Source organism: Salmo trutta, chromosome 27 (genome assembly GCF_901001165.1).
Source record: "Salmo trutta chromosome 27, fSalTru1.1, whole genome shotgun sequence".
In the NCBI taxonomy this organism is placed as follows: domain Eukaryota; kingdom Metazoa; phylum Chordata; class Actinopteri; order Salmoniformes; family Salmonidae; genus Salmo; species Salmo trutta.
The window spans coordinates 32,080,258-32,224,436 of record NC_042983.1 but is presented as its reverse complement, the minus strand read 5'-3'; the positions used below and the strand labels follow the sequence as shown (position 1 = coordinate 32,224,436).

The 144,179-nt window shown below is 42.9% G+C and overlaps 1 long non-coding RNA gene across 1 annotated transcript in view; it reads left to right on the top strand.

Moving 5' to 3' along the window:
• The first annotated feature begins 142,957 nt into the window (after positions 1 to 142,957).
• Positions 142,958 to 144,179, top strand: part of LOC115165191 (uncharacterized) — a 9,307-nt gene continuing 8,085 nt past the window's right edge. The window contains exon 1 of the long non-coding RNA XR_003870096.1: positions 142,958 to 142,970. This is a non-coding gene — a long non-coding RNA (uncharacterized LOC115165191). The remainder of the gene's footprint in view (positions 142,971 to 144,179) is intronic.

The window sequence follows — 144,179 nt, the reverse complement described above, 5'->3', positions numbered from 1 at the left end:
CACTGCAGTACTTAATGCAGCTGGTGGCCACACCAGATACTGACTGTTACTTTTGATTTTGACCCCCCCCCCCCCCCTTTGTTCAGGGATACATTATTCAATTTCACATTATTCAATTCAAAGTTACTGAAAATAAACGCAGCTGACAGTGAGGGGACGTTTCTTTTTTTTGCTGAGTTTACACTTAGCTGTACGCTGCCAATGGTATTTTCCGAAAGAGTCCTATAATTCAATTTTTTTCTCCCCCTTGAATTATTCAAGAATAAATCAAATCAAATCAAATTTTATTTGTCACATACACATGGTTAGCAGATGTTAATGCGAGTGTAGCGAAATGCTTGTGCTTCTAGTTCCGACTATGCAGTAATATCTAACAAGTAATCTAACCTAACAATTTCACAACTACCTTATACACACAAGTGTAAAATAATGAATAAGAATATGTACATAAAAATATATCAATGAGCGATGGCTGATTGGCATAGGCAAGATGCAGTAGATGGTATAGAGTACAGTATATACATATGAGATGAGTAATGTAGGGTATGTAAACAATATATAAAGTGGCATTGTTTAAAGTGGCTAGTGATACATTTATTACATCAATTTTTCATTATTAAAGTGGCTAGAGATGAGCCAGTATGTTGGCAGCAGCCACTCAATGTTAGTGATGGCTGTTTAACAGTCTGATGGCCTTGAGATAGAAGCTGTTTTTCAGTCTCTCGGTCCCTGATTTGATGCACCTGTACTGACCTCGCCTTCTGGATGATAGCGGGGTGAACAGGCAGTGGCTCGGTTGGTTGTTGTCCTTGATGATCTTTTTGGCCTTCCTATGACATCGGGTGGTGTAGGTGTCCTGGAGGGCAGGTAGTTTGCCCCCGTTGATGCGTTGTGCAGACCTCACTACCCTCTGGAGAGCCTTGCGGTTGTTGGCGGAGCAGTTTGTGAGTATTTTTGGTGACAAGCCGAATTTCTTCAGCCTCCTGAGGTTGAAGAGGCGCTGCTGTGCCTTCTTCACCACGCTGTCTGTGTGGGTGGACCATTTCAGTTTGTCCGTGATGTGTACGCCGAGGAACTTAAAATAAATTATTTGTTTGAGGGTTTTTCACTCTTAAACTTTAATCAGCTGTTGAAAATAAATGCACAGACTCAGGATCTGGACAAGAGCAGAACCAGTGACAATGTGGTGGGATTGCATGGCAACAATAATGCCTATCTCTAAGTGATGAAAGCATCCTGTCAACAAATGAGTCAAAAATGATTCAATACAGTCCTTTTGTTAAAATAGTCTACTTGTAGTCTTTTAAAGAGCAGACTGTGCTTATAAATGCTTCCTAGAACCAACTTCTTTGGTTATAAACGGCCTATGTGGCACCGATATGAGTCATAATCATTAATTCTAGTGTCAAAATTGTGTATTCTTCAAACATGTCAGGGAACTGTCTTATATGGGACACCATACAAAGTGATGACGACTAACATGTTCCACCAGACGTAATGTTGATTGGTACAGTATCTGTATCGGCTGTGAATGACAATAGAATTTGTAAGACAAATGTAATATTTGCAGATTGTTATATCAGCAGAACACTGCTTCTACAGTATTATGTGAAGGATGGTTTATTCTACATGGAAGTGTTCACTTGAAAGTTATCGAAACAATTTGTTTAGATTATCTACATAAATTCAGCAATTGCTCTCTCCTCATATTACTCTGTAGGTAGTCTCGTCCAGAACCATGCCAAACGGGAAGCCTGGGGAAGTCCATGTCACAAAATCAGCTGAAAAAGGTGAGAACTCGGTATAAATCAGTGACGCCTCGCAACACATCAAACCAATCAAATGCCTTGCTTTGGCGAAGGTGCTCACTAGATTAGTGTTGTATGTACAACAGTGTGTGAGAATGGCCGTGAAATCGCTGATTAAAACCCCATCAAAATATGTTGATGTATGCTGTGTTTGTGGTGAACCATATGAATGTACCAGGAACAAACATAACCTTTTGCGAGGTAAATCGTCTTTATTGTGATCGGACTACACACTGGCTTTTGAAGAGATAACGGGATCTGTCACGCTGAGTTTTCAAAAGCCGTATGTGGCTCCTATCACAATCTTCTACTCAAGTATTAAAGAAGTGCCAATGACGTGGAAAGAAACATCTGTTTTGTGAGGGAAATAGCAAATTCTAGATTTAGAACGAATGATGTGCCGTGGCTGTCTCGACCCCCAGAAGTACCAAAGGAGTGTCTGTTCAGGAAAGCACAGAGAGTCTGGCGAGACGAGGCCTATCGCAGGGACGCAGCCCCAGCGACAGACGACCAGCCAGCAGATATAGGAATTAAACCGCTACAAGCACCCATTTTTTGTCTGTAAATGGCAATAACAAAAGTGATCACTGCATAGTTAAAGTAAGTGTTCTACCTTTCGAACAACATAGCTAATCTACAGCAAATGTTTGTCATTGCAACAAGCCATGCAGCTACAGGTTAACTTTTGTTTGTTTGTTTATTATCCTCATATTAATCATTACACTCTTCATGGATATATAGGTTGAAAACAGTGTTACACAAGTCCTACAGGCTCACATCTGTAGGCTACATTTAATAATATCTTCAGTTTAACAGTTTATTTGATAAAGACTGTGATCTAAAGCCAGAGTCTGGAAAGCACTCAATCTCAAGTAGCTCTGAGGACATCAATCATTGGTTAGAGCATTAGGCCAGTAACCCAAAGTTTGCTGTATCAAATCCCCAAGCTGACAAGGTAAAAATCTGTCCTTCTGCCGCTGATCAAGGCAGTTAACCTCTCTTGGGTATGTGGGACGTGACCGTCCTACCTGCGGAACACACTATTCAACAGCCAGTGAAATAGCAGGGCGCCAAATTCTAAACGTCAAAAATCTCATAATTCAAATTTCTCAAACATACAACTATTATATCCCATTTTAAAGATAAGATTCTCATTAATCCAACCACATTGTCCGATTTCAAGAAGGCTTTACGGCGAAAGCATAATATTAGATTATGTTAGGACAGCACGTAAACAAGAAAAACCACACAGCCATTTTGCAAGCAAGGAGAGGCGTCACAAAAACCAGAAATACAGCTAAAATGAATCACTAACCTTTGATGATCTTCATCAGATGGCACTCATAGGCCTTCATGTTACACAATACATGTATGTTTTGTTCGATCAAGTTCATATTTATATCCAAAAACCCCATTTTACATTGGCGCGTGATGTTCAGAAAATGTATTGCCTCCAAAATTTCCGGTGAATGAGCACATCAATTTACAAAAATACTCATCATAAACGTTGATAAACTTTACAACAGTTATTGAAAGAATTATAGATACACTTCTCCTTAATGCAACCGCTGTGTCAGATTTCAAAATAGCTTTACGGCGAAAGCACATTTTTTCAATATTCTGAGTACATAGCTCAGCCATCAAAGCAAGCTATACAGTTACACGCCAAGTTCTGGAGTCAAAAAAAGTCAGAAATAGTATTATACATCTTCACTTACCTTTGCTGATCTTCGTCGGAATGCACTCCCAGGACTCCCACTTCCACAAGAAATGTTCGTTTTGTTCGCTAAACTCCATATTTATGTCCAAATACCTCCATTTTGTTCGCGTGTCCAGTCGAGTTATGCAAATGCACCATGCTCGCGCATTTTGTTGAGACGAAAAGTCCAAAAAGTTATACTACAGTTTGTAGAAACATGTCAAACGATGTATAGCATCAATCTTTCGGATGTTTTTATCATACATCTTCGATAATATTCCAACCGGACAAATACTTTGTCTTCAGAAAGGAAAAACAAAGCACCTCGCGCTGACGGCCACGTGCATGAATGATCTAATGGCACTCTGGTTGAAATGACTGTCATTCCCTTCCAGGTCACAGTAGAAGCCTGTAACAATGATCTAAAGACTGTTGACGCCTAGTGGAAGCCTTAGGAACTGCAAAATGACCCCTAAGTCACTGCAGTTTGAATAGGGAATCAATTAAAAAAACTACAAGCCTCAGATTTTCACACTTCCTGGTTGGATTTTTCTCAGGGTTTTGCCTGCCATATGAGTTATGTTATACTCACAGACACCATTCAAACAGTTTTAGAAACATCAGAGTGTTTTCTATCCAAATCTACTAATAATATGCATATCCTACCTTCTGAGTCTGAGTAGCAGGCAGTTTAATTTGGGCACGCCTTTCATCCGGACGTCAAAATACTGCCCCCTACCCTAGAGAAGTTAACCCACTGTTCCCTGGGTGCCAAAGATGTAGATGTTGATTAAGGCAGCCCCCCGCACCTCTCTGATTCAGTTGGGTTAAATGTGGAAGACACATTACAGTTGTGGCATTCAGTTGTACAACTGACTAGGTATTCCCTTTTCCCTTCTCATATGGTAAGTGTGCTTCTTGATCAGAAAGTGCTTGCTTTGACACCTGGCAGGGTCTACCCAAGCTTCCAGAACTTCCAAATAAACCTGTTGCACAAATTGGGCTATGAAGAACTAGTGTTGTGGATCAGCAACCACAAACTGAACTTACACCATGAAAATAGATATATGTGTGCTCGTTTGGCACATGACAGAGGGACAAACGTTGACAGTTGATTTCAGCTGTAGTGCTGAGACACTAGAAAGGACATTATCTTAAATGCAAGTGTTAGATAAGTGATGTAAGAAATAGGAAAGAAGACGTAGTACTGAAACAAATGTAGACTCACAAAACATGTTCACTTTAATAATAGGATGTCATTGTAAATAAGAATTTGTTGTTAACTGACTTGACTAGTTAAATAAAGGTTAAAATATATATATGTATATAAAATAAAAAATTACACCGTGTTGAGGATAAGCGTGGTGGATGTGTTTGTACCTACCCTTACCACCTGAGGGCGACCCGTCAGGAAGTCAGGGTAGGTAACAACACAAGGGTAGGTAACAACATATCCGCCACGCTAATCCTCAACACGGGGGCCCCTCAGGGGTGCGTGCTCAGTCCCCTCCTGTACTCCCTGTTCACTCATGATTGCATGGCCAGGCATGACTCCAACACCATCATTAAGTTTGCTGATCCAGTGGCAGAGGGAGAAGTTTAGTCCCAGGGTCTTATCTTAGTTATGAGCTTTCAGGGCAATATGGTGTTGAACGCTGAGCTGTAGTCAATGAATATCATTCTCACATAGGTGTTCCTTTTGTCCAGGTGGGAAAGGGCAGTATGGAGTGCAATAGAGATTGGATCAGATGTGGATCTGTTTGAGTGGTATGCAAATTGGAGTGGGTCTAGGGTTTCTGGTATAATGGTGATGATGTAGGCCATGACCAGCCTTTCAAAACACTTCATGGGTACAGATGTGAGTGCTATGGGTTGGTACTCATTTAGGCAGGTTATCTTAGTATTCTTCGGCACAGGGACTATGGTAGTCTGCTTGAAACATGTTGGTTTTACAGACTCAGACAGGGAGAGGTTGAAAGACACTTGCCAGTTGGTCAGCGCAATACACGTCCTGCTAATCCGTCTGGCCCTGCGACCTTATGACTGTTGACCTGTTTAAAGGTCTTACTCACATTGGCTGCGGAGAGCGTGATCACACAGTCGTCTGGAACAGCTTATGCTCTCATGCATGTTTCAGTGTTACTTGCCTCAAAGCGAGCATGAAAGTAATTTAGCTTGTCTGGTAGGCTTGTGTCACTGGGCAGCTCGCAGCTGTGCTTCCCTTTGCAGTCTGTAATAGTTTGCAAGCCCTGCCACATTCGACGAGCGTCGGAGCCGGTGTAGTACGATTCGATCTTAGTCCTGTATTGATGCTTTGCCTGTTTAATGGTTCGTCGGAGGGCAAAGCGGGCTTTCTTATAAGCTTTTGGGTTAGAGTCCTGTTCCTTGAAAGCGGCAACTCTACCCTTTAGCTCAGTGCGGATGTTGCCTGTAATCCATGGCTTCTGGTTGGGGTATGTACATACAGTCAATGTGGGGACGACATCATCAGTGTACTTATTGATGAAGCACTGGTGCTTCCTGCTTTAGTTTTTGCTTGTAAGCAGGAATCAGGAGGATAGAATCATGGTCAGATTTGCCAAATGGATGGCGAGGGAGAGCTTTGTACACGTCTCTGTGTGTGGAGTAAAGGTGGTCTAGAGTTATTTTCCATCTGGTTGCGCATGTAACATGCTGGTAGAAATGAGGTTTTCCTGCATTAAAGTCCCCGGCCACTAAGAGCGCCACCTCTGGATACGGCCATTTGCTTATGGCCGTATCCAGTAAGTGTGCACCATCTCAAATACAAGGTTGTGTAATTTCTCTCTCAGGTATTGCCTCTGCTGTTCACTGACCAACCTATATCTTGGTTATAATTGTTGTCCTGCATGCCCCTCCAAAGGACTTGAATTTCCCTCACATTCATCCTTGTAGTTGCATGAGGTAGCACAATTGTCACAGCAGTCATGTTTGGGTGATGTTGATTGCATGACCTCATCATCAAAGAGCTGTAAAAGTTTCACCCGCCTGCAGCTAGTACTGTTTGACACAGACAGTCTCATCTTATCTGAAACTCCAGCAAGCTGTCTTCCATGCTACAGGATAAGTGAATGTGAGCTTATGACGTCCCTTCCCACTCTGCCATATGCCGGCATGTAGAATTCAAGGTCTTGAGGTGGCCTATAGTTGACTACATGATGGACACCCTTTAAGTATTCACCATTCCTGGTGATGAAGTAGCCATCACAACTCTGAGATAAGATGTCTCATCTTTCAAGGCTGCGATGATGTGCAGTTTTATGTGCTCAGTTGTGTCTCTGAAAGGGTAAATGTCAAAAAGCCTGTTTTCCAGTGTTTTCTCTGCTCTAGTTGGATGCACAGCGTTCTCCCCAAGAAATTGCTGACGAAACTTGTTGTACAGCAAAGAACAGTCTTACATTCTCTTACAGTATATGACAGTCCATGTGTATGATACCATTCCATTTACTCCGTTCCGTTTACTCCGTGACGGCCAATATAGGAACTGGACCTGGTTGGAGTGACTGCAGCTCACCAACCATTCCACACCATTTCAATACAGAAACTGGACCTGGTAGGTGTGACCGCAGCTCGCCAACCATTCCACACCATTTCAACAGGAATTGGACCTGGTAGGAGTGACCGCAGCTCGCCAACTATTCCACACCACTTCAATACAGAAACTGGACCTGGTAGGAGTGACAGCAGCTCGCCAAACATTCCACACCACTTCAATATAGAAACAGGACCTGGTAGGTATGGCGCAGCTCGCCAACCATTCCACACCCCTTCAATACAGAAACTGGACCTGGTAGGAGTGACCGCAGCTCGCCAAACATTCCACACCACTTCAATACAGAAACTGGACCTGGTAGGAGTGACAGCAGCTCGCCAACCATTCCACACCCCTTCAATACAGAAACTGGACCTGGTAGGTGTGGCGCAGCTCGCCAAACATTCCACACCACTTCAATACAGAAACTGGACCTGGTAGGAGTGACCGCAGCTCGCCAAACATTCCACACCATTTCAATACAGAAACTGGACCTGGTAGGAGTGACTGCAGCTCGCCAACCATTCCACACCCCTTCAATACAGAAACGGTACCTGGTAGGAGTGACCGCAGCTCGCCAAACATTCCACACCACTTCAATACAAAAACGGGACCTGGTAGGTGTGACCGCAGCTTGCCAACCATTCCACACCATTTCAATACAGAAATTCGACCTGGTAGGAGTGACCGCAGCTTGCCAACCATTCCATACCACCTCAATACAGAAATTGGATTTGGTAGGAGTGACTGCAGCTTGCCAACCATTCCACACCACTTCAATACAGAAACTAGACCTGGTAGGAGTGACCGCAGCTCGCCAACCATTCCACACCACTTCTGAAAGCAGCCTCCTTCCCCTGTGCCTTACCCCTTTATAGGAAATGGGATAAAAGTAAGAAAATAGGCATTTGTTTTTATAATAAAGGGCTATATAACATTGGTTCAACATTGTCACGTTAAAAGTAGAGCGTTGACATTGTGTCATTTCAAGGGAAGGTCCAACTTTATAATTGTTTATTAAGTGATATGTACTAAAACGCATAGAAACACAACTGATCAAAGAATTATCAGGTTTCACACATCATACACTCATTTTAAAAGTCAAATAATGCAGTGGCATATCAAATCAAATAAGGGCGTGTAACATACACACATGACAATAAAAACACATGGCATGCCCTCCAAACCACGTTGCTGCAATTCCCCCCCCCCCACCCCACATAGCCATACCTCCATCCCCCCGCCTCTCTCCCAATATCACCCAGACAGTTTTAGTCAACTCACCATTAAATCACGGTGTGGACCACATCGACAGCCATTCCAATGAGACGCTCGCGGAACAATGGCTGCAATCCAAATTCAAAGTATACATCACTCTGCCCTAAACTCTCAGCCCCTGAATGACGTTTTACCTCATCACATTTCAGTGTACCTTAAATGTCCCTTGCCCAAGCGAGGGAGAACGATGATCGGAGAGGCAACGTCCTTGGTGGAAAACTTGAAATTGAGCTTAAAAACAACCAACCTAAAGCTTTGAATGTACCTAGCAAGCTAACGTAGCTAGTTAGCAAGCACTCCTGTCAGGTATCCTATAAAACATAGCTAGCTTCATAAACATATTTTGGGGAATTCTGAAATGTATTGGAATAAAGAACCAAATTATAAAACTAGCTAGTCATCTATGGGTAACTGTAGCTAGCTAGTTTTATAGTTGGTCATTTATTCCAATACATTTCAGAATTCCCAAAAATATGTTTATGAAGCTAGCTACGTTTTATAGGCTCCTCACTACGAGACTAAGCCAATTTGCCAATGCTAAAATCAATGTCATCTATATATATATATATATATTTTTGCAAGCTAGCATTTTAATTTTGTCTGACATGACGAAAATGCAGCAATGCTGATTAAATTTTACACTTCGCGGCCACCGGAATATGGTCATATCAACCCCACAAGTGATCAAAGTTCTTCACTCGCTCGAGGGGCCAACGTTAGTGAATTGGACTTCCACTTATGATTGCAATCAACCTGCAATCAACCTGCATGCCTACTTCAGAGGACATTGCCTCTGAAGTAGGCATCGCCATTTCTTGGAGCCAACAAAAGTTTCAGGAATCCCGATGACAATTGTGTATTCACCCTTAGCAATTTTTTGGTCCTCCATCTCACTTTGACCTGTGCATGCAGCGGCGATTCCTTGGAGTTCAGAACGCAAACCAGATCCTCGATTATTGACATAAAAGGATTTCAATAAATCGCACACTGTTGGCCACACTTGATGCACTAAAATTCTACCAAAGCCTGTAAATAGACTCACGAAAAAGTGTTCAAGCAGAGGAGTTTTAAAACAGATTTATATTTTCTTCCATTTTATGCAATGTTGCAAACTAGCTAGCATACGGAACAACTTTCTCCAAAATGTGTCCTATCCAGTCGTAAAACAATGACGAACATAACACGTACCACCCCTTTCAACAGGTATGTGGGGGTAGGGTTCTTGAAATGTAAAATCCAATAAAAATATTGCCCCAGCTCCCAGCGGACCATTCAGACCATGTTTTGCAATACAAAATTGTCCAAGGGAGGCATGACACATATGTGATTTTGGAGGTATGGCAATGTGAGACTTCTCTGTAGGCTACTGACAGATTCAAAGCTTTTCTCCTAGAGGAAACTTGGACAGTAGCTACAGGGTGGTATGAGAAGAGTGCTATCTTCCTGCATCTCACATCTGCCTGTATTTATTGAACTCTGCCTGCTGGACCCATGGGTTGAGTCAAACTCTGTCATATTCAGGATGGAGTGTCATGCATTCCATCTCTCCTGCCACTTGACTATGCCTGTCCATAATTTGTAATACATTACATAGATGGAAGGGACTTCATCACCCACTGGAGACATGAAGACAGAACCTCACCCAGAGAAATGTGCATGTAGCCTACACCTGTAGGGATATTAGTTCTGGGAAAGATCTAACAGCGGCCATAAGGAGAGACGAGACAAAACTAGCCAGTTACAGAATATTGTGTTGACAGCTGAGCTGACTGAAGACCGGCATTTAACTCACAGTTGTTGATATTGTTTCCATGGTATCCATGTCTTTACATGACATGATAAAATTAAAATTGCAAGCTACTTTCGTAGCAAGATGTTGTAGAACGAGTGTCTCATGAAACACATTCCAGACACTGGTACTTCTTACTATCTCGGCATAACTGTGACTTGACAGAGAAATATCAGCTAGCTAGATAGTCTAGCCAGCTTTAGCTATCCCTAAGCTATGCTAACTAGCTAGCTTCTGTCAGGTTGGCTAACACAAAGGTCAGTGCAGGCTTTGGCCTACACATAGAACTGAATTAGCAGATCATCTTGAGATGGCAAGTCAGTCAGGAGGGGAGAAGTCCTCAACTTCAAAATGTCTCTCCCTAGCAAAGCTAGCTTAGCTGTCCTCGCTGTCACTAAGTTACTCTTGTATGGACTTAAGTAACGGCTGCTGCATTTCTTAATGAGCACTGAAACCAAGACATGTTTAAACGGTGAGTGCAGTTCACTTTTGATCCCAGCATCCCAACCCCACATTATGCAGAGCCATTCCCTACTTTCTAGTGTCTTTTATCAGAGCAGCTTTTTAAAGACACACAACTTCCCACTTGCATGTGTACCGCACAGACAAAAACCATTGGTCACAAGCACCTAATTTAATTCATTTTACATTACAGAGACTTGAACACAACTCCATATTTTCAAATCATGTAGTATATTATCAGTGTTAAACATATGTTGACAGTAGTGGAGTGAATAAAACCCTCTCTTAAGCATCTCCAGAACCTGAGCAGGTAAAAGCTCAGCTTACTGCCCACTGCGGTATCCATAGAAACCAGACGCCTCAGGGGGCGTAAATGCAGATGAATAGATTTGTTCTGCATCTTTACCACAGTTAATTTTACACTTGTGCTAGTTATTCCTCCATATGTTTCACATTTATGCTCCACACAACATTCAGCACAATAAAATAACTTATAAAGGACACACACGTGTACGCACACACACGCACACACACACACACACACACACACACACACACACACACACACACACACACACACACACACACACACACACACACACACACACACACACACACACACACACACACGTGCTAATACCTCCACAATTACTATTGTGCTTAGTAGTTTGTAAATAAAATGTTTCAGTGATTAGGCATACCAGAAGCATACCATTTGTGGTATGGCTGTTATGGATATCATCTCATATGGTTTAGGTCCTCCATGGGTCAGATAAGATAATCACAGCATTCAATATAGAGATAGCTGTAATTTATCAAACAATTAAAGAGCCCCACGTGTGGGTGTGGTAGCCTCACCATGTGTGATACGTGACAACCATGTCTTTAAACCATTAGTCAAATGTATATAACAACCAACACCAGTAAATGCACACAACAATGAATGTGGGTGGCACAGAGTTGTTTTCAAGGACATTGTTTGTAAACATAAGGCTTCTCTTGAGACCTATTCCTCCCTAAGGTTCTTAGGTTCTGTCTACCTGGAGTCACTCTTCCCTGTAATTTACAACATAGCTTTTCTTTTAGGAATTTTATGCCAAGTGTCATATCAAGACCAATATGATTGTGGAAATACACTGCAAAAATAAGTATTAATATGATGAGGGATTAAAAACCCCTAAGGTTGATGTCCGCGTTCCCGCTGAAATCTAATTATCATAATAAACAATTGGGCAATTAAAGCTAGAGGTATGTTTTTTGCAATGGATGCGTCTCAATCCACTGTATCCGACTATGTAACGCTTCCTCATCTGCGCTGAAAAGTGACAGAGCTAGAGCAGAGATTGTCAGACTATGAGAACTCCCGAAAATCGCTCTTCTCACAAAACCGTCTGTAGCCTCCGAACGGTATGGCCTATAAACTATTATGACCCTTCTATGGAAAAATGTGACTCTACGACAACCACAATATTCGTAGGACTCATCAGAAGTCGGTACAGCCGATCAGATAAATTCTGTCTGTAGAATCCGAACAGTTTGGGCTACACATTAATATGACCCCTCTGTGTAAAGGTGAGAATCTCATGAACACGTACATAGGATGCCCAAAGGCCTCACAAGACTCGTCTGAAGGTCCCCCGGAACAAGTTTAACAAATTAATGGATGTTCGCTGTATACGGAGAATGTTTAGTGACAAAAAACGGGGGTTAAATACATGAAGGAAAAAAATATGTTTCCCGATCTTTCTTATATCTCTCAGATATAGGACAGATACTTCAGGACAAACTTCCTTTTAGATTTTTTTGGGGGGGACTATTTGTTGTTCCTGTAGTGAATCTGTTATTCAATGCTTTTGTATGGGCTAATAGCAGTAAAGCCAAATAAATATGTTCATCAAATAATTGTTACATTTTTTGGGTGGATACTTCAAGAGGTTTTAACATTCAAAATCAAATAGCAAAATGATCCTTGGTATGATTTTCTCAAAACAATCCCTCCCACAGCTTAGACAGGGCTTAGACTCTTCTGGGTTAACAGTAATTGCGTGGACCCATTTGAGGGTATAATGAAATGTATAGCTGGATGTTGTGTGTATCTATCCGAGAGATGTACTGCTTTAATTGTTTTTCTCAACATGAGCCTGTGTGTGTGTGTGTGTGTGTGTGTGTGTGTGTGTGTGTGTGTGTGTGTGCGTGTGTGTGCGTGTGTGTGTGTGTGTGCGTGGGTGTGTGCGCCTGCATTCGCGCATACGTGCGTCAGGACTTCGTGAGTGCCCGAGTAATGATAAAAGCCATGTGCTGCATCACAGATGGTCACAAAGACCTCTGTCTCTAGGAGTGACATGTTTAGTGAAAACATTACTGATGGAATACATAATGAATTGAAAGTAGATGTTAGTGGTAGTCAGTGGCTGGGGAAAAAGGCCAGCATCCCGGAGTCGCCTCTTCACTGTTGACATTGAGACTGGTGTTTTGTGAGTACTATTTAATGAAGCAGCCATTTAAGGACTTGTGAGGCGTCTGTTTCTCAAATTAGATACTCGAATGTACTTGTCCTCTGGCTCAGTTGTGCACTGGGGCTTCGCACTCCTCTTTAGATTCTGGTTAGTGCCAGTTTGTGCTGTTCTGTGAAGGGAGTAGTTCACAACGTTGTACAAGATCTTCAGTTTCTTGGCAATTTCTTGCATGGAATAGCCTTCATGTCTAAGAACAAGAATAGACTGACAAGTTTCAGAAGAATGTTCTTTGTTTATGGCCATTTTGAGCCTGTAATTGAACCCACAAGTGCTGATGATGCAGATATTCAACTAGTCTAAAGAAGTCCAGTTGTATTGCTTCTTTAATCAGGCCAACAGTTTCAGCTGTGCAAACATAATTGCAAAAGGATTTTCTAATGATCAATTAGCCTTTTAAAATGATAAACTTGGATTAGCTATCACAACATGCCATTTGAAGACAGGAGTGATGGTTGTTGATAATGGGCCTCTGTATGCCTATGTAGATATTCCATAAAAAAAGCTGCCATTTCCAGCTACAATAGTCATTTACAACATTAACTACACTGTATTTTGGATCAATTTTATGTTATTTTAATGGACAAAAAATTGCTTTTCTTTCAAAAACAATGACATTTCTAAGTGACCCCAAACTTTTGAAAAGTAGTGTACATTAAATGTTTTTTTGCTCAGTAAACTCGAGGGCTGCCATTTGGGGAACTCTGGTGTTGGGTTTGGTTTACAGTAATTCATTTTGTGTGTGTGTGTGTGCCTGTGCAAGTGTGCGTGCAAGTGTGTTCTGTCAATAAGTGAGTTTGTTGTTTTGTGTCCCTGAACTCTGATGTGTAAGTTGCACGGAGTGGGACTGAATGTAACAGCATGCTATTTGAATTTGATCCTGAATGCTGTAAAATACATTAGAAGTTTAGTAAGGGCAGCTGGAATGTACTTTGTGTTTTTTTTGTCTATTCTATTTCGTTGACATGAATTCCAAACCAGGAAGGTTCAGTGGCTCCATTAGAACAAGCAACCGTTCAGCCTCATAGCGTGAGACTGTTTGTTTAAAAAACACTTTGGTAGCAAATTGAATTTGCTTTTACAGCCATAGTGGATTATAACACTTCAAGCAGAACAGTGGGTCAGAAGTAAAGGTAGTTTATTCAAATTAGTGTAAACCAATCTAAATCCCGAAAAGCTGTTGTATTATATATTTCTGTTGACTACTATCGATCCGTTCGTAGTTATAGCTCTCTGACCTCTGACCTATCACCTATCTCTGCCATCTCTGTTTTCCTCTTTAGCTAAACTAGACAGTTGAACGATACCAGGGATAGCATTAGCATGAAAGGAGGTCCCTTGTGGCTCAGTTGGTAGAGCATGGTGTTTGCAACGCCAGGGTTGTGGGTTTGATTCCCACGGGAGACCAGTACGGAGAAAATAAATGTATGAAATGTATGCATTCACTACTATAAGTTGCTCTGGATAAGAGTGTCTGCTAAATGACTAAAATGTAAATATTATTCCATTTGTTCAACCCTCTCTCTATGTATCTCTCTTACTCCCTCTGGAGGACCTTGAGATTTCCTTATTTCCCTACTCCTTGTTTATCTGCGTTGCCACCCAGGAGAGTAGTCCTGCCTGTGTCTGTGTCTGAGTGAACAAAACATTGCCACACTGACAGTAGCTTCAAGGGAACGGCAGACAAGATCCACCTACTAGATTGGTCAGATTGGGAGTCTGTCATGTACCTACTCTTCTCTTGTTGGGATAAGATATTATTTCAGGGCTAGGCTCACTAGACGAACAGTTGTATGGTGGTTACGTTGTGCTCTCTTATTTAGTATGGCTTCAAAATGGCTTTGATATAAATGGATGAATGCTGCGTGGATTCAGGGAAATTCTGTAACTCCCACAAGGAGTAGCAACACCATATGACTTTCATGCTTCGTTTCATCGACACTATGAAAAATACTGTCGTAGCGTAATGAGATTATGAGAGCGATGCAAACGTAATAATGTAAATCAGATTATATGGTTTTATTCTGCCCGCTGTGTTTTAGTGGCCTGTCAACATAATTATTATACAATTAGTGGTAATTAGAACACTTAATATGACCTCTACTCAACAAGGTTATCTGCAAAGGAAATAGCATAATAATTACACCCAATAGTATGGTGAAACTGTATGCTAATTAGCCAATAGCTTTATAGTGTTGGGGGTGTCACGCCCTGACCATAGAGAGCCCTTGCTTCTCTATGGTGTAGTAGGTCAGGGCATGACTAGGGGGTGATCTAGTATGTTTATTTCTATGTTGGTGCTAATATGGTTCCCAATTAGAGGCAGCTGTTTATCGTTGCCTCTGATTGGGGATCATATTTAGGTAGTTATTTCCCCACCTGTGTTTTGTGGGATATTGATTGATTGTTAGTGTGTCTGGGCACTACGTCCTCACGGTCTTTGTATGTTTTGTTATTTTGTTTTGTTAGTTTCACTTAAATATGTGGAACTATACTCACGCTGCGCCTTGGACCGATCATTTTCAAGAACGTGACAGGGGGGATATTTCCCATCTGGAAATGAGTTATTGTCTCACATGCATCTGATAGTTCAGTGAGCTCACTGTCTGCTCTAGGTAATGACGTGATACAGTAGTGCTGTGATTACATGGTGTTGTTTTGGAATATAGCCATTCTGATGTAAAATATATGCCAGATCTGAACTGAAAAAAAGACCAACAGTGGGGATAACATAGGAACTACAATGGGGCATAGAGAAAACAGTAGGTTTTTACCTGCTACACTGGAAGCATAACCTTTTGCCAGTTAGAGCAGAGTGCAAGCCACTTAATCTTATTGTTCGCGGGTGTGAGCTGCATGTCAAAATCTTGAAAAAAGAACGAGAACATAATTTTATGCTGAGAAGTGCGAGCCTGTCACAGAGCTGTTACACTTACGCCCAGGTTTCAAGGCCGGCTCACGCTCTGCAAAAGTTATGGGTCGAGTGTAGCAGGCCAGTAGGTGTATGTACTACATTAAAGAAAAAAACAACTATATTTTGGTATTTGTTTCATTAGTCCACTGTTAATAAGGTCCCAAAATATTTGACATGTCAAGTTTTCAAGATATAGGATTTTCAAGAAGCAAAGTGTCACTTGCCACATCATCATGATGTGTTTTGCCTCATATGATACGTTTTGTATCATCATGATGTGTTTTGCCTCATATGATGCATTTTGCATCATCATGATGATGTGTTTTGCCTCATATGATACATTTTGTTCTCCTCTCCCACTCCTCCACTGCTGCTTTTTGCTCTTCGGAGAACGCGTAAACACCATGCTGGTTTGTGTGTGCATTTGCATGCGTGTTTGCATGCGTTCCTGCATGCTTGCGTATGAGTGTGTCTGCGTAGATATTTGTGTGTGAGTGTTATGTGAGTTTTTCAGAGTTAAAAGATTTGCTAATCTGAAGGGGATGCACAGACTCTATGGAAAAACAATGTCTGATTTGGCTGTAGTAATCTAGAAGCTGCTGTACCCTAAAATAACCCAGCAAACTGTGAACATTCCCAGAACATTAGCTAAGATTCCCATTAAGTTCTAGTTAAGGTTTTATCTAACATTAGGATGATAACATCCCAAAAACATTCAGAGAATGTGTTTGATAAAATACATTTATTTATAAAAAATTTTTTAGTTTAAATATCCTTGAACGGTTCTCCTAACATTCACTAAAATGTTGTGCACAACATCTGTTACAACCACCGCAGAACATTCCCCTAAAGTGCGTATGTTTGTATAAAACATTTGCCTGTTGTTGCAAGAATGTTCCTATAACTCATTTATTATGTTCTTTAAAAGTTTCCAGAATGTTTCATTAGGTTTAATAACAGTCTGGTGGGAACACCTTCCGGAGACACCTGAAACCCCACCTCTTTAAGGAATACCTGAGATAGGATAAAGTAATCCTTCTACCCCCCCAAAAAAAGAAAAAAAAGAAGAAAAGGTATAGATGTACTATTGTAAAGTGGTTGTTCCACTGGATATCATAAGGTGAATGCACCAATTTGTAAGTCGCTCTGGATAAGAGCGTCTGCTAAATGACGTAAATGTAATGTAAACGTAACATTGTGGGGACATCACAAAATATATGTTCCCAAAACACCAAAACTCTCCAGTTTGCAGATGATTATACAATCTTTCTTTTAGGGTACAAAAATAGTAACCTGATGTTACAAGAACACTACCAGAACACTCCCTGTTCTTTAATGGTTTGGATACCAGAATGTTTCATTAGGTTGTGTGAACAGTCTGGTGCTAACATTGTGTCAACATCATGTTTATTGCACCCCAAAAGAAGCATCATCTGCACAACTGGACAGTTTTTGTGTTTTTGGAACATATCTTTTGTGACCTCCCCACAAAGTTCTCACCAGACTGTTCCAACAACCTAATGAAACATTCAAGGAACCTTTAAAAAAGAGGAACGGTCTTGCAAGATTAGGCGAATGTTTTATAGAAACATTCTATAATCATGACTACGACTGGACAGTTTTTTTTGTTATAAGAACATTTGCCGTGACCTAATGCATGTTCTGGGAACCTTCACAGAACCAATTTTGGTTTGCTGGGAAGACTCTGGGTGTCACGGTTGTCGTAGATTAAAGTGAACCAAGACGCAGCGGGGAAATGTGCACTCATCTTCTTTTTATTTAAACGGACAAGAAGGTGAACCAAAACAAACACGTACACAACGACTAATAACAGGCCGGTAAGGCAACAAAGCTATACCAAGCACAATCTCCCACAAAACACTAAAACAAACACATACCTATATATAGGACCACTCGGTTCCGGACTGTAGGCAGACTCACTCGGTTCCGGACTGTAGGCAGACTCACTCGGTTCCGGACAGTGGGCCGTCTCTCTTGGTTCCGGACAGTGGGCCGTCTCTCTTGGTTCCGGACAGTGGGCCGTCTCTCTTGGTTCCGGACAGTGGGCCGTCTCTCTTGGTTCCGGACACTCTGGACGAGGCACTGTTGCCGGAAGTTCTGGACGAGGCACTGTTGCCGGAAGTTCTGGACGAGGTACTGTTGCCGGAAGTTCTGGACGAGGTACTGTTGCCGGACACCTGGGACTGGGCTGACGCACTGGAAGCCTGATGCGTGGTGCTGGATGTGCCAGTTTGGGGACACGCACTTCAGGGCTAGTGCGGGGAGCAGGAACGGGCTGAGTTGGACTGGGCTGACGCACTGGAAGCCTGATGCGTGGTGCTGGTATTGGAGGTATCAGACTGGAGATATGCACTTCAAGGCTAGTGCGAGGAGCGGGAACAGGACATACTGGACTGGGCTGATGCACTGGAGCCTAGTGCGTGGTGCTGGTACTGGAGGTATCAGACTGGAGACATGCACTTCAAGGCTAGTGCGAGGAGCTGGAACAGGATGTACTGGACTGGGCTGACGCACTGGAAGCCTAGTGCGTGAGGCTGGTACTGGAGGTATCCGACTGGATGCACGCACTTCAAGGCTAGTGCGAGGTGCGGGAACATGACGTACTGGACTGGGCTGACGCACTGGAAGCCTAGTGCGTGGGGCTGGTACTGGAGGTATCAGACTGGAGGCACGCACTTCAAGGCTAGTGCGAGGAGCGGGAACAGGACATACTGGACTGGGCTGATGTACTGGAGGCCTGGTGCGTGGTGCTGGTACTGTCTTCACCAGCCGGCTAGCACGCACCTCAGGACACGTATGTAGAGCTGACTCAGGTGACATCAATTTACGGACACGCTCCGTAGGGCGAATGTCGTGCCTAATACACCAACACGGTAGCTCTCTCATAGTTTAATAGTCTCTGCTTCGCTCACCTCCAATTTTACCCCAAATTGCTCAGGTTCCATCCTCGGCTCCGCCGATCTGTCCATGTGCCCCACAAATTTCTTTATTGGGGCTGCCTCTCCGGTTTGAACGCTAACGGCGCGTACAAAGCCTCATACCGACGCCTCTCTGCCTTGGCTGCCTCTATTTCCTCCGGAGGAAGACGGTAATCCCCAGCCTGATGCCAAGGTCCAGCTCCGTCCAAAATCTCCTCCCAAGACCAATTTCCATTATAGTCCATATAATTTTTCCGTTGCTCCTTACCCCGCTGCTTGGTCCTTAGTTGGTGGGAGATTCTGTCACGGTTGTCGTAGGTTAAAGTGGACCAAGACGCAACGGGGAAATGTGCACTCATCTTCTTTTTATTTAAATGGACAAGAAGGTGAACCAAAACAAACACAACACAACACAACACAACACAACACAACACAACACAACACAACACAACACAACGACTCATAGCAGGCCAGTAAGGCAACAAAGCTATACCAAGCACAATTTCCCACAAAACACTAAAACAAACACATACCTATATATAGGACCCTCAATCAGAGGCAACTAGAAAACACCTGCCTCCAATTGAGAGTCCAATCCCCAATTAACTAAACATAGAAATAAAAGAACTAGACTAAACATAGAAATACATAAACATAGAACATTGCCCAAAACCCGGAATAATAAATCAAACACCCCACTAAACACACAACCACCCCGAACCACATAAAACAAATACCCCCTGCCACGTCCTGACCAAACTACAATAACAAATAACCCCTATTACTGGTCAGGACGTAACGCTGGGCACTCTACTTCCATAGCACTGTACCTCATATCACTCCTAAAGTCACCCCATAGCCCTGAAGGCATTTCTTAAGAGGAGGTATCTCCACAGTAGGTGGTCTAGCTCTGCAGCATTTCATCTCATATGGGCATTGTGTGCAAGAGTTTAGTTCAGAGAGGCACCTTACACTGGACACCTGTAGAACTGTAAGGGTATTTTCTCGAGGACAGACTGCACAGGGTGCTGTGGAGTGGTAGTGCAGACCTTTCAAGGCTTCTCTTTTCAGGATGGATACACAAACACACATATACAGTGATATTGTCCGACTGAGGATGATGTGTTGTATTTGTATATTTTATGGATCCCCATTAGCTGCTGCCAAGACATCAGCTACTCTTACTGGGGTCCAGAAAAATTAAGGCAGTTTATACGATTTTAAAACAATGCTATACATTCACAGATTCCACAACACACTGTCTGCCCTCAGTCCCCTACTACACCACTACCACATATCTACAATACAAAATCCATATCTACGTGTGTGTATAGTGCGTATGTTATTGTGTGTATGCATGTGTCTCTGTCTATGTTTCAGTTGTTTCACAGTCCCTGCTGTAGTTCAAACAGACAGCTCAGTGCATTTAACATGTCAATACCTCTCATAAATACAAGTAGTGATGAAGTCAATCTCTCCTCCACTTTGAGCCAGAAGAGATTGACATGCAGATTATTAATATTAGCTCTCTGTGTACATACAAGGGCCAGCCATGCTGCCCTGTTCTTATCCAACTGCAACTTTCTTAAGTACCTTTTTGTGGCGCCTGACTACATGCCTGAACAGTAGTCTAGGTGAGGCAAAACTAAGGCCTGTAGGACATGCTTTTGTGTCTCCCAAGTGGCGCAGCGGACTAAGGCACCGCATCTCAGTGCAGTCCCTGGTTAGAATCCAGGTTGCATCACATCTGGCTGTGATTGGGAGTCCCATAGGGCGGCGCACAATTGGCCCGGGGTAGGCCGTCATTGTAAATAAGAATTTGTTCTTTACTGACTTGCCTGGTTAAATAAAAAATATAATTGTTGATAGTGCTGTTAAGAAGGTAGATCAGAGCTTTATTATGCACAAACTACTCCCCATCTTAGCTACTGTTATATCAATATGTTTTGACCATGACAGTTTGCAAGATTTAGGTGAGGTTTAGGGTTTAGTGACTGATTTGTCCCAAATGCAATGCTTTTAGTTTTAGAAATATTTAGGACTAACTTATTCCTTGCCACGCACCCTGAAACTAACTGCAGCTCTTTGTTAAGTGTTGCTGTCATTTCTGTCACTAATAGCTGACATGTATTGAGTCATCCGCATACATAGAGACACTGGCCTTACTCAAAGCATGGCGTGTCATTAGTAAAGATTGAAAAAAGTAAGGGGCCTAGACAATTCCTGATTCCACCTGGATTATGTTGGAGAGGCTTCCACTAAAGAACACCCTCTGTATTCTGGTATGCAGGTAATCCACAATATAGCTGGGGGTGTAAAGTCATAACACATACGTTTTCCAGCAGCAGACTATGATCGATAATGTCAAAAGCGGCACTGAAGTCTAACAAAACAGTCCCCACAATCTGTTTATCATTTATTTCTCTCAGCCAATCGTCAGTGTGTATGTAAGTGCTGTGCTTGTTCAATGTCCTTCCCTAGAGTTTGTTGTCAATTTGTTTACTGTAAAATAGCATTGTATCTGATCAAACACAATTTTTTCCAAAAGTTTACTAAGGGTTTGTAACAGGCTGATTGGTCGGCTATTTGAGCCAGTAAAGGAGGTTTTACTATTCTTAGGTAGCGGAATGACTTTTGCTTCACTCCAAACCTGGGGGAACGCACTTTCTAGTAGGCCTAAATTGAAAATATGGGAAATATTGTCCGCTATTATCCTCAGTAATTTTCCATCCAAGTTGTCAGACCCTGGTGGCTTGTCATTGTTGATAGACATCAATAATCTTTTTCTTCCACACTCACTTTACGGAATTCTACATTTCAATGCTCGTCTTTCATAACTTGGTCAGATATATTTGGATGTGTAGTGTCAGCATTTGTTGCTGGCATGTCATGCCTAAGTTTTCTAATCTTGCCAATAAAAAAATAATGAAAGTAGTTGGATATATCAGTTGGTTTTGTGATGAATGAGCCATCTGATTCAATGAATGATGGAGCTGAGTTTGCCTTTTTTCCCTAAAGTTAATTTAAGGTTCTCCAAAGCTTTTTACTATCATTATTTATGTCATTTATCTTTGTTTCATAGTATAGTTTCTTCTTCTTTTTATTCATTTTAGTCACATGATTTCTCTATTTGCAATATGTTTGCCAATCCGTTTCCTTCTCAACCATGCAATTTTTCAATTCTTCATCAATCCACAAGGATTTAACAGTATTTACAAACATTTCCTTGATGGGTGCATGCTTATTAGTAATTTGAATAAGCAATTTCATAAATGTGTCAAGTGCAGTGTCTGTTTGTTCCTCATCACACACCACAGACCAACAAACATTCTTTACATCAATAACATAGGAATCACTACAAAACTCATTGTATGACCTCTGTATTACCATGTAACTGTCTATTCCGATGTCCTCACAAGGAATCTATTAATGCCTTTGACATACACTACATGACCAAAAGTACTGTATGTGGACACCTGCTTGTCAAACATCTCAGTCCAAAATTATGGGCATTAATATGGAGTTGGTTCCCCCTTTGCTCCAATAACAGCCTCCACTCTTCTGGGAAGGCTTCCAATAGATGTTGGAACATTGCTGCAGGGACTTGCTTCCATTCGGCCACAGAAGCATTAGTGAGGTCGGGCACTGATGTTGGACGATTAGACCTGGCTCGCAGTCAGCTTCCAATTCATCCCACAGTTGTTCGATAGAGTTGAGTTCAGGGCTCTTTGCAGGCCACTCAAATTCTTCCACACCAATCTCAACAAACCATTTCTGTATGTACCTCACTTTGTGCATGGGGGCATTGTCATGCTGAAACAGGAAAGGTCCTTCCCCAAACTGGTGCCACAAAGTTGTAAGAACAGAATCATTTTAAGCTGTAGTGTGAAGATTTCCCTTCACTGGAACTAAGGGGCCTAGCCCGAACAATGAAAAACAACCCCAGACCATTATTCCTCTTCCACTAAACTTTACAGTTTGCACTATGCATTCGTGCAAGTAGTGTTCTAATGGCATCCGCCAAACCCAGATTTGTTTGTCGGACTGCCAGATGGGGAACGTGATTCATCACTTCAATCTTTACACCACTCCAGCTGACGCTTGGCATTGCGCATGGTAATCTTAAGCTTGTGTGCGGATGCTCAGCCATTGAAACCCATTTCATTAAGCTCCGGACAAACAGTTTTTGTGCTGACGTTGCTTCTAAAGGCAGTTTGGAACTCGCTAGTGTTCGGAGAACAGACACTTTTTTACTCACTACGCGCTTCAGCACACGGCAGTCCCGTTCTGTGAGCTTATGTAGCCTACCACTTAGCGTCTGAGCCGTTGTTGCTCCTAGACATTTCCACTTCACAATAACAGCACTTACAGTTGACCAGGGCAACCATAGCAGGGTAGAAATTTCACAAACTGACTTGTTGGAAAAGTGGTATCCTATGACAGTGCTATGTGGAAAGTCATTGAGCTGTTCAGTAAGGTCATTCTACTGCTAATGCTTGTCTACGGAGATTGCATGGCTGTGTGCTCAATTTTATACACCTGTCAGCAACAGGTGTGGCTGAAATAACTAATTTGAAGGGGTGTCCACATACTTTTGTTTCAATAGTGTATCTAGGTGTCCCTAAAACCAACCACTGTGTATAATCTAAACGTTACTGCAGGCCAAAGTGCTGAGTGTGACAAACCTCCTTTTTGCAAACTGGGCTCTCTCCCTTACCTTTTCTGCTTACCCTTACAGTTTATTTGCATGCAATATTTACTCAAGACATGTGGCTCCACTCAGATGAGAAGCTTCCCCTGTATTTACATGTTTTTGATGTACTTTTTTTTCATATTTAATTTTGTCTTGATTAATATTACGACCAAAGGAAAACCCACCCATAGAGTTGTCTAAAATGATAAATGGTTGCTGTGTAAACATGAGATATGGGATATGCATATGATGCAACTCTTTGGTCTTCTTTCCCCCAGTCGGTTATCACATGGGGAGAATCTCTATGTCTTGGATAGGGAAGGGGGGTTATAAGGGTCCCTTGGTGAGCATTTGCTCATGCAAGTGTGTTACACTGGGAATTAACTCTCAGAGGGCCACAGCTGGTGGATTCTATCAAAGGAAAGCAAAAAGGATCTCACGATTTATAATAGATATGTCGGAATCACTGAAGCGTTGCATACTTTGAATGGTTGCCACTTGCCTTTGTCTGTCTGACAATGATACACCTTGTCATCTTTATGTATAGCTCAGGCATTTACTGTAAAGGTGCATTGCTCGCTAGACGTTGAACAAACAAGTAATGCGCTGATAGGGGCTCAACTGAATCAATGATCACTGTGGACCAGATTTATAATTCCATTAGATTAATAACACATCATTCCAAACACATCAATGGTTAAGAAGCAAGCTACAAACAGACTTGAAAATAACCAGATTCACTCTACATGCATGTTTATAATTCAAGTACCAGCGTAGGATGCCACTCAACATACAGGCAGTCATTTTCCATGCCAGTCTAACATGACCGCTATGGAATGTGTAAATGAAGAATGGATAAATTCCCGTATTTTTCTAACAGAGTTTGACATAATTGGTAACTACCTACCAAATGGTGCCTGGTGGTGCTTGAATACCAACAGAAATGGATATTCATAGGTTATTATTATATTATTACCATTTTACTATGTGTGTTAGAAATAAATACACTTTTGCAGTTTAAAGTGCTACCCCAACACCTTGATGTGACTGAACAGAAGTTGCAACCACTCTCTCAGAAATTTTTTTCTGGCAAGGAAAGTCAGTCTCAGCTTCATTAAGTACGAGTTGATTTGCTCTATAATCACTGTAAAGAACAAACAGGGTATCAGTAACCTTTCCTGGCTTACCCCTGTAAAACTTGGGGTACCCCTGTAAAACCTGCCTGCCTGACATCTGTAGAGAACAGTCAGTAACCCTCACTGCATCACAGCTCTCTCTTCCCAGTCAGCACACAATCATCACATGGCTGGTGGTATTGATTCATTCAGCTGAGTTTCTTGTAATTCATGGGGACGCCAGCGGCTTTAAAAGGATCCAGTGGCTTGGATTTATGGGGCTTTGCTTGGGCAGATTGGTGAGACCAACGGAAGCTTGTGGTTGAAACAGACGCGCGATACAGGGAGAGAGAGTTAGGCGAACTGCCAAGGCAATACAGTTAATGCAACGTATTAGAAGGTTACCAGGGATGCTAACTGAACCATTTGTGTGTGGTAGGATTTGCCTTGGGCTTCTGCGGTTCATTCCCTCGTCATAGCAGACTGCTTGACTCAATCTCATACGGATCTTGATAGATTGATAATGATCATGTCAGAACATATACAATGCTACTTAGAAATCAGGCAGAACTTTTTCTCAATATAAACCACACAGGGAGTAAAAAAAAAATGCTGGAGCAGTTCTGAAGATAAATGTATACAGCCAACGTTTGTTCATTTATGGTTTATTAATGCATTCCCTTGGTTTAACATGTCAAAGGTATTTTGCATTGGCTTTGCCTCCCGGCAAATAGACTGTCTGCCAGTAGCATGTGAAGACCAACCCAGTGCCCAGTCACTGTCTACATTTACATTTACATTTACGTCATTTAGCAGACGCTCTTATCCAGAGCGACTTACAAATTGGTGCATTCACCTTATGATATCCTAGTCCTAAAACAGTACCAATGACCCTAGCCTCACATGCACGTCATGCAGAACTTTTATGTAAATCATTGATGTCAGTGGGAGATTTAAAAGTTTGAATCTCAAGTTTGGGTTCAGTCCAATTTGTAGATTGTGAGTGGGCTATCTATTTTGAGCGTCACACAACGTGGATGGTGGGATAGAGTGAAGAGGTTTATTTTATCCGTATCCCTGAATGATCTTAATTAATTTTGTGACTTGCATCTCTCGCAGGAACAGAGTAAGAGTTCAAAATGGATGTAATCTTCACCGCAATCTCTCTTTTCACAGAGATACTGTAGCAGCCATATTCACATTAATACTTACTTAAAAATGATTATTTGCTGTGATAACTATACAAAATTGAAGAGTTTATATTTCCCTGCTTAAAATTTTTTAGCTTTTTTTGAGCCTGGAAAATATTTAACATAGCTAACGTATATTTGGTCATTGCAAATTGTGTAATTTAAAGCCAAACTGAATTACTCTCTGAGTGTCTTACAATATAAAATGTTAACCTACTGTATACTCAAGGGAACCTACAGTATGCCATTACATTTGACATGGTAAGTAATTTGGATTGTGAATATGTCGCTACAGTACATGAACCAGGTTTCATAAAATGTTACTACTAATTGGCTCTATGTCTTATTGATAACGGGATGTCTGCAAATGAGAGAAGATATCATTCAACACCTGTTAGTTAGCAAGGTCAGGTTATGCTCCTTTGGCTCCCTGGCTACTAAATGGATCCGGTCGTGTCACCTTTACACTTAAGAGTGCCTCATTAATTTCAACATTTACTGTACAACTACATTTCACTCAGTTGTATTCTAGATCTATATTAAGTAGACATCCAGGAACTTGGAAGGAAATTATACAATGCCCCAGAAATCTCTGCAAACAACAGATTTCCCTTCAATACACGATATGATGCTACTCAAACAGGTGTAGACACAGACACATTAACAAAAACCTAGTATGAACATGTTCTTGATAACACATCACAAGCGATACAGGGCCTTGGAGAGTATTCACACCCATTGACTTATTGAAAATGTGGGATTAAAATTGATTTAATTGTAATTTTCCTGTCAACAACTTACACAACATACTATAATGTCAAATTGGAAAACAAAATCTAACATTTGGAAAATAAATCCAAAAAAATAAAACACTTGCATATCTTAATTAGATAAGTATTCAACCACCTGAGTCAACACATGTTAGAATCACCTTTGGCAGCGATTAGAGCTGTGAGTCGTTCTGGGTAAGTCTCTAAGAGCTTTCCACACCTGGATTGTGAAACATTTGCCCATTATTCTTTTCAAAATTCTTCAAGCTCTGTCAAAGTGGTTGTTGGTCATTGCTAGCATAAAGCTTACTTTATTATTCAACATTTCTTTATTTTTTTACTGCATCAGGGATAGCGTACACAGACTTTTTGGGTTACCAGCCTTCTTCAGTGTGTCGATACATCAGATGAGCAGCAGGTGCTTCTAATCAGTGTTGCCACTCGTCTGCCAATCAGGGATGTGGCTTTTCTGGTCTACCTGTATACAAATTAGTTACAAAGAGATACAGAATTATAGGGTATGGGAGCGGGCACAAAGGGCAACGCACAAATCACCTAAATACATCACGTCAAATCATGGCCTATCTCATGATTGGCAGATGAGTGGCAACACTGATCAGAAGCACCTGCTGTTCATCTGTAGTTCTTTACAAATGCTGTTTTGAATTAAAGGCAGTTGAACCTACACACTGAAGAAGGCTGTAAAGCCAAAACATCTGTGTGCACGGTCCCTGATGCAGTAAAACAATGTTAAATAATGTAGTAAGCTTTATGCAACATATGTTTTAGTGTGAACCCATTACACATCTTTGTTTGTCTGAATTAGTGGGTGTTACACACCAGCCGAGCTTCTGGGAGAGCGTGATGGTCCTCTTTTGATTTATTGATCATTGCTAGACAACCATTTTCAGGTCTTGCCATAGATTTTCAATCAGATTTAACCCTTGTGAGGTGTTCATGTTTTTGTTATTCACCAAATGTTCGCAGGTCTGATGGACCGACAACATTATTGGGTATTTAAAACAATACAGTCATAACAATTTACGTAAAAATACTTAATACTTAGGTGTTGACTTATGTCAATTATAAGCAATGTAGACAGCATACATGGTTATTATTTGTCATTTACCTCTTCTAGATCACATTTATCAATAAAAGCGCAATTTTTTTGTTTATAAAATGTGATTTTTGTCAACAAAAATCTATTATAATCAAGACATGGGAGGAATAACTCATGTTTATCTTGAACAAATATAAATTAAACAAGGTTTATCACTATAGATGTTTATTGCTTTGAACTGAACAAATTGGAAGGACAAATTTTGCATACAGTATTTTATGGAAATGATAAATGAGCCCCATTGAACACAAATTAAGGCCGGTCTACACACTACACGAGGGACAGTGTTTTACTGTGTGTGTGTTGCAAATGTATTTCTTGCACTTGATGTATGTATGTGTACAGTGTCTCTCTTTCCTTCATCGTAGCGCTTCTTCTTGCTGCTACCAGCTGCAATCTAGAATGATGAAAACACTTAGTTCAGGAATTTTACTAACATCTCACTCACTCACTCACTCACTCACTCAAGCTCAGCAAAAAAAGAAACGTCCTCTCACTGTCAACTGCGTTTATATTCAGCAAATTTAACAACATAAATATTTGTATGAACATAAGATTCAACATTTTAGACATAAACTAAACAAGTTCCATAGACATGTGACTAACAGAAATGGAATAATGTGTCCCTGAATGAAGGGGGGGTCAAAATCAAAAGTAACAGTCAGTATCTGGTGTGGCCACCAGCTGCATTAAGTACTGCAGTGCATCTCCTCCTCATGGACTGCACCAGATTTGCCAGTTCTTGCTGTGCGATGTTACCCCACTCTTCCACCAAGGCAGCTGCAAGTTCTCAGATGTTTCTGGGGGGTAATGGCCCTAGTCTTCACCCTCCGATCCAACAGGTCCCAGACGTCCTCAATGTTATTGAGATCTGGGCCCTTCGCTGGCCATGGCAGAACACTGACATTCCTGTCTTGCAGGAAATCACACCCAGAAAGAGCAGTATGGCTGGTGGCATTGTCATGCTGGAGGGTCATGTCAGGATGAGCCTGCAGGAAGGGTACCACATGAGGGAGGAGGATGTGTTCCCTGTAACGCACAGCGTTGAGATTGCCTGCAATGACAACAAGGTCAGTCCGATGATGCTGTGACACACTGCCCCAGACCATGATGGATCCTCCACCTCCAGAGTACAGGCTTCGGTGTAATGCTCATTCCTTCGACGATAAAAGCGAATCCGAAAATCACCCCTGGTGAGACAAAATTGCGACTCGTCAATGAAGAGTACTTTTTGCGTAGGGTTCTTCTATTGCAGCTGTAGCCAGTCACAAGCATGTCTAAATTGTCCACCCCTCCTTTTGTGGCATTGTAATCGATTATGATTGCTGGTTTTTGATGTTCCTGGCCACAGATTTTCCCATCCTATGCAGCCTACTCATGAGTACCACATTTTTGCCTTTCTTTGGTGCGTAGGACACTAGGGACGTGCCGGTCATGAACACAAACTTAGAGGAATTGATAGGCCTGTTCCGTTTATTCAAAAGATGAGGTGGGAGCTCTGGCTTGATTTTTTCATACTGTTCCTACCATCGTAAGCTTCCTCTTGAGGAGTTCCTGTCCCAGCTTGTGTGAAGTAAAAAAGTTATCGCATATGATGTTGTGGCCACAGAGTCCCTGTGTCACGTCCAGGACAACCCATATCCTTCGGTTCTTCTCAGGAGCTCCTCCATCTGGCTTCCCTGTATACACTTGCAAGTCCCATGCATATGATGAAGCAGCCCAGATCTAGATTCCATATTTTGCTGGTTTAGATGGTATGGGTGGCAGGTAGGTTAGTCGTTAGAGTGTTGGGCTAGTAACCGAAAGGTTGCTGGATCAAATCCCTGAGCTGACAAGGTAAAAATCTGTCGTTCTGCCCACTGTTCTACCCACTGTTCTACGGTAGACTGTCATTGTAAATAAGAATTTGCTCTTAACTGACTTGCCTAGTTAAATAAAGGTAAAAAAAATAATACTGCCTGAAGGGGCAGTGGCCACTAAATGGCATAAGCTGCTCATCAACAGTAATGTTGGTCCCAGGGTTATAAAAGGTGGTGGTGTATTGGTTATCGAATTGGATAATCCTGGAAATAATGTGGGAGTTTACCAGAGACATTGTTGCACAGAAAAGTTCTCTGCCAGTTTCTGCATCCCACAGGGATTCTGTGGATTTCCCATTGGATCTGAAAACACCAGTAAGGATAAGAACCCCAAAATATGCATGTAAATGAGTTTGGTCCATCTCTCTCCAAAAACACACCTTCCCTCCAAGTTAGTGCAGTCCATAATGATTTTATGGATTGTGTCTGGGATGAACAGTTCAAAGAAGACTTTATGTCCTGCACATGAGTAACCGCCATCCGCGTCGGCCCTGGTTGCATTCTTATCACATTGGTAGCCATGTGGGGTGGCTCATTCCCTGGGCAAGAAGACCATTCAATTCCACAATTTGTTGACATACATATTGCTCCTCCTGCAGGCTGCTGATGAGCTGGTAGCTGATAGGCTGGTCCTGGGTCTGGCTGAGGGTCAATCTCATCCTCTTCTTCCAACTCACTGTCAGACTCCAAATTGACAGAGATATGATCCTCAAATTCTGAAATTTCTTCAAATTCCAAAGTGGAAGACGCTCCTTCCACACTAGCTTCTCGCTCTGCAAAAATGATTGATACTCTGAGCTGATGTAACGGCTGTCTTTGGAAGAAGAGGACCAAGGTGCAGCGTGGGATTTGTTCATCTTTTATTTTGGATGAAAAAGGCACTTCACAAAGAAAAAATAAACGACAGCCAAACAGTCCTGTCAGGTATCCTAACACACTAAACAGAAATGAACTACCCACAACCCACAAAAGAAAACAGGCTGCCTAAGTATCTCCCAATCAGCGACAACGATGTACAGCTGTCCCTGATTGAGAGCCATACCAGGCCAAAACAAAGAAATGCAAAGCATAGATAAAAGGACATAGAATGCCCACCCAAATCACACAGAAAAACACCCCTGCCACGCCCTGACTAAAATAACAAATAACCCCTTTTATTGGTCAGGACGTGACAGCTGAGATTCTTTTTTCCATGTTGATTGATTGTGGTAAGGAGCCACACATACAAAACTATTTATTTGTTGTGTACCTCCCCCAATTTGCACCTGGCTTGGGTAGAGTGTGGGAAAATAAAGAATTTAAAAAAATGTATTGAAATAATGTATTGTAATAACATTGTTCAGGTTCCCTTAAGATATTTTGTAGTTTCACACACTACAAAGTGTAAAGAGTCAGAGAAAAGTGGAAGACAGGCAGGGAGACAGACAGGTTATTTGTGCTATGTTGAAACAGCAGGCCCAGGGAGGAGGAAGACAGAGGGAAGGTACACAGCAAACCTTTTTGTTTCATTTTTACTTGTTTTCACCTACACTCACACACTTTTCCACACTTTTATTACCCTTGGGTCCAGTGGACCCGAACACCACATATGTGATATAAATGTGTTGGGGAGTACACAGTGTGCACACAATGAAAATGTGTTCTTTTACATGTTCTTCACAGAAAATGAGCCAAGGCCAATGAGTCTCAGCTTGAAAAATAATTAATTGTATAATTTTTCTATTAGTAAACATTGACAATGGGTCCCACAGACCTGAACACCACAGAAGGGTTACTGTAACTCGGCCACTCACAAAGTTTCAGTGTCTTAGTAAGAAATTCCAGTGTAGATCTGGCCTTGTGTTTTAGGTTATTGTCCTGCAAAAGTTGAATTAATCTCCCAGTGTCTGGTGGAAAGCAGACTGAACCATGTTTTACTCTAGGATTTCGCCTTTGCTTAGCTCCATTCCATTTCTTTTTATTATGAAAAACTCCCCATTGATACACCATCCAAAGTGTTATTTTTAACTTAATTGGAAAACTGGTCTTTGTGGTTGAATCTGTGTTTGAAATTCACTGCTCGACTGAGGGACCTTACAGATAATTATATGTGTAGGGTACAGAGATGAAGTAATTGAAAAATCACATTAAACACTATTATTGCACTCATAATGCAACTTATTATGTGACGTGTTAAACAAATAGAACTCCTGAACTTATTTAGGATTGCCATAACAAAGGCATTGAATACTTAATGACTCAAGAATTTTTCAGCTTTTCGTTTTCATTCATTTGTAAAAAAAGAAATGTAAAAAAATATTGACATTATGTAGTACTGTGTGTAGGCAAGTGACAAATCTCAATGTAATGAATTAATAATTCAGGCTGTAACACAACAAAATTAGAAAAAGTAAAGGGGTCTGGATAATTTATGAAGGCACGGTATATGAATTTAGGTATGGAGAACAAGACATGTACAGCTAGCTTAGGAGTTTACAGCTTTTTCTTTGACAATTGTGCTATAACTATCCGGTGCTAATTTTGTTTTCCCATTTCTTCTAGGGATCAATACATATAAAATATACAATACATGACCAAAAGTATGTGGACAAACTGTAGCCACAAAGTTGGAAGCACAGAATTGTCTAGAATGTCATTGTATGCTGCAGCATGAATATTTACCTTCACTGGAATTAAGGGGCCTAGCCCGAACCATGAAAAACAGCCCCAGGCTATTATTCCACCTCCACCAAACTTTACAGTTGGCACTATGCATTCGGGCAAGTAGCGTTCTCTTGGCATCCGCCAAACCCAGATTCTTCCATTGGACTGCCAGATGGTGAAGGGTGATTCATCACACTGGAGAACGCATTTCCATTGCTCCAGCTTGGCATTGTGGATGGTGTGCGGCTGTTCGGCCATGGAAACCCATTTCATGAAGCACAGTTCTTGTGCTGACGTTGCTTCCAGAAGCAGTTTGGAACTTGGTAGTGAGTGTTGCAACCGAGGACAGACGATTTTTACACGCTACGCGCTTCAGCACTCGGCGGTCCCTTCTGTGAGCGTGTGTGTGTACCACTTCGCGGGCAGAGCCATTGTAGCTCCTAGACATTTCACTTCACAATAACAACACTTGCAGTTGACCGGGGCAGCTCTAGCAGGGCAGAAATTTGACAAACTGACTTGTTGGAAAGGCGGCATCCTATGACGGTGCCATGTTGAAATTCACTGAGATCTTCAGTAAGGCCATTCTACTGCCAATATTTGTCTATGGAGATTGCATGGCTGTGTGCTCAATTTTATACACCTGTCAGCAACGGGTGTGGCTGAAATAGCCGAATCCACTAATCCACATACTTTTGTATATATAGTGTATTTATGGAATAAATGCAGTGAGACATGAAAACAGCTTGACTCCAGGTCACACCCAAGGTATGAAAACATCCGACAAAGTTTGTTTCCAGTGTGACATTTACTTTTAATTGTTCAAACCTAATTACTTGGACGAAAATGAATCCATATAAACAACATAGTGCTGCAGCGAAAATGGACATACATGAATGCACTGCAATCAGTTCTGTTTTGCTGTTCCTCTATGTATCATCTCTGGTGGCTGAGTACCACCACTTGCTAGTTAATGGAGCGCAGCGTGTTGCCTTAGAGAGCCTCCAAGTCCAAGCGCAGCATGTAATCAATGCAAACCTAAAAGCTTAGATTCGATGAATTGGAGAGTTTAAGTGGAAACATTAATGCAGTCAATGGGTTTCACCCTGACCTTGGATTTCCTGCTCAACATGTTACAGCTCCCCTTTCACATATTATTCGTATTATTCATATTATTCATATTTTATTAAAGCATCTTTGAACACACTGTTAGTGTATCCATCCTTATAGCTTCATAATTATATGCATTGATTGAAGATCAACGTTAAATTCAGATCTCCCTACCATATATAAGCCAAAATGACACCAATGTCGATAAAAATGTGCAAATGAACTTGAGATTGAGACACTCTCGTCATGATCCGTCCCACCGTTAGCGAGAACGACTATAACAGATTTTTTTTTACTTAACTCACTATTGTTTACAAATAATGTAGTACTAGGTCTTTCTTCAGTAGACTTTAAAGTACATTTTTATGCAAATAATATTGATTATTTGTGTATTTTCCAGGAGCTTTCTCGATTGTCTTGTTAAAAGAGATCAGGGGAAATGTTTTCAGTTTACTCCATATTGGCTTAAATGGGTTTCTGATTTTTCACTTCCCTCTGGAAAATCAGCTGTTAAAATGAAATAAATACTAATAATTACATTATTTCTGTTGCCATTTTTCATTATTGTGTACTTTTACTTTTATTGCTGTGTTTTGCTGTATTATAACGTTGTATAATAATGTTGTATAATCACCTTCCGGTGTAAAAAGCATGGAAATTAAAAACAAAAACATTTGTTTTATGTGAGTAGGCACAGCCAAAAAAGAAAGCACAAAGCTCTGACCTACTACATTAGCCATGTTGGTCTGTTGTACTTCCAACAATGTGTATGCAGGTTGCTTAGGATTAAAACCTAATCAAACAGCCTAATTCATACTCTTCAGATGGATAATGGACTTTACAGTGTTCTGCTATTAAAGTAATGTATATATACAGTGAGTATATGAAATATTAAGAACACCTGCTCTTTTCATGACATAGACTAACAAGGTAAATCCAGGTGATGTCACATGTTAAATCAACTTAAATCAGCTTGAAAAGTTAGTGGAAATGGGTAATGTCTTAGTGTGCGGTGGGAAGAATGGAATACATTACCTTGTATGTGGTACACATCACATTATTATGGGAGGTTTGAATCCCAAGCGACCTGCCTACACATTGTTGAAAGTAGACTAACATAGCTACTGTAGTAGGTCAGAGCTGTGTGCTGGAAAAACCTTGGTAGAGCATGGGTGCATTCTGGTGCTCGTAAATTTGCTTTCTTTTTCAGCTTCAGACCAATCCCTACTTCTCACTTTTTTGTTTTTAATCGGATCAAATTCATGATAAAATCACTGTGTATAATACAGTCACATAGTGTGGTATCTGAATATTTGTCTTATGCCTTGGAATTAAATGGCGTCAACAGTTCATGACCTCTAGACCATGACCACTTGTGATATCCCACCAGAGAAGAAGAATCTCATAATAAATGGCGATCTAGTGGTTAGACCAATTGACAATTTGTCAGAAAGGGTATGAGTAATGGAGCAAGATATGCACAAAAACCCACACACTGAACTGTACTCCAATATACTGTACTGTGTGGCAGATATACAGCATATCGAACGTGTGTGCTTGTATTTCAATTAAAGCTCTTTCAAGTGCTAGGTTCGCTATGGAGTGTGTTATCCACTTCAGTCATTTAGAGATGACTGATGTGGGTCGTCCGGAGGGTATTTTTTATGTGCTTTAAACATGTCAGACTGACCCAGAGTCAGCTGCTTTGGACATGTGTGAAATCAAAGCCAAGCCCTGGGAAACTCTGAAACTGTATTACTGTCTTCCTTTCAGTTGGAGGAATGGCTCAGAGGGCTCCGGAGCTCTCAGTCCACTAGAAGAATGAGGGAGGAGAGAAATGGAGTGGGGAGAGGAAGGGAGGGAGGAGGCCTGGTAAAAGAGGAATGAAATCCGTTTGAACTCCCTTCACACTCTTGTGGGGCAGTGAGCTTGCAGCGTAAAATACGTTTAGTGTTCCCCAACTTCAGAGACAGTCTGCTTTGACCTCTTACCTTAGCCAGTATATCAGGGGAACACTCCCTGCAGCCATACTTTCTCTCTCTCTCCCTCTCTTTCTCTCTCTCTCTGTCTCTCTCTCCCTCTCTCGCTCTTTCTGTCTCCTCTCTTTCTCCATATTGTTTTTTGTATTTCTCTTTCTCCCTCATCTCTCTCTCTTTCTGTCTCCTCTCTTTCTCCAAGTTGAGATTTATACTCTCACTAAATTTGATATGGTGGGAACGTGTCACCAATTCTATGTTTGGTAACCAGTGAATACACAGCATTGTGATACACTTTGGAAAGTTTCTCATTTTGATTCGTGTTTTGTGAGATTATCAACAACAAAAAAACAGATTCACTCATAATATACTCCTTGCCACTGTGTTACACACACACACACACACACACACACACACACACACACACACACACACACACACTGGCAGGTGAGAGGCAAGAGAGGGAAATCTCATTAAAGCATCCGCTTGCTCTCTTTCTCCTTTTTAGTTTCCTCCAATCAACTGATGAATGCTCTCTTTCATTTTCCCATTATCTCCATTCTCTTTGGCCACTTTCTCTTTCTTCTCCCCCTGTGTTCTCAGCTTTTAACTCTCTTACTCCTGGTTCCTATACTTTTATAGTCTGTCTGTCTGTCTGTCTGTCTGTCTGTCTGTCTGTCTGTCTGTCTGTCTGTCTGTCTGTCTGTCTGTCTGTCTGTCTGTCTGTCTGTCTGTCTGTCTGTCTGTCTGTCTGTCTGTCTGCCTGCCTGCCTGCCTGCCTGCCTGCCTGCCTGCCTGCCTGCCTGCCTGCCTGCCTGTCTGTCTGTCTGTCTGTCTGTCTGTCTGTCTCTTTCTCTCGGTCAGCCAGTTGTGGTGTAGGTACAGGAATCCATGAGGTCAACCCTAACCTAATTTCTGAGCTGCTGCCAGCCATGGAAACTATTTGACAAGTGCTTTGATTTCTAGCTAAGATTCTTTCATAAACAATCTCCAGGGGAGTGAATTCAATATCCATTTTCTTTTTTTTATACATTCGGCAATAAAGAGGCATGGGGCTCTAATCTAATGGCTGGAATGTCTCTGTACATGTGTCTTTTTTTTATTGTGATTGTCTCACAAGTGTTTATGACCGTTACAACTGGATCCAATGATGTTCATTTGAACCCCTGCGGTCAAGGTGGGGTAGAGGCCATGAGAGTCGTGAAGCCCCCTGGAGGCACAATGATGAAATGCACTCTACAAGGTAATGCAATAACTGACTGAACTGTAGGGGTTATTGATCTTACTCATGTTGTACAATATGATTACTTAACAAAGCAATCATCACCCATCCATAAACCATACAGTAGGAATGTGTCACTAAAAACAAATCAAATGTTATGCCTTGTAAACAACGTGTGTGGACTAACAGTGAAATGCTTACTTATGGGCCCTTCCCAACAATACAGAGAGAAAGAACATAGAGAAGTAATAGAAAAGTAAAACACATAATAACACAAGTAATAATAGATAGACAATGCATAATGATATCTTGGCTTTATACAGTACAAGGGGTACCAATAAAGAGGGAATGTGCAAGGGTACAAGGTCATTGAAGTAGATATATACATATAACTGAGGTATAACAGTAGAAGTGCATTCCTTCTCAAGTATAGACACTGTCCATCTTTTACAGGAAGGAGTCAAAGGATGTGGCTGATAGTTACGATGCTGTTGTCGATGTTGTTTTTTTGGTGTCAATTTTGTCCTAATATTTTAATGTATGATGACTGTGAAACTCGAGATATCTCCTAAAGCAGTGGAGGCTGCTGACGGGAGGACTGCTCATATTAATGGGTGCATCAGAGCAAATGAAATGGCATCAAACACCTGGAAACCATATGTTTGATGTATTTGATACCATTCCACTAATTCCGCTCCAGGCATTACCACGAGCCCGTCCTCCCCAATTAAGGAGCCACCAACCTCCTGTGACCTAAAGTCAATAAGCCACTACAGTATGTGGAGAGCCATATATAATAATAGAGGTTAGGATTAGATTTGTAATCAATACCATCAACATTGCTGAAGTTGAGAATTATACTCCATCTGGATGCTATCTACATTTGATATGGTGGGAACAGAGAGTTCCATTTAGTCATGGCTCTATTTAATACTGTGTGTTTCCCAGCCTCTTTTCTGAACCTGGGGACTGTGAAGAGACCGCTGATTGCATGTCTTGTGTGATACCGATGAGTGTCCGAACTGTGTGCCAACTGCTTGAGCAGACGGTTCGGTACCTTCAACACATCAACACCTCCCATAAAGACCAATGGTGATGCAGTCAATCTCTCTTCAATTATGATCCAGGAGAAATTGACATACATGTCATTGACATTTGCCCTCCATGTACATTTAAGTGCAATACATGCTGCTCTGTTTTGGACTAACTACAATTTGGCTATGGGTCCTTCTTTGCAGCACCTGACAACACAACTGGACTGTAGTCCAGGTATGACAAAACTAGGGCCTGTAGGACCTGTCTGGTTGACTGAGATATCAAGAAAGCAGAGCAATGCCTTATCATGGACATACCTCTTCCCATTTTAGTAACCGTTGAGTGTCGATGTTTTAACCATGATACTTAAAAAATATCTACATTTAAACTTTATTTAATTAGGCAACTGTAGCTTGCCATCTTAGGTGACACCCATCAGTTTAAACTCTTCAACTTTCTCAATAGCCCCATTATTCAATAATAGATCCAGATTATAGATCCATTCTCTTTGGCCACTTACTCCTGGTTCTACCTTTTGCATTGACATTTTAGTCATTTAGCAGACTCTCTTATGCAGACCGACTTACAGTTAGTACATTCATTTTAAAATGGCTAGGTGGGACAACCACATCTCGGTCATAATAAGTACATTTTTCCTCAATAATGTAGCTTCCAGCAAAGTCTGTGCTAGCGGGGGGGGGGGGGGGGTTAAGTTGACTAAAGGCTTTTTATTTTTGGATTTCTTTATGGGGTTTGGGATGGGTGCTGTGGAATTATTTAAGACACTCTTTGAAGAGATAGGGTTTCAGATGTTTTCGGGAAGATGGGTTGTGAATCTGCTGTCCTAGCTTCAGGGGGAAGCAGGTTCCACCATTGAGGTGTCAAGACAGAGAAGAGCTTTGACTGGGATGAGCGGGAGCTGAATTCCCGTAGGGGTGGGAGGAACAAGAGACCAGGGAGTACTCGGGCTGGGGTGTAGGGTTTGAGCATAGCCTGAAGGTAGGGGAGAGCATATTCCTCTTGCTGCTCTGCAAGTACCATGGTCTTGTTGTGGATGCGAGCTTCAACTGGAAGCCTGCGGAGTTTGCGAGGAGCGGGGTGACATGGGAGAACTTGGGAAAGTTGTACACCGCCCGGGTTGCAGCATTCTGGATAAGTTGCAGGGACTTTATGACACAAGCAGGGAGCCCAGACGGGAGATGATAAGTGCCTGGATTAGGAACTGCGCCACATCCTGTGTGAGGTAGGGACACCAGTAGTGAGAGTCCATGGTGCAGACACAGATCCTCTCCATGTCACCTGATAGGAGCAGGCTGCCAGGTAAGATGCAATCCAAGAATATGCAGAGCCTATGACGCCCAGCCCTGAGAGGGTGGAGAGGAGGATCTGATGGTTCACAGTGTCAAAGGCAGCGGATAGATCTTGGAGGATGAGAACAGAGGTGAAAGAGTAAGCTTTGGCAGTGGGGAGAGCCTCCGTGACACAGAGGAGAGCAGTCTTGTCTGATTGACTGGTTAGGGTCAAGAATATCGTTCTGAGAGTGATAGAAAGTGGCTTTAGCAGCAGATACAGAGGAAGAGAGGCTAGAGAGGAATGAGTGAAAGCATGATAGGTCCTCCGGAAGCTTCGTTTTCCTCCATTTTTGCTCAGCTACCCGCAGCCCTGTTCTGCAAGCTTGCAATGAGTCACTCAGCCAAGGAGGGGAGGGCCGAGGCGACCGGAAGGAAAGGGGACAGTGTGAGTCACACGATGTAGAAAATGGAGGAGCGTAGGGTCGAAGAGGCAGAAACAGGAGTCAGGAGTGAGAGGGATTTATCAGAAGGGAGAGATGACAGGATAGAAGAGGAAAGAGTAGTGGGAGAGAGAGAAGATTGCAATGGCACATGACTATCTGGGCAGGGGCTGCGTGGGTAGCGTTGGAGGAGAGGAAGACAGAAAACGAAACAAAGTAGTGATCAGAGACCTGGAGGGGGTTGCGGTGAGATTAGTAGTTAAGCAGCCTCGAGTAAAGATGTGGTTAAGCGTATTGCCAGCTTTGTGAGTGGGAGGAGCCTGGGAAAGGGTGAGATCAAAAGAGGCAAGAAGGGGAAAGAAAGTTCTTACCCATTTCTTTCTCTCTGTCTTCCTGTCTGTCTTTCTGTATGTCTGTCTGTATCTTTCTCTCTCTCGCTCGCTCTCTCCCTCTCTCTCTCCGTCTCTCTCTTTCTCCTTCTCTCTGTCTCTCTCTCTCGTTCTCTCTCTTACACATTAACTCAGTCTAAACTGAAGCCTTGGAGAAATAGAGGAGCTCTACACTTTCATAAACAGTATTATCCTGGCCTTGAGCACAGGCATTATTCCATTGAATGCATAGTACTTTATATGTAAATGTCAGGAGTGATGATTATTTTATTCCTATCAAAACACCCTTTAATATTTCATAAGTTACGGGTGGAAAAGAGAAGACAAACTATGTGGCTCAACCTGCGCCATTCCCACTCTTTCTGTTCCTGAGCTTTACAGAATGTTAAGCCTTTTTGATGTGACACTTTTTTTGGTGGGGGGGTCACACATAAGTTGTTGCTACACACTGTCTTAAATTAGCATGTTTATTGCTTATTGCTGTTGCCTTGCCACGCTCTTTTGCATATCAAGCTAAGCGTCAATACACCCTCCAGTCTGGTTTGAAGTTTAGGGATTGGGATGTGCACGTATGAAGAAGAAGCCAGTGTTCACTTCAAATCCTAAGCCTGGTATTATGCCTTATCAACTCCAGCTCAGGGTTGCGCATGGTCTAATGACTGTACTTAGAATCAATCATATCCTTCATTTTTCCCCTTCTTTTTATTATCCTACCTCACAGTTTAATAGAAATGAAATGGGGATGATCGTTTTATTTTCTTACCACTAATAGCTGCTGTAGTCTTGTATTATGTAAAAGTGCACTTGCCAAGTAGCACTTTTACAGAGAACTAAATAATGATTTATTACAAAAGCATGATATCCTAATGTTTCATCTCCACATCAATCAGGAAATCCTAGAATATGCCATACCTATGTTTGTGTAAGGAGCCATGTGGTTTGCTGTACACCACAGGGCTGTGTTTAGAAGGAGGTGTGGTCTACATCTGGCCCTAACACTTCTTAATAGCGATGCAGTGGGCTCCTCATCTTCTCCTTGTAATGATATGAGGTATTGTTTGAGAAGCATCCCATTAATCTTAATACATATATTAATGAGTGCCCAACCATATGAGAGGTTGACAAATCTAAAGGGTTCATGTTTATTCTTTTGTCCTTTTTAAGGCCAATTCACCTGAGGGCAATTAGACAAATAGTAATAATATAGTAATTAACATCTAATATGACTTCTTCTGCTACCAATATTATCATGGAGTAAACCATGCATCAACGGGAATAGAACATATTTTCAAACCGTATTGACTTCAAGGAGTGACATAAAAAGAGCAATGATACAGAGGTGATTTACATTGACCTAGAAGATGTCACCTCACCGCATTGCTGCTAATAGTAGTCAGTATCTGGTCCTCTTCCAACCCACCCTGGCTCACAGTGGTACAGCCCTCCTTTTATCTTCTGTTGCTGCATTTATAACAATTTTCACTACACACATAGGAAACAGGAAAGGGGATTTCAGATGGGGTCCCTTAGGTATAAAGAATTAGGTCATGTTTCAGGGGGAAAAGAAGGAATTCACATAATTGATGCAGGTTTTCAGGGTTTCTTCATGCAGACTTGGGTGTTCTGTCTTAAGAAGTCTTATTTTTCTTCCAGCGCTTTAAGCTGATAAATCCTATGGAGTATATTCTTGGCATAGATGTGAATAATCAGAACACAGTAATCTGGCTAATTTAAATGAGAATGCATTATTTGGTCTTAAAATGGCAGTTTCGTCTTACGATGATATTCTGAGAACAATGTTGTGAGCCAAGGTTTTCTGTTGTATCTCACAGCAGTCACAAGTAGTGTGTTTGCCAAATGTTGTTTGTGTGTCACAAACAGTGGCATGTCACAGTTTTGCGGGGCCCAACACGCAAGGTCTGAGCAAGCACCCACCCCCCCAACCAAGAAATCTTCCTACAATTCTACACATTTTGCCATGGGGCAAAGAGAAAAATGTGCACTTTTACAGTTATCTCATGCTATTTTGTACATTTTGCAATGAGGCTGAAAGAAAATGTTGCTGTTTTAAAGCTAATTTCCTTTAAATCTACACATATTGCCATAGGCCAGAAGAAAAATGTGCAGTTTTATGTCTAGTCCCAATGCTATTCTACACATTTTGCAATGAGGCTCACAGCAGGAAATGCAAACTTGTAGTGTATTTGAATAAAAAATCAAAAAATATTATATTATTTTTTTTATTATAGTATTATTCACATTTCGTGTAGTTGCATGATTGTATTCCTGCTGTAGCAAATGAAGATCCTACATCTGCATATGTAAACATTTGATTGGATTAAGTCTATGTACAATGTTGAGGAAGTCATATTTGTGACCCTGTTAAGGAAGCTAGGCGTATGTCGCACGTCACTACTTCACAGGAGAGGCGTTTGAACATATACTGTATATACTGCACCAGTCAAAAGTTTGGACACCTACTCATTCAAGGATTTTTCTTTATTTTGACTATGTTCTACATCGTAGAATAAAAGTGAAGACATCAAAACTATAAAACAACATGTATGGAATCATGTAGTAACCAAAACAGTGTTAAACACTTTGGAGATTCTTCAAAGTAGCCACCCTTTGCCTTCATGACACCCTTGCACACTCTTGGCATTCTCTCAACCATGCATTGTTAAGATAGATAGCTAGCTACATGTCTAAACAAAATATTCCACTTCACCAGAGGATTACATGTCCCATCAAGTTAGCCAGGTGTGTCTGTTGGTGATTACAGCCATCTATTGTATTTCATGAACATGTGTACATGTCTAGATAATAGTGACCCATCCACTTAGCTAAATGTGGCAGGGAGGTGGTTAAAGCATTTCTTTCACATGACCCATCAATTTAGACAAGCGCGTCCCGGTAAGCATCATCTAATAATTATAAAATATTTATGAAATATATATTTCTTATTGCTACTATGCAAATATGCAAGTAACTTTTACACCTTCTGTATCCTGTGGATGTGACAAATCAACTTTGATTTTATTTCATATAGTGTGTGTTTTCCAGAGACGGTAATGTGAATAACAACATTGACCTGCACCAAAGTCAGATTAGGACATACGGTGCCTTCGGAAAGTATTCAGACCCCTTGACTTTTTCCACATTATGCTACGTTACAGCCTTATTCAAAAACGTATAAAAAAAATGTTTTCCCTCATTAATCTATACACAATACCCCATAACGACAAAGCAAAAACAGGTTTTTGTAAATGTATTCAGACCCTTTACTCAGTACTTTGTTGAAGCACCTTTGGCAGCAATTACAGCCTCAAGTCTTCTTGGGTATGACGCTACAAGCTTGGCACACCTGTATTTGGGGAGTTCTCCAATTCTTCTCTGCAGATCCTCTCAAGCTCTGTCAGGTTGGATGGGGAGCGTTGCTGCACAGCTATTTTCAGATCTCTTTAGAGATGTTTGATCGGCTTCAAGACCGGGCTCAGGCTGGGCCACTCAAGGACATTCAGAGACTTGTCCCGAAGCCACTCCTGCATTGGCTTGGCTGTGTGCTTAGGGTTGTTGTCCTGTTTGTTTGTCCTGTTTCACCCCAGTCTCATTTCCTGTGCACGCTGGAGTAGGTTTTGATCAAGGATCTATCTGTACTTTGATTCGTTCATCTTTGCCTCGATCCTGGCTAGTCTACCAGTCCCTGCCGCTGAAAAACATCCCCACAGCATTAGGCTGCCACCACCATGCTTCACCGTAGTGATGGTGCCAGGTTTCCTCCAGACATGACACTTGGCATTCAGGCCAAAGAGTTCAATCTTGGTTTCATCAGACCAGAGAATCTTTTTCCTCATGGTCTGAGAGTGCTTAGGTGCCTTTTGACAAACTCCAAGCGGGCTGTCATGTGCCTTTTACTAAGGAGTGGCTTCCATCTGGCTACTTGACCAAAAAGGCCTGATTGGTGGAGTGCTACAGAGATGGTTGTCCTTCTAGAAGGTTCTCCCATCTCCACAGAGGAACTCTAGAGCTCTGTCAGAGTGACCATCAGGTTCTTGGTCACCTTCCTGACCAAGGCCTTTCTCCCCCGGATGCTCAGTTTGGCCGGGTGGCCAGCTCTAGGAAGGGTCTTGGTGGTTCCAAACTTCTTCAATTTAAGAATGATGGAGGCCACTGTGTTCTTGGGACCTTCAATGCTGCAGAAATGTTTTGGTACCCTTCCCCAGATCTGTGCCTCAACACAATCCTGCGTTGGAGCTCTACGTACAATTCCTTCAACCTTATGGCTTGGTTTTTGCTCTGACAAGCACTGTCAACTATGGGACCTTATATAGGCAGGTGTGTGCCTTTCCAAATCATGTCCAATATATTGAATTTACCGCAGGTGGATTCCAATCAAGTTGTAGAAACATCTCAAGGATGATGAATGGAAACAGGATGCACCTGAGCTCAATTTTGAGTCTTATAGCAATGTGTCCAAATACTTATGTAAATAAGGTGTTCCTGTTTTGAATTGTAATACATTTGCAAAAAATGTTATTATGGTGTATTGTGTGAAGATTGCTGATGAGCTTTTATTTAATCCATTTTAAAACAAGGCTGTAACATAACAAAATGTGGAAAAATTCATTATCTGAATACTTTCCGTATAAACTATAGGCGAAGGACAAGATCAAGTTTATTTTTACCTGGAGTTGTTCCTTATTGTAGGCTACTACTTTTACCACTTTTAGTCTTGAAATCTGTTTACTATGCTACTCACGCTGTTTAGCAGATGGCCTCCCATGTGATGGGTGCAGCTAAGGCTTACAGTGCCTTGCAAAAGTATTCATCCCTCTTGGTGTTTTTCCTATTTTGTTGCATTACAACCTGTAATTTAAATTGATTTTTATTTGAATTTCATGTAATGGACATACACAAAATAGTCAAAATTGTTGAAGTGAAATGAAAAAAATTACTTCTTTAAAATAAATCTACAAAATAAAAAACGGAAAAGTGGTGTGTGCATATGTATCCACCCTCTTTGCTATGAAGCCCCTAAATAAGATCTGGTGCAACCAATTACCTTCAGATGTCACATAATTAGTTAGATTGCACACAGGTGGACATTATTTAAGTGTCACTTGATCTGTCACATGTTCTCAGTGTATAGATGCACCTATTCTGAAAGGCCCCAGAGTCTGCAACATCACTAAGCAAGGGGCACCACCAAGCAAGCGGCACCATGAAGATCAAGGAGCTCTTCAAACAGGTCAGAGACAAAGTTGTGGAGAAGTACAGATCAGGGTTGGGTTATAAAAAAAAATCTGAACCTTTGAACATCCCACGGAGCACCATTAAATCCATTATTAAAAAATGGAAAGAATATGGCACCAGAACAAACCTGCCAATAGAGGGTCGCCCATCAAAACTCACGGACCAGGCAAGGAGGGCATTAATCAGAGAGGCAACAAAGAGACCAAAGATAACCCTGAAGGAGCTGCAACAGCGGAGATTAGAGTATCTGTCCGTAGGACCACTTTAAGCTGTACAATCCACAGAGCTGGTCTTTACAGAAGAATGGCCAGAAAAAAAGCCATTGTTCAAAGAAAACATGTTTGGTATTCGCCAAAAGGCATGTGGGAGACTCCCCAAACGTATGGAAGAAGGTACTCCGGTCAGATGAGACTAAAATGTAGCTTTTTTGCCATCAAGGAAAACGCTATGTCTGGCGCAAACCCAACACCTCTCATCACCCCGAGAACACCATCCCCACAGTGAAATATGGTGGTGGCAGCATCATGCTGTGGAGATGTTGTTCATCGGCAGGGACTGGGAAACTGGTCACAATTGAAGGAATGATGGATGGCATAAAATGCAGGGAAATTCTTGAGGGAGCCTGTTTCAGTCTTCCAGAGATTTGAGACTGGGACAGAGGTTCACCTTCCAGCAGGACAATGACCCTAAGCATACTGTTAAAGCAACACTTGAGTGGTTTAAGGGGAAACATTTAAATGTATTGGAATGGCCTAGTCAAAGCCCAGACCTCAATCCAATTGAGAATCTGTGGTATGACTTAAAGATTGCTGTACACCAGCGGAACACATCCAACTTGAAGGAGCTGGAGCAGTTTTGCCTTGAAGACTGGGCAGAAATCCCAGTGGCTACATGTACCAAGCATATAGAGACATACCCCAAGAGACTTGCAGTTGTAATTGCTGCAAAAGGTGGCTCTACAAAGTATTGACTTTGGGGGGATGAATAGTTACGCACGCTCAAGTTTTCATTTTTTTGTTTTATTTTCTGTTTCACAAGAAAAAATATTTTGCATCTTCAAAGTGGTAGGCATGTTGGGTAAATCAAATGATACAAACCCCCCAAAAATCCATTTCAATTCCAGGTTGTAAGGCAAAAAAATAGGAAACATGCCAAGGGGCTGAATACTTTCTCAATCCACTGTAGGAGGATGTGAATTATGTTGTATGGGTGTTGACAAAGAGGTACTACCCAGTAGGTGTACCAAAACATTCAAGGGCCATTTTCTCAAAGGTGTGGTTACAAGTTGATCAACTTTCAAAGCATAATTACTTTCCCATTGTTCAACTGCAGTCTAGCTCTGAGTCAACTTTTATCCAATGTAAAAAAAAACATAATTAGCCATTTTTCTACATAGGACCGAATCCAGGTGGTGGGTCACTTTTACATTATTGAAACAATATTCGTAGTAAATAAATCCTACAATGTCACTGAGAAACATATCCTTTTGAAAGACCTCCCACCTTAAAATACAGTGTTTGCCCAAATTTCCACAGCATGGCATGTAAATATATGCATAGCAAATGAAATGACAGCACCACCCGCGCTTGTAGGAAAATGAAAATCTGCACTGATTTACTTGAAATGTATGAGTGTTAGAAAGCAAAAAAAGACCACAGCCACCAAGGGAATGAGGATAAGTGGGTCCACGCAATGAGTGCCTTTTGCATCTCTTTGTTTTTTAAAGTAGAAATTGTGCACCAATATTTCATTGTAAAGCCTGTTATATTAAATGAGGTGGCCTTTAATATAGACTGTATGGATAATTCAATAAATCTGTAAGTACCAACATCCATAGTTATTTTCTTGCTTTGACAGTCATATCAGAAGATAATTATTTATTTAAGTAATTCATTTACGTCTGTCCCTGATTTTAAAGTCAACCCTGTTATGTGAACAGAACTCTCGTTTTAATATGGTGAAACTATTTATTTAAAAATATTTAATTCAAAAGAAACATTGAACATCAAATTGTCAAATCATAGAGTAAAAGCAAGTGAACTGGTTTTACTATTTTCTGACTTTTTCTGGTGTTTCATGGTGGAAAACTGAGCGGGTCGGGCATATCAGGTCAACCCTGTTACCCACAGACATCTTAGAAACGTTTTAACATTTTCCTTTTTTTGTGAAGCCTGCATTCAATTGCCACTCCCTGTTGTAACCAACAAGCTTACGTTCCCCCTGTCACAAGGGGATTTATGGCTGACTTAAGAACAAATCGTCAACCCTATTACGTTATTTTCCACTTAATTGGCACTTCGTATAGTCATTTTTTATTTATTTTACCTCTTGAGATGGGAAAACATGTTTTTTATGAAGTTGAACGTGTGCTCTTCATGACATCATGTTAAACTTCTCAAAAGGCACTTAATTGGTGGAACGACCCAAGTAATTTTATTTCTGTATGGACTGAAAAAAAGAATTGCGTTCTTAGGCTATAAAAATCCAATATTTACCAAAGGGATTTATTGTATACTTCCATCTTAAGCTTTATAGGTTCAACTGTTAAATCAACACTCAACACGAATATGTACATATCACAAAGGCCTATGTGATCATGATGTAAAAATAAATCTATAAATGCTTTTAAGTGAAACAACAGCACAAAAAATGACCAGGACACTGTCTACTGTCAGATAACAGTTATTGTAAGATAGACAGCAGTGTTTGTGTTTCTTAGGTTATGAACTCAGTAATCATACACACCCACAACAAATGCATTCAGGACCAATATTACACCTAATAATCCTACGTATTCAGAAGTTATCACAGATTTAGGGTTGTTGGCTCTGGTATTCTATTCTACAGTGTAGAACATTGATCTGGTTGGGTTCATGGTCTGTTTATAGTCTGAGTAGAAAACTGCAATACGGTACATTCACTGTAGCAGCCCTCCAACATTTAACACTTACCCTAATTCTGTTTCTCTGACTATGTTGTACTTTTGCTGATATATGGTTTTAGTAGTTCAGTTTTCAACCAGTAGCGGTACCACATTTCAATCAACAAAATGTATTTTTAGAAAGCCCTTTTTACATCAGAGGTTCTCACAAAGTGCTTTTCAGATACCCAGCTTAAGACCCCAAAGAACAAGCAATTCAACTCGCAAAAGCACAACGGCTAGGAAAAACTCTGTAGAAAGGCAGGAAAACATGTCAGGGTTCCGTAGCCGCAGGCAGAACAGCAGAAACTGGATCAGCAGCACGACCAGGTGGACTGGGGACGGGCACAGCCAGGAATCATCAGGCCAGGTAGTCCTGAGGCATGGTCCTAAGGCTCAGGTCCTCTGGGAGGGGAGACGTAGAGAGATAGAGGAGAATTAGAGTACAGTGACAAGGAGACATTCAGGATGATGCTGCTTCGCTGTTCTGTCCTTGTACTATACTTTATTCCTGTAACCTTATTTCTTTATTCCTCTGAAGAGCTTAACCAGGATGAGCATCATCATGTGCTCCTAGCACTTCAGAGTCAGCTGTATAGTGCGATCTCAATGTGCAGTTATGGGGGCAGGGTGTAACAACTGCATCAGCATATTACAGAGTGTGCAAAAAATAACCCAATCGACTATGAAACTGTCTAGAGCTCTTGTACGCACGCACACACACACACACACACACACACAATGGCAATCAAATGCAAGAAAGTGTAACATTGTTCATGAATTTAGATGTGCTCATGTTTTCCCAAACCTGTTACGTAATCTCACCAGAGAAGGCTAGTGAGATTAGTTATAGGAGGAGTACTCATTGTAAAGGCTGGAATGGAAGGTAAATATAGAATTTCATTGAAAAAATACATGTATAGGGCCTCCCGAGTGGTGCAGCGGTCTAAGGAATGGCATCGCAGTGCTCGAGGCGTCACTACAGGCCCGGGTTCGATCCCAGGCTGTGTCACAACCGGCCGTGAAGGGGAGTCCCATAGCGCGGTGACTCGACCTTTGCCTCTCCCGTGCCCATTGGGGATTTGCAGCGATGAGACAAAATGGATATCACAAAATTGGGGAGAAAAAGGGGGTAAAATATCAAATAATACATGTTTGGCTCCTTGGATGCTTGTGTGTTTTTTTCAACTCCACTTTACAATTTACAAGACAAAACATCAACGGGAAGAGGGATGTTTTGACATCTAAGTCATTTCTGTTCAACAGTTCTCAGGTTCCCAAGACATATCAGCATGTGTAGGTATGATTCCCGCTCCATATCTTTTGCTGAGTGAAAACCTGACCGTGGTCATTGTCACAGAGTGGGATAAGTGGCTCAGGCATTGCGAGAGTGCCACGCCCTGACCATAGAGAGCCTTTTATTCTCTATGTTGCTTAGGTCAGGGTGTGACTAGGTTGTTTTATGTCTATGTTGGCCAGAGCACGCTGCGCCTTGGTCAGTCTCTCCAAACAACCGTGACAGAAGATCCCACCACAACAGGACCAAGCAGCGTGCCCAGGAGGAGATGGCATCCTGGGCTTTGGAGGAGATCGAGGAGAAAATATCCTGGACTTGGGAGGAAATCATGTAAGGACACGAAAGCCTGCCGTGGAAGCAGACGCAAGGAGAGAAGGGAGGACAGTGACGACGCTGGGGTTCGTGGCCACAAAGACAGCCCAAAAGACAGCCCAAATTTTTTGGGGGGGGGAGGCACACGGGGTGGTCGGTGGAGCCGAGGGGTGAACCAGTGACAACCTGGGAGGAGGTAGAGAGATGGTCGGTCGACCCAGCGAGAGTGCCAAAGCCCACCTGGGAGTCAATGGAACAGTGCGAGGAGGGATACCGGAGAATGGAGTATGCGGCAACGCAGGTGTTTGGAGGAGTGTGTCACCAGTCCGGTGCAACCTGTACCGGCCCCACGCATCAAACCTCCAGTGCGCCTCCCCAGTCCGGTACGTCCTGTGCCTGCTCTTCGCACTCGCCCTGAAGTGTATGTCCCCAGTCCGGTACGTCCTGTGCCTGCTCCCCGCACTCACCATGATGTACGCCTCCACAGCCCAGTACATCCTGTGCTAGCTCCCCGCACTCGCCGTGCGAAGTGTGTCATTGTTCCGGTACAATTTGTGCCGGTTCTACGCACCAGGTCTCCAGTGCGCCTCCACAGCCCAGTACGTTCTGTGCCAGCTACCCGCACTCGCCGTGCGGAGTGTGTCATCTGTCCGGGACAATTTGTGCCGGCTCTACGCACCAGACCTCCAGTACGCCTCCACAGTCCGGTACGTCCTGTGCCTGCTCCCCGCACTCGCCCTAAAGAGCGTGTCACCAGTCCGGTGCAACCTATGCCGGCTCCATGCATCAGGCCTCCAGTGCGCCTCCCCAGTCCGGTACATCCTGTGCCTGCTCCTCGCACTCGCCCTGAAGTGCGTGTCACTAGTCCTGAGCCTCCGGCGATGGTCCCCAGTCCAGAGCCTCTGGCGACGGTCCCCAGTCCAGAGCTTCCGGCGACGGTCCCCAGTCCACAGCTTCCGGCGACGGTCCCCAGTCCGGAACCTCCTGCGACGGTCCACAGTCCGGAACCTCCTGCGATGGTCAACGTTCCGAAACCTCCTGTGACGGTCAACGTTCCGGAACCTCCTGCGACGGTCAACGTTCCGGAGCCTCCTGCGACGGTCAACGTTCCGGAGCCTCCAATGGGGGTCAACGGTCCGGAGCTTCCAGGCAAGGCGTACAGTCCCGCTCCAGGGCAGGAGCCTCCCTATGCGCCGGTGCCCAGTCCAGGCACGGTGCACAGTCCTGCTCCAAGGCAGGAGCCTCCCTCTGCGCCGATGCCCAGTCCAGGCACGGCATCCAGTCGAGCTCCAAGGCCAGAGCCTTCCTCTGCGCCGATGCCTAGTCCAAGCACGGCGGCCAACTCAGCTTCATGGCCGGAGCTTTCCTCTGCGCCGAGGCCCAGTCCGGGCACGGCATTCTACCTGGCTCCATGGCCGGACCTGTGGTCTGGGCGGGGTCAAAGTCCTGCACCAGAGCCGACACCGATGCTGGCGGATCCACAAGCGGAGTGGGTACTTCGCCCCGCACCGGAGCCGCCACCGACGCTAGATGCCCACCCCGACCCTCCCCTATAGAGTCAGGTTTTGCGGCTGGAGTCCGCACCTTTGGGGGGGGGTACTGTCACGCCCTGACCATAGAGAGCCTTTTATTCTCTATGTTGATTAGGTCAGGGTGTGACTAGGGTGCGTTATCTAGGTTGTTTTATGTCTATTTTGGCCTGGTATGGTTCCCAATCAGAAGCAGCTGTTTATTGTTGTCTCTGATTGGGGATCATATTTAGGCAGCCATTTCCCCACTGGTTTTTGTGGGATCTTATTTTGAGTTAGTGCATGTTGCACCTCTTATGTTACGGTTCGTTGTTTGTTTCCTTTTGTTTTTGTAAGTTTCACATAAATAAAGATGTGGAACTCAGAGCACGCTGCGCCTTGGTCACTCTCTCCACACAACCGTGACAGAGAGGGAATACTGCCAAGGCGCGCTTGGGTCTAAGGCAGCTTCCGGGCACAGTTCAAAGCAGCTTATGCACATTAAGGTTAGCAAAAAACTTCAGATAATAAATAAGTGGATGCCTGTGGTGCAAGTGGAGGAAAGGATTCGAGCAAATACCTCAGTGGCAACAAAGTCTGAGCTCAGACTCTCCATCCTATGCATCTCTATGCACTCTTCAAAGCATGGTTATTATGGCCTACAGTATTTACTGCCTGTTGTTAGTCCTCAGACCCTAATGCACACTATAGTAGGAATACAGCTTGCGGATAAATGTAGGGACAGTTAAGAAAATTACGAAATGTTGAGTCATTTTGTGACAACAAAGGTTTGGTGATAACTAGTAAGGAGAAAAAAAATGTATGAAATGAATTGAAATGTATGCATTCACTACTGTAAGTCGCTCTGGATAAGAGCGTCTGCTAAATGACTAAAATGTAAATGTAAAATAACTACAGAAGCTAGCGTCAATTAAAGTAAATCACCACACACACACACAAACACGGGCATGCACGCACACACACACACTCAGGCCAAGTTGTGCAGTGGCTTGCGAAAGGATTCACCCCCTTAGCATTTGTCCTATTTTGCTGCCTTACAACCTGGAATTAATATTTTTGGGGGTTTGTATCATTTGATATACCCAACATGCCTACCACTTTGAAGATGCAAAATAAGACAAAAAAAACCTGAAAACTTGAGCTTGCATAAATATTTACCCCCGTCCAAAATCAATAGTTTGTAGAGCCACTTTTGCAGCAATTACAGCTGCAAGTCTCTTGAGGTATGTCTCTATAAGCTTGGCACATGTAGCCACTGAGATTTTTGCCCATTCTTCAAGGCAAAACTGCTCCAGCTCCTTCAAGTTGGATGGGTTCTGCTGGTGTACAGCAATCTCTAAGTCATACCACAGATTCTCAATTGGATTGAGGTCTGGGCTTTGACTAGGCCATTCCAATACATTTAAAAGTTTCCCCTTAAACCACTCGAGTGTTGCTTTAGCGGTATGCTTAGGGTCATTGTCCTGCTGGAAGGTGAACCTCCGTCCCAGTCTCAAATCTCTAGAAAACTGAAACAGGTTCCCTCAAGAATTTCCTTGTATTTAGTGCCATCATTACTTCAATTGTGACCAGTTTCCCAGTCCCTGCCGATGAAAAACATCCCCACAGCATGATGCTGCCACCACCATATTTCACTGTGGGGATGATATTCTCGGGGTGATGAGAGGTGTTGGGTTTGCGCCAGACATAGTGTTTTCCTTGATGGCCAAAAATCTACATTTTTGTCTCATCTGACAAGAGTAACTTCTTCTGTATGTTTGGGGAGTCTCCCACTTGCGTTTTGGCGAACACCAAACGTGTTTGCTTACTTTTGTCTTAACCTGTTGGGGATAGGGGGCAGTATTTGCACGGCCGGATAAAAAACGTACCCGATTTAATCTGGTTACTACTCCTGCCCAGTAACTAGAATTTGCATATAATTATTGGCTTTGGATAGAACCCCCCCAAAGTTTCTAAAACTGTTTGAATGGTGTCTGTGAGTATAACAGAACTCATATGGCAGGCAAAAACCTGAGAAGATTTCTTACAGGAAGTGGCCTGTCTGACCATTCCTTGAGCTTCTTGACTCTGTTTATTGAAGACTGAGGATCTTTGCAGTAACGTGACACTTCCTACGGCTCCCATAGGCTCTCAGAAGGCGGGAAAAAGCTGAATGATGTAGTTCCAGCCCCAGGCTGAAACACATTAGCGCTTTTGGCAAGTGCTCTATCAGAGGACAATGGGCTGAGGCGCGTGCACGAGTCCACCCCATGTTTTTATTTTCTATCGTCTTTGAACCTAAACACAGACTCCCGGTCGGAATATTATCGCTTTTTTACGAGAAAAATTGCATAAAAATTTATTTAAACAGCGGTTGACATGCTTCGAAGCACGGTAATGGAATATTTAGAATTTTTTGGTCACTTTCGGATAGTGTCTTGAATGCACGAACAAAACGCCGCTATTTGGATATAACAATGGATTATTTGGGACCAAACCAACATTTGTTATTGAAGTAGAAGTCCTGGGAGTGCATTCTGACGAAGAACAGCAAAGGTAATAACATTTTTCTTATAGTAAATCTGACTTTGGTGAGTGCTAAACTTGCTGGGTGTCTAAATAGCTAGCCCTGTGATGCCGGGCTATCTACTTAGAATATTGCAAAATGTGCTTTCACCGAAAAGCTATTTTAAAATCGGACATAGCGAGTGCATATAGGAGTTCTGTATCTATAATTCTTAAAATAATTGTTATGTTTTTTGTGAACGTTTATCGTGAGTAATTTAGTAAATTCACCGGAAGTGTTCGGTGGGAATGCTAGTCACATGCTAGTCACCTGCTAATGTAAAAAGCTGGTTTTTGATATAAATATGAACTTGATTGAACAGACATGCATGTATTGTATAACATAATGTCCTAAGATTGTCATCTGATGAAGATCATCAAAGGTTAGTGCTGCATTTAGCTGTGGTTTGGGTTTATGTGACATTATATGCTAGCTCGAAAAATGGGTGTCTGATTATTTCTGGCTGGGTACTCTGCTGACATAATCTAATGTTTTGCTTTCGTTGGAAAGCCATTTTGAAATCGGACAGTGTGGTTAGATAAAGGAGAGTCTTGTCTTTAACCTCTCTGGCGCATGTGGGACGAACTCGTCCCACCTACGTAACAGCCACTGATATCCAGTGGCGCGATTTTTGAATCGTTAGAAATACTATTACTTCAATTTCTCAAACATATGACTATTTTACAGCTATTTAAAGACAAGAATCTCGTTAATCTAACCACACTGTCCGATTTCAAAAAGGCTTTACAACGAAAGCAAAACATTAGATTATGTCAGCAGAGTGCCCAGCCAGAAATAATCAGACACCCATTTTTCAAGCTAGCATATCATGTCACATAAACCCAAACCACAGCTAAATGCAGCACTAACCTTTTATGATCTTCATCAGATGACACACCTAGGACATTGTGTTATACAATACATGCATGTCTGTTCAATCAAGTTCATATTTATATCAAAAAACAGCTTTTTACATTAGCATGTGAAGTTCAGAAAAAGCATAACCCCCGCAAACTTCTGGGGAATTTACTAACAGTTTGCTAAATTACTCACGATAAACGTTCACAAAAAGCATAACAATTATTTTAAGAATTATAGATACATTACTCCTCTATGCACTCGATATGTCCGATTTTAAAATAGCTTTTCGGATGAAGCACATTTTGCAATAATCTAAGTACATAGCCTGGCATCACAGGGCTAGCTATTTAGACACCCACCCAGGTCAGCCTCCACCAAAATCACATTTCCTATAAGAAAAATGTTCTTACCTTGCTTGTTCTTCGTCAGAATACACTGCCAGGACTTCTACTTCAATAACAAATGTTGGTTTGGTCCCAAATAATCCATCGTTATATCCAAACAGCGACGTTTTGTTCGTGAGTTCTAGACACTATCAGAATGCTACATCACGGTCTCACGCATGGCGCATTGGCGTGACAAAAAATGTCTAAATATTCCATTACCGTACTTCGAAGCATGTCAACCGCTGTTTAAATACATTTTTATGCCATTTTTCTCGTAAAAAAAGCGATAATATTCCGACCGGGAATATGCATTGAGCCTAAACAGCTGAATTAAATTTCTCCTCAGGAGCGAATCGTGCACGCGCCTCATTCAAAGGTCCTCTGATCCGCCACTTACCAAAGGCGATAATGTGTTTCAGCCTGAGGCTGCCTCGTCAACCTTCAGGTATTTCCCGGGTTCTGAGAGCCTATCGGAGCCCTGGGAATTGTCACGTTACAGCTAAGATCCTTACTTTTCAATAAACAGATGCAAGACGCACGACTCCTTGTCAGACAGGGTACTTCCTGCATGAAACCTTGTCAGGTTTTTGCCTGCCATAGGAGTTCTGTTATACTCACAGACACCATTCAAACAGTTTTAGAAAATTCAGAGTGTTTTCTATCCAAACCTGAACAATAATATGCATATTCTAGCTTCTGAGTTGGTGTAGGAGGCAGTTAAAAATGGGCACATATTTTTTCCAAAATTCTCAATACTGCCCCCTAGGCCAAACAGGTTAAAATGGTGTAAAATAGTCATTTGTTTGAGAAATTGAAGTAATAGCATTTCTAAGGTATTTGAATATCGCGCCACGGGATTACACTGGCTGTTGAGTAGGTGGGACGCAAGCATCCCACTGGCCCAGAGAGGTTAAAATAAAGTGGTGATCCTAACTGACCTAATACAGGGATTGTCAGGAATTGTGAAAAACTGAGTTTAAATGTATTTGGCTAAGGTGTATGTAAACTTCCGACTTCAACTGTATATATGGAGAAAGTTTAGTGCCTAAAATAAGAAGTTAAATTTAAGTCTAAAGTAAATAAATTGCTTCCTGATCTTTCTTCAATCTCTCAGATATAGGACATACACTTCAGAACAAACTTCCTTTATCGATGTATGAATCTGTTATTTAATGCATTTCTATGGGATAATAGCAGTAAGGCCAAATTTAATGTGTCATCAATACCTTAAGGGGTCCTAAAATTCTAAATCAAATAGCTAAATGATCCTTGGAACGACCATCTTAAAGCAATTCCATATGTTAGCTTAGTAAAGAGAAGCATGTGGACTACAGTACGGCTATGTTTAACTCCGCAATTATTAAACCCCCCTGAATGTCGATGTCCGGTCCGCCATAAAAATCTGTCAGTTTAAGCTAGATATCTATTTGCATTGGATGCATCTCAATCCACCGCATCCGTGGATTTCACAGTTCCACATCTGCAGTGACAGAGCTTGAGCGGGGTTTGTCAGAAAATGAGACATCCTGAAAATCAGTCTTCTTACAAAATCGTCTGTTGCATCCGAATGGTTTGGCCTACAAATTATTATGACCACTCCTGAAAGAGTGTTCTCTGTTTTGCTCCACAATCCCCACAAGCGTCTTATGACTCATCTGAAGTCGGTACAGTCAATCTGCCAACTCCTGTCTGTTTGGGCTACACACTAATATGACCCAACTGTGGAAAGGTGAGACTCTCACAAATATGTGAATGTTGGTCGTTTTGCTCGAAGACGCACACGGGCCTCACATGATTTGTCTGTAGGTCCTGAAGGTACGAGTTAAAAAAGTTATGGAAGTACAGTATACTGTATATGGAGACTGTTATTAAGTGCAAAAAATAAGGGGTAAAATACAGAAATTAATTTTTTTATTTCCTGATCTTTCTTATATCTCTCAGATATAGGACAGACACTTCAGAACAAACTTACTTTAGATATTTTGGGGGGACTATCTGTTGTTCCATTTAATTAATATTTATATGCAATGCATTTGTATGGGATAATAGCAGTAAGGCCCCAACAAATGTTCATGAAATATATTTTTTCTATATATTTTTAATACTTTTAGGTGTCTTAAAATTCTAAATAAAAAAACTAAATTATCCTTGGTATGGCCTTCTTAAAACAATTCCATCTAGCTTAGTAGAACCCCCCCTCTCCCCCCGCTCCCCCGGCTTAGACAGGGCTTAGACTCTAACGGGTTAAGCGGTGCCGCTAAGGGAGTCATTGTGTCTGTGGAACCGTGGTTCAATCCAACTAGCTTGAAAAATGGTGTGCAGTTTATAATCCTACTCCGTCCCCAGTGTGTACAAATGATCCCACATTTGCAGCATATTGAAAATGGATGTCTGTTTGCAGGTCTGTGTGGGAGAGAGTCCTAGCAATTATAAATCATTTGTTTGGATATGTTGCTTCTATTCCTACATCTACCTTGTGAATACATTCCATCTTAATTATTGTTCAAATGAATATTTTCTCCTATTCTTTACCCCCCCTCCTCAATCCACAGGGATGTTGGCCCAAGTGGATTTACACAAGTGACATCAATAAGGGATTAAAGCTTTCACTTGGATTCACCTGATCAGTCTACAGTATGTCACGGAAAGAGCAGGTGTTCTTAATGTTTTGTTGTTACTCCGAATATGGACATTTCCTATGGCCGGATATAGAGTAATTCAATATCCTGAGATATGTGACATCATATTTTCTCTCTTGATGTTGACAAATACATTGCATATCTGTGTTTTCTCAGCACATTCAATATATGATGCTATATTGATTCCAGATATGCTACTCTTGGCTGAGATCCATATCTGGATCTTGATATGCCTTTTGATATGCTGAAATAAGGATGATTTCTGATGCATTTCTAAGTTTTCATACATGCTCAATAATTTGACAAATATGAAATTCATATTTTTCTTTCATGCACAAATACTTGTTGGATTCCCTCCGGATATCCTACATGGTATGGCAGGATATTGACTCATTAGATATCTTGACATAGGCCTAAGTGGACATCTTATTTTCTTTATACGATGACAAATACTGACAGTAAGCCTACATAGAATACACTATATATACAAAAGTATGTGGACACCCCTTCAAATTAGTGGATTCTGCTATTTCAGCCACACCCGTTGCTGACAAGTGTATAAAATCGAGCAGACAGCCAATACAATCTCCATAGATGAACATTGGCAGTAGAATGGCCTTACTGAAGAGCTCAGTGACTTTCAACGTAGCATCGTCTTCACCCAGCACAGCCAGAAGAGGACTGGCCACCCCTCATAGCCTTGTTCCTCTCTAGGTTTCTTCCTAGGTTTTGGCCTTTCTAGGGAGTTTTTCCTAGCCACCGTGCTTCTACACCTGCATTACTTGCTGTTTGGGGTTTTAGGCTGGGTTTCTGTACAGCACTTTGAGATATCAGCTGATGTAAGAAGGGCTATATAAATACATTTGATTTGATGCCACCTTTCCAAATTTCTGCCCTGCTAGAGCTGTCCCGATCAACTGTAAGTGCTGTTATTGTGAAGTCGAACTGTCTAAGAGCAACAACGGCTCAGACGCGAAGTGATAGGCCACACAAGCTCACAGAAAGTGAGTGCTGAAGCGCGTAAAACGTAAAAATCGTCTGTCCCCAGTTGCAACACTCACTATCGAATTCCAAACTCCCTCTGGAAACAACATCAGCACAAAAACGTTTTGTCGGGAGCCTCATTCCATGGCCGAGCGGCCGCACACAAGCCTAGTATCACAATGCGCAATGCCAAGCATCGACTGGAGGGGTGTAATGCTTGCCTCCCCTGGACTCTGGAGCAGTGGAAATGCGTTCTCTGGAGTAATGAATCACGCTTTACCATCTGTCAGTCTGACGGACAAATCTGGGTTTGGCAGATGCGAGAAAAAACACTACCTGCCCGAATGCATAGTGCCAACTGTAAAGTTTGGTGGAGGAGGAATAATAGTCTGGGGCTGTTGTTCATGGTTCCGGCAAGGCCTCTTAGTTCTAGTGAAGGGAAAGCTTAACGCTCCAGCATACAATGACGTCGAACACCTTAGGGATGAAATGGAACGCTGACCCACGAGCCAGGCCTAATTGCCAAACATCAGTGCCCGAAGTCACTAATGCTCTTGTGACTGAATGGAAGTCCCCGCAGCAACATCTACTGGAAAGCCTTCCCAGAATAGTGGAATCTGTTATAGCAGCAAAGGGAGGACCAACTCCATATTAATGTCCATGATTTTGGAATGAGATGTTTGATGAGCAGGTGTCCACATACTTTTGGTCAGTGTAGTGTAGTGTATTTTCTCAGCACATACCTTGCATATGCTCTTGACTGAGTTCCATATCATGATCTTCATATGCATTTTGCATGCTAAACAAAGGCAATGTCTGATGCTTATTTGAGTTTTGAAGACATTATCTAATATAATATCATATAAAATCCTTATCATTCTTTCAAACACTGGCTCTCATTTTTGTATTCCCTCTGGAATAAAGGCACACTCAAATCGCTAGGTAAAAGCGCTGAAATGGTAGCCTAGCAACAATAATCATGTGTTTTCTGCTGTGGAGTTCTAACTGTAATTTATTTTTACTTTGGGCGCCACAAATGAATGTGTAAATGGTGTGTGGTCGAACTGACAACAAGAGAAACAATTATGTTTATGTTAAAGTGAGTAGGTCATTTGAGATGTTTTATTAATCTTAGTAACAAGAATCAAAAACATGCATTTCTGTGCCTTGTATGGCCCATGTAATGGTCTTCGTCATCCTCAGATGAAGGGGAAGAGAAATCAGACCAAAATGCAGCGTGGTAAGTGTTCGTCATTTTTAATGATAAAACTGAATACTAAATCCGACAAGCAAAACAAAAGAACAACCAAACAGTCCCGTCAGGTGCAAAACACTAAACAGAAATTATCTACCCACAAAACCCAAAGGAAAAACAGGCTGCCTAAGTATGACTCCCAATCAGCAACAACGATATACAGCTGTTCCTGATTGAGAGCCATACCGGCCGAAACAAAGAAATCCCAAACATAGAAACACGGACATAGAATGCCCACCCAAATCACACCCTGACCAAAGTTAAATAGAGACATAAAAAGGCTCTTTCAGGTCAGGGCGTGACAGCCCAGTACGGAATATGATTCCCAAATGTACAGTACCAGTCAAAAGTTTGGACACACCTACTCATTCAGGGGTGGCAGGTAGCCTAGTGGTTAGAGTGTTAGGCTAGTAACTGAAAGTGTGCTGGATTGAATCCCTGAGCTGACAAGGTAAAATGTGTCGTTCTGCCCCTGAACAAGACAGTTAACCCACTCTTCCAGGTCGTCATTGTAAATGAGAATTTCTTCTTAACTGACTTGCCTAGTTAAAAAAAATGATCAGGGTTTTTCTTTACTTTTCCAATGTTCTACATTGTACAATAATAGTGAAGACATCAAAAGTATGAAATAACACATATGGAATCATGTAGTAACCAAAAAAGTGTTAAACAAGTCAAAATATATTTTATATTTTATATTCTTCAAAGTAGCCACCCTTTGCCTTGATGACAGCTTTGCTCACTCTTGGCATTCTCTCAACCAGCTTCATGAGGTAGTCACCTGGAATGAATTTTATTAACAGGTGTGCCTTGTTGAATGTTCTTGTTGAATTTATTTTCTTCTTAAAACCTCTTGGCGTTCCCCTAGGATAGGGGGCGCTACAGCGATTTTTGAAAAAAATGTGTGCCCATTTTAAACGGCCTACTACTCAAACTCAGAAGCTAGGATATGCATATAATTAATACTTGTGGATGGAAAACACCCTAAAGTTTCTAAAACTGTTTGAATGGTGTCTGTGAGTATAACAGAACTCATATGGCAGTCAAAACCCCGAGACAGATGGAAACAGGAAGTGGAATTCTGAATTGCGAACTCAACTTCATCACGTTGCCTATTAATCACACCATGAGCTATGGTTCATTGAGCACTTCCTATTGCTTCCACTAGATGTCCCCAGTCTTTACAAAGTGATTTGAGACTTCTACTGTGAAAACTGAATGAATGAGACGCAGTGGAACGTGGTCACACGGAGAGGGCCATCACCATTATGACGCCGGCGCCCCTGGTTACCCTCCCCTTTCGAAACGTTTTGAAACACAATGCAATCATCCTCCTTGAATCTTATTGGCTCTCTTGTTGAAAAACGCCCTGAAGATTTATGTTATACAACGTTTGACATGTTTGAACAAACCTAAATGGGAAAAAAATTCATTTTCTCGAAATGGCTGTCCCGTGGCCGACAGCTCATTTGGATCAGCTTTCAGACGCGCTAACAAGAACAAGCTCTTGGAACATAAAGGAGTAATTTTTTCGAACGAAAATACATTTGTTGTGGACCTGGGATTCCTGGAAGTGCTTTCTGATGAAGACAACCAAAGGTAAGGGATTATTGACAATAGTATACAAGACTAGATGTGATATGCGATTGTTCCAAGATGGCACTGACCTGTAACGTTAGCCTATTTTTCAGAGTATCGCATCCCCTTTCATCGCAAAGTATGATTACCCAGTAAAGTTACTTTTAAATCTGGCATTACAGGTGCTTTCAAGAGATATTCATCTATAAATCTTAGAATGACAATATTACATTTTTAAAATGTTTTCGAATAGTAATTTAGTAAATTGTAACTCTGTTTCATCGGATGCATTTGAGGGAAAATAGTTAGTCAACGTTACGCACCGATGTAAAATGCTGTTTTTATATATAAATATGAACTTTATCGAACAAAAGAATGCATGTATTGTGTAACATGATGTCCTAGGTGTGTCATCTGATGAAGATTGTCAGAGGTTAGTGCTGCATTTAGCTGTTTTTTGGTTATTTGTGATGCATGTGGTTGGTCGGAAAATGGCTATGTGGCTACTTTTACGATATACTCCTCTAACATAATCTTATGTTTTGCTTTTGCTGTAAAGCCTTTTTGAAATCGGACGACGTGGTTCGATTCAGGAGAGGTGTATCTATAAAACGATATAATTTGAAAAAAAAAAATTTAAATTTTTTTAATTACATTTTGTTATGCTAATGGCGATATGATTTTTCGCTGGATGTCCGTCCCGCATACGGGACGGAGGCCGCACAGGGGTTAACGCGTTTTAGCCTATCAGTTGAGTTGTGACAAGGTAGGGGTGGTAAACGGAAGCCCTATTTGGTAATAGACCAAGTTCATATTAAGGCATGAACAGCTCAAATAAGCAAAGACTACTTAAAGAAAGGTAAGGTAAGTAAATCAGAACATTTCTAGAACTTTGATCATTTCATAAAGTACTGTCGCAAAAATCATCAAGAAATATGATGAAACTGGCTCTCATGAGGACCACCACAGGAAAGGATGACCCAGAGTTATCTCTGCTGCAGAGGATATGTTTATTAGAGTTACCAGCCTCAGAAATTGCAGCCCAAATAAATGCTTGGCAGAGTTCAAGTAACAGACACATCTCAATATCAACTGTTGAGACAGCCTATAGTGAGGAGGTCATAGACCTGGCCGGGTGGTGTAAGAATAACAACCTATTCCTCAACGTAACCAACACTAAGGAGATGATTGTGGACTACAGGAAAAGGAGGACCGAGTACGCCCCCATTCTCATCGACGGGGCTGTAGTGGAGCAGCTTGAGAGATTCAAGTTCCTTGGTGTCCACATCACCAACAAACTAGAATGGTCCAAACACACCAAGACAGTCATGAAGAGGGCACGACAAAGCCTATTCCCCCTCAGGAAACTAAAAAGATTTGGCATGGGTCCTGAGATCCTCAAAAGGTTCTACAGCTGTAACATCGAGAGCATCCTGACTGGTTGCATCACTGCCTGGTGTGGCAATTGCTCAGCCTCTGACCTCAAGGCACTACAGAGGGTAGTGCGTAAGGCCCAGTACATCACTGGGGCTAAGCTGCCTGCCATCCAGGACCTCTACACCAGGCGGTGTCAGAGGAAGGCCCTAAAAATTGCCAAAGACCGCAGCCACCCCAGTCATAGATTGCTCTCTCTACTATCGCATGGCAAGTGGTACTGGAGTGCCAAATTTAGGACAAAAGGCTTCTCAACAGTTTTTACCCCCAAGCCATAAGACTCCTGAACAGGTAATCAAATGGCTACCTGGACTACTTGCATTGTGTGCCCCCCAACACCTCTTTTACACTGCTGCTACTCTCTGTTTATCATATATGCACAGTCACTTTAACTATACATTCATGTACATATGTACATACTATCTCAATTGGCCCGACCAACCAGTGCTCCCGCACATTGGCTAACCGGGCTATCTGCATTGTGTGGTGGCACTGGGGTGGTGGCACTAGAATCATCTCTCCCAAGTGGACATTCTCTCTTTCTCCCCTGACCCATCTATCTCCTCATTTGAATTCCATGCTGTCACAGTCACTAGCCCATTCAAGCTTAACATCCTTATCATTTATCGCCCTCCAGGTTCTCTTGGAGAGTTCATCAATGAGCTTGACGCCTTGATAAGTTCCTTTCCTGAGGATGGCTCACCTCTCACAGTTCTGGGTGACTTTAACCTCCCTACGTCTACCTTTGACTAATTTCTCTCTGCCTCCTTCTTTCCACTCCTCTCCTCTTTTGACCTCACCCTCTCACCGTCCCCCCTACTCACAAGGCAGGCAATACGCTTGACCTCATCTTTACTAGATGCTGTTCTTCTACTAATCTCACTGCAACTCCCCTCCAAGTCTCCGACCACTACCTTGTATCCATTTCCCTCTCGCTCTCCACCAACACTACTCACTCTGCCCCTACTCAGATGGTATTGCGCCGTCGCAACCTTCGCTCTCTCTCTCCTGCTACTCTCTCCTCTTCCATCCTATCATCTCTTCCCTCTGCTCAACCCTTCTCCAACCAATCTCCTGATTCTGCTTCCTCAACCCTCCTCCCTTTCTGCATCCTTTGACTCTCTATGTCCCCTATCCCCCCGGCCGGCTTGGTCCTCCCCTCCTGCTCCGTGGCTTGACGACTCATTGCGAGCTCACAGAACAGGGCTCCGGGCAGCCGAGCGGAAATGGAGGAAAACTAGCCTCCCTGCGGACCTGGCATCTTTTCACTCCCTCCTCTCTACATTTTATTCCTCTGTTTCTGGTGCTAAAGCCACTTTCTACCACTCTAAATTCCAAGCATCTGCCTCTAACCCTAGGAAGCTCTTTGCCACCTTCTCCTCCCCACTGAATCCTCCTCCCCCCTCCTTCCTCTCTGCGGATGACTTTGTCAACCATTTTGAAAAGAAGGTTGACGACATTCGATCCTCGTTTGTTAAGTCAAACGACACCGCTGGTCCTGCTCACGTTGCCATACCCTATGCTTTGACCTCTTTCTCCCCTCTCTCTCCAGATGAAATCTTGCGACTTGTGACGGCCGGCCGCCCAACAACCTGCCCGTTTGACACTATCCCCTCCTCTCTTCTCCAGACCATTTCTGGAGACCTTCTCCCCTACCTCACCTCGCTCATCAACTCATCCTTGACCGCTGGCTACGTCCCTTCCGGCTTCAAGACAGCGAGAGTTGCACCCCTTCTCAAAAAACCTACACTCGATACCTCTGATGTCAACATCTACAGACCAGTATCCCTTCTTTCTTTTCTCTCCAAAACTCTTGAGCGTGCCATCCTTGGCCAGCTCTCTTGCTATCTCTCTCAGAATGACCTTGATCCAAATCAGTCAGGTTTCAAGACTGGTCATTCAACTGAGACTGCTCTTCTCTGTGTCACGGAGGCTCTCCGCACTGCTAAAGCTAACTCTCTCTCCTCTGCTCTCATCCTTCTAGACCTATCTGCTGCCTTTGATACGGTGAACCATCAGATCCTCCTCTCCACCCTCTCCGAGTTGGGCATCTCCGGCGCGGCTCACTCTTGGATTGCGTCCTACCTGACAGGTCGCTCCTACCAGGTGGCGTGGCGAGAATCCGTCTCCGCACCACGTGCTCTCACCACTGGTGTCCCCCAGGGCTCAGTTCTAGGCCCTCTCCTATTCTCGCTGTACACCAAGTCACTTGGCTCTGTCATATCCTCACATGGTCTCTCCTATCATTGCTATGCAGACGACACACAATTAATCTTCTCCTTTCCCCCTTCTGATAACCAGGTGGCGAATTGCATCTCTGCATGTCTGGCAGACATATCAGTGTGGATGACGGATCACTACCTCAAGCTGAACCTCGGCAAGACGGAGCTTGCTCTTCCTCCCGGGGAAGGACTGCCCGTTCCATTATCTCGCCATCACGGTTGACAACTCCATTGTGTCCTCCTCCCAGAGTGCTAAGAGTCTTGGCGTGACCCTGGACAACACCCTGTCATTCTCCGCTAACATCAAGGCGGTGACCCGATCCTGTAGGCTCATGCTCTACAACATTCACAGAGTACGACCCTGCCTTACACAGGAAGCGGCGCAGGTCTTAATCCAGGCACTTGTCATCTCCCGTCTGGATTACTGCAACTCGCTGCTGACGGGGCTCCCTGCCTGTGCCATTAAACCCCTACAACTCATCCAGAACGCCGCAGCCCGTCTGCTGTTCAACCTTCCCAAGTTCTCTCACGTCACCCCGCTCCTCCGCACACTCCACTGGCTTCCAGTTGAACCTCGCATCTGCTACAAGACCATGGAGCTTGCCTATGAGCTGTGAGGGGAACGGCACCTCCGTACCTTCAGGCTCTGATCAGTCCCTACACCCAAAGAAGGGCACTGCGTTCATCCACCTCTGGCCTGCTCGCCTCCCTACCTCTGCAGAAGCACAGTTCCCGCTAAGCTCAGTCAAAACTGTTCGCTGCTCTGGCACCCCAATGGTGGAGCAAGCTCCCTCACGACGCCAGGACAGCGGAGTCAATCACCACCTTCCGGAGACACCTGAAACCCCACCTCTTTAAGGAATACCTGGGATAGGATAAAGTAATCCTTCTAACCCCCCCCACACCCCCAAAAAAGATATAGATGTACTAATGTAAAGTGGTTGTTCCACTGGATATCATAAGGTGAATGCACCAATTTGTTAGTCGCTCTGGATAAGAGTGTCTGATAAATGACGTAGATGTAAATGTAAAATGTGTCCCGCCACCCACCACCCACCAACCCCTCTTTACGCTACTGCTACTCTCTGTTCATCATATATGCATAGTCACTTTAACCATATCTACATGTACATACTACCTCAATCAGCCTAACTAACCAGTGTCTGTATGTAGCCTCGCTACTTTTATAGCCTCACTACCGTATATAGCCTCGCTACTCTTTTTCACTGTCTTTTTACTGTTGTTTTTATTTCTTTACTTAATACCTTATTTGCACTATTGGTTAGAGCCTATAAGTAAGCATTTCAATGTAAGGTTGTATTGTACCTGTTGTATTCGGCGCACTTGACAAATAAACTTTGATTTGATTTGATCAGAGGAGACTGCATGAATCAGGCCTTCATGGTCAAATTGCCCCAAAGAACACTACAAAAGGACACCAATAAGAAGAAGAGGCTTGGGCCAAGAAACACAAGCAATGGACATTAGACCAGTGGAAATCTGTATTTTTGTCTAATGAGTCCAAATTTGAGACTTTTAGTTCCAACCGCCGTGTCTTTTTGAGATGCAGAGTAGGTGAACGGATTATCTCCGCATGTGTGGTTAACACCATGAAGCATGGAGGAGGAGGTGTGATGATGTTTGGGTGCTTTGCTGGTGACACTGTTAGTGATTTATTAAGAATTCAAGGCACATTTAAGCAGCATGGCTACCACAGCATTCTGCAGCAATACGCCATCCCATCTGGTTTGGGCTTAGTAGGACTATCATTTGTTTTTCAACAGGACAATGACCCAACACACCTCTAGGCTGTGTAAGGGCTATTTGACCAAGAAAGAGAGTGATGGAGTGCTGCATCAGATGACCTGGCCTCCACAATCACCCGACCTCAACCCAATTGAGATGGTTTGGGATGAGTTGGACCGCAGAGTGAAGGAATATCTGCCAACAAGTGCTCAGCATATGTGGGAACTCCTTCAAGACTGTTGGAAAAGCATTACAGGTGAAGCTGGTTGAGAGAATGGCTACTGTGAAGAATTTAAAATCTAAAATACATTCAAACTCAATGGGAACATCTTCATGAAAAAATGCTATCTCCATCAACTATGCCACCTAGGTTGCAGGGACTATCTCTGTCCCACAATTTCCCATTAGAACAGATACTGTAGCTCTGAAGAATAACTCTGTGAAATGGGGAAAAAATATGAATTTCCTATTAGCTCTAATTACTTGTCCCGTATACCCCTGGGAGTGACATGAAGATTAATGAAGCTTTCCACTATTTTAAGCAAGGTTATTTAAATGAGTAATCTTCTTACTCTACTTATATGACTGCATTAATCTTTACATCAGACAAGGGTTTTTCACTTTTTCATAATTTTGTCTATTTTTGTTTAAACTCTGTCCCATGCTCCTCTACAGCAGAGGTAGAAAACAGTAACTTGAACTGTAGTGGAAGTTCAAGTCAGAATATGTAGATTAACTGTTCATGTTCATCTCATCCAAAGTATGGATGAGGTTAATGACTCAAGCCCCTCGAACTGCGATCAAATGTAAAGTATTTTTAATATTTCTCGGTTTCCTACGTTGGCCTCTTAGCTCAGAGTGCAAAAACTGCAAACCAATCAGCAATATAAACTATTCACAATAATTTGTTTTGGTAAAAATCAATATGTAATTAATAGTTCTCTGACAAGCATGATTTATTTCTCCAAGAAATTCTCATTTTCTGGAGTACACATTCATATTTAAACTGATACAGCTACAATTTATATATCCAATAACGGAAGCCGAAGGAAGGCAATAAGGAAATGTAATTTCTGATTAAAACTAAGTAATTCATAAGTTAAAGTGCTGAATGAATAAGCTTTACTGCAAGCAAAGCTAGAACCAACTTGAGCGAAACAGAACCATTAGTGAATGTCCAGCTGTACTAGGTTCGTTACTTTCTTCTTCTCTCTCCATCTCCCCCTTCTCTCTCTTTTGCTTTCGCAGTCTCTTTATTGCTCTGTCTCTCCCACTGTGTTTGGTTGCATTGAAGCTTGGTGGATGGGAAAAATTCACGAAGAGAAGAATCTTTGTGTTGTATCTGGCTGAGTGGAGAAGAGGCGGCAGGGAAAAGTGCCAACTGTGCCCTCATACATGATAACATTGTAATGTTAGATGAACCATCAGCCTTTTGCAGCCCCCTCTAATCTCCTTGAACCTCCAACCCTACTGAGGAGCTGCTAAAAGTTAATGGTGTTTCTCCACAGGGTTTGACAGTCTACACATACACACACACGGCCACATGGACACACACAGTGTTTGAATGTTATCACATTCATTGCCACCATTGAATCTCTCTTACTAAAGTATATATTTTCCCTATGTGGAGATTATTGCATTTCTTATTGCATTTCTTATTGCATTTCATGTCACTGTGTTCTGCACTCACTTAGAGGAGCTTTTGATTGCAAAACTCTAACCCAATGGATTCGGGTACCATCTATCAAAACAGAGCCCATTTTGTTGACTCAAATCTGAAAATATTACTCTCATATTGCAGATTTCAACAAAAAACACAGTTAAGAAAATCTCACAGAAATAGGTCTGTGTGACCTTGCCACAACAAAACTCATCACGAGAAATGCTCTAACTGGCTAAATCATGGCCACAGAGTTTAAAGGAAATATTATATTACGAATCCTTAAAACATGCCATTAATATCCCCATTCAAGTGAATGGATGTGGACAGGAAGTGAGAGATTGTGCAATAGATTAAGGCCTGTGGTTATTTCTGGCTTTTATAAATCACTCTTTATGAGCTTTAAAATGGATTATTAGACTGATTATGTAAGTGGGCTGATTAGATCCTTCATGTCATGGCTCCACAGCTGTTTTAAATGTTTTAAATTGTATTTCACCTTTATTTAACCTGGTCGGCCAGTTGAGAACAAGTTCTCATTTACAACTGCGACCTGGCCAAGATAAAGCAAAGCAGTGCGACAAAAACAACAACACAGAGTTACACATAAACAAACGTACAAGATTAGCTGCAGGTGACAACCAATCACTCTGCTACATTTGATGATGTTGCTCCTAAACCAATCATCTTTGGGTGGCTTCCAAACCAGCTGGACTCCTCACTTTCAAAAATATTGATTGAGGAACAGAAATTTAGCAAGTTGGGGTAGGGAACTATTTAATTTTGAGTATTCTCAAATGTTTATGCTCATGGGATGGGATGTTGATCATTGCCAAAGTAAATGCAAAACGTTATACTGGATCAGACTAGTTGTGTGCACTTAGCTGATAACTGAAAAGGTATCCTATCCCCTACATTTGGAATGTCTATGAATTTCTGTGGTAATTGGGGCTGTTCTCGCAGGAATACGTTCAGGTTTCACAGCAACACAGCTAATAACAGGAAGCAAATTTTTTCCATTCCTTATGGGAATCAAGACTGCAGGTTTTTTGGATATCCATGTGGAATAAATCCAGTGGGACATGGAAACGGCTCTATTTTAGGAAACTGCAAGATATAAAAACGTTTGACAAAACGTGTTTTAAGGATTGCCCAATAGCTTTCATGTTCTCATCTTTTCAGAGTAAAATATACAGGGAGAAAGATGGGGGCATTGAGACACAGTGACGCAATGTCCTCTAGAGACAGGTGGACTGAGGCGTCCCCCCAGACAAAGTCGTTTTAGGACAAACAGATTATGGGGTTTACGCTAATCTGTACATAATGCATTTAATTCCCTTCTTTATTTCCAATATAATCCTCACAATCCCATTTAAAGTCATTGGCTCAGGGATTATTCAGTATTTGGAAATGTAATTGACTAGCCTAAATACATTACTGTGATCACATGGATTCAGTGTTCATTAGTACCATATTGCTCAATTGGTATGTGCTTAGGTTGTAATGAGATTGTTATGGAAACTCAATAAAACCACTTGTATCTGATTAGGCTATTTAATGATTTGATACGCCAGAGTCCAATGCATAATCAAAGGACACATTTCACAAAACTGTATAGTACACACATTCTCACATAAGACAACTGAAAGTAACATGGACCAGGAGATACCTTTTCTTAGAGTTTCCTCTGAGAAAGAGTGGCTGATGCATGATGATTAAACCTTATAACTTGACAATTATTTAGACATAACAGACATTTGATTCACTCTCAGTGTACAGTAGATGTATAGTGATTCCCCCCCTGTCTTTGTGATGAAAATGATGTCCTCCCTTTGTGATGAAGACAAGGTCTTCCCTTTTGTGATAGCTCATATCCGGTCCTCAAATCTACCAATTTCTTCCAGATGTTTCAATCACAGCGTTGGTCATCGCAATAAAAGAAGACAAGCTCTAAATGAGAAAGAAAGGAAGCAGCTAATCTCATCTGTTGCAGAATGTGATGTACTTCAATGTGCATTTTTTTTTTATGGTAACTTTTGAACTACCTTAAACTTAAATTCCTTTTGAAGGACCTCCATCTTGCTTTTACTGTTCTTCTCAGAACTAACAAAATGAATCCAACAGGGCAAAAACAGTCAAAATGAAATTATTGTCATAGCAGTGAGAAAGTGAATAGTATTACTTCTTAAATTATAAAAGGCAACTTTGCACTATAGAGAGAGAATCAAAATATATACAGATGTATTTGTTGTTTTTGTTTTGAGTCTTTAAATGTCACTTAATCTTGTTTACACATGATCCACACACAAATCAATCCAGTCCATATTAGTGGATGTGGTGTAATGACGTTTTTGTCCTTCAACATTTAGCTGGAAACAAATATAGTATACTATATTTGTTTCTGGATTGACTGCATGGATTTGTGTTTCGATTATGTTTAAATAAGATGCAATGACAGAATGCAAGCTTTATTAGGGTGAGGGGATACCTAGTCAGTTGCACAACTGAATGCATCAACTGAAATGTGTCTTACGCATTTAACCCAACTCCTCTGAATCAGAGAGGTGCGGGGGGCCGCCTTAATCAACGTCATCGGCACCCGGTAGTTTTGGTGGTTAACTGCCTTGGACAAGGGCAGAACGTGCCTCCCCTTTCATCCTACTAAGCTCATCCAACATGTTTTATTTATGAATTAACTTTTTGATTCAGGGTAATCACGTAGAACATGAGAGCAAACAGTAAAGGAACGTTTTATTACTACATCCAGTACACAGGCAGTATATTAATTGTTTACTGTGTGTTGTTTCAAAGCCATGATGAAAGAGATAATGGAACAGTGGATAAAAAAAATATAATACACAATAAATATGTAAATGTAGCATTTCTGAATATTAAATCACTTTTGAAATAAATGTTTATTAATTTTCAAACCAGGTTGATTGTTCTACTACCTAGAATCAGTCAGGATTGCATAGTAGCTGTCACGTCCTGACCATGTACTTAGGTAATTTTGTATTATATTTGGTCAGGACGTGGCAGAGTTATGTTTGGTTATGGTATAGTGGGGTTGTGAGTGTTGGGTTAGGTTCTAGGTTAGGTTTTCTGTGTAGGTGGTATTTCTATGTGGAGTCTAGTGAGTGTATGTCTATGTTTGCTGAATTGGGGTTGGGATTCTCAGTTGAAGGCAGGTGTTGTCTATCTGCCTTTGATTGAGAGTCCCATATAGTGGGGTGTGTTTGTGTTTGGTATTTGTGGGTAATTGTATTTTGCACTGTGTTTCGTTTCTCCTGTGAAACTGTCACCTTTCGCCTTTGCGTGTTTATTTTGTTTTGTCGTTTCCATCTATAATAAATATGATGTGGAACAGTCAACCTGCTGCGTATTGGTCATCAAGTGATTTCGACATATCTTCCGATGAGGGAGAATACGAGGAACGTGACAGTAGCATAACCAACAATATAGCTACACACAGAATAAGCAATGTAATCTAATACTTTTGGCAATGTCATCTTCAATTGCTTATGCATTAATTAAATGTGTTTCATATGAATACATGCCAACCTAACACAGTACGGCTAAATTCATTATGTGGTATTGTCAATCCCCTCTAATGTAATCCATATCTTGAACAGACACCTGATTTCCAGTCCTCTGTGTCTTCCCTGAAGTGGTGTCTAATCAAACAGGCAGTGTAGTGACATTCTATCATTTATCAAGTGCAAATCATGTGTGACAATAAAGCGGTGAGAATGGTTAATGATGCACAAGTTGTTTCTGACCTTATTTTTGGTCCATTTAAACCCAGGGCTATTTATCAAATCCAAATTGCGCCATTACCACTAAAACAGGTCTTGGAAATGTCACTAGCTCATCCATTCATTTCTCAGGTGGGACTAATCAGTTTCGTCAGCTGTCCTGGTCTCTGACGATCTCACAGGTGAAGAAGCCGGATGTGGAGGTCCTGGGCTGGTGTGGTTACACCTGGTCTGCAGTTGTGAGACCAGTTGGACGTACTGCCAAATTCTCTAAAACAACATTAGAGGTGGCTTATTGTAAAGAAATTAACATTAAATTATCTGGCAACAGCTCTGGTGGACTTTCCTGCAGTCAGCATGCCAATTGCACACTCCCTCACAACATGAGACATCCGTGGCATTATGTTATGTGACAAAACTGCACATTTTAGAGTACCCAGCACAAGGTGCACCTGTGTAATGATCATGCTGTTTAATATGCTTCTTGATATGCCACACGTGTCAGGTACTTGGCAAAGAAATGCTCACTAACATGGATGTAAACAAATTAATGCACAACATTTTAGAGAAATAATATTTTTGTGCATTTATGGGATCTTTCATTTTAGCTCATGAAACATGGGACCAACACTTTACATGTTGCGTTTCTATTTTTGTTCAGCGTAAATGTTCCTGCAAATGCGCTAGGGCGAGAGGGAAAGCTTCATCAATAGGTTGGACATAAACACCAATGATAAATGTGTCTGTCTGAAATCAATAGGTCCCTGTAAACATGGCCTGAAAAAAGGCTAAGCCATAAATACAATATGAAAATCTGTACTTTCACAAATACTTTTCCACACTTTCCACAAAAAGTAAGATTTTTTTAAATAATATGCTTTGATAGAAAGCACAGTTAAAACCCAATTGAATGGATTGTATGATATTTTTGTTATAAAGTACAATTGTCTAGGGCTTCAATACTCACACAACACCATCACAAGCAATCTCATGAATTCAAGAGGATAACATCAAAGTTTTATATTTTAAAGTATATTATTTATCAAATGAGTGCAGGTGGGTATGTTAGAAGTACAATGCTTGTCTCCTGATGCATTCACCCCCTCTCTCCTTGGCCACAATGTTAGCCAGCATCTCCAGCACTCAGAGTCCATCACTGTTAGAGTGGCATTTCCCAGTCTCTTTAACGAGGCCCATTGCAGATTATCATACTCACATGGATAACCAGGGGGGGGGGATTGGCTAGTCCATCATCAGATGCCACAGGGACACCATCTGCACGAGCCAGTGTCCTACCGAGCGATCAATCTCCACACACTCCACAATGCTGGGCATCCGCTGAGTGCTGCCGGCTCCCTGAGAGCCACTTCTGTCGAAGAGATCCAGAAAGGAGAACAGATATCCCTCTAGACTAGACAACTGTCGAGTTCCTCTCACTAAACATCACAGCCCTCCTTGACAGAATCACCTCATAGCACGGTCACTCAGGGACACACCGGGCGAAACGGTTCACACTGAGCGACAGTTATTTTTAAGGGTTTTACACATTTGTGCTGCCGTCAATGTGACATCAAAGGGTTGTTTTTCGGTAGAGAGTTGTCCAGGTAGATTAATTAAATTGCAGTTGTTGAGTCCTCTGGGCTTAAGCAACAGTTTGACAGGTAAATGGTATGGTTCGGATGGTGCTAATAGCTCACTTAATGTGGGGTTACATTAACTCCCTATCTAACGTCATCTACAGTTTGGAAGGACATCAGCTCCCGCAAAAGTGGCAAGTATATATTTTGACTCAATAAGTAGCTGTTTGTACTGTCTTGCTAGGGCAATTGAATCTAAGTGCTGTCTTTTACCTAATAGACCACTTTATCATTGCTGTTTGAACTGTCTGGTTGTTCAGTACCTGTGACTATCATTGTGGACTTAGATTAGTTTCAGGCCTATTTGTGTAACAGTCTTGCTAATTTGTGAGCGTGTTTTCTTCACCTCTGCCAGGCAATCAGCAATCAGTGCTGGGAGATTTTGTCTTTCACCTCTGCTAGGGAATTAGTGCTAGTTCTTCAGTCTCCCCTATTTTGTCACCGGCAGTATTGTCAAGCAGCGGTGTGGTCGCCGTTCTGCCAAGTTATTTGAGGAAGACTCCACACCACTCTCTCACTTGAGTATCTTACCTAGTTATTTTCTGCTGATTTAATTTGGTTATTTTGTAGCTTTGGCAAGCACCCGTGGATGAAACCCCTTCTAATTTACAGTACCCTGCGTGCGCAACCCATGTAGAATTCCTAGTCTCCGGCAGCGTTTGGAACTGTTGATCTGCGGTCAATAATGCTGAGTACATCTCAGCCTATATTGCTCTTCAGTCCCTACACTTTTTGGCCCTGATGGAGACATGGATTACCCCAGAGAACACCTCTATTCCAGCTGCTCTCTCGTCATCTGACTATATGTTCTCTCGTAGTCCGAGAGCATATGGTTGTCACGGTGGTGGCATAGGGCTATTAAGTTAAGTATTAAGTATTAAGTCTTTTCCCCCTCTCTCACCTGTATATGTCCTCATTGGAATTACAAGCTTAACATTGTTGTTTTATATCGCCCACCAGGTTCCCTTGGAGAGTTCCTTAATGAGCTTGACACCTTGATAAGCTAATTTCAAGACAATGGCTCACCACTCATCATACTGAGCGACTTTAACCTCCCGACGCCTGACTTCAATTCATTTCTTCACTCTTTTGACCTCACCCTCACTGTGTGCTAACAGAACCGGGCTGCAGGCAGCTGAGTGGAAATGGAGGAAAACTAAACTTCCAGAGGACCTATCATCCTTCCACTCCTTCCTCTCTACTTTCTCTTCCTCAGTATCCGCTGCTAAAGCTGCTTTCTATCACTCTAAATTTCAAGCTTCTGCCTCCAACCCTGGGATAATCTTCTCCACTTTCAGTATGCCCTTAAATGAGAGTGTATACACCAAGGGACCTGCTGTAAATTGTGTATCTGGATCAAGTTACAACTTGCTGTTATTTCAAATAAAAAATGAGCTGCAGTCATTATCCCAAAAAATAATAAGAACACCTTGTAGAACAGTATTCATTTTAGGAAGCGGTATCTAATCATACTTCCAGAGGAGAGAAGTCATTTTTCATTCTCCCCCTTACTTGCATAACACGTATAAGATTATCCTTTATTTAATATCCCTTTTCAGCTGATCTCAACTCGTAGAAATATGAAAAATGCCAGAGGAGAATAGGTAAAGTGATCTTAAAAATGAGAAGGCGGTCCTCACTGTTTGTATGAATCAACTGCTTAATTCATTAACTAGAGAAAAACCAATCAACAACAGAGGAAGCCCACAGTCAACACTATCTCTTTACCATACCTGCTCTGTTGATCTTCTGATGTTGAGGTACCTGTCCAGTGTTTCCAGATTTCTATGAAATGTGACCTATAATTACAATATGAATGAAATAGTTTTCCTTCCAAAAAATGAAAAAAAAGTAGCTTCTGTGTTAGAATGGTGTGAGCGTACCCTAACTACATCATGCAAGTAGACTGCTGAATGGCCAGCTCATCCCCTGCAGGAGGATGACCTCATCTATGAGGAAACAGCAAGCATTTTTAAAACTGCCTGTTTGAGATACTAGTTTGAGATGGTTTTTTTTGAAGTGTATGAGTTAACAAAATATTCACTTTGGAAAGTTAGATTTTCCCTGGGCAGTTACTTTAACTATTGTGTCTTTATTTTAATAAATCTAATGCAATGGTAAGTGTCTGTCAATGGTAGGTGTCTTGCCTCCAGGTGTCTGTCAGAATAATTTGTGCCATTTTCACAGCGGGAACTATGAGTGGAATAGCTGGTGGAGGCGTGAAAGGGCTGGGTTTTGATTAATAAATTGGAGGTGTGATGATCAACATGTTTCATGGCATAAGACTGCATGCCGTTGTCTCAAGTTCTGTAGATTGACTGTATTTGCATTTTCCTCATATCCACTTTATTTGGTGGCACGGATTATTCTCAATTTAGTCCTTGTAGATTTATTCTACAGTTTATTAAATATCATAGGCTACAGTAACTAGTAAAAAAAAACGCAGTGTTCGATCAATATGTTTAGAGTTTTGACAATGAACATTGTTGAAATTGGCTTCATCAAGTATAGCATACATGTCTTTACACATCACACTTCTCCTCAAATAAAAATACTAGGTTAATTAACCTAAATTGTATTTTATGTGTAGTCCTGTTCTCAATAAGCAAGACATAGTCTAGGCCTACCGTTAATATGGCATTACAGGATTGAATGGTTGAATATGTTTGGAGTGTGTATTTGGTAACTAGACAAAGTTGCTGGATGGATACAAGCTGAGTGGAGCAGGTAGGCTTATGTGAATTGGCAAAATCTTCAGAAGGACACCATTTAGAAACCTTTCATGGATAGTTTCCTTGGCTAATAAACATGGCCAGGATAACAAAAACACCAGATGCATTGCTGTTAAAACAGCTTTCGTTATAGAAGGGTAAGGGTAGCCAACTGAGGGCTTGTTTTTTAATCACATGAAATGGAAAACAAGCAATTGTTATATGAAAATAACTTATGTTTCTAAATAGGGTCACCGGCATTGTTTCATGTCTCCATGTAGCTTAGAGGGGTTTTACGCAACATCCAAAATAATCAAAGGAGCTGGCTAAAATAATGTAGGCATAAAGATAAAACGAGGATGCCCATTGAAATGTTCGCTGCTCCCAAACATGACCTTTTAATACAGCTTTGGTGATTAATATTTATTTCAAAGCGGTCTCACGAGCCAAACTCTTTATCGATCGTCTTGACTACTTGAAGAATGCATTGGAAAGGACAAAACAAAATTAATTGAGAAGTGAAAACAGGTTTAGAAATGTTAGCACATGTTAAAAAATTAATAAAATCGAAATACCTTATTTACATAAGTATTCAGACCATTTGCTATGAGACTCGAAATTGAGCTCAGGTGTTTCCATTGATTATCCTTGAGATGTTTCTACAACTTGATTTGAGTCCACCTGTGGTAAATTCAATAGTTAAGACATGATTTGGAAAGGCATACACCTGTCTATATAAGTATAAGGTCACACAGTTGACAGTGCATGTCAGAGCGAAAACCAAGCCATGAGGTCGAAGGAATTGTACATAGATCTCCGCCCGGTCAAGCTGAGCAATCGGGGGAGAAGAGCCTTGGTCAGGGAGGTGACCAAGAACCTGATAGTCAATGTGACAGATCTCGAGTTCCTCTGTCGAGATGGGAGAACCCACCAGAAGGACAACCGTCTCTGCAGCACTCCACCAATCAGACTTTTATAGTAGAGTGGCCAGACGAAAGCTACTCTCTTGGAGTTTGCCAAAAGGCACCTAAAAAAATTTCAGACCATGAGAAACAAGATTCTTTGGTCTGATGAAACCAAGATTCAACTCTTTGGCCTGAATGCCAAGCGTCACCTCAGGAGGAAACCACGCACCGCTCATCACCTGGCCAATACCATACCTACGGTGAAGCATGGTGGTGGCAGTATCATGCTGCGGGGATGTTTTTCAGTGGCAGGGACTGGCAGACTAGTCAGGATCGAGGGAAAGACGAACGGAGCAAAGTACAGAGATCCTTGATGAAAACCTGCTCCAAAGCGCTCAGGATCTCAGACTGGGGCGAATGTTCACCTTCCAACAGGACAAGGACCACAGCCACGACAATGCAGGAGTGGCTTTGGGACAAGTCTCTGAATGTCCTTGAGTGGCCCAGCCAGAGCCCGGACCTGAACCCGATCGAGAATCTCTGGAGAGACCTGAAAATAGCCGTGCAGCGACACTCCCCATCCAACCTTACAGAGCTTGAGAGGGTCTGCACAGAAGAATGGTAGAAACTCCCTGAATACAGGTGTGCCAAGCTTGTAGCGTCATACCCAAGAAGACTCAAGGCTGTAATCGCTGCCAAAGGTGCTTCAACAAAGTACTGAGAAAGGGTCTGAATATGTGACATGTCTGTTTTTTTTATTGTTATACATTTGTAAAAATGTCTTAACCTGCTTTTGCTTTGTCATTATGATGTATTGTGTGTAGATTGATTAGGGGAAAAAAACAATTGAATCATTTTTAGAATAAGGCTAACGTAACAAAATGTGGACAAATGCACTAAATTAGCACTGTGCATCACTGCTGAATGGGCTGCACTTCTGCTGTCAAAATCCATTCCATAACTAACTGCGTTACCACTAAGACCATTTTTTGTACTTAAATATCCCCACCAGCGCTGTCTGAAATTGTCACTTTTTTAGGACACACCTCAGATTTTGCCACCCCTCCCACCTCAACGCAAGAAAGCTCAGATAAGACAGATATTTTACCAATGTTGGTACAAGTTTTTGAAAATAGCCAAGTGGTGGTCGAAATTGCCAATCATCATGCATTTGACAATTGCTTAATGCCAGCCTAAAATGGTGTCTTGGAGGACAATAGAGGCGGGCTTCAAGAACACACTGAGTATACCAGACATTAGGACATGTCCTTTGGGTGGTGGACCATTCTTGATACACACGGGAAACTGTTGAGCTTGAAAAACTCAACAGCGGTGCAGTTCTTAACACACTGAAACCAGTGCTCCTGGCACCTACTATCATACCCCGTTCACTTAAATCTTGTGTCTTCACACTCTGAATGGCAAACATACACAATCCATGTCTCAAGGCTTACAAATCCTTCTTTAACCTGTCTCCTCCACTTCATCTATACTGATTGGTGGATTTAACAAGTTACATCAATAAAGGATCATAGCTTTCAGCTGGATTCAACTGGTCAGTCTATGATTTGGAAAGAGTAGGTGTTCTTAATGTTTTGTATACTCAGTGTATGTTTTTATTGTTAAAACCTATGCATTTCGGCACATAGTCTTAACATATCCTACTGAGGTTAACTTATGGCAGCTAGATCCAACCAACAGAGCCATCAAACCACATTCCAAAAACATCTACCAAAGAAAATAAAAACAAAATAAACAAAACCCTTGGGCAGCCAGTCATGCATGAACAAGCCTGTAATAAATTATGCACTATTCATGAATAATTAAAGCGTAACTGAATTGAAGGGGAGGCCAAAAGCGAGTTCTAAAAATAATAGGAAAATAAGTAAAAGGAATGGCATATTCCCAGTCTTGGCCAGCAAAGCTAACACCTGAATTAACCTTTATAGGCACACACATTATTTTCTGCCACGGCAAGCCAACCACATTGCATGGATCAGGTTAGGTTCCAAGTTATCTCCAAGCCTGCACACCCACAGATCCACAGTTCTTTAGTGGGCATACACAGAAGCGAGACCTTGAGCTTGTGGCAAACAAAACGGCAGAAGGGCTGAATAAACATTTGAGAATTATAAAAAATAACACATGATGGGGATCAAATTATCGAATGATGTTGCACCTAAATTAAACAAAATAACACTTCAAATGAAATTAGTCATAGTGAGTATGAAAACACTTTTTCAGACCGTGAGTCCAACATTTTTTACGGTTAATATTGCTATTTCTATCTATAACGTCAAACTTTAAAATGTTTGAGAACTGCCAAAAACAGCAATCTTCAGATTTCAAGTTTAGACCTATGGGAGTGGATGGGGAAGAAAATAAAACATGTTTTGATTGAGAGAGAGAAGACTCCAACAGAGAAGTGGAGGGTATACTCAGGAGTATAAGCCTGAAGTTTTTAGGGGAATGCATGAACCACTCTCCAGGGTTTATATACCTAGGCTCTTCACAGACAAGTCCAGCTTTTTGCTTCAGGGCAACTTAAGACACCTGCTTGCATAGAAATGGGTTTGCTGCTGTTGATTTATGTTTTATTGAGCGACGTCTTGCTCGCTAAAGATCACTCAAAGATAGACCTCAGATTATACCCAGTTTGTATGTGTGAGAACATACATGTTTTATAAGTTCATGTTTGAGAGTGTACGGGAAAATACCGTACTTTAAACTGAACCAATAGCTGCACATATGAGGATTTTTTTTTGTCTGTTGTACTACAAGAATTCTTACTGAGGGAGGTCTGATAATTACAGTACGGTATATCATTACTTCAATCATTCGACCAATTTCACAATCAAGTTCCACATCAATAAAACTCAAATCAATAAAACTGAGAAAGTGGGGAAAGACTATTTAACATGAAGGCATTCACTCAACATGCACCACTGCAGAACTCCTACAGAACTACCATCCAATTGGTACCTTCCAGGTGGCTCAAATGGTTGGAACGTTGTCAATGAGAGCGGTCACTTGCGTTAGCGAAGCAGAGGTCCCCAGTTCCAGCCAGGTATTGGCCAAATTGGTGGGAAGTGGTACGGGCAATGTGACGTCCCTAACATAGGCATGTGTGAGTGTTCAACCCTAGCATGCAGCTGTGTGTGTTGTATGAATGTGTCTGTGACTTTTTGTCCTATCTTGGAATATATATTGTGTGCCAATGGTTCAAGTGGTGTTACAAGCTTTGATTTTTTTCATTTAGGTTTTGAGGTTGGACATATAGTTCGTTAGCAAGTAGGGTGTCACTTCGTTAATCAGTACGTGCTACACCTGTGCTGGTTGCCATCTCGTTAGTGGGAAAGTGTTTCACCTGTGCTGGCCCAGATGCTATTTAAGAGTGGCTGGTCCAGTGCTCCAGTTGTCCTGATAGATCTGGAGGGTTAACACCTTTAGTTGGCGCTCCCTATTTAGAGGTCTAGACAAACAATCCTTTATCTGATTTAATTTTGCTCTGTCATTTTGGCTGTGGGTTTTTCTTTTGTTTGCATCTTAGTGGGAAAATTTAGTGGGCGCTCATGGTGGGTGTCTTTTAGGACCTAGTTGTTGATGCTATGCAACTTCAGGGACACCCCAAACAGTGTATTTTAGAACCCTTCCTAAAACTCCATCTGTTTAGTTTGGGTTGTTGTCAGTGACTCTTTGTTAGCTCCCCCTTCTGTTTGAGCGACATGTCTTGTTTTCTTTCTGGGGAACGTAACAGTGTGTAATTACAATGGATATTCTGTATCTTGTAGTCATGACGATGGACATCATGTATTACATTTTGAAAAAGAAAAGGCAGAGTGAGTCAGTTCAATGATTATCATAGAGCCTGCTAGCCCATTAATCATACCAATGTTTCATTGAGGAGTTATGGCGTGGAAATAGACTGTGGTAATAGAGATTGACACAAGAAAAGGGAAAGGGGGATACCTAGTCCAACTAACCAACTGAATGCCTAAAACTGAAACGTGTCTTCGGCATTTAACCCAACCCCTCTGAATCAGAGAGGTGTGGGGGCTGCCTTAAATCGTCATCTACGTCTTAGGCACCCAGGGATCAGTGGGTTAACTGCCTTGCTCAGGGGCAGAATGACAGATTTTTGCCTTGTCCACGTGGAGATTTGATCCAGCAACCTTTCAAGAGAGAAGGTGGTGGAGGAGGGAGGAAGAAGGGCTCAAATAGAGAAGCGGGGGGGAAGAAGGGCTCAAACAGGGAAGAGGGGGGAAGAAGGTCTCAAAATGAGAAGCAGGGAGGAAGAAGGGCTAAGGTAGAGAAGCGGGGGGATGGCTCAAATAGAGAAGGTGGGAAGAAGGGCTAATAAAGAGGAGCGGGGAGGAAGAAATGCTTAAATTGATAACAAGGGAAGAAGAAGGGCTCAGATAGAGAAGTGGGGGGAAGAAGGGTTTAGATAGAGGGGAGGAAGAAGGCTCAAAAAGAGAAGAGGGGAGAAAGAAGGCTCAAAAAGAGAAGAGGGGAGGAAGAAGGGCTCAAAAAGAGAAGAGGTGCAGATGAAGGGCTCAAATAGAGAAGAGGGGAGGGAGAAGGGCTCAGGTAGAGAAGTGGGGGGAAGAAGGGTTTAGACAGAGGGGAGGAAGAAGGGCTCTCACGTCAGCCCGCTCCTCCGCACACTCCACTGGCTTCCAGTTGAAGCTCGCATCTGCTACAAGACCATGGTGCTTGCCTACGGAGCTGTGAGGGGAATGGCACCTCCGTACCTTCAGGCACTGATCAGGCCCTACACCAAAACAAGGGCACTGCATTCATCCACCTCTGGCCTGCTGGCCCCCCTACCTCTGAGGAAGCACGGTTCCCGCTCAGCCCAGTCAAAACTGTCCGCTGCTCTGGCACCCCAATGGTGGAACAAGCTCCCTCACGACGCCAGGACAGCGGAGTCAATCACCACCTTCCGTAGACACCTGAAACCCCACCTCTTTAAGGAATACCTGGGATAGGATAAAGTAATCCTTCTAACCCTCCCCCCACCCCCCCAAAAAAGATATAGATGTACTATTGTAAAGTGGTTGTTCCACTGGATATCATAAGGTGAATGCACCAATTTGTAAGTCGCTCTGGATAAGAGCGTCTGCTAAATGACGTAAATGTAAATGTAAAAAATAGAGAAGTGGGGGGGAAGAAGGGCTCAAATAGAGAAGAGGGGGGGAAGTAGGGCTCAAATAGAGAAGTGGGGGGGGAAGAAGGGTTCAGATAGAGAACAGGGGAGGAGAAGGGTTCAGATAGAGAACAGGGGGGGAGAAGGGTTCAGATAGAGAACAGGGGAGGAGAAGGGTTCAGATAGAGAACAGGGGAGGAGAAGGGTTCAGATAGAGAACAGGGGAGGAGAAGGGTTCAGATAGAGAACAGGGGGGGAGAAGGGTTCAGATAGAGAACAGGGGAGGAGAAGCGTTCAGATAGAGAACAGCGGAGGAGAAGGGTTCAGATAGAGAACAGGGGAGGAGAAGGGTTCAGATAGAGAACAGGGGAGGAGAAGGGTTCAGATAGAGAACAAGGGGGAGAAGGGTTCAGATAGAGAACAGGGGAGGAGAAGGGTTCAGATAGAGAACAGGGGAGGAGAAGGGTTCAGATAGAGAACAGGGGAGGAGAAGGGTTCAGATAGAGAACAGGGGAGGAGAAGGGTTCAGATAGAGAACAGGGGAGGAGAAGGGTTCAGATAGAGAACAGGGGGGAGAAGGGTTCAGATAGAGAACAGGGGAGGAGAAGGGTTCAGATAGAGAACAGGGGGGGAGAAGGGTTCAGATAGAGAACAGGGGAGGAGAAGGGTTCAGATAGAGAACAGCGGAGGAGAAGGGTTCAGATAGAGAACAGGGGGGAGAAGGGTTCAGATAGAGAAGAGGGAAAAGGGGACATAGTAAAATCATTGAGGTGAGGGAAAGAATAACTGAGTGAGCTTTTCTGATTTTGAGCTGAGGAGTTTGCTCTTTACAGGGGCCTGAGTTCAAATCACTAGTTTCACCTCTTTCCACTCGCATCTGTCAGAGAGTCCATCTCGGTTGGACACATCGATGCAGAGTGAATGAAACTCTTCAGAATATACCGCGCACTATAATTATAGGTTGCCACCATCGGCCCTATCCATTCAAGTGACTGGTGTAATTGGTTGGAGAGAATCCAAAGAGGACAGCTTCTCAACTTGAGGGGTATGGTAGGTGCTATCCTTTGGTGGGTTTCGTGAAAGGAATAATAAGCTCTTGACAATGACTTTTCTCTGGATTTATTCAGCTTTAAAAATAATATTCTCCTTTTTCTCTTCTGTGTGAGATGATTGAAGAGAGAGGACAACCATCAGTGACATTTAAAACTACATTTGTTGCATATTTCACTTTGAATGAGGGATTCAACCCTGCAAACGAACACCATCACTAGCACGGATTTAGATGTGATTTAGTCCATGCTTTCAGTAAAAAGACTGAACTTTGCAAAATGCACAAACACATTATCTATCAATATGGGTTGAAACATTGATCAAGTCAAACAAAATGTTATTTGTCAAATTAAATGTTATAAGCCCTTCACCAACAATGCAGTTTTATGAAGAAAAAATGGTGTTAAAATATTTCCAAAAATAAACTGAAGTAAAAAATATATAAAAAAATGCTTCCTTCGGAGCAGCAATAAAACAGTAGCGAGGCTATATACAGCGGGTACCAGTACAGAGTCAATGTCCGGGGGGACAGGTTAGTTGAGGTAGTTAAGACCATATGTGCATGTAGAGGTAAAGTGACTATGCATGGATAGTAAACAGAGAGTAGTAGCAGCAGTGGGGGGTGGGGACAATACAAACAGCCCGGGTGGCCATTTAATTAGCTGTTCAGGAGTCTTATGGCTTGGGCTAGAAGCTGTTAAGAAGCCTTTTGGACATAGACTTGGCACTCTGGTATCACTTGCCATGCGGTAGCAAAGAGAACAGTCTATGACTAGGGTGGGCCTTTTGAGCATTCCTCTGACACCACCTGGTATAGAGGTCCTGGATGGTGGGAAACTTGGCCCCAATGATGTACTGGGCCGTACACACCACCCTCTGTAGTGCCTTGCGGTTGTAGGCCGAGCAGTTGCCACACCAGGCGGTGATGCAACCAGTCAGGATGCTCTCGATGGTGCAGCTGTAGAACTTTATGAGGATCTGAGGACCAATGCCAAATATTTTCAGTCTCCTGAGGGGGAATAGGCGTTGTCGTGCCCTCTTCACGACTGTCTTGGTGTGTTTGGATCATGACAGTGGACACCAAGGAACTTGAAGCTCTAAACCTGCTCCACTACAGTTGATGAGAATGGGGGCATGCTTGGTCCTACTTTTTCTGTAGTCCACAATCATCTCTTTTGTCTTGATCAAGTTGAGGGAGAGGTTGTTATCCTGGCACCACACTGCCAGGTCTCTGACCTCCTCCCTATAGGCTGTCTCATCATTGTCGGTAATCAGGCCTACCACTGTTGTGTCGTCTGCCAACTTAATGATGGTGTTGGAGTCTTGCTTTGCCATGCAGTCATGGGTGAACAGGGAGTACAGGAGTGGACGCACCCCTGAGCGGATGAACCCGTGAAGGGCCCCTGTGTTGAGGATCAGCATGGCAGATGTGTTGTTACCAACCCTTACAACCTGGGGGCGGCCCGTCAGGAAGTCCAGGATCCAGTGGCAGAGGGAGGCATCTAGTCCCAGGGTCCTTAGCTTAGTGATGAGTTTTGAGGGCACTATGGTGTTGAACGCTGAGCTGTAGTCAATGAATAGCATTCTCACGTAGGTGTTCCTTTTGTCCAGGAGGGTAAGAGCAGTGTGGAGTGCAATAGAGATTGCATCATCTGTGGATCTGTTGGGACGGTATGAGATTTAGAGTGGGTCTAGGGTTTCTGGGATAATGGTGTTGATGTGAGCCATGACCAGCCTTTCAAAGCACTTCATGGCTACAGATGTGAATGCTACGAGTCGGTAGTCATTTAGGCAGGTTACCATGGTGCTCTTGGGCACAGGGACTATGGTGGTCTGCTTGAAACATGTTGGTATTACAAAATCGGTCAGGTTGAAAATGTCAGTGAAGACACTTGCCAGTTGGTCAGCGCATGCTCGAAGTACACGTACTGGTAATCCATCTGGCCCTGCGGCCTTGTGAATGTTGACCTGTTTAAAGGTCTTACTCACATCGGTTACGGAGAGCGTGATCACACAGTCGTCTGGAACAGCTGATGCTCACATGCATGCTTCAGTGTTGCGTGGCTTGAAGTGAGCATAGAAGATATTTAGATCATCTGGTAGGCTTGTGTTACTGGGCAGCTTGCAGCTGTGCCTCCCTTTGTAGTCCGTAATAGTTTGTAAGCCCTGCCACATCCGACGAGTATCGGAGCCGGTGTAGTACGATTCAATCTTAGTCCTGTATTGACGCTATGCTTGTGTGATGGTTCGTCGGAGGGCATAGCAGGAATTCTTATAACCGTCCGGGTTAGAGTCCCGCTCCTTGAAAGCGGCAGCTCTACCCTTTAGCTCAGTGCAGATGTTGCCTGTAATCCATGGTTTCTGGTTGGGGTATGTACTGTACGTACCGTGTGTGTGGATGACATCATCGATGCACTTATTGATAAAGCCAGTGACTGATGTGGTGTACTCCTCAATGCCTTCGGAAGAATCCTGGAACATATTACAGTCTGTGCTAGCAAAACAGTCCTGTAGCTTAGCATTTGCGTCATATGACCACTTCCTTATTGAGCGAGTCACTGGTACTTCCTGCTTTAGTTATTGCTTATTAGCAAGAAACAGGAGGATAGAATTATGTCAAGATTTGCCAAATGGAGGGCGAGGGAGAGCTTTGTACGCATCTCTGTGTGTGAAGTAAAGGTGGTCTAGAGTTTTTTTTAATATTCTGGTTGCACATTTAACATGCTGGTAGAAATGAGGTAAAACGGATTTGTTTCCCTGCATTACAAACCCCGGCCACTAGGAGCGCCGACTCTGGATGAGCATTTTCTTGTTTGCTTATGGCCTTATACAGCTCGTTGAGTGCCGTCTTAGTGCCAGCATCGGTTTGTGGTGGTAAATAGACAGCTACGAAAATATAGATGAAGACTTGGTCAGTAGTACACCAATGATTCACACATCTGGCAATCACATAATCTTTACACAATAATGTTCTTATATCTTGAATGAGATAGAGGGTATGCACCTTGATACACTACATGACCAAAAGTATGTGGACACCTGTTCATCGAACATCTCATTCCAAAATCATGGGCATTAATATGGAGTTGGTCCCCCCTTTGCTGTTATAACAGCCTCCACCCTTCTGGGAAGGCTTTCCACTAGATGTTGGAACATTTCTGTGGGGACTTGTTTCCATTCAGCCATAAGAGCATTAGTGAGGTCGGGCACTGATGTTGGGTGATTAGGCATGGCTCGCAGTCGGCATTCCAATTCATCCCAAAGGTGTTCGATGGGATTGAGGTCAGGGCTCTGTAGGCCAGTCAAGTTCTTCCACACCAATCTTGCCAAACCATATCTCTATGGATCTCCCTTTGTGCACTAAGGGGCCTAGCCTGAACCATGAAAAAAAAACCCAACCCATTACTCCTCCTCCAAACTTTACAGTTGGGACTACGCATTCATATAGGTAGCGTTCTCCTGGCATCCGCCAAACCCAGACTCGTCAGTAGGACTGCCAGATGGTGAAGTGTGATTCATCACTCCAGAGGATGTGTTCCACTGACCCAGAGTCCAATGGCGGTGAGCTTTACACCACTCAAGCCGACGCTTGGCATTGCGCATGGTGATCCTAGTCTTGTGTGCGGATGCTCGGCCATGGAAACCCATTTCATGAAGCTCCCAACGAACAGTTATTGTGCTGACGTTGCTTCCAGAGGCAATTTGGAACTCGGTAGTGAGTGTTGCAACCGAGGACAGACTACTTTTACGTCCTATGCTCTTCAGCACTGTGAGCATGTGTGGCTGACCACTTCATAGACGTTTCCATTTCACAATAGAAGCACTTGAATAGGTGCAGCTCTAGCAGGGCAGAAATTTGACGAACTGACTTGTTGGAAAGGTGGCATCCTATGACTGTGCCACGTTGAAAGTCACTGAGCTCTTCTGTAAGGCCATTCTACTTCCAATGTTTGTCTATGGAGATTGCAATGCTTTGTGCTCAATTTTATACACCTGTCAGCAACAGATGTGGCTGAAATAGCAGAATCGACTAATTTAAAGGGGTGTCTGAATACTTTTGTTTATATACAGTGCATTCGGAAGGTATTCACACCCCTTGACTTTTTCCACATTTTGTTACGTTACAGCCTTATTCTAAAACGGATGAAATTGTTTAAATTTTTTTCTCATCAATCTAAACACAATACCCCATAATGACAAAATGAAAACGGGTTTTTAGTATTTTTTTACACATTGATAAAAAAATGTTTATATATAAAAAAAAATATATATATATATATTTCTTATTTACATAAGTATTCGGACCCTTTGCTATGAGACTCAAAATTGAGCTCAGGTGCATCCTGTTTACATTGATCCTCCTTGAGATGTTTCTACAACTTGATTGGAGTCCACCTGTGGTAAATTCAATTGATTGGACATGATTTGGAAAGGCACACACCTGTCTATATAAGGTCCCATAGTTGACAGTGCATGTCAGAGCAAAAACCAAACCATGAGGTCGAAGGAATTGTCCGTAGAGCTGCGAGACAGGATTGTGTCAAAGCACAGATCTGGGGAAGGGCACAGAAAAATGTATGTAGCATTGACAGTCCCCAAGAACACATTGGCTTCCTAGAGCTGGCTGGCTGGCCAAACTGAGCAATCGGGGCGAAGGACCTTGGTCAGGGAGGTGACCAAGAACCTGATGGTCACTCTGACAGAGCTCCAGAGTTCCTCTGTGGAGATGGGAGAAACTTCCAGAAGGACAGCCATCTCTGCAGCACTCCACCAATCAGGCCTTCATGGTAGAGTTGCCAGATGGAAGCCACTCCTCAGTAAAAGGCACATGATGGCCAGCTTGGAGTTTGCCAAAAGGCACCTAAAGGACTCTCAGACCATGAGAAACCAGATTCTCTGGTCTGATGAAACCAAGATTGAACTCTTTGGCCTGAATGCTAAGCGTTACGTCTGGAGGAAACCTGGCACCATCATCATACTGTAGGGATGTTTTTCAGCATCAGGGACTGGGAGACTAGTCAGGATCGAGGGAAAGATGAATGGAGCATAGTACAGAGATCCTTGATGAAAACCTGCTCCAGAGCACTCAGGACCTCAGACTGGGGTGAAGGTTCACCTTCCTAACGGGACGGCGACCCTAAGCAGATATCCAAAACAACGCAGGAGTCGCTTCAGGACAAGTCTCTGAATTTCCTTGAGTGGCCCAGCCAGAGCCCGGACTTGAACGCGATTGATCATTTCTGTTGAGACCTGACAATAGCTGTGCTCCTCATCTAACCGGACAGAGCTTGAGAGGACCCGCAGAGAAGAGTGTGAGAAATACAAGTGTGCTAAGCTTGTAGTGTCATACCCAAGAAGACTTATTTGGCTCTTTTGCTCTAATTGCAGCCAAAGCTGCTTCAACAAAGTACTGAGTAAAGGGTCTGAATACATATTTAAATGTGATATTTTTTATGTGTTTTTATTTTGTCATAATGGGGTATTGTGTGCAGATTGATGAGGGGAAAAAATGATTTAATCCTTTTTAGAATAAGTCTGTAAGGTAACAAAATGTGGAAAAAGTGAAGGGGTCTGAATACTTTCTGAATGCACTGTATTGTGTATATCTCAGTGTCGACGAGAAGTGGTTCCGTAGACCATGAGTGTGTCTTTTTACTTATCATCAATATTACTGATGCATGAATGTCTGAAGGCTGTTTTTGGTTCTTGATTGATTTCTCAATCCAGAAACATTCAACATGAAATTGAATTACATTTCTCTTCTGAACATTAAACATATTGTAGCAACATTATGATACTGGTAACTTGTTAGTTATCTGAAAATGTGCTATATTGTTTCAACTAATGTCTGAACGAATGAGGCCAGTTTTAAACTGTTAAAGCTTGAATCCTTATTTGAAACAATAAGAAAGCGGGCCTCTGTTTTGGTAAAAAGCTGAGGGCTGGGCCTGGAGAAATGTAACCACTCTCAAAATCATAGACAGAGCTAATGATGCAAGGACTGAGCATCCATGATATCAACATTATATGTTTTAAGGCTACACAGTATTTGTTTACATTTACATTTTTTACAAACAGAGTGAAACAAGCTTATATTTTGTGCTCCGATGGGGTACGACAGTTGAACTCAGCTCATGAAGAATTTATAAGATATATTCTTCAGGAATCAATGGGCATATAATGAATTAATCATTAATATATCATTAAAAAAGTCAAACTCAATGTAGCAACCAAGGATTCTATCTTTTTCTAGGCAAAGGTCTCCATATAAGTGAAAGAATGTTTCTCACTTTGCTTATTTTCCTCGAGGCAGAGCACACTGTCCTTGTGCAAAAAAATTATGATTTCTTCAGATATCCTGTTGGGTTTGAGCTATCTGTGGAGATAGACAAAAGGTTTGCTGACAATAAAGGTTTTCAATGTGAGTCACATGACAGGCTTCAGTTGTTTCCTTTGAACAATGTCCTTCTCATCCAAAGAAAAATAATGTACAGTGAGCTTAAAGTATTGGGACAGTGACACATTTTTTGTTGTTTTGACTCTGTACTCCAGCACTTTGAATTTTAAATGATACAATGACGATGAGGTTAAGTTGCAGACTGTCAGTTTTAACTTGAGGGTATTTTCATCCATATCAGGTGAAATGTTACGAAATTACAGCACTTTTTGTACAAAGTCTCCCCATTTTAGGGGATCAAAAGTATGTACATAAAGTGTTATAATTACTAAACGGTTCACTCGATATGGATGAAAATACCCGCAAATTAAAGCTGACAGTCTGCACAAAAGTATGTGGACACCTCTTCAAATTACTGGATTCTGCTATTTCTGCCACACCCGTTGCTGACAGATGTATAAAATCGAGCACAAAGACATGAAATCTCCATAGACAAACATTGGCAAAAGAATGGCACATACTGAAGAGCTCAGTGACTTTCAACATGGCAACGTCATAGGATGACATCTTTCCAACAAGTCATTTAGTCAAATGTTTGCCCTGCTTGATCTGCCCCGGTCAGCTGTAAGTGCTGTTATTGTGAAATGGAGACGTCTAGGAGCAACAACGACTCAGCCGCGAAGTGGTACTCCACACAAGCTCACAGAATGGGACCGACGAGTGCTGAAGCCTGTAGTGCATTAAAATCGTATGTCCTCGATTGCAATACTCACTACCGAGTTCCAAACTGCCTCTTGAAGCCACGTCAGCACAAAAACTGTTAGGGAGGCCAGGAGAACGCTACTTGCCCGAATGCATAGTGCCAACTGTAAAGTTTGGTGGAGGAAGAATAATGGTCTGGGGCTGTTTTTCATGGTTCGTGCTAGGCCCCTTAGTTCCAGTTAAGGGAAATCGTAATGCTGCAGCATACAATGACATTGTAGAAGATTCTGTGCTTCCTGTTTCAGCATGACAATGGCCCCATGCACAAAGGTCCATACAGAAATGGTTTGTCGAGATCGGTGTGGAAGAACTTGACTGGCCTGCACAGAGCCCTGACCTCAACCCCATCAAACCCCTTTGGGATGAATTGGAACACCGACTTCTGGAAATCCTTGCCAGAAGAGTGGAGGCTGGTAAAGCAGCAAAGGTGGGACCAACTCCATATTAATGCCCATGATTTTGGAATGAGATTTTTGACAAAGAGGTGTCCACATACTTTTGGTCATGTTTTGTAATAGTCGCTGTATCATTTCAAATCCAAAGTGCTGGAGTACAGAGCCAAAACAACAAAACATCTGTCACTGTCCCAATACTTTTGGAGCTCGCTGTATTTCCTGCACTAAACATTTTGTCCATAACCTAATGGATTTGTCAGATTTAATAATACCAGGGTCGATGTCCATGGAATGACCTCAAAGTACTTTTGTCCAATCAAAAATAATTTGAAGTACGTCATAATATTGGGATACAGGAGAACAATGACGTTAGTATTCAGAAGGACATTTCTTTTCTTTTTTTCTCTCAATTACATGAATGGTAGACAGTGGATGTAAAAAGTACATTCATTATTATTTTGATGTGCATCTGCACTCTCCTTTTTAAAACTTTTTTGTGTAAGGGTGAAATGGTAAGATCAGTACAAAATAATAAGCTACCCTTGCTTTCCAACCACATGCATTAAAAGTGAAGCAAACTGAAAATATACAGCAGCTCTTGGAGGACAATATGCATTTATTAGCAAAACAAATACACCAATGCTTTAAACATCTGATTCTGGCCAGGCAAAGGCTAGACAGACCTTTTAAGAACACCCGCTACTTGCCTCAGTCCACGAGCCAGACACGCTCACGCAGTCCAAATACACTGCTTTTCTAACTTTTTTTCAGGCTTTTATTTACCTCTTAGTCTTCACACAGTGAAAATATTTTCTCTAAAAGTACATGTATCAACATTTTCAGAAGGTACTGTGGTGCAACAAAGATTCATCAAATGCAACTTCATGACTAAATTGCGGCAAACAATGTTAAATTCAGTCGTGTCGCTGCTTTGCCCATATTCGGATTGATAATAGCGGTAATGTACTATTATTATCTTTTGATACACCTTAGAATGCAAGGTTTCGATTTTTTTCAACCTCCATTGAAACACAGCAAGATCATAATCACTCATTTCATGTATTCTGAGGTGGCTAAATTAACCTTGCAAGGATGACGTCTTCCCCCGAGGAGTGGGATATTGATCTTGCACTGTAAGAGCTGCTCCTGACCTTTGACCTTTTAAGCTGCAGGTGTGCATGGGAGTATGTGGCGTGGCTATGATCTGTCTGTGAGGGCGTTGCAGTGGTCCAACCAATAAATTGCCTGCTGCCTTCAGCCATGGAAAATGGAGTCCGAGATCATGTGGGATTACCATTGTTTCACTGCAATACATGATAGGCCCCTCTCAACACCGTGGGAGCCAATATTAGTCCATTCAGCACCAGCTGGGTTGGACATGGCTAAAGGTGATGGCGTATCTCTTTTTTACTAACTTCCTTTATCGTTCTCTTTCATATGACAGATAGAATTCTTGTTTACTAATATGTTGTGTATGGAGACTGGGTTTGGAAAGGTATTGGGCTGGGTTTAGAAAGGTATTGGGCTGGGTTTGGAAAGGTTTTGGGCTGGGTTTGGAAAGGTTTTGGGCTGGGTTTGGAAAGGTTTTGGGCTGGGTTTGGAAAGGTTTTGGACTGGGTTTGGAAAGGTATTGGGCTGGGTTTGGAAAGGTATTGGGCTGGGTTTGGAAAGGTATTGGGCTGGGTTTGGAAAGGTTTTAGGTTGGGTTTGGAAAGGTATTGGGCTGGGTTTGGAAAGGTTTTAGGTTGGGTTTGGAAAGGTTTTGGGCTGGGTTTGGAAAGGTTTTGGACTGGGTTTGGAAAGGTATTGGGCTGGGTTTGGAAAGGTTTTGGGCTGGGTTTGGAAAGGTTTTAGGTTGGGTTTGGAAAGGTATTGGGCTGGGTTTGGAAAGGTTTTGGACTGGGTTTGGAAAGGTATTGGGCTGGGTTTGGAAAGGTTTTGGACTGGGTTTGGAAAGGTTTTGGACTGGGTTTGGAAAGGTATTGGGCTGGGTTTGGAAAGGTTTTGGGCTGTGTTTGGAAAGGTTTTGGGCTGGGTTTGGAAAGGTTTTAGGTTGGGTTTGGAAAAGTTTTGGGCTGGATTTGAAAAAGTTTTGGGCTGGATTTGGAAAGGTTTGAGGCTGGGTTTGGAAAGGTATTGGGCTGGGTTTTGAAAGGTTTTGGGCTGGATTTGGAAAGGTTTGAGGCTGGGTTTGGAAAGGTTTTGGGCTGGGTTTGGAAAAGTATTGGGCTGGGTTTGGAAAGGTTTTGGGCTGGGTTTGGAAAAGTATTGGGCTGGGTTTGGAAAGGTTTTGGGCTGGGTTTGGAAAGGTATTGGGCTGGGTTTGGAAAGGTTTTGGGCTGGGTTTGGAAAAGTATTGGGCTGGGTTTGGAAAGGTATTGGGCTGGGTTTGGAAAGGTATTAGGCTGGGTTTGGAAAGTCGTATGTGCCCAGACTCTAAAATTATGTTATCATAATTTAAAGGACATACTCTGAAGGAGTCTAGGAGACGATGTGAGATGTAATTTCCATGATTAGGCCCAAGCTCTCTTTGGAGTCCATCAATTTCTCACAGTCTGTCAACTGTCTTTGTAGTCCTGTAGGAGAGACTACAGTACACTGATGGGTAACAATCCATAACTGTCAAACCCAGATTTCTCATTTTCAGAATTATTATTCAATTGCTAAGTTTTATTAAATGCAGATAATACCATTGTGAGGTGAACTTTTTCTTTTTGCATCTGCTGTGATTCACAGATAGTCTGTACCTGACCATCTCTAACTTATTTCTGGAGGCACATTTATTTTCAAACCTAGATTGTTTGCTTTTTAGTGAGCTCCTTTGTGCTTTCTGTGGCATCACTAACCATTTCTGAGTAAACAAGCTGACTGGCCCATTATGGCCCATTACATCCTGTAAATGAAAAGACAAAACCTAAGAATATGGTCTGTAACAGTGTGATTGTGTGTATGGGAGAGTGGGCATGGAAATCAATTGTTGCAGCTAATGCATTCTCCACACTGCTTTCTCTGAAGTATGTGGAGTGGAGGGAGTTAATATTTGATTCTATAATCAGCAGTCCTGTGGCATGACCTGTTCTTTACTGATTTAAAAACCTGGCTGACAAGTCATCTGGACTGTTGATTCTTAAATTGAGTGTCAACTCCCTCCATCCAGGATATGCTGCTCGGCAAACCATTTACTTCTTCTAAGAGCACAGTGACCTACCTTCCATAGTTATTGACTTCCATTCTTTCATGGATCACAACTGAACACGTCCTTAAAAGGATCCAGTCTGTCTAGGCATGCATCTTACATGTGTACGATAAGCTCTGTCTGACACGAGAGAAAGGCTCTTTATGCGGAGTTGTGACAGATGCTGTATGGGTATTGTGTTTTTGCATTCACTTTTGACCTTTCAAATATTTTATTTTCTGTCTGTTGTTCTGGGATTACTACTTAGATGTGTAGTATGTGTGTAGTATGTGTGTATTGCCATTATTAAAATTAAAAAAAGCAGTAAACATTTTCCAGCTCGCTCTAGACACAGTCCATTGTGGTTTTTCATCTGTGCTACATTATTTTCATGACTCATTCCAAGCTTTGATTCTTTGCAAGCTTTAAATCCTTCAGAGGCCTCTTGTGTTGAGCAGACAGACTGTGCTTCACAAGTCTCAGCACAGAACCAAACAATATCACACACCAAAACAACACAACCACAGGTTTTAGCCACATAAATCCACTCACATTGCAATGCGCCTATGGATTCATCATTAACCCTCTCAACCAGTTACAGCCAACTGGGCAAAAAACAGTTTGAATCAACATTGTTTTCACATCATTACAACAACAAAAAATTATTGTGATGACGTTGAATCAATGTGGAAAACTGATTGGATTTTCAAAAAGTTATCATATAACCTATATATAACCTAAATCCAATGACATGGTGACATTCCTTGTTGATTTCCCATTTTAATTCGTTAGTTGACAACTAAACCAAAATGTAATCAAAACTAGACGTTGAAATGATATCTGTGCCCAGTTAGAGGTGTGTGGCTTGACCTAAATGTAACTAAAGAAAAGTGCCAAAATAAGGAATGCAGGGAAAAATGCTGCCAGGGTTCAATTCATCATTGAAATAGTGAGCATGGTGGAAGTATCCATCTCTTTTCATGGGCATTTGTAACAGTAGCATGCCAGCATTGCAACGAGAGGCTTGATCGATCTGCCAGAGGCTTCATGGTATTGCGCTGCAGAGAGACCTGGTCGTCAGTCATCGCGCAAACCAGGCGGAGGGTCCTGCACTGTGTTGGCAGGCCCGCCCTTTGTTCGCCACTGTGGGATTGCTCCTTTTCAAATATTAAACACAAATGGAGGGAAAATAGTGGAGTCTCACCTTTGTATGTGTCAAATAAGTTGAGTTTGATGGAACCCGGCCATCTTAGAGGCATTGTGCCAAGCATTGTGCAAAGCATTGTGCCAAGCAGAGTTTTTCTGAACCAGGGTGCTTGTTAATGTTGGACCATTATATTTAAATTCCTATGAAAATTGGCTTCAGCATTTACATGTTGGGTTGTAGACTACCTTAGTCCCTTTTGACACCATTGTGTGTCTGACCCTGTATGCTAGGCATAGTGCTTTGTTGCTCTGTACTTCTGATTGGTAATGAAAAGTAGTGAATCAATTCAGTGATTGTTTTCATTTGACTTATACAGCATCCTGTCAGTAAGGCTCAAATATCACAGATAATCATAACCTCCAAAATAACTTCAGGGTTAAGCATGCCTGCGAGTGTTCAGCTGAGTTAAGCCTGACAGATATATCCAGTGGTGGGAGGGAGCCTTGAGCTGCAGCTTCGTTCTCCTCTCCCTCTACCACACACTCTCTGCCAGCTTCATTAGAATTCTGCTGCTCCAGGTGTCCTAATCTACTGATAAAGCAAAGCTCATAATCCATCAAAAGAAATGCCAGGGCTAACAGTTCCGTTTACCTTTGAGGAATCAGCTTTTGACAAATTGTCTTTTTTTTTCAACTTTTTTTTTTAACTTTGACTGGTTAAACTATTTGGCTCTTTTGTAAATCAAATCAAATGTTTTGGGCTATCGAGTGGCACAGCGGTCTAAGGCACTGCATCTCAGTGCAAGAGGTGTCACTACAGTCCCTGGCTTGAATCCAGGCTGTTTTACATCCGGCCATGATTGGGAGTCCCATAGGGTGGGGCAAAACTGGCCCAGCGTTGTCCGGGTTTGGCCGGGGTAGGCCGTCATTTTAAATAAGATTTTGTTCTTAATTGACTTGCCTAGTTAAATAAAATAAATAAATACACATATTTAGCAGGTGTAGCAAAATACTTGTGTTTCTTGCTCCAACTGTGCAGTAGTATCTAACAAATCACACAACAATCTAAAAGTAAAAGAACGGACTTAAGAAATAAATACATTTCTTAAACATAAATATTAGGACGAGCAATGTCAGAGTGGCATTGAATAAACACAGTAGAATAGAATACAGTACATGCATATGAGATGAGTAAGGCAGTATGTAAACATTATTAAAGTGGCTAGTGATTCCATGTCTATGTACGTACATAGGGCAGCAGTCTCTCAGGTGCAGGGTTGAGTAACCGGGTGGTAGCCGGCTAGTGATGGCTATTTAACAGTCTGAAGGCCTTGAGATAGAAGCTGTTTTTCAGTCTCTCAGTCCCAGCTTTGATGCACCTGTACTGACCTCGACTTCTGGATGATAGTGGGGTGAACAGGCCGTGGCTCGGGTGGTTAAAGTCCTTGATGATCTTTTTAGCCTTCCTGTGATATCAGGTGTTGTAAGTGTCCTGGAGGGCAGGCAGTGTGCCCCTGATGATGCATTGGGCAGACCGCACCACCCTCTGGAGAGGGTGCAATTGCCATACCAGGTGGTGACACAGCCCGACAGGATGCTCTCAACTGTGCATCTGTAAAAGTTTCTGAGGGTCTTAAGGGCCAAGCTGAATCTTTCAGCCTCCTGAGGTTGAAGAGGCACTGTTGCGCCTTCTTCACCACACTGTCTGTGTGGGTGGACCATTTCAGATTGTCAGTGATATGTACACCGAGGAACTTTAAGCTTTCCACCTTCACTGCGGTCCCGTCGCTGTGGATAGGGGCTCCCTCTGCTGTTTCCTCTGCTCTTTCCTGCACCTTTGTGGGGCCCCTGTGTTTAGGATCAGCGAAGTGGAGGTTTTGTTTCCTACCTTCACCACCTGGGGGCGGCCCGTCAGGAAGTCCAGGACCCATTTGCACAGGGTGGGGTTCAGACCCAGGGCTCCGAGCTTAATGATGAGCTTGGAAGGTACTATAGTGTTGAAGGCAGAGCTATAGTCAATGAACAGCATTCTGACATAGGTATTCCTCTTGTCCAGATGGGATACGGCAGTGTGCAGTGTGATAGCAATTGCATTGTCTGTGGATCTATTGGGGCGGTAAGCAAATTGAAGTGGGTCTAGCATGTCAGGTGAGGTAGAGGTGATAGGATCCTTAACTAGCCTTCATGATGACAGAAGTGAGTGCTACAGGGCGATAGTCATTTAGTTCAGTTACCTTTGCTTTCTTGGGTACAGGAACAATGGTGGCCATCTTGAAGCAAGTGGGGACAGCAAACTGGGATAGGGAGAGATTGAATATGTCCGCAAACACTCCAGCCATCTGGTCTGCGCATGCTCTGAGGATGCGGCTAGGTATGCCGTCTGGACCGGCAGCCTTGCGAGGGTTAACACATTTAAATGTCTTACTCACGTCGACCACAGAGAACAAGAGCCCACAGTCCTTGGGAGCAGGCATCGTTGGTAGCACTGTGTTATCCTCAATGCAGGTTATGGTGTTTAGCTTGTCAGGGAGCAAGACATTGGTGTCCGATGCAGATCTGATTAAAAGACACCATCTGACAGAATGATGCCTAGCTATCTCTCTCTGTTTCGTGTTTTGGTGGTGTGTGTGTGTGTGTGTGTGTGTGTGTGTGTGTGTGTGTGTGTGTGTGTGTGTGTGTGTGTGTGTGTGTGTGCGTGTGTGTGCGCGCTTATTTAACTTAGATGTATTGTAATTATATGTATGACGAATATTGTGTGATCCTACATGCACTAGCATATGGTGTCAATGCTTCTGTACCATTTTAGATATATTCAAATTTGCAGTCAACATACTGCATTACTCTTGTTGCTCAGGAGTAGTTTCACAACAACATAAATCAAGGATTTGTATATTGTGGAGAAATGGGTTGAGCCACAAGAATTACACTGATATATTGACCAAAGTCTAACCGAAGGTTTTGGCCACTATGCTCAGAGAGAGATATCAGTGGACCTTGCCTTGCGTTACGCCATATCTAGAGCCTCAAGGTGGCAAAGCAGACACATACTGGGAGATTGGCAGCCAGGTGAACTGTGAGCTGTTTTGACAGGTGTTCTCATATGAGCCCCCTCGGTCTACCGCTGAGCGTGGGGTGGAATTTGCCAGGCAATTTCTCAGGGCCCTGTGTGCTGAGTGACCTAGCATTTCACTGCTGATCGCAGAGACCCGGCCCAACGGCAATGCTCGACACATGGAGGATATACGAGCTCGATGGAGCGCTGCTCGCGTCGAGGCAATTTATAGCTCTCGGAGGCTGTGACGCGGAAAAATAGCTTGACGAATTCTTCCCAGGTCACCCCAAGGGAACAGGAGGGAGAAAGACGAGGAGAGGAGCTCTGGGGAAACGTGGTTGTTCGAAGAAGTGAAGGATGGCTGCTGCTATTTTCAGCCCTCCTTTGTCTTCTTCTGCCACTTGTTTGTACACATAGTAATGGCTTTGAGTTTGTGTGTGGCTTTGAACACATCTGTTATCGATGGTAAGTGAACAAAAGATGGAGAGGTTACAAAATGGGGTAGGGGGTGGTGGGATGCTGGGGTGGGGGGGTTGGATACAGGAGAGGCCTCAATGGATTGTAAACTGTAGATATGCAAAATGAATTGCAAATTGACACATAGACCCAAAGCACACTTAAATGTGGCTTCTTGATTTGTTAACATCATGGAAAGAAGTCACCTAATATTGTGAATCTCACAACATGGCTGCCTTATGTGTCACAGCCACCTGTGTACTAGATCAATGTCCATCACCCCCAACAGCTTGACATAGCAAGGATGCACACGTTTCAGACTAACTCAGTGGCCTTGTGGTTAGAGTGTCAGCCCTGATCCCCGGCCGAGTCATACCAAAGACTGTAAAAATGTGACTCAATGCATCTCTGCTTGGAACTCTGCATTAGGGAGATAGATTGGGGGTAAGACCCTGCCATAGACTAGCATCCTGTCAAGCTGCCTCATGCTACAGAAACAGGATATGGGCTCCTGCTCCTATGAGTCGTTCTGGCGCACACAAGCCAAAACTTGTGCAAGGTTACTTACTTTCAGGGTAAGGTTCAGAAGTAGGTACAGCATACTGTATGATAAATAGCAGTGACATATTGTAAAAACTGGCCTTTAACAAAGTATGATTCATAAAAGGTATCTCCACTCTTTATGGAGATACTCATCATGCTGGTCGGATGCTTATAGCCACGATTAAAACCAATGCAAATTAACGACCTGTGCACTGATGAAGTAGATTTTTAAAGGTCATTTACCAGACGTTCGTTGATATTGTGCTTGCCAAAATTGCTGTAGATCCCGCTTCAAACATAAATCACCTATAAGAGTCAATTGGAGTGACAACTTTGATCATCCTTCGATGGTTTGAATCTCTGCCAGTGTTCGTATATTTGTATTTGTTGTGTGCAAATACACTGTCAGATTTTCAGATTTGTCCATGAAAATCTCATAGTGCCTTGTGACAGAGCAGTATAATGATTCTTCAGACTTGCCCAGGAACTTTGCCTCTCATAAATGAGACAATAGTGTTTCCTTGTGGCATTCATTTACATCCTCTTTCCCTGAGACGGGGTGGTTGTGTACAGGCTGTTCTCTACAAGCATAACCTTTAAGAAAATCCGACATGGCAAAGGTGCAGAATAATTACATTTTCATTGCAAAAAATGCCTGCCGTCTGTAGCGAAGCTTAAATGTTTTTTAAAAAGGTGTCATATATTTTGCGACTATCACTTTACTCCTAGCTGTGACAATAGTGTTTTATTAAAGAAATCCTCCTTGGAATGTATTCAGTAAAAAGATAAATGAAATGGATTGAAATGCATTTAATCCGTGTCAATAGTAGAACCAACTGAAGCATGACCAGGTTTTATTTCTCATTATTGTTACCTTTATATTACGTTTCATTTTCAGAAAAACAGGCTTGAAATTGTTTGAAGTTGAAACCATCATTATTTAGATCATTTTTGTTCTGGTTATGCAGGCATGGGATGTATACTCTGAAACTTTTTGTTATTGTTTGTGTGTTTTGAATGACTCAATAGTCTGTGTAAATAGAGGCAATAATGTGGAACACCCAGAGCGATACATCAAAGGAAGCTTGTGTTCCTCTGTCCACAGACTTCTATATTAACTTCTGATTTGTTACAAATGTAATTTAAAAGCCCACACTGCAGACAGACCCCAAACCCCTTAAACAATAAAGATAAACAAACAGAAACACACCAACACTTTCTTGCAATTAAATGGATACTGTGCACACAAGCATGAACACTACTAACCCAGGGATACAAACGTACACAAACTATATCAAAGACACCCTCCCTCCGTCTTCTCCCTCCCTCCTCCCTGCGGCTTCTCCCTCCCTCCTCCCTGCGTCTTCACCCTCCCTCCTCCCTCCGTCTTCTCCCTCCCTCCTCCCTGCGTCTTCACCCTCCTTCCTCCCTGCGTCTTCACCCTCCCTCCTCCCTCCGTCTTCTCCCTCCCTCCTCCCTGCGTCTTCACCCTCCTTCCTCCATCCGTCTTCTCCCTCCCTCCTCCCTGCGTCTTCTCCCTCCCTCCTCCCTGTTTCTTCACCCTCCCTCCTCCCTCCGTCTTCTCCCTCCCTCCTCCCTGCGTCTTCTCCCTCCCTCCTCCCTCCGTCTTCTCCCTCCCTCCTCCCTCCGTCTTCTCCCTCCCTCCTCCCTGCGTCTTCACCCTCCTTCCTCCCCCCGTCTTCTCCCTCCCTCCTCCCTCCGTCTTCTCCCTCCCTCCTCCCTCCGTCTTCTCCCTCCCTCCTCCCCGCGTCTTCACCCTCCCTCCTCCCCGCGTCTTCACCCTCCTTCCTCCCTCCGTCTTCTCCCTCCCTCCTCCCTGCGTCTTCACCCTCCTTCCTCCCCCCGTCTTCACCCTCCCTCCTCCCCGCGTCTTCACCCTCCTTCCTCCCTCCGTCTTCATAATGCTATTGCTCTAGTCTACATCATCCCACTAAGGAGTTACTCATACAATTTATTTCCATGATGAAATACTGCACTTTTTTCCAAGACAGATAAAACAGCATGACACTCTACAAAATTCAGAATAAATAGCATGTTTAGTCTTGCTTATCTTTAACATCGGCATTAAAAATAAGCATTAAAAACAAGCATTACAAACAACCATTAAAACGTCACAGTTCTAAAAAACCCTACATAAGGAACTCTTAAATCTCTACAAAGGTTACATTTTACCCAACATCAGTAGGGCCAGCCAAGTGTTTTTGCTGACCACATGACCTGATTAGGAAGAACTCTGGGCCCTCTACCCCCCGCCCTATAGCCCCTGCCTTATACCCCCCTCCCTATACCCCCTGCCTATATTGCCTCCCTGTACCCCCCTTATACCCCCATCCCTATACCCCCCTTCCTATATCCCTCCCCCATATATCCCCCTTCCTATAACTTGTCCTCCCTATACCCCCTCCCTATACCTACTTCCTATACCCCCTCCCTATACCCTCCATGTCACTACCCTGCTCCAGGGACCTCCACTCCAGCTGATGATGTGGGGACCCAGCAGGTTGGCTTTACCCCACAGTCCCAGTGCCTTTGTGGGGAGGCAGCAGCAGGTTGACTACTTCCCCAGGTGTGTGCTCAGTGACAGCTTCTGGGGATATTTTGGAGGTAAACAAACCAAGACAGCCTATCTGCCTTCAAGCCTGTGAATAACTACGTTTTGAATAATAAATCCAACCCTCATACTCTTTTTAAACAGTGACAGTATGATAGAAAGTCTTGCTTATCTTTAACGTCTGAGTATAAAACAAACATTATAAACAAGCATTAAAAACAAGAATTACAAACAACCGTTAAAACATCACAGTTCTAAAAAAAACCTACATAAGGAACTCTTAAATCTCTACAAAGGTTATATTTTACCCAACATCACTAGGGCCAGCCAAGTGTTTTTACTGACCACATGACCTGATTAGGAAAAACCCTGGGCCCTATACCTCCTCCCTATACCCCCTCCCTATACCCCCATTCCTATATCCCGTCCTCCCTATACCCCCTCCCTATACCCTCCATGTCACTACCCTGCTCCAGGGACCTCCACTCCAGCTGATGATGTGGGGACCCAGCAGGTTGGCTTTACCCCACAGTCCCAGTGCCTTTGTGGGGAGGCAGCAGCAGGTTGACTACTTCCCCAGGTGTGTGCTCAGTGACAGCTTCTGGGGATATTTTGGAGGTAAACAAACCAAGACAGCCTATCTGCCTTCAAGCCTGTGAATAGCTACGTTTTGAATAATAAATCCAGCCCTCACACTCTGTTTCAACAGTGGCAGTCTGCTAGAAAGAAATGTGTGTGTGTTGTGTGTGCTTGTCTGTGTGCAGATGTGATGAATATGCTGGATATAGGCTTTAACGCCACTAAGCGATCATTTGACATCACTACAGTGGGTTATCAGTTTAAAAAATGTATTGGCACTTTCTTTAACTGATTTTGTCTTACATCTGTTAGAAACTGTTTTTTTAATGCTTTTGAACAGCCACACAGCAGTGACAAAAGTGTGTGACAGAACGAACTCACAAAGCGCGAGTGAGAGGCTTAAGCCTAGATAATATCTTAATGAAATGTTACTACGAAGGATCATCTGTATCTCCTAAGCACATCTATACACAAGCAGTAATCATTCAACTAATGATCTTTATTCTGAGGTAATAACTGACTATTGGCTCTTGTTCGTTTCATATACAAACAAGGCTTCAGTAAAAATAGACTTTGTAACACTGCTGGGAATAACTGTTTGGTATTGTTTATATTACAATGTAGTCATTTCAATTTGAGGCAGAGTTTATGGAGCAAATAGACTGCACTGTGAACATATTATATGTTTCATTGATACACTCCATCTTCTACTCAAAGTGACGTTACTCACGTCAATCTCCCGCATTGCCATATCATGATGAAAAAATTATCTCATTCTCTTGCTCTGAAGGTGTGCTGGAGACTATTTTGTTATTAAAACTTACTTAATCCACCCATGCAATCTTTGCTGATAATTTCCCATTACTGAGAAAGGCTCAACGGGGTGAAAAACATTGTCTCCTGATGCAATCACCAGGTAATAGGCAGATTAATGTTCCACTCAAAAATCATATAATGCATCTTCCAACCAGAGTGCTGTATTTTACAGCACTTTGCTGTTCAGTGTGGCTCTTGTGACATTTCCCTACAGTATATTTAAGAAAATGACATCCCCTTCGAAACACCCGTTAATAAAATAGCTTTTTGTTTGAAAAGGTCATTTTGAAACTGTAGTGGTCCAGTAGCTTGGTCAAGGTTTCAGAGACCAAGAGACCCCTACAGATATACAGTATGTTGTTCACACACTGCAGATAATAACATCCATATTCTATACATAACAGCCATATAAAACAATTGCCCAGATAAAACTATGATTGCCCAGAGAGCAACAATCATAGTAATCATAAAGTTGAACAGTTTACAATACATATTCACAACATTCAAAATGGTACCTAGTAAGCAAGTGGGTCAGGCAATCATGTGACAATCTTCAGAAAGCAATCATACACCTTGACTTTTTCCACATTTTTTTGTGTTAAAGACTGAATTTAAAATGCTTTCAATTGAGAAGGTTTTGTCACTGGCCTACACACAATACCCCATATTGTCGAAGTGGAATGATGTTTTTCAAAAATGTTACAAATTAATAAAACATTAAAAGCTTAAATGTCTTGAGTCAATACTACATGTATTCAACCCTTTGTTATGGCGAGTCTAAATAAGTTCAGGAGTGCTTCATAAGTCACATAATAAGACTTGTTCCTCGTGCAATAATAGTGTTTAACAGGATTTTTAAATCACTACCTCAACTCTGTACCCCATACATACAATTATCTGTAAGGTGCCTCAGTTGAGCAGTGAATTTCCAACACAGATTCAACCACCATGACCTGGGAGGCTTTCTAATGCCTTGTAAAGAAGGGCACCTATTGGTAGATAGGTAAAAATATAAAAAGCAAACATTTAATATGCCTTTGAGTATGGTGAAGTTATTAATTACACTTTGGATGGTGTATCAATACACCCATTCACTACAAAGATACAGGCGCCCTTCCTAACTCTGTTGCCGGTGAGGAAGGAAAACGCTCAGGGATTTCATCATGAGGCAAACGGTGACTTTAAAACAGTTACAGAGTTTAATGGCTGTGATAGGAGAAAACTGAGGATGGATCAACAACATTGTAGTAACTCCACAATACTAACAGGTAGCCTAGTGGTTAGAGCTTTGGGCCAGAAACTGAAAGGTTGCTGGATCGAATCCCAGAACTGATAATGTAAAAATAAGTTGTTCTGCCCCTGAGCAAGGCAGTCAACTCACTGATCACTGAGTGTTGAAGACATGGATGTTGATAATGGCAGCCCCCCGCACCTCTAGAATTGAGGGGTTTGGTTAAATGCGGAAGTCACCTTTCATTTGAATGCATTCAGTTGTACAGCTGACTAGGTATCCCCCTTTCCCTAATTGACGGTGAAAAGAAGGAAGCCTCTAAAGAATATGGCAAAGAAAATCTCTTTCTATCCTGAATACAAAGTGTTATGTGTACCATTTTCCATATTTTCAAGCATAGTGGAGTCTGTATCATGTTATAGGTATGGTTGTGATCGTTAAGGATTGGAGAGTTTATAAGGAGAAAAAATAAACAGAATGGAGATGAGCAAGGGCAAAATCCTAAGCACAGGAAAGATCCTGGGAGATTAATTCAGCAGGACAATAACCTAAAACAAAAGGCCAAATATACAGTTGAAGTCAGAAGATTACATACACTAAGGTTGGAATCATTAAAACTCATTTTTCAACCACTCCACAAATGTCTTGTTAACAAACTATAGTTTTGGCAAGTCGGTTAGGACATCTACTTTGTGCATTACACAAGTCATTTTTACCACAATTGTTAACAGACAGATTATTTCACTTATAATTCACTGTATCACAATTACAGTGGGTCAGAAGTTTACATACACTAAGTTGACTGTGCCTTTAAACAGCTTGGAAAATTCCAGAAAATTATGTAATGGATTTAGAAGCTTCTGATAGGCTAATTGACAACATTTGAGTCAATTGGAGCTGTACCTGTGGATGTATTTCAAGGCCTACCTTCAAACTCTGTGCCTCTTTGCTTGACATCATGGGAAAATCAAAAGAAATCAGCCAAGACCTCTGAATTTTTTTTTTGACTTCCACAAGTCTGGTTCATCCTTGGGAGCAATTTCCAAATGCCTGAAAGTACTACGTTCATCTGTACAAACATTAGCACGCAAGTATAAACACCATGGGACCACGCAGCCGTCATACCGCTCAGGAAGGAGACGTGTTCTGTCTCCTAGAGATGAACGTACTTTGGTGCGAAAAGTGCAAATCAATCCCAGAATAGCATCAAAGGACCGTGTGAAGATGCTGGAGGAAACAGGTATAAAAGTATCTACACTGCTCAAAAAAATAAAGGGAACACTTAAACAACACAATGTAACTCCAAGTTAATCACACTTCTGTGAAATCAAACTGTCCACTTAGGAAGCAACACTGATTGACAATACATTTCACATGCTGTTGTGCAAATGGAATAGACAACAGGTGGAAATTATAGGCAATTAGCAAGACACCCCCAATAAAGGAGTGGTTCTGCAGGTGGGGACCACAGACCACTTCTCAGTTCCTATGCTTCCTGGCTGATGTTTTGGTCACTTTTGAATGCTGGCGGTGCTTTCACTCTAGTGGTAGCATGAGACGGAGTCTACAACCCACACAAGTGGCTCAGGTAGTGCAGCTCATCCAGGATGGCACATCAATGCGAGCTATGGCAAGAAGGTTTGCTGTGTCTGTCAGCATAGTGTCCAGAGCGTGGAGGCGCTACCAGGAGACAGGCCAGTACATCAGGAGACGTGGAGGAGGCCGTAGGAGGGCAACAACCCAGCAGCAGGACTGCTACCTCTGCCTTTGTGCAAGGAGGAGCAGCAGAAGCACTGCCAGAGCCCTGCAAAATGACCTCCAGCAGGCCACAAATGTGCATGTGTCTGCTCAAACGGTCAGAAACAGACTCCATGAGGGTGGTATGAGGGCCCGACGTCCACAGGTGGGGGTTGTGCTTACAGCCCAACACCGTGCAGGACGGTTGGCATTTGCCAGAGAACACCGAGATAGGCAAATTCGCCACTGGCGCCCTGTGCTCTTTACAGATGAATGCAGGTTCACACTGAGCACGTGACAGACGTGACATAGTCTGGAGACGCCGTGGAGAAAGTTCTGCTGCCTGCAACATCCTCCAGCATGACCGGTTTGGCAGTGGGTCAGTCATGGTATGGGGTGGCATTTCTTTGGGGGGCCGCACAGCCCTCCATGTGCTCGCCAGAGGCAGCCTGACTGCCATTAGGTGCCGAGATGAGATCCTCAGACCATATGCTGGTGCGGTTGGCCCTGGGTTCCTGCTAATGCAAGACAATGCTAGACCTCATGTGGCTGGAGTGTGTCAGCAGTTCCTGCAAGAGGAAGTCATTGATGCTATGGACTGGCCCGCCCGTTCCCCAGACCTGAATCCAATTGAGCACATCTGGGACATCATGTCTCGCTCCCTCCACCAACGCCACGTTGCACCACATACTGTCCAGGATTTGGCGGATGCTTTAGTCCAGGTCTGGGAGGAGATCCCTCAGGAGACCATCCGCCACCTCATCAGGAGCACGCCCAGGCGTTGTATGGAGGTCATACAGGCACGTGGAGGCCACACACACTACTGAGCCTCATTTTGACTTGTTTTAAGGACATTACATCAAAGTTGGATCAGCCTGTAGTGTGGTTTTCCACTTTAATTTTGAGTGTGACTCCAAATCCAGACCTCCATGGGTTGATAAATTGGATTTCCATTGATTATTTTTGTGTGATTTTGTTGTCAGCACATTCAACTATGTAAAGAAAAAAGTATTTAAGAAGATTATTTCTTTCATTCAGATCTAGGATGTGTTGTTTAAGTGTTCCCTTTATTTTTTTGAGCAGTATATATCCACAGTAAAACGAGTCGTATGTCAACATAACCGTAAAGGCCGCTCAGCAAGGAAGAAGCCACTACTCCAAAACCGCCATAAAAAAGCCAGACCATGGTTTGAAACTGCACATGGGGACATCGTTATGTGGGGACATTGTTATGTTTGGAGGAAAAAGGGGGAGGCTTGAACACCATCCCAACCGTGAAGCACGGTGGTGGCAGCATCATGTTGTGGGGGTGCTTTGCTGCAGGAGGGACTGGTGCACTTCACAAAATAGATGGCATCATGAGGAAGAAAAATGATGTGCATATATTGAAGCAACATCTCAAGACATTAGTCTGGAAGTTAAAGCTTGGTCGCAAATTGGTCTTCCAAATGGACAATGAGCCCAAGCATACCTCCAAAGTTGTGGCAAAATGGCTTAAGGACAACAAAGGCAAGGTATTGGAGTGGCCATCACAAAGCTCTGACCTCAAGCCTATAAATTTGTAGGCAGAACTGAAAAAGCATGTACGAGCAAGGAGGCTTACAAACCTGACTCAGTTACACCAGCTCTGTCAGGAGGAATGGGCCAAAATTTACCCAACTTATTGTGTGATGCTTGTGGAAGGTTACCTGAAATGTTTCACCCAAGTTAAACAATTTAAAGGCAATGCTTCCAAATACTAATTGAGTGTATGTAAACTTCTGACCCACTGGGAATGTGATGAAAGAAATAAAAGCTGAAATTAATAAATCTCTCAACTATTATTCTGTGGTGATCCTAACTGACCTAAGACAGGGAATTTTTACTAGGATTAAATGTCAGGAATTGTGAAAAACTGAGTTTAAATGTATTTGGCTAAGGTGTATGTAAACTTCCGATTTCAACTGTATACTAGAGTTGCTTACCAAGAAGACAGTGAATGTTCCTGAGTGGCCGAGTTACAGTTTTGACTTAAATCTATTTGAAAATCCATGGCAAGACCTGAAAATGGTTGTTTAACAATGATCAACAACCAATTTGACACAGCTTGAATAATTTGAAAAAGAATAATGGGCAAATGTTGTGTTTTCCACACAATACAGGTGTGGAAAGCTCTTAGAGACTTACCCAGAAAGACTTACAGCTGTCATCATTGATAGGTGCTTATACAATGTATTGACTTAGGGGTGTGAATACTTAAGGAAATTAGATTTTTTTTGTATTTCATTTTCAATAAATTAGCAAAAAAATCTAAAAACATGTTTTCACTTTGTCATTATGGGTTATTGTGTGTAAATCTATTTAATACATTTTTTATTCAGGCTGTAACACAAACAAATGTCTTATAAGTCAAGGGGTATGAATACTTTCTGAAGGCAATGTATCTATTTAATGTTTGGAGAATTGCAAACTATAACCCGGAACATTTCATATACCATACTTTTATCTCCTTATTACGCTCCATAAAGTCTAGCAGCTTGTTTTACCTTGCGGGGAATGTACGTCAGAACAATGATGAATTAGCAGTGCAATGCACTGCAGACTCTGCTATCTTATCTTTTCATGGGCTATTTGAAACTTGTAGGTTCCTTATGCATCCAAATAAATCATTTCTTATCAAGGCACATAAAACATAGTGTGTGCTCAAAGCAGGACCATAGTCAATGGGGCCTTCTTGCAAATAGCGTATGAACAAGCCACTTTGCCCCCTGCTCAGAAAATAAAATAAAATAACCGGGCCTGAGTGCATCAGAAACAACACAAACAAATGCATTATGTAATGGTGTGTAGTTAACTATAATGTTACTTAAAGATCTCCATTAATGTGGCTTACTGTAAATGTATAGTGTAACCCATATCACAGCAATTCACAAATCCCATTTCTAGACACTTTGATGTTTTGACATTCTGGTCACTATGATTTTGACTTTGTGTTTGGGGCGTACGCGGTTTGAGCTTACATTTTTATCAACTTTTTAGGGGTGAAAATCAGTTTGAAGTTGATTACTTAATGAATGTCTAGCTAACTGTGTATTTATACATTTATATTTACTTCTGTGCTGAGGCCATCTTTCCAGTTGCATCGCTCTGCACATCCATCATGTAGCATTAACACCCTGATTCGTATGCTCTCTTCCTCTTCTCTGCGGACTCCAGTGCATTGACCTTCCCCTCAGTATCCTGGGTAAAATGCTGCGAGAGCTCCAATTGAGCACATCCTCCGCAGCCTGTTCAAGACTCCCTGAGGTGGCGTGGTTTTGAGAAGCAATTAATCGCCTTCGACATCCCTGACACTTTCATGTCAATCAGACAGAGAGACTCTAAACGGCTCCCGCTAGGAGCAAAGGAAAGAAGTGGGAATCAGGAAAGAAAGAAGCTTTTCCTCCTAGATTCATCTCCACATTCCTCAAGAACTTTCAACCTGGACCTGCTCAACAGCCTGTCTTCAGCATTTCTAAGGTCTAGAGAGATGTAGGGATAGAGAAATGGAGGGATGGTTTATGGGGGTAGGGGAGCTAAATCAGGAAGCAAACGCTCTATCACACCAGGAATCCCCCAAGATCACAATTCAAAAGCAATTCTATCAATGTCACAGCATGATTTATCACAGAAAAAATAACACAGATGAATTATCTCTGTATTGTGGACTGATTAAAGACAAGGAACTGTTCATAGGCTGTTAAAAGCTTGATTATTTCACTCACTCAGAGTAGGATGTAGCAAGTTAGATGGATTTCTGTAGTTCTGTGGAAAGGAATTTCCCAATGCTTTGTGCAGACAGAGCGGCACAGTTGGGTAGGGTTGTGGATTTACACTATGTGACGCAAAGTATGTGGACACCTGCTCGTCGAACATCTCATTCCAAAATTATGGGCATTAATATGGAGTTGGTCCCCCCTTTGCTGCTTTAACAGCCTTCACTCTTCTGGCAAGACTTTCCACTAGATATTGGAACATTGCTGGGAGGACTTGCTTCCATTCAGCCACAAGAGCATTAGTGAGGTCGGGCACTGATGTTGGTCGATTAGGCCTGCATCGCAGTCGGCGTTAAAATTCATCCCAAATGTGTTCTATGGGGTTAAGGTCAGGGCTCTGTGCAGGCCAGTCAAGTTCTTCCACACCAATCTCGACAAGCCGTTTCTGTATGGACCCTGCTTTGTGCACGGGGGCATAGTCTTTCTGAAACAGGAACGGGCCTTCCCCAAACTGTTGCCACAAAGTTGGAAGCACAGAATCGTCTAGAATGTCATTGTCTGCTGTAGCGTTAAGATTTCTCTTCACTGGATCTAAGGGGTGCACCCCGAACCATGAAAAACAGCACGAGACAATTATTTCTCCTCCACCAAACTTTACAGTTGGCACTATGCAATGGGGCAGGTAGCGTTGTCCTGGCATCCGCATAACCCAGATTCGTCCGTCTGACTGCCAGATGGTGAAGCCCGATTCATCACTTCAGAAAACTGTAACGACACAGGGCGAGACTCAGATGCAGACACAGGAGGCAGATGGTTCGAGTCGCTGATATTTATTAAAATAGAAGGGGCAGGCAATAGGCAGTTCGAGGACAGGCAGAAGTTCATTAATCAGGTCATTATCCGAAAGGTACAGGGCGGCAGGCAGGCTCGATGTCAGGGCAGGCTGAATGGTCACGCAGGTGGGCTCAGTGTCAGGGCAGGCAGAAAAGGTCAGAACCGGGAGGGCTAGAAAACAGAGACTAGGAAAAATAGGAGCATGAGACAAGAGGAACTGGCAATAGACATACAGAGAACACAGGTATAAATGCACTGGGGATAATGGGGAAGATAGGTGACTCCTGGAGGGGGGTGGAGACAAGCACAAAGACAGGTGAAACAGATCAGGGTGTGACAAGAACGCGTTTCCGCTGCTCCAGAGTCCAAAGGCAGCGAGCTTTACACCACTCAAGCCGACGCTTGGCATTGCGCATGGTGATCTTAGGCTTGTGTGCGGCTACTCGGCCATGGAAACCCATTTCATGACGCTCCCAACGAGCAGTTCTTGTGCTGACGTTGCTTCCAGAGGAAATTTGGAACTCGGTAGTGAGTGTTGCAACCGAGGACAGACGATTATTAAGCGTTGCCCGCTTCAGCCCCCGCCGGTCCCGTTCTGTGAGCTTGTGTGGCCTACCATTCCCTTGACTGAACTGTTATTGCTCCTAGACATTTCCACTTCACAATAGCAGCACTTACAGTTGACCGGGGCAGCCATAGCAGGGCAGAAATTTGATGGACTGCCTTGTTGGAAAGGAGGCATCCTGTGACGGTGCCACATTGAAAGTCACTGAGCTCTTCAGTAAGGCCATTCTACTGCCAATGCTTGTCTATGGAGATTGCATGGCTGTGTGCTCAATTTTATACACCTGTCAGCATCGGGTGTGGCTGAAAGTGCCGAATCCACTAATTTGAAGGAGTGTCCACAAATTCTTGTATATATATTGTACTTCCATTCCTTTGTTCAACTGACATGTACATGTTCGTGAGAGTCACACCTTTGCACAGAGAATCTATGCACAGCAAAAAGGGAGGATACTTACTTATTCTTCACATTGACATTCTAATGAAGACAGCAAAGTTGGATGACTGAGTATCCAATTTCAGAATCACCTGAAATCCCCCAAAGAACTCACTACAGTGGCAGCAACTGGCTGCATCCCACTTTAGGCATCGATTAAATCTGAAATTATTGGACATCTGTCGTAATATGGAAAGTTTTCTCCGATTTGTTTTATTATTTAACCCCTTTTTTTCACAGTTAACTACTTCCATATATACTTATATTAATTTGATAAAACTAGTAGTCTGCCTTCAGACAACTCTTGAGGCTTGTTTGAATCGAAAGGAGTCAGTTTATAGAAATAATCAAACTTACCTCTATTCACATTTTATAGATCAGTTTGCAACTGGAATATTATAACCCGCAAAATTGCTGTGATCAGCCTTGCTTTATGTTCATATTCCAATTTGTATGTATTTAACTCTATTTACCCTTAGCAGCCACATTATACAGACTAGCTAATAGTGGTGGCTGGTGGGAGGAGATATTGGAGGACGACCTCATTGTAATGTCTGGAATGGAATGAATCAAACAAATTATTTTTTTATGATTTGTCATTATGGGGTATTGTGTGTAGATTGATGAGGGGAAAAAAAAAATATTTCATCCATTTTAGAATAAGGCTGTAACGTAACAAAATGTTGAAAATGTCACCGCTATTTTCATGTCTCTCCATAGAGGTTGGATCGGGTAAAAGTCCGGGCTCTGGCTGAGCCACACAAGGACATTCAGAGACCTGTTCCAAAGCCACTCCTGTGTTGTCTTGGCTGTGTGCTTAGGGTCGTTGTCCTGTTGGAAGGTGAACCTTTGCCCCAGTCTGAGGTTCTGAGTGCTCTGGAGCAAGTTTTCATCAAGGATCTCTAAGTACTTTGATTCATTCATCTTTCCCTCGATCCTGACTAGTCTCCCAGTCCCTGACGCTGTCTTTTACAGAGGATTTGCTTCCGTCAGGCCACACTACCATAAACGCCTGATTGGTGGAGTGCTGCAGAGATGGTTAAATGGAAGATGTTTGAAACCACCAAGACTCTCCCATCTCCACTGAGAAACTCTAGGGCTCTGTCAGAGCCCCCCCCCCCCCCCCCAGTTTGGCCGGGCGGCCAGCTCTAGGAAGAGTCTTGGTGGTTGATAGAGGCAGCTGTGTTCTTGGGGACCTTCAATGCTGCTGAATTTTTTTGGTACCCTTCCCCAGATCTGTGCTTTGACACAATCCTCTTTCGGAGCTCAACACACAATTCCTTCGACCTCATGGCTTGGTTTTTACTCTGACATGCACTTTGGAACCTTATACAGACAGGTGTGTGCCTTTCCAAATTATGTCCAATCAATAGAATGTACCACAGGTGGACTCCAATCAAGTTGTAGGAACCTCTCAAGGATGATCAATGGAAACAGGATGCAACTGAGCTCAATTTCGAGTCTCATAGCAAATGGTCTGAATACTTATTTAAATAAGGTATTTCTGTATTCTTTTTGTTATTATAAATTTGTAGAAATGTCTAATAACCTCTTTTCACTTCGTCATTATGGGGTATTGTGTGTAGATTGATGAGGATTTGAATTTATTTAATCCATTTTAGAATAAGGCTGTAACGTAGCAAAATGTGGAACAAGTCAAGGGGTCTGAATACTTTTCGAATGCACTGTATCTCCCTGATATAACTTCATTTTGATTTTTTGGGGGGACTATCTGTTGTTCTCTGTAGTGAATCTGTTATTCAACACGTTTATATGGGCTGGTGGCAGTAAGGCCAAAAATCTTTTTTCATCAAATATGTTTTAAATATATTTTCTTGATACTTCAAGCAATCTTATGATTCTAAATCAAATAGCTAAATTATCCTTGGAATTACTTTCTTAAAACAATTCAAAATATCTTAATAGAACTCTAATTTGGTGTGTAATTTTGTTTTAGATAATGATTATTTTTTTGTTCAAAACATCCACATGTAAATGACAGCATATAGACACACACAAAAACATCCACAACATCATCCCTGCCCAGACCCACCTGCTCACACCCCATCTTCAGTTCCCACATCACTCTCCACCACATGGCCTGAAACTGCCCCATTTTGTTTCTCTCTGTCAGCCACGCAATTTTAACTTTTAGATAATAAAGCATTTGACCTCTCCATGTGCTAACCATGGAGGATTGGTTGATTTCCACTTTTTAAGTATATGTTTTTTCAAGATGATTGACAAGAAAATAATTGTCCAACCCATACGGTATCTCACTGCACCTTCGTATTGGACTTGTTAAATACTGCATTGAAAAACTCTCATCCTAACTTAATATGTACCTTATAGACTCCTCATTGACAAGACAGCAAGACACAAATAAACCAATGGAAAGTAACCCATATGTGCATTAACTACTGACAATATGTCAGAACCCATTGGGTTCTGTATGACCTGGCATCTCTTCATGTGTTTACATCCTAATCATTCTCCAAATGAGTAAACTCTCAATGCTGTCTGGATGTGTGTTTGGATGTATAAACAGGACAAATGGGAGAGCACAGTAGGCAGAGGAGCCTAGTCTGGGAATGATTTATAGGGTACAAGGCGAATGCATTGTAAACCCAGAGAGAGAGAACTTTTTAATGGATTCTCTATGAAAGACAAACAACTGGAAGTGTTCCTGTGCAGGTTATTGAATGGGTTCTGGGGCCCGTGCAGCCGCCAGGTTAGCTGTCAAAGCTTAACAGGTTGTTTTCAACCGTCACTTGATTCCTTTCCCTTTTCTTTTTGTGTAATAAAATGTGATGTGAATGTGCTGTCCTTAGATTTACTTCGTCGTCCCATAGAATTAGATTGCTCCGTCACCCGTCTTGAGGCTTATGTCAATCGCGGTGTGCTGGCCCTGTGAGATCAACAACAATATTGAGGCTATTTCAGTGCACTAAAAGCTAAAATCAATGTCTCTTGATTTTTAAGGGAGCCTAGATATGAGATTAATGAAAACGTTACATTTTCCTATAATCTCTACCTGGTCATTGGCAGTATACGACCTTGGTTAGAGGGACAAATGGAGAGCTGTGACTCACATGCCAATGGAAGTCTAGGAGCAAAGCTCCATAACACAGTGCACCGTTATTGAATTGGATTTGTAGACTCACTGGTTAAAATAGCACATAAACTTACACAGAGGTTCAGTCAGTACCACCTTTTTTTAAGCTTTGATTGATGGATTGATGAAAACAATGAAGTCTTTTTTTATATGCTATCTTACCTGAAGAATCAGAGGTCAGATTTGTATTCTACTGCTGTTGTCGTCCTGGCAGCCTGTGGGGATGCTTACTGAGAATGTGTCATGCAGACAGATGATGAGAAAGATCCACACGCCCTTCATTGGAGGACTTAAAAATATGTGCATTGCTTATCCCCACGGCGACAAAAAGATGGATTCCTTCGCTTAAAACTGACATTTTCCAGCACAAGCCACACAGAGATGGATACGTTGAAGAAACGTCCGTGGGAAACAAAACACACATCATTCTCGTCTGTACTGGCGCATAATGTGAGAGACTTATTTTGGAGGATTTCCAGTAAGAGGTACTACTGTCATTCAACCTTTTCACTTCACTTAATGATAAACCGTGTTAATATTTTTGATGATTTATTAATCATCAATTCCTGACATCTTGATATAACATTGGTTAATCATAAACATTGCATGAATTCTGTGATCTTTTTCCCTATCGCTTGGATTTAACTTAATGTTCTGTCTGTGACTCTATTTAGCCTGTGGGATGTCTGTTGAAGAAGTCACTAATGCTGCTTTGTTGCTGTAGTTTTCTCAAAGTCAAAGAGGAAATGATTAATCTGGTGCTGGCCCATCTTCCCATTTACCTTCTGATGCCACAGAGATACTCAGTAGGAGAAATCTACTAAGCCACACACTCAGATCTTGTGTGCAATGGACTTCAGTCAATGCACCACAATGACTGAGTCACTGCAAAGACCTCCGTTCTGCTCTTATTCTAACCATGTTTTGAACAGTGCTCAATTGCTATCATTACAGCATCTCTAGGGCTGAGTTAGTAGATTTCTCTCTCCTTCCACACTACAGCTGAAGCTGGCATAAACTGGTTCCCTCAGCCCACACACTGACCAGTCGGATCCTGGTTCCATCAGCCCACACCCTGACCAATAGGATCCTGGTTCCCTCAGCCCACACACTGACCAGTAGGATCCTGGTTCCATCAGCCCACACGCTGACCAGTAGGATCCGTTTCCCTCAGCCCACACACTGACCAGTAGGATCCTGGTTCCATCAGCCCACACGCTGACCAGTAGGATCCGTTTCCCTCAGCCCACACACTGACCAGTAGGATCCTGGTTCCCTCAGCCCACACACTGACCAGTGGGATCCATCACTTCGTCCAACAGCCAGGTGTAAGTCATCTAACACAAGCCTCTAGCAACCACAGTATTTCACAGTAAGCATGATTGCAGAATTAACCTTTTACACTGCTGACCCATTCTGTAAACATTATAAGGGCAGAGGCGAGAATTCATAAACAATTCATAAACCAGGTCAGAGATGAACTGGCACAGAGAGACAGGAAACACAGGGATAAATACACCGGGGATAATAAGCGACACCTGGAGGGGGTGGAGACAAGTACAAGGACAGGTGAAACAGATTAGGGTGTGATGGTATCCCCCCCCCCCCAGGGGTGCCAGTTGGCATCCTACCTGTGCGCATACCTGGTTGACAGGGGTGTTGGCGGTGGAAGTTGGCGATAAGTGCTGGATGCAGGATGTCTCTAGCGGGAACCCAGAACCTCTTCTCCGGGCCGTAAACCTCTCAGTCAACCAGGTACTGGAAACCCCTCCCCCGTGGTCGAACACCCAGGAGGCATTTCACTGTGTATGCTGGATATCCATCGATGACACGGGGAGGAGGGGTGGGCCTGGAGACAGAAGACAAAGGGATGTGAGACACGGGTTTAATCCTAGACACATGGAAAGTAGGGTGGATACGGGGGGTACAGGATAACAAAAGACAGTGTCGGGTCTTTGGCTCTTCCGGATTAAGTGATATGACATGCTAACTTATAAAATGATTTCTCTGTAATTATTATTACCTGATTAAGCTAATCATGTAAATGTAATTAACTAGAAAGTCGGGGCACCACGGAAGAACGTTTATAGAGCTGTTATCTTCCGAATAAACTCTTAAAATACTTAGTAATATTTTACATCGATAGCAGTCAATATTAACCCTTAACTTATTTTCAGTCTCATAATGAAAGTTGTAAATTCTTGGTTATCTTCACGAACCCTGGCTAACAAGTTGAATCAGCAATACAAAATTGGGTTTAATTATTTATTTACTAAATACCTAACTAATCACACAGAATTACAAATACACAGACCACCAATGATGTCATACAGAAAACGTCCCGGTGGACGGAACCTGGTTACACAAAGGAAAGGGTGTTGGGCTTGAATGAGAGCGGGAAGATTTAGGAACAAAGAAACAGCAGCTATGCTATCGTAAATACATTATCTTATGCATTCTAAATTACCGCCCATTTGGAAAAGGAAAATGCAATAAATATTTACTCTGAGCTGCGCTTCGGTAGATTGGTCGTAGATGCTGGCCGGGTTGGCCAACAGATCTTCCTGTAGTGGAAGAATGTCAATGGTGGTAAATTGGATACGTGGTGGTATCTTCGTCTGGTTGTTAGACTGGATCCGTCGTCCGTCCTTTCCTAGCCCACATTAGCAGCGGCTAACTCAACGGCTAGGAAGTATCACTTCTGTAGTGAATAAGCTCAAAGTTCATACCAGTTCATACCATAGCTCACGCCGAGGTTGGCTTAGTTCTCATGTGTGTCCTTCTAACGTAGAGGCTGCAGACCTCCCGTACTGGAACTCCTGAATGTCTTTTCGTCAAAGGCTTATATAGTGGAGAGGGGGGAAGGAGGTGTTTCATCGTTTATAACCCCTGTCTTCTTCACAGGGTTGGGCCACTGATCGAGCAGGGCACTTTCCTTATGAAAACCCAATTCTCTCATTTGGAAGCTAAAATTACATTTAATCTCCTAACAAACAATTTCAATATCAAACCTTTCAATTGCATAACAATTCCATGTGACTCTGATAACTAGAGGGTGTATACTTTCTCAGGTACAGTTTATGTCGTCCTGTCATCAATCATAATGTCCCAGATAACAATGAACTGACCTCCATACTCATTACGTTATCAAGCATATTTCCAACTGGTTTTATTATCAAAATATGGTTCCTTTCCCCATTTGTTTGATGTTCCCAGACTCTCTATATTTAACACAGGCTATTCAAGTCCTTCAGTAGGGTCAGAGAGAGAGGGGAAGGGAGAAAGGTACTTATGGGGGGGTCATAAACCTTACCCACAGGCCAACGTCATGACAACAGACAGCAGTGGAACTAAGGAGTCTAGAGATGGGAAAAGGACCAATGAAACGGTGGGACAGTTTGTGGGACTCCACCCAAAGGGGCAGGTCCGTGTGGAAAGCCATACCTTCCGCCCAATGTGGTAGCGGGGAGCTGGAGTCCGGCAGCAGTCCGCTTGTTGATGATACGTGGAGTTGGTCTTGAGAAGTGCCACCCGAGCTCTTATCCAGGTACGTCGACAGCGGCGGACAAACATCTGGGCTGAGGGTACATTGACCTCCTGCTCTTGTTCTGGGAAGAGCAGAGGCTGATACCCCATAGAGCACTCAAAAGGGGAGAGTCCTGTGGCTGAACAGGGAAGGGTGTTCCCGGGCATACCAGGGAACACCTGGTTTGGTTGAGACCAGGCAGAGTGGGTTTGTGGGTTTGGTTGAGACCAGGCATCTTGGTTTCCAGGTTCTGTTTAGCTCGCTCCGACTGGCCGTTGGATTGGGGATGGAATCCGGAGGACAGGCTGGTCGACAACACAATATGGGTGCAGAACATCTTCCAGAACTGAGACGAGAACCGAGGATCCTGGTCGGAGACCATGTCCACCAGGAGTCCATGGATCCAGAAGACATGCTGCACCATAAGCTGGGCCGTCTCTTTGGCAAAGGGTTGTTTGGGGAGATGGATGAAAGGGGCAGCCTTGGAGAACCAATACACGATCTTCAGAATGACAGTGTTGCCATCAGACGGAGGGAGCCCAGTGACAAAGTCCAGAGAGATATGAGACCAGGGACGATGAGAGACAGGTAGTGGCTGAAGGAGGCCAGAAGAAGCTTGCCGAGGAGTCTAGTTCTGAGCACACACAGTTCCCACGGCGGCGAAGGCAGAGACGTCAGGAACCATTGTGGGCCACCAGAAACGTTGTCAGAGGCAGGCTAGGGTATGACGGGAACCTAGATGACAGGTCAGCCTGGAGGAATGAGCCCATTCCAGTACCCGGGACCGGACTGAGTTAGGGACAAACAACCGGTTAGCCAGGCCCCCTTCAGGTTCAGGCTGGGAACATTGTGCCTTGCGGACCAAGGTTTCAATACCCTAACCCACTGAAGTCGCAAGGCATGAGATAGGGAGAATGGTTTCGGAGACCAAGGGTGTGACAGTACCACGGGGGGCCAGTACTTCCCACGGGGGGCCAGTATGGAAAAAAAACGTAAGAAATGAATTGAAATGTATGCATTCACTACTGTAAGTCGCTCTGGATAAGAGCGTCTGCTGAATGACAAAAATGTAAATGTAAAAAAATGCAGAGAAAATGTATAGGCGGGAGAAGGCATCAGGCTTCACATTTTTGGACCCTGGGTGGTAGGAAATGGTGAAGTTGAATCTTGTAAACAATAAAGCCCACCGGGCCTGCCTGGACTTAAGGCGCTTGGCTGTACGGAGATATTCAACATTTTTATCAAATCAAATCAAATCAAATCAAATTTATTTATATAGCCCTTCGTACATCAGCTGAAATCTCAAAGTGCTGTACAGAAACCCAGCCTAAAACCCCAAACAGCAAGCAATGCATGTGAAAGAAGCACGGTGGCTGGGAAAAACTCCCTAGGAAAAACTCCTGAGAAAGGCCAAAAACCTAGGAAGAAACCTAGAGAGGAACCAGGCTATGAGGGGTGGCCAGTCCTCTTCTGGCTGTGCCAGGTGGATATTATAACAGAACATGGTCAAGATGTTAAAATGTTCGTAAATGACCAGCATGGTCAAATAATAATAATCATAGTAATTGTCGAGGGTGCAACAAGCACGTCCGGTGAACAGGTCTGGGTTCCGTAGCCGCAGGCAGAACAGTTGAAACTGGAGCAGCAGCATGGCCAGGTGGACTGGGGACAGCAAGGAGTCATCATGCCAGGTAGTCCTAGGGCTCAGGTCCTCCGAGAGAAAGAAAGAAAGAAAGAAAGAGAGAATTAGAGAGAGCATATTTACATTCACACAGGACACTGGATAAGACAAGAGAATACTCCAGATGTAAAAGACTGACCCTAGCCCCCCGACACATAAACTACTGCAGCATAAATACTGGAGGCTGAGACAGGAGGGATCAGAAGACACTGTGGCCCCATCCGATGATACCCCCGGACAGGGCCAAACAGGCAGGATATAACCCCACCCACTTTGCCAAAGCACAGCCCCCACACCACTAGAGGGATATCTACAACCACCAACTTACCGTCCGAAGACAAGGCCGAGTATAGCCCACAAAGATGTCCGCCACGGCACAACCCAAGGGGGGGGGGGCGCCAACCCAGACCGGAAGACCACGTCAGTGGCTCAACCTACTCAAGTGACGCACCCCTCCCATGGACGGCATGGAAGAACACCAGTAAGTCAGTGACTCAGCCCCTGTAAAAGGGTTAGAGGCAGAGAATCCCAGTGGGAAGAGGGGAACCGACAAGGCAGAGACAGCAAGGGCGGTTCGTTGCTCCAGCCTTTCCGTTCACCTTCACACTCCTGGGCCAGACTATACTTAATCATAGGACCTACTGAAGAGATAAGTCTTCAGTAAAGACTTAAAGGTTGAGACTGAGTCTGCGTCTCTCACATGGGTAGGCAGACCATTCCATAAAAATGGAGCTCTATAGGAGAAAGCCCTACCTCCAGCCGTTTGCTTAGAAATTCTAGGGACAATTAGGAGACCTGCGTCTTGTGACCGTAGCGTACGTGTAGGTATGTACGGCAGGACCAAATCGGAAAGATAGGTAGGAGCAAGCCCATGTAATGCTTTGTAGGTTAGCAGTAAAACCTTGAAATCAGCCCTTGCCTTAACAGGAAGCCAGTGTAGGGAAGCTAGCACTGGAGTAATATGATCAAATTTTTTGGTTCTAGTCAGGATTCTAGCAGCCGTATTTAGCACTAACTGAAGTTTGTTTAGTGCTTTATCCGGGTAGCCGGAAAGTAGAGCATTGCAGTAGTCGAGCCTAGAAGTAACAATAGCATGGATTAATTTTTCTGCGTAATTTTTGGACAGAAAGTTTCTGATTTTTGCAATGTTACGTAGATGGAAAAAAGCTGTCCTTGAAGCAGTCTTGATATGTTCTTCAAAAGAGAGATCAGGGTCCAGAGTAACGCCGAGGTCCTTCACAGTTTTATTTGAGACGACTGTACAACCATCAAGATTAATTGTCAGATTCAACAGAAGATCTCTTTGTTTCTTGGGACCTAGGACAAGCATCTCTGTTTTGTCCGAGTTTAAAAGTAGAAAATTTGCAGCCATCCACTTCCTTATGTCTGAAACACAGGCTTCTAGCGAGGGCAATTTTGGGGCTTCACCATGTTTCATTGAAATGTACAGCTGTGTGTCGTCCGCATAGCAGTGAAATTTAACATTATGTTTTCGAATGACATCCCCAAGAGGTAAAATATATAGTGAAAACAATAGTGGTCCTAGAACGGAACCTTGAGGAACACCGAAATTTACAATTGATTTGTCAGAGGACGAACCATTCACAGAGACAAACTGATATCTTTCCAACAGATAAGATCTAAACCAGGCCAGAACTTGTCCATGTAGACCAATTTGGGTTTCCAATCTCTCCAAAAGAATGTGGTGATCGATGGTATCAAAAGCGGCACTAAGATCTAGGAGCACGAGGACAGATGCAGAGCCTCGGTCTGACGTCATTAAAAGGTCATTTACCACCTTCACAAGTGCAGTCTCAGTGCTATGATGGGGTCTAAAACCAGACTGAAGCGTTTCGTATACATTGTTTGTCTTCAGGAAGGCAGTGAGTTGCTGCGCAACAACTTTTTCTAAAATTTTTGAGAGGAATGGAAGATTCGATATAGGCCGATAGTTTTTTATAATTTCTGGGTCAAGATTCGGCTTTTTCAAGAGAGGCTTTATTACTGCCACTTTTAGTGAGCTTGGTACACATCCGGTGGATAGAGAGCCGTTTATTATGTTCAACATAGGAGGGCCAAGCACAGGAAGCAGCTCTTTCAGTAGTTTAGTTGGAATAGGGTCCAGTATGCAGCTTGAGGGTTTGGAGACCATGATTATTTTCATCATTGTGTCAAGAGATATAGTACTAAAACACTTTAGTATCTCCCTTGAGCCAAGGTCCTGGCAGAGTTGTGCAGACTCTGGACAATGAAGCCCTAGAGGAATACCCAGATTTAAAGATGAGTCCGTAATTTGCTTTCTAATGATCATGATCTTTTCCTCAAAAAAGTTCATAAATTTATTACTGCTGAAGTGAAAGCCATCCTCCATTTGCGAATGCTGCTTTTTAGTTAGCTTTGCGACAGTGTCAAAAAGAAATTTCGGATTGTTCTTATTTTCCTCAATTAAGTTGGAAAAATAGGATGATCGTGCAGCAGTGAGGGCTCTTCGATACTGCACGGTACTGTCTTTCCAAGCTAGTCGGAAGACTTCCAGTTTAGTGTGGCGCCATTTCCGTTCCAATTTTCTGGAAGCTTGCTTCAGAGCTCGTGTATTTTCTGTATACCAGGGAGCTAGTTTCTTATGACAGATGTTTTTAATTTTTAGGGGTGCAACTGCATCTAGGGTATTGCGCAAGGTTGAATTGAGTTCCTCGGTTAGGTGGTTAACTGATTCTTGTCCTCTGACGTCCTTGGGTAGGCAGAGGGAGTCTGGAAGGGCATCAAGGAATCTTTGGGTTGTCTGAGAATTTATAGCACGACTTTTAATCTTCCTTGGTTGGGGTCTGAGCAGATTATTTGTTGCAATTGTAAACGCAATAAAATGGTGGTCCGATAATCCAGGATTATGAGGAAAAACATTAAGATCCACAACATTTATTCCATGGGACAAAACTAGGTCCAGAGTATGACTGTGGCAGTGAGTAGGTCCAGAGACATGTTGGACAAAACCCACTGAGTCGATGATGGCTCCGAAAGCCTTTTGGAGTGGGTCTGTGGACTTTTCCATGTGAATGTTAAAGTCACCAAAAATTAGAATATTATCTGCTATGACTACAAGATCCGATAGGAATTCAGGGAACTCAGTAAGGAACACTGCATATGGCCCAGGAGGCCTGTAAACAGTAGCTATAAAAAGTGATTGAGTAGGCTGCATAGATTTCATGACTAGAAGCTCAAAAGACGAAAACGTCATTGTTTTTTTTTTGTAAATTGAAATTTGCTATCGTAAATGTTAGCAACACCTCCGCCTTTGCCGGATGCACGGGGGGTTTGGTCACTAGTGTAACCAGGGGGTGAGGCCTCATTTAACACAGTAAATTCATCAGGCTTAAGCCATGTTTCAGTCAGGCCAATCACATCAAGATTATGATCAGTGATTAGTTCATTGACTATAACTGCCTTGGAAGTGAGGGATCTAACATTAAGTAACCCAATTTTGAGATGTGAAGTATCACAATCTCTTTCAATAATGGCAGGAATGGAGGAGGTCTTTATACTAGTAAGATTACTGAAGCGAACACCGCCATTTTTAATTTTGCCCAACCAAGATCGAGGCACAGACACGGTCTCAATGGGGAAAGCTGAGCTGACTACGCTAACTGTGCTAGTGGCAGATTCCACTAAGCTGGCAGGCTGGCTAACAGCCTGTTGCCTGGCCTGCACCCTATTTCATTGTGGAGCTAGAGGAGTTAGAGCCCTGTCTATGTTCGTAGATAAGATGAGAGCACCCCTCCAGCTAGGATGGAGTCCGTCACTCCTCAGCAGGCCAGGCGTGGTCCTGTTTGTGGGTGAATCCCAGAAAGAGGGCCAGTTATCTACAAATTCTATCTTTTGGGAGGGGCAGAAAACAGTTTTCATCCAGCGATTGAGTTGTGAGACTCTGCTGTAGAGCTCATCACTCCCCCTAACTGGGAGGGGGCCAGAGACAATTACTCGATGCCGACACATCTTTCTAGCTGATTTACACGCTGAAGCTATATTGCGCTTGGTGACCTCTGACTGTTTCATCCTAACATCGTTGGTGCCGACGTGGATAACAATATCTCTATACTCTCTACACTCGCCAGTTTTAGCTTTAGCCAGCACCGTCTTTAGATTAGCCTTAACGTCGGTAGCCCTGCCCCCTGGTAAACAGTGTATGATCGCTGGATGATTAGTTTTAAGTCTAATACTGCGGGTAATGGAGTCGCCAATGACTAGGGTTTTCAATTTGTCAGAGCTAATGGTGGGAGCCGTCGGCGTCTCAGACCCCACAACGGGAGGAGCAGAGACCAGAGAAGTCTCGGCCTCCGACTCCGACTCGCTTAACGGGGAGAACCGGTTGAAAGTTTCTGTCGGCTGAATAAGCGACACCGGTTGAGCATTCCTACAGCGTTTCCCTCCAGAAGCCATGAGAAAGATGTCCGGCTGCGGGGACCGTGCGAGGGGGTTTATACTAACGTTACTATCTGTACTTGCTGGTGGCACAGACGCTGTTTCATCCTTTCCTACACTGAAATGACCCTTGCCTAACGATTGCGTCTGAAGCTGGGCTTGCAGCACAGCTATCCTTGCCGTAAGGCGATCGTTCTCCTGTATATTATGAGTACAACGACTGCAATTAGAAGGCATCATGTTAATGTTACTTAGCTTCGGCTGTTTGAAGTCCTGACGAACCATGTCCAGATAAAACCTCCGGGGTAGGAGAGTTGAATGAAAAAAAAAGTTGAGTGAGGGAAAAAGTAAAAATATACGGTAATGAAAAAGTAAAAACCGTCAGGTAGCAAAGTAAAAACGGCAACAAAAACGCACAACAGCGTAAACAAGTCTGCAAGTTGTGACCGGAAACAGGAAACACCAGCTTACATAATGTGAAAGAAGAAAAAGACGCGTTCAGAGTTACAACCTACTGTAACCTACTGCCATGACCTAGAGAGTTACAACCTACTAAGTCAGGTTCAGAAGAGTTTGTGCATCGAGTTTATGGTCGGTCCAAACCAAGAGTGGCTGCTCTGCTCCTTCCAGCCAGTGCCTCCACTCTTCCAGCACCACCTTGACCGCCAGTAGTTCTCGGTTGCCTATGTCGTAGTTCCTCTCTGCAGGATTGAGACGATGGGACAGGAAAGAACAGGGATGTAGCTTTTGGTCCTGGGCAGATCGCCAGTAGTTCTCGGATGCCTATGTCGTAGTTCCTCTCTGCAGGATTGAGATGATGGGACAGGAAAGAACAGGGATGTAGCTTTTGGTCCTGGGCAGATCGCTGGAACAGGATGGACCCCACTCCAACATCAGAAGCATCAACCTCTACCACAAATTGACGGGACGGATCCCGATGGACGAGGATGGGGGCTGTGGTGAACTGATAATTCAGGTCCACGAAGGCTCTGTCGACAGCTGGAGACCATGTGAACGGTACTTTGGGCAAGGTGAGTGCTGAGAGGGGGTCCGTCAGGGTGCTGTAGCCCCAAATGAAATGAAAGTAGAAATTAGCGAACCCCAGGAAACATTGTAACTGCACCCTGGACGTAGGTTGAGGTCAATTATACCACTGCTTTCACTTTTTCAGGATCCATTTGGACATTTCCATCAGCGATGACATATCCCAGAAAGGAGACTGTAGAGCGGTGGAACTCACACTTCTCATCTTTCAAGAACAATTGGTTCTCCAGGACGGCCTGAAGGACTTTCCTGACATGAAGTATGTGTTCTTGGGCAGACCAGAAAAAAAACTGGATGTTGTCAAGGTAGACGAACAGAAAACGGTTTAGCATGTCCCAGAGCACATAATTTACCAGAGCCTGGAAGACAGTTGGTGAGTCCAAACGGCATGACCTGATACTCATAATGTCTGCTGGCTGTGTTAAATGCTGTCTTCCACTCATCTCCTTCGCGTATCCGAACCAGGTGGTAGGCATTCCGAAGGTCCATCTTGGAAAAAATGGTGGCCCCCTAGAGAGGTTCGAAAGCCGAGGAGAAGAGTGGTAGGGGGTAACGATTCTTGATCATTAAGGCAATGAGAATGACAAAATGGGCTCCAACCCATGCTGGAGCTCGTGGTCCAGTCAATAACAGGATTGTGTTTCTGGGGGAATCAATGAGGAGGAACTGTATGGTCTCACTGTGGTTTCCTGATACCCGTATATGAATGGGCACTGTGCTATGGGTGACTCTTCCAATAGAGCGGCCATCCAGTGCCCTTGCATCCATTGGGACAGAGAGAAGTTGAGTGGAAGTACCTACAGTGAGGGAAAAAAGTATTTGATCCCCTGCTGATTTTGTATGTTTGCTCACTAACAAAGAAATGATCAGTCTATAATTTTAATGGAAGGTTTATTTGAACAGTGAGAGACAGAATAACAACAAAAAAATCCAGAAAAACGTATGTCAAAAATGTTATAAATTGATTTGCATTTTAATGTAATAAATAAGAATTTGACCCCTCTGCAAAACATGACTTAGTACTTGGTGGCAAAACCTTTGTTGGCAGTCACAGAGGTCAGACGTTTCTTGTAGTTGGACACCAGGTTTGCACACATCTCAGGAGGGATTTTATCCCACTCCTCTTTGCAGATCTTCTCCAAGTCATTAAGGTTTCGAGGCTGACGTTTGGCAACTCGAACCTTCAGCTCCCTCCACAGATTTTCTATGGGATTAAGGTCTGGAGACTGGCTAGGCCACTCCAGGACCTTAATGTGCTTCTTCTTGAAACAGATCAGGGTGTGACAGTACCCCCCCTCTGGCGTCCCACCTGGCGTCCTACCTGGGCACATACCTGGTTGACCGGGATGTCTGTGGTGGAAGTCGCGATGAGGGCTGGTTCCAGGATGTCTCTAGCTGGGACCCAGCACCTCTCCTCCGGGCCATAACCCTCCCAGTCAACCAGGTACTGGAAACCCCTGCCCTGTGGTCGAACACTCCGGGGGCATCTCACCGTGTATGCCGGATGGCCATCGATGACATGGGGAGGAGGGGTGGACCTGGAAACAGAAGACAAAGGGCTGTGAGACACAGGCTTAAACCTAGACACATGCATGGAAAGTAGGGTGAATACGGAGGGTATGGGGTAACAAAAGACGAACAGCAGTGGGGCTAATGACTCTAGAGATGGGGAACGGGCCGATGAAATGCGGGGAAAGTTTATGGGACTCCACCCAGAGGGGCAGGTCCCGGGTGGAGAGCCATACCCTCTGCACAAGCCGATAGCGTGGAGCAGTGGTCCGGTGGTGATCCGCTTGTTGCCTATACCTGGAAGTGGTCTTCAACAGAGCGGCCCGGGCCTTCTTCCAGGTACGGCGACAGCGGCGGATAAACATCTGGGCCGAGGGATTGCTGACTTCCTCCTCTTGCTAGGGGAAGTGCGGAGGCTGATATCCCAAGGAACACTCAAAGGGCGAGAGACCCATGGCAAAGCAAGGAAGGGTGTTGTGGGCGTATTCAACCATACCAGATGCTGACTCCAGGTGGTAGGGTTGGCGGAGACTAGGCAGCGAAGAGTTGTCTCTAATCCTGGTTGGCTTGCTCCGACTGGCCGTTGGACTGGGGATGGAATTCTGAGGACAGGCTGGCCGATGACCCAATGAGCATGCAGAACGCCTTCCAGAACCGGAACGAGAACTGCAGACCCCGGTCGGAGACCATGTCCACCAGGAGTCCGTGGATCAGGTAGACGTACTGCACCATAATCTGGGCAGTCTCCTTGGCCGAGGGTAGCTTGGGGAGAAGAATGAAGTGGGCGGCTTTGGAAAACCGGTCGACCACTGTCAGGATGGCAGTGTTGCCCGCAGACGGGGGGTAACCGGTGACAAAATCCTGGGATATATGGGACCAGGGATGGTGAGGGACAAGCAGTGCTTTGAGAAGACCAGCCGAAGCTTGCCGTGGAGTCTTGTTCTGTGCGCAGACCATGCAGGCGGCGACAAACATCCGGAACCATAGTAGGCCACCAAAAGCATCGAGAGCCTGGGTGACAGGCAGGCTTGGAGAAATGGGCCCACTCCAGGACCGCGAAGTGGACAGCATCAGGCACCTGGTCCCATGTGGTGGGAAGGATGGTCTCGAGCTCCGGGGAGTTAAACGTGGGGTTATAGTAGTGAGACAGGGCAACCGGCTTGACGCTCTTGGAGCCCGGCTGGAAGGAGGGAAAAGTTGAACAAGGTAAACGTTAATCTAACCACATTGTCCGATTTCAAAAAGGCTTTACAGCGAAAGCAAAACATTAGATTATGTCAGGAGAGTACCCTGCCAAAAATAATCACACAGCCATTTTCAAAGCAAGCATATATGTCACAAAAACCAAAACCACAGCTAAATGCAGCACTAACCTTTGATAACCTTCATCAGATGACACTCCTCGGACATTATGTTATACAATACATGCATGTTTTGTTCAATCAAGTTCATATTTATATCAAAAAACAGCTTTTCACATTAGCATGTGATGTTCAGAACTAGCATGCCCACCGAAAACTTCCGGTGAATTTACTAAATTACTCATGATAAACGTTGACAAAATACATAACAATTATTTTAAGAATTATAGATACAGAACTCCTTTATGCAATTGCGGTGTCAGATTTTAAAATAGATTTTCGTCAAAAGCACATGTTGCAATATTCTGAGTACATAGCCCGGCCATCATGGCTAGATAATTTGACACCCACCAAGTTTGGCCCTCACCAAACTCAGATTTACTATAAGAAAAATTGGATTATCTTTGCTGTTCTTCGTCAGAATGCACTCCCAGGACTTCTACTTCAACAACAAATGTTGTTTTGGTTCCAAATAATCCATAGTTATATTGAAATAGCTCCGTTTTGTTCGTGCGTTGCGGTCACTATCCGAAGGGTGACGTGCGAGCGCATTTCGTGACAAAAAAATTCAAAATATTCCATTACCGTACTTCGAAGCATGTCAAACGCTGTTTAAAATCAATTTTTATGCTATTTTTTCTCGTAAAATAGCGATAATATTCCAACCGGGCGATGTTGTATTCATTCAAAGGCTGAAAGAAAAAAAAATTGTAGGCTCGTGGTGCGCATCTCCAGTGTCACTGTTCTCAGCCTGACCACTCACAAACAGAGCTGCTGTACTTAGTCCAGAGACTGCAGACACCCCATTACACTTTCTGGCGCCTTCTGAGAGCCAATGGAAGCCTTAGAAAATGTCACGTTACAGCACAGATGCTGTATTTTTGATAGAGATGCTACAGAAGGAAAATAAATTGTCAGACAGGGCACTTCCTGTATGGAATCTTCTCAGGTTTTGGCCTGCCATATGAGTGCTGTTATAATCACAGACACCATTCAAACAGTTTTAGAAACGTTAGAGTGTTTTCTATCCAAATCGACTAATTATATGCATATTCTAGTTTCTGGGCAGGAGTAGTAACCAGATTAAATCGGGTACGTTTTTTATCCGGCCGTGAAAATACAAACAGGTTAATCTCCTCCGAGGCGCCGTGCAGGAACATATAAAACAGTGCTTCCTCGTTCTAAGCACTCTGCGCTGCCAACGTGCAGAAGTCCATCGCAATGTCGGCCACTTGGCGGGCATCCTGCCGGAGCTGGATTAGCTTCCAAGCAGCTTCTCTCCCGGAGAACGGGGCATCAAAAACCTTCCTCACCTCTCCCACAAACCCTTCCAGACTCACCCACATGGCCGCTGTTGTTCCCATACGGCGGTAGCCCAGGTGATAGCCCTCTCAGACATCTGCGTGATGAGGTAGGCTATATTGGAGCGATCCGAGGGGAAGGAAGCTCAAAAGCTCAAAAATGAGAGCACACTGAGCTAAATACGCCCGACAGGTGCTCGGCTCTCCATTAACCTGTTAGGGTATAGGGGGCAGTATTTTCACGGCTGGATAAAAAAATGTACCCGATTTAATCTGGTTACTAATCCTACCCAGTAACTACAATATGCATATACTTATTATATATGGATAGAAAACACCCTAAAGTTTCAAAAACTGTTTGAATGGTGTCTGTGAGTATAACAGAACTCATTTGGCAGGCAAAACCCTGAGACAGATTCTGACAGGAAGTGGATACCTGATGTGTTGAATTGACTTTAAGCCTATACCATTGAAAAACAAAGGGGGTGATTAATGTTTTGGCACTTCCTATTGCTTCCACAAGATGTCCCCAGCCTTTACAAAGTGTTTTGAGTCTTCTACAGTGAGATCTGACTGAAGAAGAGCCTTGGAACGGTGATGGCCCATTAGACACCTTGCGCGCGAGTTGATGGTGGGTACTCTCATTCCGAAACGTTTTAAAAGAGAACCCAATGGTCCGCCTTGAATTTTATTCATGTTCTGGTTAAAAAAGGCCCTAATGATTTATGCGATACAACGTTTGACATGTTTGAACGAACGTAAATATATTTTTCCGTTCGTGATGTGAAGTGAAGTCCGGCTGGCTTAGATCATGTGCTAACAACACGGAGGTTTTTGGACATAAATGATGAGCTTTTTTGAACAAAACTACATTCGTTATGGACCTGGGATTCTTTGGAAGTGACATCTGATGAAGAGAATCAAAGGTAATGGATTATTTACATAGTATTTTCGATTTTAGATCTCTCCAACATGGCGGTTAGTCTGTATCGCAATGCGTATTTTTCTGGGCGCAGTGCTCAGATTATTGCAAAGTGTGATTTCCCAGTAAGGTTAATTTTAAATCTGGCAAGTCCATTGCGTTCAAGAGATGTAAATCTATAATTCTTTGAATGACAATATAATATTTTACCAATGTTTTCTAATATTAATTAATTATTTTGTTGTCATGACTTGACTGCCGGTATTGGAGGGAAACGATTTCCTGAACATCAACGCCATAGTAAAACGCTGTTTTTAGATATAAATATGAACTTGATAGAACTAAAAATGCATGCATTGTCTAACATAATGTCCTAGGAGTGTCATCTGATGGAGATTGTAAAAGGTTAGTGCATAATTTTAGCTGATTTTATGGTTTTGGTGACGCCTGTCTTTGAATCGACAATGCATTACACACAGCTATTATCAATGTACTCTCCTAACATAACCTAACTTTATGCTTTCCCCGTAAAACCTTTTTGAAATCGGACAACGTGGTTAGATTAAGAAGATGTTTATCTTTCAAAGGCTGTAAGTTAGTTGTATGTTTGAGAAATTTGAATTTTGACATTTATTTGGTTTCAAATTTGCCGCTCTTGAAATGCACCTGCTGTTGATAGGGTGCGCCACGGGTGGCACGCTAACGTCCCACATAGCCCCAAGAAGTTAAAGTGTTCCGGGGGAGGTAACCAGGGCTCCCAGGAAGGTGGAGTGGCCGGTGGGGCAGCGCTGCTAACCGTCGAGTTACTGAGGGGCGGTGGGGTTACCACCGTGGCAGGCTTCCCCCCAGACAACTCGCGGAATTGTTCCAGCAGCATGTCCAATGCCCGGTCATGGGGCGCAGCCAACGTTTGGACCCCCTCCATAAGACCACAAAGCAATTCCTCGTGCCTACCAATCGAGGCTCCTTAGGAGGAGATGGCATTGCACTGCTGGCCAGGGTCTGCTGAGTCATGGCCAGTTCGTACTATCAGTATGAAGGTAAGACCCAGATGCAGACACATCAAATTAACAATGGTTTAATAATCCAATAGGGGCAGGCAAAAGACAAGTCAAGGCAGGCAGAGGTCAGTAAACCAGAGGTGGGGCAAAAGTACAGGTCGGCAGGCAGGCTCAGGCTCAGGGGCAGGCAGAGTGGTCAGGCAGGCGGGCTCAGTGTCAGGATAGGCAAGGGTCAAAACCAGGAGGGCAAGAAAAGAGTGACTGGTAAAAGCAGGAGATGAGAACAAAAACGCTTGTTAACTTGACGAACTGGCAACAGACAAACAGAGAACACAGACATAAATACCCAGGGGATAATGGGGAAGATGGGCTACACCTGGAGGGAGGTGGAGACAATCACAAAGAGAGGTGAAACAGATCAGGGTGTGACAATGCATGCTTTTAAAGGCTGCATGCATATTTATAAAGTCTGTATGCATGCTAATAACAGGTCTATGTGCATGCTATAAGTACTAACTAAGCTAAGATGTATTAGATCTCTTTCATTTCAGTGGATTATATGATTACATTACCTTTTTTAAATAATAAATTCAATAAAATACCAGATACACTTTCCCCTGTACTGCTCATCAACCTGAAGGCAAGGGATAAAAAGCATTTGTTTCTGTGTTGCTACCTCCCAGTGATCGGCACTGCACTGATTAGATGGGAACGTGTCTTGTGTGTCCCTTGCGTGGGCGATAACGGAGATTGACGGGGTTAGTTGGCCATTCGGGGGCCTGATCTATAGCACCGAGTCCCAGGGGATGAAGCCATCCTGGCTCCACTTGGCCGCCCAGGGCGGACGGACACAGTAATTGAGAGGAGATGTATTTATAAAGTGCCCTGCTCAGCAGCAACCACTGATTCCAGTAAATCTGAGGGGAGCTAAAAGGGAGAGTGTCACAACCCCAAGGACGCATCGAAGAGCTGCCCCTATAGCCTCCAGAAGGTAATTGGGGTGTCACTTTCTCCCACAATGCATTTCCTAGCTACCCCTGAATGCTTCTGGGAAATACTAACATTCTCGACAGAGCTCTGGTATAGAGAATAAATAGTTTTAAATACAAACCTGACTATATATGTATTTTCATCCTACTGCACAATGTATAGTAGTATTCAGGTGATAGAAATTATGTGATTTATTGTCACAGGACTTAGTCCCATGGAAATGGGTAGGCGAACAGAACAAAAAGATACACATCTTTACATTAATTTCACATGCTTTCTTGAGCATTGTTTCCCCCTTACAGAAAAAACACATACCTTCACATGTGGAAAATCACATGGTTTCACATGAACTTTCACTTGAAAACATGTTTTTGAAGCACTTCACGTTTTCACATGTGTAGTTTTATGTTCAAATAAGATGACGTGATCGCATGGAAACATGTTTTTGGAACACTTCAAACGTATTCACATGTGAAATGAATGAGTTTTTTTCCCGTAAGGGCCTCTAGGGGCTAACATACTGGCTAACGGCTATCAGATATACAGTACCAGTCATAAGTTTGGACACACCTACTCATTCAAGGGTTTTTCTTTATGTTTACTCTTTTCTACGTTGTAGAATAATAATGAATAAATCAAAACCATGAAATAACACATATGGAATCATGTAGTAACCAAACAAGTGTTAAACAAATCAAAATATATGTTATTTTTGAGATTCTTTAAGTAGCCACCCTTTGCCTTGATGACAGCTTTGCACACTCTTGGCATTCTCTCAACCAGCTGTATGAGCTAGTCACCTGGAATGCATTTCAATTAACAGGTGTGCCTTGATAAAAGTTAATTTGTGGAATTTCTTTCCGTCTTAATGTGTTTGAGCCAATCAGTTGTGTTGTGAGGGGGGTATACAGAATATAGCCCTATATGGTAAAAGACCAAGTCCATATTATGAAACATTTCAAGAACTTTGAAAGTTCCTTCAAGTGCAGTCGCAAAAAGCATCAAGCACTATGATGAAACTGGCTCTCATGAGGACCGCCACAGGAAAGGAAGACCCAGAGATACCTCTGCTGCAGAGGATAAGTTCATTAGAGTTACCAGCCTCAGAAATTGTAGCCCAAATAAATGCTTCACAGAGTTCAGGCAACAGACACATCTCAACATCAACTGTTCAGAGGAGACTGTGTGAATCAGGCCTTCATGGTCGAATTGCTGAAAAGAAACCAATACTAAAGGACACCAATAAGAAGAAGAGACTTTCTGGTGGAAATTAAACAGGTGGAAATCGGTCATTTGGTCTGATGAGACCAAATTTTAGATTTTTGGTTCCAACCGCCATGTCTTTGTAAGACACTGAGTAGGTGAACGGATGATCTCCGCATGTGTGATTCCCACTGTGAAGCATGGAGGAGGTGGTGTGATGGTGTGGGGGTGCTTTGCTGGTGACACTGTTAGTGGTTTATTTAGAATTCCAGGCACACTTAACCAGCATGGCAACCACAGCATTCTTCAGCGATACGCCATCCCATCTGGTTTGCGCTTAGTGGAATTATATATATTTTTTCAACAGGACCCAGCACACATCCAGGCTGTGTAAGGGCTACTTGACCAAGAAGAATAGTGATGGAAAGGGGGATACTTAGTCAGCTGTACAACTGAATGCCTTCAACTGAAATGTGTCTTCCGCATTTAACCCTCTGAATCAGAGAGACGCGGGGGGTGTCTTCGGCGCCCGGGGAACAGTGGGTTAACTGCCTTGCTCAGGGGCAGAACGACAGATTTTTATCTTGTCAGCTCTGGGATTCGATACAGCAACCTTTCAGTTACTGGCCCAACGCTCTAACACCTAGGCTACCTGCAATGAAGTGCTGCAGCACCTGTCCTCCACAATCACCCGACCTCAACCTAATTGAGATGGTTTGGGATGAGTTGGACCGCAGAGTGAAGGAAAAGCAGCCAACAAGTGCTCAGCATATGTGGGAACTCCTTCAAGGCTGTTAGAAAAGCATTCTAGGTTAAGCTGGTTGAGAGAATGCCAAGAGTGTGCAAAGCTGACATCAAGGCAAAGGTTGGCTACTTTGAAGAATTTCAAATATAAAATACATTTTGATTTGTTTAACACTTTTTTGTTCCTGCATGATTCCAAATGTGTTATTTCAAAGTTTTGATGTCTTCACTATTATTCTAGAATGTTGAAAATACTTAAAATAAAGAAAACCCCTTGAATGAGTAGATGTGTCCAAACTTTTGACTGGTACTGTACATATGTATGCTTAATAACTAACTAAGTATTAGTAATTTATCACGTATCCCTGCAGCCCTACTGCATGTTCTTACTGTCAGCTGGGCCTGTTGCTCGACTTAAACAGTAGCCACAAATCACTGGAGGGTTATTGATTGGAGCTTATGACAAAATCCATATGAAATACTTTGAGGTATTAAAATGCGAACAGGAGCAGGAGGAGTGAAATGATTCACTGTGGGCAGGAAAAGTAAAAGCCACTATTAGATATTGGTTGTGGTATACACTACCTGTCTGGACTGTTTAAGTGTACACAAGCCTGGTGAATTCTCAATGTCAAGACACTGTAGCAACATTTATTTCTGTTCACCAGAGATGAGGATAACTCCCTGACAGTTTGTCATTAAAGATTGGGTGAGCACGGCTGACAAATCACACACAGAATGAAAAGAGAGGTATGGCAAAACAGTATTCCTTCTAATTGCTCAAACGAGGCTGGAAGCAATTGACATGGCACTAGCAACACACAGAATCCAATTGGGAACATAAATGTGTTCTAGATGTTTCACACGTCTTTCCAGTTAACTAACTACATGGAATGAAAAGGGTAATGATGAATAGTCTTATGTGCTTAGAAATATTGCCTAGTTCTGTGGCCCCAAAAGCCCTTTTAAGTTGCATGCATGATGATGATCAAACAGATATTGATGTGTAAATGAGGCAAGATAAGAACTCCTGTGCAGTTGCAATGGGAAAGCACAGTGTATGATCTTGATATACATTACATTTGAGTCATTTGCAGGTGCTCTTATCCAGAGTGACTTATAGGAGCAGTTATGGTTAAATGCCTTGCTCAAGGGCACATCGGACAATACATTTTTTTTTAACCTGTTGAGGACAGACGGAACGCCTAGCCGATATCCAATGCAACAGCGTGGCACGAAATACAAAAACCTCAAAAATCCAATAATTTCAATTTCTCAAACATACGACTATTTTACACCATTTTAAAGATACACTTCTCCTTAATCCAACCACATTGTCCGATTTCAAAAAGGCTTTACAGCGAAAGCAAAACATTAGATTATGTTAGGAGAGTACATAGACCAAAATAACCACACAGCCATTTTCCAAGCAAGCATATATGTCAATAAAACCCAAATCACAGCTAAATGAAGTACTAACCTTTGATGATCTTCATCAGATGACACTCCTAGGACATTATGTTACACAATACATGTATGTTTTGTTCAATCAAGTTCATATTTATATCCAAAAACAGCATTTTACATTGCCGCGTGATGTTCAGAAAATGTATTCCCACAAAAAACCTCCGGTGAATTTACAAAAATACTCATCATAAACATTGACAAAATATATAACAATTATTTTAAGAATTATAGATACAGAACTCCTTTATGCAATCGCTGTGTCAGATTTTAAATTAGCTTTACGGAGAAAGCACATTTTTCAATATTCTGAGTACATAGCTCGCCATCACGGCACCCGCCAAGTTCGGGGCAACCTAAACTCAGAATTAGTATTATAAATATGCTTTTACCTTTGCTGATCTTTGTCAGAATGCACTCCCAGGACTGCTACTTCCACAAGAAATGTTGTTTTTGTTCGAAATAATCCATAGTTATGTCCAAATACCTCAGTTTTGTTCGTGCGTTCAGGTCATTATCCAAACGATAACGCGCGAGCGCAATTCGAGACACAAAAAGTCAAAATGTTCCATTACTGTACTTAGAAGCATGTCAAACGCTGTTTAAAATCAATTTTTATGGTGTTTTTAATGTAAAATTGCGATAATATTCCAACCGGACAATAGTGTATTCATTCAAGGAGAAAAATAAAAAACAGCGTGCTCGCGGGAATGCGCATATCCAATCCCTTTGTTGCCAGGCAGACCACTCAGAAACTGAGCTCCTATTATCTGCCCAGTGACAGGAAAATGCTCAAACCACTTTCTGAAGGCTTTAGACAGCCAATGGAAGCCTTAGAATGTGCAACGTAACAGCACAGATACTGTAGTTTCGAAAGGGACTAAAAAGAAGAACTACAATTCTCAGATCCTCCAATTCCTGGTTGACTTTTTCTCAGGTTTTTGCCTGCCATATGAGTTCTGTTATACTCACAGACACCATTCAAACAGTTTTAGAAACTTCAGAGTGTTTTCTATCCAAATCTACTAATAGTATGCATATTCTCGTTTCTGGGCAAGAGTAGTAATCAGTTTAAATCAGGTACGTTTTTTCATCCGGCCGTGAAAGTGCTGCCCCCTATCCATATCAGGTTTATATCAGTTCGTCAGGGAATCAAATCAGCAACCTTCGGTTAACTGGCCCAATGCTCTTAACCACTAGGCTACCTGCCGCCCATTTATAGACCATGCAACACAAATCATCGGGGGAGCTTTCAGGATCCTCCCTCGCCTTGGATCACACAACTGTTCCTGTAGGATTCTCGTCAACTAAAAAAGGTTATTTCTTCTTTATGTCTCCACATTAAGCTTAGTGTCACTCTGTCCTGCTAGTAAAAGCTTTCTGTTGCATACTTCCCTTCCTTTTATTAACGTTTGCTTTGAAAATGCAGCGTGTTTCAAAGACGTGGTATATTTAAAGCCAGCATTTGATTCATTAGTTCAATTGAGACGCTAAATTACCCTTCAGTATATTGAAGCAGCGTGGCTTGAGACACTTGAGATGTCTTTTGTTCAGTAATTCAAAAGCCGTTGTGTTCCCCATGTTATTACAAAATAGTTGGACCAAAGCAGCTAAATACCACAAGGGTAATGAGACTGACCGCCCTTGGCTTTTGATAAGAGCCCAACTAAGGGAAAGATATATAATTGTGAAAATTATGTTAAGTTCTTGTATAAGAACAGCATTGAATTCCGCCTTGGTTTCTGGATATTTTCCAATGTACCATTGCCACCAAGTCCGTGATGAATTCTTCACCTGTTTATTTGAAAACTATCAGCTTACACCTCTCATTTCTGTTGGACAATTTTCTGCACTTGAAGATACTCATTTCTGGCCTGACTTAACTGTGCAATTAGTCTGGTGCTATATTGACACACTTTCAGTTGTCTAGTCCTTCAGCAAAATACAGCATGTAGCTACAGTGATGATGAGAAGTCCCACTGGACACAGGCATCAGTTCAACGTCTAGTTTTGATTTACATTTGGTTGAGTTTGATTGAATTTCACCATGTCCTGGGATTTAGGTTAAAAGTTGGTTGAAAAAAATTATAATTCCTTTATGTTAATGACTTTTTGCAAATCCAATGAATTTTCCATGTTGATTCAGTGTCATCACATAGATTTTTGGGGTTTGAAATGACATGGAAACAATGTTGATTTAACCAGTTTTTGCACAATGAGGAGGTTCTATTCCAGGAAGGGGAAGATGTGCCTGTCAGCTTGACATACAGTGTTGATTGTTAGCTGACAATTGCTAGCTGACATGGCTAATTGAGTGACTGTCAGTGACTGACATAACAACAGAAAAACTGCTAATACACAACCAAATTTCAAAATTGCACCTGGTGTATTCTATTATTTAGGAGCCCTAAGCAACCACTTATGTCTGAAACCTACCCTGTACCAATACTACCTGCCCTGTACCATATCATACTAAATAGTGTCTAGAATTTACATACATAATAATACAAAATGCTCTGAGACCATGTTGCTCACTAAGACGAAATCTTGGAATATTTTTGTTTGAGTGACCCACAGTGCCTCCTGTATCTCCTGTGCTGTGGTGATCTGTGCCTAACACTACCCTGTCACCTCTCAGTCCCTGGATTTGAGAGGAAAACAAACAAATAATGTTATTTTCCAGAGGGCTCTAGAACATTCTCACAATACAGTATGCGCCTGCATAAAACAAATACAGTTAAATAGACAGTGGTGATTGTTTGAACATAGGCCTACATTCAGAGGAAGACTATAGGAATCCATGAGTCATAGACCACTGAGAAAAGTGTCACTGGGCTTCACAGAAGATCATGTAGGCCTACAATACATGTACATAAATGATGATGACGTGGTTGAATCTATGCTTGTCTATCCAGGGAACGGCCTTCATGAATAACCTGGTTGATGAAAATTACATATAATAGCCACTGAGGCAGCAATGGAGAAAAGTGAGCAGTCCAAAGTTCCACTTCCTTGCCATATACACTGTCTGTGGTTGTTTAAAAACTATCAAATGACTTTAAGGAACATGTCTCATTTGTAGACGTCTGTCATGTTTCCAGTTCAGGAGACACCCTATCCACTGTTCACCCTCCACCCTCCCACAGGTCGTTAAATTCTCCATATCAGTCACGGTGAGAGGGCCTTATCCACTTTGAAAAGAAGGCTGACGACATCCGCTCCTCATTCACTCAGCCTATTGAGTCCACTGGTCCCACTCACACAGAACTACCTTACGTTGTGATCTCTTTCTCCCCTTTTCTCCAGCCGCCCATAACCTGCCCACTCGACCCTATCACCTCTTCCCTTCACCAGACCATCTCTGGAGACCTTCTCCCATTCTTCACTTCCTGAGTCGCTCCCCTCCACAAGAAACCAAGAGTCGACTCAAAAACTACAGACTGGTATCCCTTCTTTCTTTTCTTTACAAAACAACTCTCTCGCTATCTCTCTCAGAACAATCTTCTTCACCCTAACCAGTCAGGCTTCAAGTCGGGACACTCAACCGAGACTGCACTTCTCTGTGTCACGGAGGCTCGCCGCACTGCCAAAGCTGACTTTCTCTCCTCTGTTCTCATCCTCCTAGATCCATCCGCTGCCTTCGACACCGTTAACCATCAGATCCTTCTCTCCCCCTCTCGGGGCTGAGCGTCTCACGCTCTGCACAGTCTTGGATTGCATCCTACCTGGCAGACTGCTCCTTCCAGGTGGCTTGGAGAGGATCTGTGTCTGCGCCACGTACTTTCTCTACTGGTGCCTCCAGGGCCCAGTCCTAGACCCTCTTCTCTCTATACACCAAATCACTCGTCACAGTCATATCGTCACATGGTCTCTACTATCATTGCTATGCAGATGACACTCAACTACTTTTTTCTTCTGACACCCAGGTGGTATACCAAAGCTTTAAAGGTAGACTCAGCGATGTGAAGTAGATGCAGACAGTAAACAGCATAGTTGGTAAATTTCCACAACAACTAAGAGCGTTTCTGCTGTTTTGGTGCCCTGGCTACCAAGCTGTAAACAGCGTGAAGCGAAACCGTGTGCATGCGCAGATACTGTGTGTGCCTTTGTGAGAGCGAAGTGTTACATCTTGCTTATCTTAATATCTCTGGTGCTGCTCGGGGAAACACATTTCGCTGAGTCTACATGTATAGTCAGTTTCCCAAAAAAGAGGAACTTAAAAAGAATCAATTAGATCTGTACTTATAGACATCAACAAGAAAATGTCATAGCTTTTCTTAATTTATTGTGGTCATTACTACTAAACATGTGAAGATGTGCTTTTCTGTGAGGCAAAGTTTTGGGTGAATGACGCAAGAAGAGTATCAATGATAGCCAGTGGTCAGATGCAGCAGGTGCAAAGCTACCGGACTGTTTTGCTAGCACAGACTGGAAAATGTTCCGGGATTCCTCCAATGGCATTGAGGAGTACACCACATCTGTCATTGGCTTCATCAATAAGTGCATTGATGACGTCGTCCCCACAGTGACCATACGTATATACCCCAACCAGAAGCCATGGATTACAGGCAGTATCCGCACTGAGCTAGAGCTGCCCAGTGACAGCCGAGAGCTGCCCAGTGACACGAGCCTACTGGACGAGCTAAATTACTTCTATGCTCGCTTCGAGGCAAATAACATTGAAAAATGCATGAGAGCACCAGCTGTTCCGGAAGACTGTGTGATCACGCTCTCCGCAGCCGATGTGAGTAAGATCTTTAGACAGGTCAACATTCCACAAGGCCGCAGGGCCGCAGACGGATTACCAGGACGTGTACTGCGAGCGTGCGCTGACCAACTAGCAAGTGTCTTCACTGACATTTTCAACCTCTCCCTGTCTGAGTCTGTAATACCAACATGTTTTAAGCAGACCACCATAGAGCCTGTGCCCAAGAACACTAAGGTAACCTGCCTAATTGACTACCGACCTGTAGCCCTGAAGTGCTTTGAAAGGCTGGTCCTGGCTCACATCAACACCATTATCCCAGAAACCCTAGACCCACTCCAATTTGCATACCGCTCCACATCATCCACAGATGATGCAGTCTCTACTGCACTCCACACTGCACTTTCCCACCTAGACAAAAGGAACACCTATGTGAGAATGCTATTCATTGACTACAGCTCAGCGTTCAACACCACAGTGCCCTCAAAGCTCATCAATAAGCTAAGGACCCTGGGACTAAACACCTCCCTCTGCAACTGGATCCTGGACTTCCTGACAGACCGCCCCCAGGTGGTAAGGGTAGGTAACAACACATCTGTCACGCTGATCCTCAACACAGGGGCACCTCAGGGGTGCGGGCTCAGCCCCCTCAAGTACTCCCTGTTCACTCATGACTGCACGGCCAGGCATGACTCCAACACCATCATTACATTTGCCGATGACACAACAGTGGTAGGCCTGATCACCGACAACAAGACAGCCTATAGGGAGGAGGTCAGAGACCGGGCCGTGTGGTGCCAGGACAACAACCTCTCCCTCAATGTGATCAAGACAAAAGAGATGATTGTGGACTAAAGGAAAAAGAGGACCGAGCACACCTCCATTCTCATTGACGGTGCTGCAGTGGAGCAGGTTCAGAGCCTCAAGTTCCTTGGTGTCCACATCACCAACAAATCAACATGGTCCAAGCACACCATGACAGTCATGAAGCGGGCACGACAAAACCTATTCCCCCTCAGGAGACTGAAAAGATTTGGCATGGGTCCTCAGATGCTCAACAGGTTCTACAGCTGCACCATCGAGAGCATCCTGACTGGTTACATCCCTGCCTGGTATGGCAACTGCTCAGCCTCCAACCGCAAGGCACTACAGAGGGTAGTGCGAACGGCCCAGGGCAAAGCTTCCTGCCATCCAGGACCTGTATACCAGGTGGTGTCAGAGGAAGGCCCTAAACAATTTTCAAAGACTCCAGCCACCATGGTCATAGACTGTTGTCTCTGCTACCACATGGCAAGCGGTACCGGAGTGCCAAGTCTAGGTCCAAGAGGCTTCAAAACAGCTTTTACCCCCAAGCCATAAGACTCCTGAACATCTAGTCTATTCACATTGCCCCCCCCTTTCCACACCACTGCCACTCTCTTTTGTCATCTATGCATAGTCCCTTTAATAACTCTACCTATATATACATACTATCTCAACTAACCGGCGCCCCTGCACATTGACTCTGTACCGGCACCCCCCTGTATATATTGTTATTTTTTACTGCTGCTGTTTAATTTCTTGTTACTTTCATCTCTTATACTTATCCGCATTTTTTGAAACTGCACTGTCGGTTAGGGGATCGTAAGTAAACATTTCAATGTAAGGTATACCTGTTGTATTCGGCGCATGTGACTAATAAAATTTGATTTGAACGATGACTTATATGTAGATTCTCTCTTACTTTGAGCTAAACATGGAAAAATAACATATCATTTTAAATTAGGCAGGAGTACACCTGTAAGATACCACTTGGCAAATTGACCAGGACCCAGGTGAGACCTGAATTTACTGAAGTCTGTGCCTTGTGTATATGTAATGTGTGTTAGCAAACTCAGACCTCAGACAAACTCAGACTGAATCAGCAAGCAAAGTGGATGTGTAATGTAGGCTATTGATTTTATTTAAGGATGGTTGGATGGCTTTCTTTCTCTCGGAGGACCTGAGCCCTAGGACCATGCCTCAGGACTACCTGGCATGATGACTCCTTGCTGTCCCCAGTCCACCTGGCCATGCTGCTGCTCCAGTTTCAACTGTTCTGCCTGCGGCTACGGAACCCTGACCTGTTCACCGGACGTGCTTGTTGCACCCTCGACAATTACTATGATTATTATTATTTGACCATGCTGGTCATTTACGAACATTTTAACATCTTGACCATGTTCTGTTATAATATCCACCCGGCACAGCCAGAAGAGGACTGGCCACCCCTCATAGCCTGGTTCCTCTCTAGGTTTCTTCCTAGGTTTTTGGCCTTTCTCAGGAGTTTTTCCTAGGGAGTTTTTTCCCAGCCACCGTGCTTCTTTCACATGCATTGCTTGCTGTTTGGGGTTTTAGGCTGGGTTTCTGTACAGCACTTTGAGATTTCAGCTGATGTACGAAGGGCTATATAAATACATTTGATTTGTCAATTAGTCACCTGTAGTGTTCTATATGATTTGTTTTCTGAACAGTAAAACAGTAAAAAAAAAACAGTAGAAATAGTCAACTTGCATTTATAATTCAAATTATTTATTTCCCTTCTCTGTGATATGATCCACCACACCATTAGACTAAACCAGGTATTATTGTCTGATGTATGCCCTCACCAGAAGCAAAGCATGCTGACTGGGTACAGTTACGATGTGTAACTCCTAATGGTTAACATTCGAATCAGGTAGGGTACGTTCATCTCAAATCTTTTTTTAGCTGTAACTGCTACTTACAGGAGGACAGCTCCCACATTTGAACAAAGAGATATCAATTGGTACAGTATACCGGTATGGCAAGCAGCTCTCTGTGGATTCCTTTCAGAGCCCAACAGAGAATCATATACAAGGTGTTCCTCACTTCGAATCTTTAATGAGCCTTTCCTCTACTCTGGCAGAGACAAAGTGGGCACAAAGAGACCTTTTCCTCTGATGAATTCATGCAGTGTGGAGTGAAGTGTATTGCAGTCGTTTGTTAGTGTCTGACTGCTTTAATAAAGGATCCTTACACTCTCCCCCAGAGATGACTGTGTAGGGCAGCAACCTTGAAGGGCTGCAATCTTTACAAGTCCAGGGAAAATTAAAGGTTGCTTTTTATCTAATGGCAGTGTCAGCACAGGGCTTTAT